The 112,700-nt window shown below is 41.5% G+C and overlaps 1 protein-coding gene across 8 annotated transcripts; it reads right to left on the bottom strand.

Moving 5' to 3' along the window:
• Positions 1–394: 394 nt before the first annotated feature.
• Positions 395–86,732, bottom strand: LOC105480104 (methylcrotonyl-CoA carboxylase subunit 1). Of its 8 annotated transcripts, XM_071091336.1 has the most exons (20): positions 86,496–86,686; positions 84,576–84,593; positions 81,336–81,382; positions 78,843–78,979; positions 73,495–73,590; positions 59,164–59,285; positions 58,015–58,162; positions 57,804–57,925; positions 44,192–44,303; positions 38,722–38,803; positions 31,645–31,772; positions 27,802–27,985; positions 25,271–25,380; positions 23,461–23,677; positions 20,353–20,439; positions 11,439–11,488; positions 7,775–7,912; positions 5,493–5,600; positions 3,323–3,394; positions 395–2,045 (listed from the first exon to the last, which is right to left on the bottom strand). In XM_071091336.1, the coding sequence occupies exons 1-20, from the start codon at positions 86,582–86,584 to the stop codon at positions 1,917–1,919; spliced, it is 2,196 nt and encodes a 731-aa protein (XP_070947437.1). In that variant the 5' UTR covers positions 86,585–86,686; the 3' UTR covers positions 395–1,916. The 8 variants fall into 8 exon arrangements, with proteins under 8 accessions (XP_070947437.1, XP_070947434.1, XP_070947433.1 ...); XM_071091333.1 differs by lacking the exon at positions 20,353–20,439 and having other exon boundaries at positions 86,496–86,685; XM_071091332.1 differs by lacking the exon at positions 84,576–84,593 and having other exon boundaries at positions 86,496–86,684.
• Positions 86,733–112,700: the final 25,968 nt, after the last annotated feature.

Below are 112,700 nucleotides of genomic sequence, written 5' to 3' on the forward strand. Positions count from 1 at the left end.
TCACTCTGTTACCAGGCTGGAGTGCAGTGGCACGATCTCAGCTCACTGCAACCTCCAACTCCCTGGTTCAAGCAATTCTCCTGCCTCAGCTTCCCGAGTAGCTGGGACTACAGGCGCGCACCATCATGCCCAGCTAATCTTTGTATTTTCAGTAGAGACGCGTTTCACCATGTTGGCCAGGATGGTCTCGATCTCTTGACCTCGTGATCTGCCCACCTCGGCCTCCCAAAGTGCTGGGATTACAAGCATGAGTCACTGTGCCCGGCCGCTTTTCTGTCTCTTAAACAGAGAAAATTTTGTTTGGCAAGGGGAAAAGGCTCCCTTGCTAAAACTGTAACTTCTGACATTGTCATGGTCTGTTTTGCATTGCTAAAACAGAGTATCACAGACTGGATAATTTATGAAGAAATTTATTTCTTACAGTTATGAAGTCTGGGAAGTTCAAGATCAAGGGACCAGTGTCTGCTGAGGGACTTTTTCCTGTGTCATAACATGGTATAGGGCATCACATGGCAAGAGGGCAAGAGCAAGCCAGCTCAGGTCTCTCTTTCTCTTTTAAAGCCACCAGTCCCATCATGGGGGCCCCACCCTGATGACCATATCCAATCCTAATTACTTCCCGAAGGTCCTACCTCTAATCAACACACGAACTTGGGGATTAAGTTTTTAACACGTGAAATATAGGGCACACATTCTCATCATAGCAGACATGATTATGTTTTACTTTCCCAATTATAGGCATCTTAAAGTACGGAGACCATCTTTTATATTTCTCTGTATTTTCCACAACATTTAGCATAGTCTTATGTATTCAACAAGAACTCAATTCAACAAATATTTAACACTTCAATGAATATATAAAAATGCAAAAGGCTGCACATCTGTTAGTAAAAGTAACACGGAATCTAGACAAAAGTAAACTGAATGGTTTTTCTTCATAATGAAAAAAGTATTTCTAAAAAAAAAGTATTCAGCAGGCTCAGGCTTTTAATTCTTATCTTTTTCTGTAAAATTATGCTTTTCAAATTTACCAAACATTTATATTAATATATTTTAGCATGTAATAGATATAAAATACATGTATTTTTATAAGCTTAGAAAGTACAATAAAGGCAGAGGCAACCTAGATAGAAACTTTCTAATCACAAACACTAGAAACAATATCCATGTCTTTCCTTATTTATATTTATATATTTGTTTTGAGATGGAGTCTCACTTTGTCACCCAGGTTGAAGTGCAGTGGTGCGGTCTTGACTTACCTCAACCTCTGCCTCCCAGGTTCAAGCGATTCTCCCGCCTCAGCCTCCCAAATAGCTGGGGCTACAGGTGTACACCACCACACCCGGCTTATTTTTTGTAGAGACGGGGTTTCACTATATTGGCCAGGCTGGTCTTGAACTCCTGAACTCAAGTGATCCGCCTGCCTCAGCCTCCCAAAGTGCTGGGATTACAGATGAAAGCCACTGTGCCCAGCTAATATCCATGTATTTTAAACTACCTAGTAAGTTACTTTTTGGCCAGACAAAACCTTAGTTGTTGAACTCCAGGGCATCTCTGAAACATGTTACTGCCCGTTTTCTTCATAACAGCAACTGGAAAGTAATTCATTTAATTAAATGTCCTTTTCTCTTCCTCCCTTCCTAAAAGAGACTACAGTGTATAAAATTTGAGGCAGAAATATACATTGGTTTCCAATAAAAAAGAATAATTCAACTTTATTAGTATGAAATATTTTGAGATAATTTATTATATTTGTGATCCAAATGCATGATTCTCAAATATGAAAGGCATTCAGCACAAGCATACAATCATTTAGTAAAACTGCTTTTTATGAGACCCCGAGAAAAGCAGGAGGCACTTTCTCTTTTTGGTGGAGAGAGAAGACACTACTTAATTGGCCATTTCCTTGCTGGAGTTTATTCTGATTCCCTTTTGTCTGACTCTTCCTCCTCAAACTCCACTAAAGGAGTGTGTCTGTTGGCCTGAGCACCTTCTCTGTAGAACACTTTCTTTATTGTGCCATCCTTTGGAGCCTTTATGGTATGCTGCAGAGACACAAGACAGGACAAAAGACAGCTGCAATACTAATGAGGACAGTATACACCAAGTCAAGAAAGGGAGACCAAAAATGAAAACTGTAGCCAACTTTGATGTTTTGTTGTCTCTCAGTGCTTTCCAACACTTTGTTGTTGTTGTTTTTATTTTTAACATCACAGCACACAGGGAGAACGGTAACAAGTTGAGAGGAATTAACACTAGGACACAGCAGTGACCATTCAACGATATGACTGGGAAGCTCTGGTGTAGCTCTCAGTTCTCAACTTGAGCTTCATGTTAGAATTGCACCTAGGAAGCTTTCAACAGTTGTTCTTGTTTTTTTTGTTGTTGTTGTTTGTTTTTTTAAATTGAGACAGAGTCTTGCTCTGTCACCCAGGCTGGAGTGCAGTGGCAAGATCTCAGCTCACTGCAACTTCTGCCTCCCAGGTTCAAGCAATTCTCCTGCCTCAGCCTCCCGAGTAGCTGGGATTACAGGCATGCACCACCATGCCCAGCTAATTTTTGTATTTTTAATAGAGATGGGGTCTCACCATGTTGGCCAAGCTGGTTGTGAACTCCTGACCTCAAATGATCCACCTGCCTCGGCCTCCCAAAGTGCTGGGATTACAGGCATGAGCCACTGTGCCCGGCCTTTCAAAAGTATTGATCCTTGGGCTTTATCCTGGAGATCGCAATTCAATGGGTCTGGGGAAGCAGTTTTTAAAATCTCCCCAGGTAACTGTACACATGCTCCTTGACTTACAATGGGGTCAGGTCCAGATAAATTCAATGTAAGTTGAGGAGTACATTCAACGTGTATGGTTTTACACTATTGTCAAGCTGAAAAATCCTTAATTGAACCACTCTAAGTTAAGGACTGCAACATTCAGCCTAAGAATCACTGACCTACCATTTGAACCGGCTAAAAACCTAAACAGCTAATTTAATTTGATTCAGGTTTTCACTTTGAAACTGATGCCTGGTATCCTTGATTCGGCCTTAGAAAACACCAACAGTTAACATTCAGTTGGGTTACTACCTGATTCCAAGCTATTGATAATTTCATTAATTTCAGAATCAGAAATGACAGGTACAATTTCACAAAATTAAAATAAAAATCTTTTTACAAGAAAGATAGTTTGGTTTTGTTTCCTACAATTAATGCTTTGTCAATTCATTGCTCTTCATATTTAAGGTGGTATTAAGTTACAAAATAAGCCAAAGGAACAATTAGGTCTGATTGCTCCCGAAGTCCTCTTAGCAACTGAACTCATAATTTCCTTACCTCCATCTTCATGGCGATCATAACCATGAGGGAATCTCCCGCTTTCACTTTGTCTCCAGCTTTGACAAACACCTTGAGATTCAGTGTGACAGGTTAATATTTGAAAACACAGAGGTCCTAGATATGTTAATCTGCTTCATTACAGTAACCATTTTACTGTCTATATGTACTCACAACATGTTGTAAACCACGAATATACACAATAATACATCAATTAAAAGAAAAAAAAAACAAAAACACAGAGGTCCTTTGTGGTCCATAGAGTTGTTATATAAACTTACAGGCAGAAGTAGTATGTGGTTGTGCTATCTGCCAAATGTACTGGTCGAATCAGAGGCCTATAGCCCAAATGTACTGGTCAAATCAAAGGCCTACAGCCCAAATGTACTGGTCAAATCAAAGGCCTGCAGCCCAAATGTACTAGTCAAATCAGAGGCCTGCAGATCAAATGTACTGGTCAAATCAGAGGCCTACAGCCCAAATGTGCTAGTCAAATCAGAGGCCTGCAGATCAAATGTACTGGTCAAATCAGAGGCCTGCAGGTCAAATGTACTGGTCAAATCAGAGGCCTACAGGTCAATGTGGCATTGCTGGCACTGTTGTTGATGGGTAGCACTGCTTAGTCCCCTGTCCCCACCCCCAAAACCACTTAGTTTTGCTTGAATCACATGAATATACTCCATATATTTTGATATCCTTTCATTTTTTTCAAGAATGTAGAAACAAGACACATTGCCTACTGTAGGGAAGGACTAATATACTTAAATGTCTTCACCAGACAGGGAAGAGGGATGAGGGTCTTGACTGGTTTTCTTGTTTTGGGGTTGTCTAGGGCCAAGTATAGTAAGTGTGTCTGAAGTCTTCAGAGCCCTGTGTAGTAAATGTGAAAACAACCTTCATGCAACAGAATTAAACTTATTAGCGACCCCAGAAAGCGATTTCTGTTTTCCTTTGTATACATATGAGTGGACTTATAGATCCTGTATGGTCTCACTTTCATTGTGGTTAACATGGCTACTAAGTGGGAGACTAACAGAGTTGTGCAGAGATGCCTACACTATGAGAGGCCATGGGAATGAAATCCAATGAGCTAACGGCAGATCCAGGTCTCCTAGCTCATACCCACTTGGGGTAAATATGTCCAAAGGAGAATGGTGGCTGAAATCACCCACGCTATTTAAATAGTTATTTTCTTCTTCTTCTTTTTTTTGTTTCAAGCATATACAGTTGAGTTTTTATGACTTAAATGGATTTGAGGAGACTCTACTGTATTCAAGTATATAAAAGGAGACAACGGATACTGATCTATCACCAGTTGATGTTATATCAATACGTGCTACGGTATAAATGTCTATATCCCCCCAGAATTCATTTGTTGAAATCCTGACCTCCAGGATGATGGTATTTGGAGGTGGGGCCTTTAGAAGGTGATTAGGTCATGAGGGATCTGACCTCAGGAATGACATTAGTGCCCTTATGAAAGAGGCCTGAAGAGAGGTCCCTTGTCCTTTCCACCACGTGAGGACACAGAGAAAAAATGGCTGTATATGAAATCGGTAAGTAGAATCTCACCAGACACCTAATCTGCTGGTGCTTTGATGGATTTCCCAGCCTCTAGCATCGTGAGAAATAAACTTCTATTGTTTAAAAGTCACCCAGTCTATGGTATTCTGTTCTAGCAGCCCGAACTGACTTAGACAGTATGGATTGCAACTGTGAATTATACACTGCATTCAACACAAAACCGTATCGTTCTTCACCGATACCAGCCTTTTACATTAACACAGATGCAACTATGTACACTAAAGAAAATGTCACTATTTCATGAAAAATTTGTTGCTATTAAATTTAACATTCAAAACCAGCTTTTTTGAATAATGCTTAATGAATGCTCAGTTTTAATCATAAAAAGACAATTTAGATTATTGGTACTTTGATGCAAATGCCTGCCTTCAAAAACAGCAGTCTTTTTCATAAATGAGGTAAATGGGTATTTTCAGAGAGGACTGTGATAAAACATTTGAATCTGTAATAGATCCTCTTGTTTTTGTGAAGTGGATGCTTGCCAGTGGGCAAGGTTTAGAAAGGGAAAAGGCCATAAATGACAAAGTTCAACAAAGCCACGTATTAAAACTTACTGAACATCACTCTACAGATGCTATGTCATTACCTTTTCAATGGTTCCAGTCATAGGAGCTAGGGGGCCTCCCTGAGTTCCTTCTGAGCTCACAGAAGATAAGTATTTGGGGACTGGAATGTCAATCTCAATACTTCCTTCCTAGAAACAGAAAACAAACTGAAAATGGAATCAAGATCCTATCACTATATTTTTACTAACATACCTGAGGTAATTGTTTCCCACTATTTGTTAAATATTAGTCATCATGGCTGGGCGCAGTGGCTCACGCTTGTAATCCCAGCACTTTGGGAGGCCAAGGCAGGCAGATGGCTTGAGTCCAGGAGTTTGAGACAAGCCTGGGCAACATAGCAAAACCTCATCTCTACAAAAAATACAAAAATCAGCCCAGTGTGGTGGTACGCGCCTATAGTCCCAGCTATTCGGGAGCTGAGGCAGGAGGATCACTTGAACCTGGGAGGTAGAGGCTGTAGTGAGCTGAGACTACGCCACTACACTCCAGCCTGGGTGACAGAGACTCTGACTCACACATACACACACAAAAATTAGTCACCATTAATACCAGGGTTCTAATCTAGCTTTATGACCTTGAGCAAATTATTAAACCCCTCTCAGCCTTGGTTTCCAACTGTAAAGAGGTAACGGTATACATGCCTCACAGTATATTAAAAGATTTAGGCCAGGTGCCGTGGCTCACGCCTGTAATCCCAGCACTTTAGGAGGCCGAGGCGGGTGGATCATGAGGTCAGGAGATCAAGACTATCCTGGCTAACACGGTGAAACCCCGTCTCTACTAAAAAATACAAACAATTAGCTGGGCGACGTGGCAGGCGCCCGCAGTCCCAACTACTCGGGAGGCCGAGGCAGGAGAATGCAGTGAACCCGGGAGGTGGAGCTTGCAGTGAGCCGAGATTGCGCCACTGCACTCCAGCCTGGGTGACAGAGCGAGACTCCATCTCAAAAAATAAAATAAAAATAAAGCATTAACTGTAGACAACAAGTAGCCACTGTCTGGTAGCCATTTTCAGTAGCACCCCCACTCTCAGATGCTCAGTATGCTAGAAATTGGTTTTAACACACATATATTATATCATTAATCATCACAACAACTCTATGAGGAAGGTACTATTATTAATATTTTTTAGAGGCAGGGTCTTGCTCTGCCACCCAGGCTGGAATACAGTGGCACAATCATAGCTCACTGCAACCTTGAACTCCTAAGCCTATTAATAATCCTGCATTAGCCTCCTGGGTAGCTAGGATTACAGGCACACACCACCACGCCTGGCTAATGTTTAAAATTTTTTGTAGAGATGGGGTCTCACTATGTTACCCAGACTGGTCTCAAACTCCTGGTCTCAAGCAATCTGCTTGCCGTGGCCTCCCAAAGTGTTGGGACTACAGGCACAAGCCACTGCAACTATTATTATTACTGTTATTGCTGTTATTATTACTGTTTATAGATAGGAGAACTAAAGCCCAGAGAGTTTAACAGCCAAGGTCACACGGCTGTTAAGTGGCAAGGCCAGGATTTGAACCAAAGCATCTTCACATTTTAGAACTTGTGCTCTTCACCATTCCATTATACTGCCTCTATCATCATATAACTATAGCACAATTGGCTATGGAAAGGAATGCCTGGCAAAGTGGGATCATCCTCAACTCCATATATAGTAGTTTACTTACTAGACTACCAAAGGAATCTCATCACAAAGCACTGTGAGGCCACAGCATATTTGATAATGCATTATCCTCCTCTGCCCAGGCAGAAGGTTACAGACTCACTGGCCAGCAGGCTCCTAACCAAAACCATACAAAGCCTGCCTTGGCTCTGACTGTCAAGAGACCACCACTAATGCCATCCACCTTCCTACTGTCCACCTTCCCCACAAGGAACATCTGGTCCACAGACTCCTCTCTCAGTGGTCACCTCCTCCAAAGTCACCAGGATTCCAGTTGTCAGGGTGATGGTGGGTGGGGAAAAGTGTTCAGACATCAAAGCCCTGAGACAATAACACCCACTGAGCAGGGAGATACTCTCTGACAAAGAAAATGTAAGGATTTGTTTCAGAATTCAGGAAGAAAATGGATATGTGTCTATCAATGAGCATCTGTGTGAATGAGAGAAGTGAATGGGAAACTAGAGAGGGCAGGAATTCGGCAAAGAAACACAGAATGGCGAGGGAAACTGAGGGAAAAGGGTCACAGCAATGGTCGAAGGAAGCTGGATCTTTCTAATCTCTTTCAGTGAAATGTCTCGGCCAAACAGTTTTTTCCCATGCCCCAGGAGTGATATTATAAAGAAGACACATTACCTTGGAAAATAGGTAAATAGTGTTTTCCAGGATAATCAACTTAGCTTTACTAGCAACTCCATTAACAGAACATTTCAGGTAAGTGCAGTCTTCCTCGCTGTAAAGATCGCCAAGGACCTGGAAAGTTTTATCTTCAATCTGAAAAAAATGAAAATAAGATCTTTAAAATAAATGAACAACCCTACAGAATTAATAAGATCAGAATCAATTCTTCACTATTGGTAGTTTTAAAACATAAAATACGTCTTAAACATATATATATATTTTAAAAAGTCATGGAACTTTTCCCCTATTCCTAACCAAGATACTTCATATAGAAATGACAGGAAGATAATTAAAAGGGGAAAAAAAGTTATATAACTTATCCATAATGCTATAGATTAAGGTTCATGTAAATATATAAAGATAGCACTAAAAATATGAAACAAAAATACAAATCAAGTTATGCAAAATTATTAAAATTCATTTGCATATATTACGTTTGTAATACAAAATTATTTCTGAGTATTTGAAGTCAAATTTAGTTTTCCTGTGCCAAAGTCAGTCACCAAAAAAAAGCCAGAACCACATAATTAGATGATATTCTTTTATCAACACGTAGGCCCAATTCATGGGTTTCAGTTATGATTTAAGAACATAAATTAGCTGGAGATTGGCCATAATTTTCTCACTTTAAGAGACCATACGCCAAAGAACAAAGTTCACAATGTTTCAAGGAAGCTGATAAAAGGACATGGAACCTTTCTGTTTTAAAATTTCCCTTAGGTAAAAACTCCATTTAAATCTTCTCTCTATAGTCTTCATTTCAATTCCCATAATGCTAGTGTAGAAGTTAAATGGCTATTCTTTTCAAATATATTACGTAGACTAAGGTGAAATAGGTCATACTGCAATATTTATACATTGGTTCTCATCTATCCTAAGTTAAATATGACATTTTACTATGCTTTGTAACCTACTAAAACAGCCATTTGAATGTTTGTGGAATTCTTAGGACAAAGGTTAGATTGGAAACTGTTTTGTTTAAAGATTCATGAAAACACATTTTAAAATTGTGAATGTAGTTCCATGAGCAGATAAGAACAAATTGGCAATCTACTTTACCAGCTACCATAGGACAAGAAATTATCTCAAACCAGAGGCATTAATATGAATTATAGCCCTTATACCCAAGTAGGCAGACTTTCCATGGTTTTTCTGAATCTCAGAGAAAGAAAATCAATGTGTCTCAAAGTGTTGGGAGGTCTAATACATATCACTGACAAATCTTTTTTTTTTTTTTTTTTTTTTTTGAGACAGAGTCTCGCTCTGTCACCCAGGCTGGAGTGCAGTGGCCGGATCTCAGCTCACTGCAAGCTCCGCCTCCCAGGTTTACGCCATTCTCCCGCCTCAGCCTCCCGAGTAGCTGGGACTGCAGGCGCCCGCCACCTCGCCCGGCTAGTTTTTTTGTATTTTTTAGTAGAGACGGGGTTTCACGGGGTTAGCCAGGATGGTCTCGATCTCCTGACCTTGTAATCCGCCCGTCTCGGCCTCCCAAAGTGCTGGGATTACAGGCTTGAGCCACCACACCCGGCCTCATATCACTGACAAATCTATTCTGCAGGATTTGACATCTCTTAGCTCATATTAAAAATGAGTTATTCTATTTCCTGAAGTGGTACCTTACTATAGGAATTTGATTGAATTCCCACTTTTTAAAAACCATTTAAGCATTCCATTTTGCCAATGTAATGGTCTTCTTCTAATTGAGGATTACCATGAACTTTACAGTAGAGGTTCTCAAAATATGACCTATGTGTTCCTTAGGGTCCCTAATACCCTTTTAGGGCATCCACAAATCATAACAAGACTAAGAAGGCCAGGCGTGATGGCTCATGCCCATAATCCCAGCACTTTGGGAGGCGGAGGTGGGCGGATCACCTGAGAGGTTGGGAGTTCGAGACCAGCCTGACCAATATGGTGAAACCCTGTCTCTACTGAAAACACAAAACTAGCCAGGCATGGTGGCGCATGCCTGTTATCCCAGTTACTTGGGAGGCTGAGGCAGGAGAATCACTTGAACCCGGGAGGCAGGGGTGGTGGTGAGCTGAGATCACGCCATTGCACTCCAGCCTGGGCAACAAGAGCATAACTCCATCTCCAAAAAAAAAAAAAAAAAAAGATTAAGGTATTGTTTTTTATAACCTCATTCTCTCATAAGTACACAACGGAATTTTCGAGAGGCTACTGAACGTGTGATAATGTTATCACTGTGATGGCTAACAGAATGTGTACTTGTGATTAGGTTTTAAATTTTTTTCGATTTATCCTACAACTCAACAACAATGATAAAACAACCAGATTAAGAAACTGGCAGAGGACTCGAATACAGATTTTTCTAACAAGATATACAAATGGCCAATAAGTACATGAAAAGATGCTCAACATCATTAGTCATTATGGAAATGCAAGTCAAAGTCACGGTGAGATACTACTACCTCACACTCATTAGTATTGCTATTATAAAACAAAAAAATAAAACCCCAGAAAATAATAAGTAGTGGCAAGGATGTGAAAAGACTGGAGCCACTGTGTACTGTTGATGGGACTGCAAACCGCTGCAGCTGCGATGGAAAACACTATGGTGGTTTCTCAAAGAATCAGAATCACCATATGATCTAGCAATTCCACTACTGGATATATACCCCAAAGGACAAAAAACAGAGTCTTAAAGAAGTATTTGTACACCCCTGTTCATAGCAGCATTATTCACAATAGCCAAAAGCTAGAAACAACCTGAATGTTCATTAATGGCTGAATGGATAATGAATATGTGGTATATACATACAACAGAGTATTTTTCAGCCTTAAAACAAAACAAAACAAAACAAAAAAACAGGAAATTCTCACATATGCTACACCATGGAAGAACCTTGAAGATACTGTACCAAGTGAAACAAGCCAGTTACAAAAGGACAAATACCACATTATTCCGCTTTTATCAGGTACCTAGAATAGTCAGATTCATAGAGACAGAGAGTAGAATCGTGGTTCTCAGGGGATGGGGGAAGAAGGAATGGAGTGTAACTGTTTAATCAGTGAGTACAGAATTCTAGTTTCACAAGAAGAAAGAAGTTCTGGAGATGGATGGTTGTGATGGTTACATAACAACTTGAATGCACTGAATGCAAATAGTTAAAATGGTAAATTCTATATTATGTGTATTTCACCACAATTAAAAAATAATAATAAATTAGTTCTTCTCAGTTAAATTGTCTAAATGGTAAATATCAAGAGGTATAATTAACACAAACAAAAGTGCTCTGGTGGGTATTTTAAAGAGTGTACAGGGTTCCTGAGACAAAAAATTTGAGAGAACTGCTGCTTTTGATGTAAATACATGCACATACTTTAGGGGCTTGTGAATGTCTGATTCAAGCTTTTACTTTTTACCAAGTTTTTATTCTTAAAGGAATAACAGCCCAACTGAGTAAACAATCAGTTAGAAACTGTATGGGGGTAATTTCCCCAAATTGGGTCTGAAATAAAAGCATAAGTTATTCTCGTAACTACAGTCATAATAGTCAAAGGCTTAAGAGAAACCAGAGAGTGAAAAAATACCCTATTCAGTATAAAAGAGGTCAGATTCAGCTCTGCACTGTAGAACAAAACCAATAAGGCTTACCTGCATGCTATAAGACCCATCATGGTTATACGTTACAGCTATGGCTACATCTTTACGGAAAAAGGGAAAAAAATGAAGAAAAATTAGAAAACATTCATTTATTTAATAACTGAGATATAACGAATCTTACGCTCAACCTGAAGACAACCAACTATTCAAAGGAAAGTCAACATCTTTGAACTTCTTGGAAATATTTTGTTAGAAAAGCATCTGTCAAATTAGTACCAATAAAGATGAATTTCAAACTTTTCTTTTTTAAAATGGAATTTCAGGGGTTTTATTTTCATTTTTATTTATTTTTTAAGACAGAGTCTCACTCTGGCTGGAGTGCAGTGGTGTAATCACGGCTCACTGCAGCCTTAATCTCCTGGGGTCAGGTGATCCCCTCACCTCAGCCTCCCAAGTAGCTGGGACTACAGGCGTGCCACTACGCCTGGCTAATTTTTTGATTTTTTTTTGAGATGAGGTTTCACCATGTTGCCCAGGCTGGTCTTGAACTCCTGGACTCAAGTGATCCATCTGCCTGGGCCTCCCAAAGTGCTGGAATTACAGGCATGAGTCACCACATCCAGCCTTGAGTTTTAGATATTTTAAGGCTGTCAAATATTTTACGTATTTTTCCCTCAACAAAAAGGCTGCAGTATTATAATTTTAAAAATGCAGGCCGGGTGCAGTGGCTCACGCCTGTAATCCCAGCACTTTGGGAGGCCGAGGCGGGGGCATCACGAGATCAGGTATTTAAGACCAGCCTGACCAACATGGTGAAACCCCGTCTCTACTAAAAATACAAAAATGAGCCAGGCATGGTGGCACGCGCCTGTAATCCCAGCTACTCAGGAGGCTGAGGCAGGAGAATAGCTTGAACCCGCAAGGCGGAGGTTGCAGTAATCCAAGATCGCACCACTGCACTCCAGCCTGGGTGACAGAGCGAGACTCCATCTCAAGAAAAAAAAAAAAAAAAAAAAGCAATGAATTGGTAAACAGAAGTTTTTGGTTGAGAATGGCATCTGCCACCTGATCACCTCTGTCATCTTGACTCACTAAATCTCTGAGCCTTGATTTTTCTGAGTCATTAAATGGGTATAAAATGTAATAATTATTAAATAAATGTGAAAATGCTTTATAAATGGTAAGACTATACACACCTAATAAATTATTCATGTTACAGGCCCATCTCACTTTATTGCACTCTGCAGACATTATGTTTTTTACATACTGAGTTTGTGGCAACACCATGTCAAGCATATTCTTCCATCAGCATGTGTTCACCTTGTGTCTCTAGGTCACATTCTTGTAATTCTTACAATATTTAAAACTTTTTTTTTTTTTTTTTTTTTTTTGAGACAGAGTCATGCTCTGTCACCCAGGCTGGAGTGCAGTGGCCGGATCTCAGCTCACTGCAAGCTCCGCCTCCCGGGTACACGCCATTCTCCTGCCTCAGCCTCCCAAGTAGCTGGGACTACAGGCGCCCGCCACTTCGCCCGGCTAGTTTTTTGTATTTTTTTTTTTTTTTAGTAGAGACAGGGTTTCACCGTGTTAGCCAGGATGGTCTCGATCTCCTGACCTCATGATCCGCCCGTCTCGGCCTCCCAAAGTGCTGGGATTACAGGCTTGAGCCACCGCGCCCGGCCAAAAACTTTTAAATTATTATATCTGTTATGGTGATCTGTGATCTCTGATATTACTACTATATAATAGTTTTACGGTGCCTCAATCTGTGCCCATGTAAGATAAAGAACTTCCTCAATCAACATTTTGTGTGTTCTTACTGCTCCATTGACCAGCCATTCCCCTGTCTCTCTCCCTCTCTATGGGTCTCCCTATTCCCCGAGACACTACAATATTGAAATTAGACTAATTAGTAACCCTACAATGGCCTATAAGTGGTCAAATAAAGAGTTACATGTCTCTCACTTTAAATCAAAAGCTAGAAGTGATTAAGCTTAGCAAGGAAAGAATGTCAAAAGCTGAGATAAGCCAAAAGTTAGGCTTCTGATGCCAAACCACCAAGTTGTGAATGCAAAGAAAAGTTCTTGAAGGAAGTTAAAGGTGCTACTCCAGTGAACACATGAATGATAAAAAGGTGAAATAGCTGGGCTGGGAGCAGTGACTCATGCCTGTAATCCCAGTGCTTTGGGAGGCCAAAGCAGGACTGCTTGAGCCTGGGAGTTTGAGACCACCCTAGGAAACATAGCAAGACCCCATCTCTAAAATAATAATAATGATAATAATAAATAGTGTGAAACAGCCTTGTTGCTGATATGGAGAAAGTTTTAGTGGTCTGGATAGAAGATCAAACCAGCCACAACATTCCCTTAAGCCAAAGTCAATCCAGAGCAAGGCCCTAACTCTCTTCAATTCAATTAAGGCCAAGAGAAGTGAGGAAGCTGCAGAAAAAATACTTGAAGCTAGCAGAGGCTGGTTCATGAGGTTCAAGATAAAGCAGAAAGTGCTGATGGAGGAGCTGCAGCAAGTTATCCAGGAGATCTAGCTAAGATAATTGATAAATGTGGCTACAAAAAACAATAGACTTTTAATGGAGACAAAACAGTCTTCTATTGGAAGAAGATGTCATCTAGGACTTTCATAGCTGGAGAGGAGAAGTCAATACCTGGTTTCAAAGCTTCAAAGGACAGGCTGACTCTCTTGCTAGGGGTTAATGCAGCCAGTGACTTTAAGTTGAATTAAATGCTCATTTACCATTCTGAAAATCGTAGGGCCTTTAAGAATGATGCTAAATCGGCCGGGCGCGGCGGCTCAAGCCTGTAATCCCAGCACTTTGGGAGGCCGAGACGGGCGGATCACGAGGTCAGGAGATCGAGACCATCCTGGCTAACACAATGAAACCCCGTCTCCACTAAAAATACAAAAAAAAAAAATTAGCCGGGCGTGGTGGCGGCGCCTGTAGTCCCAGCTACTCGGGAGGCTGAAGCAGGAGAATGGCGGGAACCCGGGAGGCGGAGCTTGCAGTGAGCCGAGATCGTGCCACTGCACTCCAGCCTGGGCGACAGAGCGAGACTCCGCCTCAAAAAAAAAAAAAAAAAAAAAAAGAATGATGCTAAATCAACCTATGCCCTATAAATGGAACAACAAAGCCTGGATGACAGCACTTCTGTTTACATCATGGTTTACTGAATATTTTAAGCCCACTGTTGAGACCTACTCAATAGTGCTCAGATAAAAAAGATTCCTTTCAAAATATTATCACTCAGTGACAATGCACATAGTCACCACCCAACAGCTCTGATGGAGATATACAAGGAGATTAATGCTTTCATGCCTGCTAACACAACATCCTTTTTGCAGCCCATGGATCAAGGAGTAATTTCAACTTTCAAGTCTTGTTAAGAAATATATTTTGTAAGGCAATAGCTGCCATAGATTGTGAGTCTTCTGACGGATCTGGTCAAAGTAAATTGAAAACCTTCTAGAGGCCATTAAGAACATTTGTGATTCATGGCAGGAGGTTGGATTATCAACATTAACAAGAGTTTGGAAGACGTTAATGACTCATGGATGACTTTCAGGGGTTTGAAACTTTAGCAGAGGAAGTAACTGCAGATGTGGTAGAAATAGCAAGGGACCTAGGATTAGAAGTGGAGCCTGAAGATGTGACCGAATTGCTACATCTCAACAGTACTGCATGCTGCAGAGAAATCTTCATGAAAGGAAGTCACCTGAAGCAGCAAACCTCCTTGGTGTCTTATTTTACAAAATCTACTACAGTCACCCCAAACTTCAGCAACCACCACCCTAAATCAATCACAGTAATCAACACTAAGGCAAGAGCCTTCGCCAGCAACAAGAGTACAACTCACTGGAGGCTTAGATAATCATTAGTATTTTTTTTAGCCATAAAGCATTTCTTAATTAAGGTATATACATTTTTTTTTAGACATAATGTTATTGGCACACAATAAACTAAAGTATAATATAAACATAACTTTTATATGCATGAGGAAACCAAAAACTTTGACTCACTTTATTGCAGTGGTCTGGAACCAAACCTGCAATAACTCCAGAGTATGCCTAGATTACATGAGTATGGAACTGGTTGACTATCCGAGGAGATGAAAATCTAAAGTTTTGTGGAGTAGAGTATATAGATCAAAATCAATTTGTCTGCTTCTGATACTTCAGTACTCATTTTGATGCTGCCAGCTCACATCTGTTTCCAGCCCCGACGTTTCTTCTCCAGGTGACCTCTGATCATTACCAGCTGGATGCTCCACTGACAACTTAAGATAAACACGGCGGGGCCAACCAATCTTCTCCCTCTACCTTCTTCTCCTCCAGACCTGTGAGCTCCCTGACTGGCACCCCGATGCTCCTTGTCATCCAGGCTTAAAACCTGTCATCCTTGCCTCCTCCTCCTTTGTTTTCCACATGCAACATCCTTGCCTCATCCTCTTTGCTTTCCACATGCAACAGTTTCCACTGCTGGGTTCTGTGAAACACGGCCTCTAGTAGCAAAGTAAGAATAGCTTGCAAGTCTTGAATACTTAAAATAGTTGGTCATTCTCACTGAGGTCACTGGAAGTTGCTTCTGCTTTAGACTCATAAATGCTTCTGGCATCTTATTTTTTTTCCTTTTTAAAAATTTTCATTTTATAAATAGGGACAGTTACTACAATGCTGCCAAATTCTTCCCTGTCCTATGCATCTCTTCCTTCCATTCCTACTGCTCTACCCTGCCTCGGGCCCCACTGCTTCAGGCCTGGCTGAATCTGAGGAGGTCCTCTGGGGTCTTCCTGCTTCTCATCTCAACACTCAGAGCTGATGTCCTGACCCCATTCCAAATACTTCGCCTGATATTGGAGGCCCCAACCTCTCAGTCTTATTTTCTACCATTCTCCTCCATGGACGGCCTGATGCTCCACCCAAATGGGAAAGTGGGACAATTAACATTCCCTAGGCCGTGCACGGTGGCTCACACCTGTAATCCCAGTACTTTGGGAGGCCGAGGTGGGAGGATCGCCTGAGGTCAGGAATTGGAGACCAGCCTGGCCAACATGGTGAAACCCCATCTCTACTAAAAACACAAATATTAGCTGGGCGTGGTGGCACTCACCTATAGTCCCAGCTACTTGGGAGACTAAGGCAGGAGAATCGCCTGAACGCGGGAGGCAGAGATTGCAGTAAGCTGAGATCACACCACTGCACTCCTGCCTGGGCGACAGAGCGGGCCTCTGTCTCAGAAAAAAAACCCCAAAAAACCACACACACACAAAAACATTCCCCATGTATGCCCCCAGCTTTCCCTGCACTGTGGCTCTATGCTCACACTTCTCTTTCACTACGCTGCTGGTGCCCTGCCACAGCACAGAAACCTCACTGCCCATTCACATCAGGCTCACTGTCCTTGGGAAGAGTCAGCCTGGGCAAAGTAAATTCTCCCTCCTCTGAACATTTAGCCTTCTGCATACAAAACACCCACTATGATTCTCCTCTCATCCTGGTTTATAAAGAGTGATTTTCCTCTCTATCAGTTGTTTCAGAAAAATTATCAAAATTAAAATGTTCACAAAAGTCAAATACTAAAGTACAAGAACTCCAGGGCCCACACTCTTGACCACTACGCTCTCCATCTTCTCAACATACACACTTCCAAATGGCAAATTCCTTAACAGAAAAAAAGCAGGGACAAAGACATTTCCTTCTCTTCTCCACATCACTTGGCATATCTATTTTATCAAAAACTTTGTACTGAATGTATGAATGAATAAAAGTTCTCCACCCTATATCATGTTGACAGGCTTTAACTCTTCTTATCACAAAGTGCCTCCAATTACACCACAGCCATTTTCTTTGAATTTATAAAATATGACATGTATTGAACTGGCACGAATGCCAACAGATCACAGTAAAGACACTACCAAAAAAAATCCTACCCTAGATATCTCTTGTCACCTACAAGAGAACCTTAAACATCCTCTTATACATTTAATAAGGTATGCAAGTGTGGCACTTGAGTATTCGGTCAGCACATGGATCCTGGAGTGTGGGTTCAAATCCCAACTCCACCAATTACTTTTGGTGTAACTTTTTGGAAAATTACTCATCTCTCTGAGCTTTGACGTTGGCTTAGAGAGATTAGTAATTTATAAAGTTCACACTAATAATAACACCAATCTCATTGGCCAGTTCTGAAAATGCAAATGAAATAATCTTTGGAAAGTGTTTAATACAGTAACTGACATATACCAAATACTCAATAAATTTTAGACATTATTATCATTGAGGTTGGGCAGGGTTCTGTGAAACATGGCCTCTAGCAGCAAAGTAAGAATAGCTTGCAAGCCTTGAATACTTAAAATAGTTGGTCATTCTCACTGAGTTCACTAGAAGGTGCTTCTGCTTTTGACTCATAAATGCTTCTGGTATCTTTTTGTTGTTGTTGTTGTTGTTTTTTGAGATGGAGTCCTGCTCTTCTGGTATCTTTTTTTTCCCCCCTTTTTAAAAATTTTTATTTTATAAATAGGGGCAGGATCTCACTATGTCACCTAGGCTGATCTCGAACTCCTGCCCTCAAGCAATCCTCCCACCTTGGCCTCCCAAAGTGCTGAGATTACAGGTGTGAGCCACTGTGGCCAGCCTGGTCTCTTAAGCTTCCTATTTCATGCATTCCATTTAATTGTGGTCATGGCTTATTAGCATTTTTTTTTGAGACTTAGCAATATAACATTTTCTGAAAGCTGTTACATATAGACTTGGATTATTTTCATAGAATATTGCCAAAAGGATATAGTGAACAGCAATCATGTTGGCTTTTCAATTATGTACTCATTTTTTAATGAAAACATTTTTTAATTCCAAAAAACACAGCATACTTCCAATCAGTGCTTGCTGCTTTAGTGAAGAGCCATGCCAAATAACACAGTTGGCTTATATGAATTACAATCACACATGCAATTCTTCTGTTTAATTCAGGTTCAAGAAGCCAGTGAAACTTTACCACTTTTGATACTTGTATTTAGCATATAGGAGTCTAGAGTAAGATACTTCCAGATTTGGGGGGCTGTATTTCTTAGGATGAAATGAGCATAAATGGATGGGTTAACCATTTGCAGAATGCTACTATATAAAGGATGTTTGCAAATTTTCATTATAAAGGCTTGACAATATGCCCAAGGCACTTAAGGTAATGACCATCTAGGCTCAGAATTGAAAAATAACTGAAGAGCTATAAACCAATAAACTTGTGTGAACAAAATATTTGTTACTGGCCGGGCACGGTGGCTCATGCCTGTAATGTCAGCACTTTGGGAGGCTGAGGTGGGCGGATCACGAGGTCAAGAGATAGAGACCATCCTGGCTAACACAGTGAAACCCCGTATCTACTAAAAATACAAAAAATTAGCCGGGCGTGGTGGTGGGCTCCTGTAGTCCCAGCTACTCTGGAGGCTGAGGCAGGAGAATGGTGTGAACCCGGGGGGCGGAGCTTGCAGTGAGCCGACATTGTGCCACTGCACTCCAGCCTGGGCAACAGAGACTCTGTGTCAAAAAACAAAACAAAAAAATTGTTACTGAGTTAGTGTCTTCATAGAGGTGAAGTGAAAAAGATTTTCCTCTGTCCAAGGAAGAGGGTTCTGTCATCAGCTGACAAAAGTATTCTGCCCTACCTGGGAGGCATATTTTTATAACAGAACTGTCACAGTTCAATGACATCTCACATTCAAGGTTAGCCAGGACTCTGAGCTCTGACTCCACCCACTGGGCTTCCCACACAAACTGTCTTACAGCAGAAGGGATACAGTGACCAGCTATAGAATTCTGGTCCTGCTGCTACACTGCTCCAGCCAGAAGTTTATAAACTTCCTTCTGGCTTAAGCATCAGCCTCTTTCGACTTCGGTTAAAGAAAGTCAGTCCCTAAGTTGAGTCAACTCAAATTAGTTGACAATCAAAAATCAATTTTCTATTGGAAAACTGGTGGAAATAGCCTAAGAGTCAATGTCACAAAGAGTGGGTGTGAATCCTAGCTCGGCCACTCACTAGCCTTGACTAAATTACTTCACTTCTGTGCCTTATCATCCATGCTTTCATCATCCATACGTGGGTATAACAGTGACTCCCCCTCATTTATGTTGTGAAGATAAAAACTTACATGAGATAAGGCACTTAATAAATTATAGCTCTGCAGTGACCCACTTCCACTTGAACCCCTGAAACACTGCCTGGGCAGTGGGTAATCATCCCTCTCTGACATAGTTTTGAAAACTGCTTTTTTTGTGTGTGATGGAGTCTCGCTCTGTCGCCCAGGCTGGAGTGCAGTGGTGTGATCTCAGCTCATTGCAAGCTCCGCCTCCCTGGTTCACGCCATTCTCCTGCCTCAGCCTCCTGAGTAGCTGGGACTACAGGCACCCGCCACTACGCCCCACTAATCTTTTGTATTTTTAGTAGAGACAGGGTTTCACCATGTTAGCCAGGATGGTCTCAATCTCCTGACCTCGTGATCTGCCTGCCTCAGCCTCCCAAAGTGCTGGGACCAGAGGCGTGAGCCACCGCGCCCAGCTGAAAACTGTTTTTCTTATTTAAAAGTAATACACTCTCGCTGCAGAAGAATTGCAAAGCAAGAAAAAAAGTACAAAGGATTAGGGAAAAAGAGGTGGGTTTTTTTTTGCATATTTCTAACATTCTGGCATATTTCATTTCAGCTGTTTTGCTACGTTTATTTTATGACATATTTTTAGAATATTTACAAAATATTTAAAAAGTGCAAAGAAGAAAAGCAAATACCATCAACTCTACTACCCAGAGCCAATCAATTCTATTATTTTGGCATATTTCCTTCCAATGTTTAGCCTAGGCATTTAAAAAATGTAACTGATCATGACCGGGCTGGAATCCTCTTTTTCAGACTAATGTGATACATTTGTATGACTCACATTTCTCTTTTAATGAAACATTACTTACTGTTTTTACCATCTTTAAGAGTCATGTTTCTGGTATAAGAGATATTCAGTCTTCTTCCACTGCTAGATGAAAATGGAGAGAATTGATCTAGAAAAAATTTAAAATTCAGTAACAAATTTATGAGCATCAAGCCTATGAAATTTACACCTTACAAAAGAAAACATAAAACGCAAGTCCTGGTCAGGCACGGTGGCTCACACCTGTAATTCCAGCACTTTGGGAGGCCAAGGCAGGGAGATCATGAGGTCAGGAGATCGAGACCATCCTGGTTAACACAGTGAAACCCTGTCTCTACTAAAAATACAAAAAAATTAGCCGGGCATGGTGGTGGGCGCCTATAGTCCCAGCTCCCTGGGAGGTTGAGGCAAGAGAATGGCGTGAACCTGGGAGGCGGAGCTTGCAGTGAGCCAAGATTGTGCCACCATACTGGGTGACAGGGCGAGACTCCATCTCAAAAAAAAAAAAAAAAAAGAAAAAAAAACATGCAAGTCCTAAACTGGCAGCTCAGATGTGCTGTTTTTGTTCTTCTTGTTGTTTTAAGTTTAAAGGGATACTTTTGTTTACATCTTATGAAATTTCATATGAAAAATTCTAGCTTCTACTGAAGAATCTGACTATTTGCAACCTAAACTCTAATCCTACAGTGGCATAAACGTACCATGGTCACCCCCTTTTGATGGGGCAAATTCATTCCAGGTCACTAAAGTCTCTACTGCTCACTATTTTTCTTTCACCTGGCCTCTTTTACTCTTTTATGTTGTTGGCTCAGCCCTTATAGCCTTTTTTTTTTTTCTTTTTGAGACGAGTCTCATTCTGTTGCCCAGGCTGGAGAGCAGTGGCATGATCTCAGCTCACTGCAACCTCCACCTCCTGGGTTCAAGTGATTCTCCTGCCTCAGCCTCCTGAGTAGCTGGGATTACAGGTGCATGCCACCATAGCCGGTTAATTTTGTATTTTTAGTGGAGACGGGGTTTCACCATGTTGGCCAGGCTGACTTAAGGTCAAACTCCTGACCTTGAGTGATCCACCTGCCCTGAGCCTCCCAAAGTGTTGGGATTACAGGCGTGAGCCACCGTGCCTGGCCCCTTATGGGCATTTGGGTGTATATCCTCTATTGGACAATATCCAGGTGCTTCAGCATAGCTAAGCTGATGCAATTTATTCTGAACCTCATATCTGTACCAATTATAAACTTTTAAAAGGAAGGTCACAGTAAGAGAACACTCCATTCTAAAAATGTTAAGTTCAGGCTCAGGAATACCACATGGGACATATTTAGATGCATTTTCATTCAATGTAAAAGGATAAAATGAGGATAGAGCACAAATCTTCTAAAGATGTAGTTTTCAGCACTGAAAACATGTTACATTTTAAGCTTTCAAAATAGCTATCTTGAATGAATCTAAATGATATAGAAATTAAAGATTCTAATGATAGGATCGTATAATAATATAGGTTCAGTATCACTTATCCAAAATGCTTGGGACCAGAAGTGTTTTGAATTTCAAATTTTTTTTTTTTGGATTATTTGCATTATATTTAACTGGCTTAGCATCCCTGATCCAAATATCTGGAATCTGAAATGTTCCAATGAGCATTTCCTTTGAGCATCATGTTAGCGCTGAAAAAGCTTCCGATTCTGGAGCATTTTGGATTTGGGGATTTGGGATGCTCAAACTGTATAGGGTAATACAGTAATTACCAATAAAAGAGAAAAATAGATGAGATTTTTAAAAATTCTGTTTGCTCTGAAGGTCAGAGCTAGCCTGAAATGCAAAAAGTATGTGAGAGCTGAGATTCTGTATCAATTTAAAGGGCAGAATTTTTTTTTTTAATACTTTAAGTTCTAGGGTACATGTGCACAACGTGCAGGTTTGTTACATATGTATACATGTGCCATGTTGGTGTGCTGCACCCATTAACTTGTCATTTACATTAGGCATTTCTCCTAATGCTATCTCTTCCCCTTCCCCTTCCCCCAACCCCACAACAGGCCCTGGTGTGTGATGTTCCCCACCCTGTGTCCAAGTGTTCTCATTGTTCAATTCCCACCTATGAGTGAGAACATGCGGTGTTTGGTTTAAGGGCAGAACTTTCTAATGGAGAACTGACTGAAAGTATCAACTACCCGATGAAGTAATGAACTTTCAGTTTCCCAAGGTGTTAGGAAGAAGCTGGGCAACAGCTTAGTGGGTGTGCTGGGGTAGGGATGCAATGCATGTGTGTGGTAGCCAGGATGAACCCCTGTTATGGCCCTTCCTACGCTTGGATACTATGACACTATGAAGTCTCTAGGTAGACATCCAATCACAGGATGGAAAAAGAGGAAGAAGTAATTTGACAATAAGTCATGGGTAACCCAAGGGAATCTAAGTCTCTGGTGTTCTGTCTTGAGACTCTGGGACAAAGGGAGTTCCTGCAGGTACAAAGGACATAACAAAGTAGGGCCATGAGGAGTGGTGAACAAAAGAAGTGGTAAGAAATTAGCATAGGATGTGGGGAAAACAAGTGCTTGACTGAAAAGAGATCCATTTCTTTCTTTTTTTTTTTTTTTTTGAGATGGAGTCTTGCCCTCTTGCCCAGGCTGGCGTGATCTCGGTTCACTGCAACCTCCGCCTCCTGGGTTCAAGCGATTCTCTTGCCTCAGTCTCCCAAGTAGCTGGGACTACAGGCGTGTGCCACCACGCCCGGCTTATTTTTTGTATTTTTAGTAGAGATGGGGTTTCACTGTGTTAGCCAGGATGGTCTTGATCTCCTGACATCATGATCCACCTGCCCTGGCCTCCCAAAGTGCTGGGATTACAGACGTAAGCCACCGTGCTCACGTCTGTAAAATAAGAGATCCATTTCTACAATGTTAGGTGATTAGTTACACTCCAGTTAACGGGTTAAATAGTGTTTATGGGTGCATCCATGGCAAGTGAAGAGCTTTCCTTCATACTAAAAAACATGTCTGCAAACTTCATACTACAAAAGAAAGAATGCAAAGAATGATGTCAGTCACTGAGAGGAGAAAAGAGAGGCAAGGGTGCCATACAGAAAGAAAAGCACGTTCAGTGATGATTTGCAAAACTTGACAAGCAGAGGAAAGAGAAAAGCCGTCCGTACCATGTGCCTGAAGAGTGAAAGCGTCGGTCATGGCTTTCTCCTTGAGGATGAGACCCAGGGCTGCCTGGCATAAAGACTCTTTGGCTGCAGCCTTCCGACTAAGCAACAATTCTTTGTGGTGTTGAGGGATGAAATCAGTGTGCACGTTCCCAGCTTCAAACTCTGGGTGGCCAGACAGATTGAGTAAGAAGTCAATGTTGGTGTGCAGTCCAATAATCTAGGAAGAGAATAAAGCCCCAGTTCCTCCTGAGTGGGAAAAACAGTATGTTCAGAAAACCATCTGCTCTTTTTATCTAAGCATTTTCTACTGTGAACAACTCTTACGAAAAATAAAAAACCTACTAAGGTACCATGTGGCAACAGGACAACTCTCAGGAAAAAAAACCACAAAAAACCATCTCACTATCACTATGTCCATCCACTATTACTATATCCATCTGGACTTGACACTCAAAATTACATTTTAATATGACAAAGAGGATACTGGAAATACCGAGGCACTTACTTGACTCAGGTTAGGAACATAATAAATGTTAAGAAACATAAATGAAATTCATTTGCAAGGTATTGAAGACTTGCTGCTCAGAACGCTTCCACAGAATAGGAAGACTGCAAACAGCAAGCTGGATTGCTATACTGAGGAGAGGATAGGATTAAATGACCTCAAAAGAGCTTCCTTCCAACAATAAAATCCAAATTTTATATACTGATACAAAAATTTTAAAAGGTATAAAATTAACCCAAATACACCAATAAATGGGATCAAAAGTAAAACCAGCTATCTGAGCTTTGGGTTCATTCATTCACTCATCCATTCCTTCATTCATTTAACAGCCATTTCCTGAGCATCTCTTAAGTGACAGGCTCTGATCCAGGCACTGGGGATAGAGTGAGGAACAAAAGGTATGAAGTCCCTGCCTTCACAGTCTCTGCTGACATTCTAGGGCAACAAGTAACAATATCTGTAAACAGGTATTGAATATAATGTCACATGCTATGAAGAAAATGAAGGCTGGCTACAAGGATAAAGAATAACAAAAGGTCATACTTTAAATGCGGCAGCCTGGGAAAGGGTTCAGAGCAGGAGAGCGGGGTAGTCAGGAGGGAGCCCTGCAATCATGTAGGGGAAGAACATTCTGGAAGATTGGACAGGAATGCATGGCTGCATGCTGAGTGAGTCTCAGAAGCGGCAAGGCAGCCAGTGTGGTTGAAGCCACAGAAACCAGAGCTTTGATCAATTATTAACACAAAACAAGTTGAATAACTGGGTGAATAAATCCTTCTATGGGCCAAATCAATGTGATATGGGACTTTCTGCACCAAGGAAATTAATGTTCTACAGAAAAATAACAAACTCTATTAAAGGGATGAAACTGAACATAATTATTTTACTTTAGAGAAAGTAAACCCAGACTGCAGGCATACTGGGTAGCGAAAACAACATTCAGGAAAACATCTGCTTTTATTTCCTAAGTATTTTCTACTGTGGACAGCTCTTAGGAAAAATAAAAAACCTACTAAGGTACCATGTATAGCTGGATTTATCTACAGAGTGAATAGGATTTCACCGAAACATAGCACTGACACTAACAATTTTACTTCTGCAATCTTTCTTTTGTAACTGAAATGAAGAAGTCCTCAAACCCTGCTCTGGCCCTTGCAAAATTCTCCCATATGAAACTATTTTGTTTGGGCAATTGATGGAAATAGAGAATACGCTGACAAGACCAAGGCCTTGCCAAAGACAAAGGCTGAACTCTGGTGCTGAGCAAACACATCAAGGTCACTGGCACGGTCTCAGATCACTCACATTGTACTGACGAAGGCTGTACCTCAGTTTTGTCAATGCTGCCTGGCGATCTGCAGCCCACACGACCAGCTTTGCAATCATGGGGTCGTAATGCACGGAAACTTCATCTCCTGAAATTGAAAACCACGATAACCTCTTCAAGTCAAAACATAAAGGAATAAAATACAACAAGCAAGACGTTTTGTTACGTACATTTCACGCTTAATCCTCAAAAACCCCTGCATGATAAATAACATCGACACAAATTTATTCATAAGGACCCTGAGGTTCAGAGGGCTTTGAAAACTTGCCAGGTGTAACAAGGGTGGGTCACCCAATAGCACCAGGCCCTAATGTGGTGATTCAATGGCACACAAGCTGGCTTTCCCTCTCCTATCTTCTTCTGAAGCTTCTTTTCCCTTTTCATTTTCAAAGTCAACACAATCTTCCTCCACCCTCTCACATTCCCCTTATTTCTGCCCTTAGCATTCCCCACCCTCCACTCCTTCAGTTTCCACACCAGTCAAGCAAGTTTAATAATTCCTCTGTCCTGCAGGGTTGCTGGGAGGAGTGATAATAAAGTGACAGGTGCCATACCTGGCAAAGCTGATAAACCAATGGCAGCTATCATCACTAGGATGGTTACAGTCCTAGAGAACAAGAATCTGAACCAGGGCGCATTCCACTAGTTAGAAATGGTTCAAGTAGAAAGGATGTAGCGTGTTGTAAAGAATGTTGTTGTAGGGTCTTTCCATGATTTTGGCAGGTCACTTGACCTCTTTGAACCCCAGAGTCCTCACTGGTAAGATTAGATGCCTACAGGTGGCTCACGCCAGTACTCCCAAGACACTGGGAGGCCAAGGTGGGCAGATCACAAGGTCAGGAGTTTGAGACCAGTCTGGCCAACATAGTGAAACCCCGTCTCTACTAAAAATACAAAAAATTAGCCGGGCATGGTGGTGGGTGCCTATAATTCCAGCTACTCAGGAGGCTGAGGAAGGAGAATAATTTGAACCTGGGAAGCAGAGGTTGCAGTGAGCCAAAATTGTGCCATTGCACTCCAGCCTGGTCGACAAGAGTGAAACTCTGTCTCAAAAAAAAAAAAAAAAAAAAAAAAAAAAGAAGGAACCAGTGGGGCAAGCAGAGTTAAGATGCTTTGCTAAGTTAAAGAGTCTACTAACTACCAAATCTTGCTGTGGCTTATCCAGAGCTCTCAAAATGCTACCAATTTATTTTTAAGAAGACCTAAATCCTCATTTTGGCTTTCAGGACACTAGGATTTGCCTTCAACCCATGTCTCCAGCCACATATTTTCTTACTATTCTTCGAACATACCTTTCTCTCTTTTCTTCACTCTTCATTATGTTGTTAAATCTACCTATCTAAATCTATTCCAGACATCCATTTAAAAACTTGTCCTGGCCAGGCACGGTGGTTCACCCCTGTAATCCCAGCACCTTGAGAGGCCGAGGCAGGCAGATCACTTGAGGCTAGGAGTTTGAGACCAGCCTAGCCAATATAGTGAAAATCTGTCTCTACTAAAAATATAAAAAACAAAAAAAAATTAGCCAGGCATGGTGGTATACACCTGTAATCCCAGCTACTCGGGAGGCTGAGGCCTGAGAATCACTTAACTCAGGGAGGTAAAGGTTGTAATGAGCCAAGATCACACCACTGTACTCCAGCCTGGGCACAGAGCGAGACCATCTCAAAAACAAAACAAAAACAAACAAAAAAACAAAAAAATCTGTCCTGATTATATTAGTCTAGCGTGACCTCTTACCCCTGAAAATTGCTATATCCCATCACTGTATAACTTATTCCAGCAACTGAAATTAAGATGACAGGAGAGGCTCAGAGCACTGACTCTGGAGCTAGACTGTCTGGGTCTGAATCTTGGCTCCAAGGATGACCTTGGACAAGTCACTTAACTCTTCTGTGTTCCAGTTTCCTCATCTAGAAAACAGGGATGATAATAATGCCTACTCACAGGGTAGTTCTCATGGTGAAAGGAACACATGTAGAAAAATCACCTAGAGCAGTGCCTGTAAGTAGGAAGTCCTAAATAATCACTAGTTATGACCACTCTTATTAATCATACGCTGAACTGTGATAACTCTTCCACTGTTTCTTTACTGTAATTTTTTTATTATTGTTTAGCTTACACTAAGTTTATGTATTAATTCTCCAACTTATACTTTATGTACCTTGAAGGCAGTCTGCCTTGTGCATAGCAGATATCAGTCATCTTAAATCAGTTTTGTAATGAGGCAAGGTCAAAAACAGTACGCACAAAAGATTTCCTGGTTAGGTTTGACCAAATACTGCTGAATTTCAAAGAAAAGGAGTTCACTGTTTAAAAATACTCGCTATTCTTTAAAAATAACAATTCCAGAGGGAAAAAGTAATGGTTACTGAGAAATCACTTAAATTCTTTATTTTAAAATATGCTAGACAGTTCCGTAAGACTCAGGGATCAGAATTTGTCCAAAAATAATAATGTACTAAAAACTTAAAAATTGAGTGAGACTTTTCATTTTCTTTGACTTTACCTTGCCGCACTCCAGTTTCAATCCTGGTGGAAGGATCTGCTCGAGGGGTAGAGAGGTGCACTAATGGGCCAGCCCCAGGCATGAAGTTATTGCTAGGATCTTCTGCATATATTCTAGCTTCGAAGGCATGGCCCTGCAGAGTTATTTCTTCCTGGCTCAAAGGAATCTTCTCTCCTGCTGCAATCTGGTAACAGAATAGCGTTTCTTATGAAATCTACCATATAGCGGCTCCCAGACTTAGTAGATCAATGGTCTTGCTTTTTTTCGAGGTAAAACATACATCTAGGTTTTGCAATGCAGCCAAATAAAAACTATTATTTTGTCTACTCATTTGAGTATTGGGCAAAACAAAAATAAATTAAAAAACAGATGCAGCTTGGCAACAGTCTATCATTTGGGCATCAGAGTTTTTAAATGGCAAAAGCAGGCAAAGTGATGGCTAACTTACAAATATAAAAATCAGTGTTTGTTCAATATAATCAAAACCAAAATTTCTTACTGGCAACATACTCTGTTTTCATTGAAAACATTAGCACTCAATTCCCAAATCAATTTTTTTAAAAAATAGTACATTATTAGTGTTTATGACTAGATTCACAGCCAAGCAAAAAGTGTGGCTGGCGTTGTCATCCTATGCTGTAATCTTCATCAGCAAGTGGGTGATAAAGCAAAACAGAAAGGGGAAAATTATGGTTTTTCAATTTTGTTATGTTGATGTGTACTGTATGATACCAGATTACAAACAGGGTGATCACCACAGTTTGTTGTTACTATAATTTTTACTATTTTGGCTATTATGTACCAATACAACAAATCACTCTCTTCAATTAACTAGTATAAACTGGAAATGGCTATTGGAGGACACACTGCACTTTTCTCTATTTACTCTCAAGTTTTTTTCCAAGATGAAAAAATGACAACCTAAAAAAGCAATCTAGATACAGGAAAAAAGACTCTAAGTAACTTAGCATGACATTGAACTACACCGGTTAAGTATAAAACAGAGGCAAAAGTTTCATTTTTCTGAATCTGTAAATATGAAAGATCAGGATGCACGGCAGTTAAGAATGAAAGGAAACGGAACTAAGTTAAATGCCTTTATGGCAGTATATTTTGAAAATACCTCAGGTTCTGCAGCCAGATTGCCTAGGTTCAAATTTTGTCTCTATACTTACTTTGTCATGTAGACAAGTTTCTTAAGCCTTCCATGCTTCAGAGAAAAGTGTCTGGCATACAGTAAGCATTATGTTACCTATTATCATTCCATCCTTAGGATCTAGAACCAAAAATTCCATTTGACCCAGCAATCACATTACTGGGTATACACCCAAAGGATTATAAATCATTCTACTAAAAAGATGCATGCACACGTATGTTTATTGCAGCACTGTTCACAATAGACTTGGAACAAATTCTTTAATATTTTAATAAAGAATTCTGGGCCAGGCGCAGTGGCTCATGCCTGTAATCCTAGCAATTTGGGAGGCCGAGGCAGGTGGATCACCTGAGGTCAGTAGTTCAAGACCAGCGGCCAACATGGTAAAATCCCGTCTCTACTAAAAACACAAAAATTAGCTGGGCATGGTGGTGCACGCCTGTAATCCCAGCTACACGGGAGGCTGAGGCAGGAGAATCGCTTGAACCTGGGAGGTGGAGGTTGAGGTGAGCTGAGATCACGCCATTGCACTCTAGCACACTCCAGCCTGGGCAAAAAGAGCAAAACTCCGTCTCTTATGTTCACCTTGACTTGTCTTTGCCTGTCCATTTTCCTCCAAGCTTGGCATCCACTTGAGTGTCGCTGGGTCTCTGGAGATAGTGCCATTTGAGTTCTCTCAGGCTGACATTGGCTCTCTGGAACCCCTAACCTTGACATTTTCACCAGCTTTCCCTGAACACTGTTAACTATCTGTATCTGTAGCCTGAACCCGGGACACTCACATCAGTCACTGTTCAACCCTTGTTCTAGGAAGGCTTGACTACACAGGCAGGTCCTCAAGCTTGGACTCTTGACTTGTGAGCCCCTTTGTTTTACCTCTGTTTAAATGCCAGATGCCAAATGCCTTGAACTGTATATAAACCAGGTCCAGCAGCTTCCCTGAGTTCTACTGTCCCTCCCCAGATGATAAAAGCTGGCTTCTCTTTCCGAAGAGCCTTGACAAGCTCTTACAAAAAATAAATGTCTGTTGGTTTCCCTAATGCCCAAAAGCTTTCTCCTTCCTTAATCCTTAGAAATCTTTTTTTCTCTTATGATTTCCAAAGTCTAAACTCTCTTGATTTACTGCTTCAGAAAAATTGTCCTCCTTTTCCTTGAATTCTGGAAATATAAACACTCTTTCCAGAAGTTTCCAAAGCCATTACAGTTTTTCTTGACACTCACTAAAACTTACTAGCTTGCTGTGCCTGGTTTTCATTAGCGCCCTAGGATATACGGCCCCAGAAGAACCTTTTGGCTCAATTAAAACCACCAATCACCCCCAAGGAACCAACAAAAGGAGTATTATATTATTATTTACAGAAGTTCTGAAAAGATAAAATTATCAAAATAATCAAGACTTTAGCATCACACCATAAAAAAACAATTTAGATTCAGGATATATAAGGAACCGAGAATCCTACAGATATCAGGAATGTCTATATTACTTAACAAATTTTTTTCATGTTAAGAAAAAGAAGGCTAAAGTAAAATCTGTTGTTCTTACGAGAACAAAAACAGACTAAGCTATTATTAATATTTGAGAAGTATGTTTTGTGGAATTCTGGTTTATACCAGTGCTTCTCAAACTATCCACAGTAAAAGAACAGTTATAACCTTACGTGTTTGAAAAATACAGTAGACATGTCATAGCAATGCCAAAATGCTTTATAAGTTTCCAAACAATTACTCTGAATGAACATTTACTCATGGGCCAGCAATAGCCATAAATCCGCACTTTACTTGGATCATTCTAGACCATCTCCTTGGCTCTTCATTCCCAACTCTGCCTTAGCTCATTTCATCTTGTCTAGCATCTGCCCTGCCTCTAAAATCGAATGATGGCCTGGCCCAGAATGCTGAGGCTTTAGGTAGACCATGAGGCTTTTCCCTTGAGGTGATGTGGTTGTGAGCAAGCCTCTGTGACAGAATCTCACCTGCTGGCTGCCCATGCCTAAGGGAAATGAATCTGAGTCCTTAATGTGCCAAAAAAAGCTACAGCATCAAATGTGGCTTCACTTTTTATGTCCCATCTTCCTGTCCTCATCACAACCACCAAGAACTGAATCCTGTCCAAAATGACACCTGCATTAGGAGGTCAGAAGGTAGTAACCTATTCTCAAGACTGTGTTGTTGCTGTTGTTGTTTTTGGATTTTGTAAATTATAGATTCAGGTGGAACACGTGAACGTTTGCTACACGGGTATTTTGCATAATGCTGGGGTTTGAGCTCCTGGTGCAGCCATCATTCAAACAGTGAACATGGAACCATTTAGGTAGTTTTTCAACCCTCGCCTCCCTCCCATCAAGACTGATTATTTTTTCTTTTCTTTTATTAAGATGGAGTCTCACTCTGTCACCCAGGCTGGAATGCAGCAGTGTGATCTCGGCTCACTGCAACCTCTGCCTCCCCAGCTCAAGCGATTCTCCTGCCTCAGCCTCCTGAGTACCAGCGACTACAGGCACCTGGCACCACGCCCAGCTAATTTTTGTATTTTTAGTAGAGACAGGGTTTCACCATGTTGGCCAGGCTGGTATTGAACTTCTGACCTCAGGTGATCCACCTGCCTTGGCCTGCCAAAGTGTTGGGACTATAGGCGTGAGCCACCACACCCAGCCAAGGCTGATCTTTAATAGAAAAAATATTCGCACTCTAAGCTGCCACTCCACCAAGTCAGTTCCTGTGATCATCTCAGTAACAGGATGTTCCACTTGCAGCCTTGTATTCATCTCCATGAAATAGAAATTATGTTTCGAGTCCATAATAAACTCCACAGTCCCTAAAAGATAAAAAACAATGGTCATATTCAATAGTGTATAATCAATCAGTAGCAAACCAAAATCTCCCATGATGCATCACATCAAGTTTTACTGCTGCCTTCATTCAATGGTAACACTTTGCATTTCATGAAGAAAACATCTCACATTTGCAGCAGCATGAGTCTGAGTCAAAAATAGAGAGCTGTATGAAATTTGGCAACGAAAAGGTATATTCGGGGTTGTGAGCAAATGGTAAGCCCAAATTATGAATCCGTTTCAGCTGCTGTAACAGTGAGAACAAGGGTGGACCACATGTTACTGCCTCAGAGCCCCAAGATCCTGGGAGCCTCATAGCATGACATCCCATCTCACCCTAACCCCATGGAGGAAAAAGAAAACTTTTTTTCCATGATTGTGGGCTCCGAGGAATTTCCTTTTAAAGTCCTTTGGCTGGTAACCCATTGAAAGATTGTGTGGCAACTAAACCTTATGTTAATATCTATTGGCATTCTATTAAGCTCTAAAAAATTTCCCCTAACTTTATTAAGGTTCAATTTTAGACAACAAACTGTAACTATTTTTTTTTTTTTTGAGACAGAGTCTCACTCTGTAGCCCAGGCTGGAGTGCAGTGGCCGGATCTCAGCTCACTGCAAGCTCCGCCTCCCGGGTTCACGCCATTCTCCTGCCTCAGCCTCCCAAGTAGCTGGGACTACAGGCGCCCGCCACCTCGCCCGGCTAGTTTTTTGTATTTTTTAGTAGAGACGGGGTTTCACCGTGTTAGCCAGGATGGTCTCGATCTCCTGACTTCGTGATCCACCCGTCTCGGCCTCCCAAAGTGCTGGGATTACAGGCTTGAGCCACCGTGCCCGGCCGACAAACTGTAACTATTTTAAGTGTAGGTGTGTGATTTAGCAATTGAATACAATCATAGAACCACAATGAAACTATAGAACATTTCCATCATAAAAAAAGTTCCCTTGTTCCCATTTGGAATCAGTCCCTTCACTAAACCCTGGGATCCAGGAAACCACCAATCTGCTTTCTGTCACTATAGTTTTCCTAGAATTTTATATAAATGAAATCATATAGTTTGTAGTCTTCTGTGTTTCTGTGTTTGTGTGTTTTTATCTTAGCTTAAAGTGAATACAATGTAAAATTGTTTTTAAAAGTGTGGTCACAACCTATTAGTGGATTTTAAAATCAATTCTTTTTTTTTTTTTTAAAGACGGAATCTCACTCTGTCACCCAGGCTGGGGTGCAATGGCGCGATCTCGGCTCACTGCAACCTCTGCCTCTTGGGTTCAAGCAATTCTTCTACCTCACCCTCCCTGTAGACGGGAACACAGGCGCACGCCACTATGTTCGGCTAATTTTTTGTATTTTTAGTAGAGATGGGGTTTCACCATGTTGACCAGGCTGGTCTCGAACTCCTGACCTCAAGTGATCTGCCTGCCTTGGCCTCCCAAAGTGCTGGGATTACAGGTGTGAGCCACTGTGCCCAGCTTAAAATCAATTTGAAGACTCTTGGCATCTGATCCGGCATCAAGGAGCTTAGAAGTTGCCACTCTGTCCTATCAAGTAAAAAGCTGAACAAGCTGAAAATCAACAATTTTTAAATTTGTCAGAGAAATCAGGTCACAGGGCAAGCTACTTGTCCACAGAACCAGAGAGACAGACAACTGACAGGCAGATACAGAGATGCCATGAGGATAAGCCTGAGCTGTAATTGACAAATTCCTGGCAGCTCAGTGTGGACAACTCTGAGAGTTAAAAACTCCAAGGCGACCCAGTTACAGGAGGACCCCACACTCCGTGAGTTTTACCTCTAGGAGCTCTGCCAGACCTTCACAGTGAATATCAGAGAAAAATCCTCCCATGCTTCCAGCATCAGAAGAAGGGAAATGCAACCAGTTTGAAATACACCAACACATTCAAGGTTTGCCCTTGAGAAAAACTATTTTATCAGAGCCTAAATGATTGGGATTTTATCAGAGCCTAACCTCACTGGGGGAGGAGAAATACTCAACCCCAGCCTTTGCCAGACATCCTGTCCAATCTAAGGGGTGGAGGAGAACAAAACAAAAACATACCGGGAAGCGCTGGTGAAGTTCACACACCAGGGGCACAGGCTCAGCAAGACTGACATCCAATCATGGGACAGTAGAACACGCCCCCGCCAGCCTTATCACATTACAAAAGTCCTGTTTAGCAAAATTCTCTTTACCCAGTACACCAGGTCCATCTTTCAACAAAAAATTACAAGGCATACTAAAAGGCAAAAAACACAGTTCGAAGAGACTGAAGAAGCATCAGGCATGGCAGGAATGTTAGAATTATCAGACACAGAAATTCTAAACTGTGATTAACAGGCTAAGGGCTTTAATGAAAAAAGTAGACAACATGCAAGAACAGATGGACAATGTAAGCAGAGAAGTGAAAATTCTAAGAAAGAATAAAAAGGAAATGCTAGAATTGAAAAAAAAAAAAACAAAACCATAACCCTAATAGAAACGAAGCATGCTTTGTGGGGGGCTCATTAGCACATTGGGTATGGCAGGGGAAAGAACCTCTGAACTTGAGGATATGACAACAGAAACTTCCAATTCTGAAAAACAATGAGAAAAAAACCTTAAACAGAACAATACCTAGCACTGTAAGCCAACTACAAAAGGTATAACTACACAGAATGAGAATACCAGAAGGAGAAGAAAGGAAGGAACGGAAGTAATATTTGAAACAATAATAACATGTTACTGCATACTGTAGGCAACTGTAACACAGTGGTAAGTATTTGTATATCTAAATATATCTAAACCTAAAAAAAGTAATGCATTGTACTATGATGTTGCAGTGGCCACAATGTCACTAGACAGGAATTTTTCAGCTGCATTTCAATCTTATGGAACCACTGTTATATTGAACAAAATGGTGTTATGCAGCATATGACCATACTTGATATGCTAAAACAGGAGAGGAAATTGGATCATACAAGATGCTCAATTAAAACCATGAAAGGCAGAAAAAGTCTGAAAGATAAAAATAGGAAAAAGGGGAATAAACAGAAAGCAATAATAAATATGGTAAATATTAATCAAAGTATATTAACAATCACTTTAAATGTTGAGGTCTGAATATACCAATGAAAGGACAGAGGTTGTTCGAGCAGATAAAAAAGCAACAGACAAATATATGTTATCTACAAGAAATCCACTTTAAATATAAAGACTTGTAGATTTAAAGTAAAAACAGAGAAAGATAGAATATGCTAACACCAAAGAGAGTGGGAGTAGCCATCTTAATTTTAGAGCAAATTTCAGAGCAGGAAAAGTTATCAGGGATGAGGGGCATTAAACAATGATAAAGGGGTAGACATAACAATTTTTAACATGCATGTACCTAACAACAGAGCATAAAATATATGTGGCAAAAAAGAATTGTAAGGAGAAATAGATTAATTCACTATTATAGTTAATTCACTATTATAGTTGGAGACTTTAACACCTATCTGTTATTAAATAAATATGGATGATCCAGCAGGCAGGAAATCAATAAGGACATAGTTGAACTCAACAGCACCATCAATCAACTGGATACAACTGTCATCTATAGACTATTTCATCCAACAACAGCAGAACACATTCTCAAACTAGAAAGGAATATTCACCAGGATAGACCACATTCTGTAACATAAACCACGTCTTAACAAATTTAAAAGAATAGAAATCATACAGTGTCTGCTCTCAGAACATAACAGAATTAAACTAGAAATCACTAACAGAAGGATATCCGGAAAATCCTAAGATATTTGGATATTAAACAACACACTTCTAAATGACACCTGAATCAATAAAGAAATCTCAAGAAAAAATTTAAAATATTTTGAATTAAATAAAAATACAACTTTCAAAATTTGAAGAATGTATCAAAAGCAGTGCATAGTGGGAAATTTATAGCATTGAATGTATATATTAGAAAAGAAGAAAATACCAAAATCGATAATCTAAGCTTATATTTTAATTAATGAGAACAGCAAATTAAATCCAAAGTAAGCAGAAGAAATAATAAAAGTTAAAGCAAAAATTAATGAAATTGAAAATGGAAAATCAATAGAAAAAAATCACCAAAACCCAAATTGGTTCCTTGAAAAGATCAATAAAATCAATAACCTTGGCTGCGGCGGGCAGATCACGAGGTCAAGAGATCAAGACCATCCTGGCCAAGATGGTGAAACCCCGTTTCTACTAAAAATACAAAAACTGAGCTGGGTGTGGTGGTGCGCGCCTGTAGTCCCAGCTACTCAGGAGGCTGAGGCAGGAGAATCACTTGAACCCAGTGGGTGGAGGTTGTAGTGAGCCAAGATCTCGCCACTGCACTCCAGCCTGGTGACAGAGTGAGACTCTGTTTCAAAAACAAAACAAAACAAAAACACAATAACCTTTAGCCAGGTTAACCAAAAAAAAAAAAAAGAAAAGAGAAAACACAAATTGCTAGTAATGGAACAAAAAGAGGGCTATCACTACAGATCCCATGGACATTAAAATGATAATAAAGAAATATGAATAATTCTATGCCCACAAATGTGATAACCTAGATGAAATGAACCGATTCCTTCAAAGACACAATCTGTCAAAACTCATACAAGAAAGAGAGATCCTAGGGCCAGGTGCAGCGGCTCATGTGTGTAATCCCAACACTTTGGGAGGCCAAGGTGGGAGGAATGCTTGAGCTCAGGGGTTTGAGACCAGCCTTGGCAATATGGGGGGACCCTGTCTCTACTAAAAGTTTAAAAATTAGCTGAGTGTTGTGGCACATGCCTGTAGTTCCAGCTACTTGGGAGGCTGAGGTGGGAAGACTGCTCGAGTTCAGGAAGTGGAGGTTGCAATGAGGATAGGCCAGGCATGGTGGCTCATGCCTGTAATCCCAGCACTTTGGGAGGCTAAGGCAGGAGGATCTCTTGAAGCCAAGAGTCTAAGACCAGCCTGGGCAATATAATGAGACCCTGTCTCTATAAAGAGAAATAATCTGAATAGCTATGTTTATTAAAGAGATTGAATCAATAATTAATAACCTTTCAAAAGAGCACAAGGCCAGCCAAGTATAATACAACCTAGACAAGCTTGAATATGATGATGACTTTTTATATACAACACCAAAGGCATGATTTACAAATAATTGATATGCTGGACTTCATTAAAACTTAAAACTTCTGCTCTGTGAAAAGGAAAGTCAGCCGGGTGTGGTGGCTCATGCCTGTAATCCCAGCACTTTGGGAGGCCAAGGTGGGCGAATCACCTGAGGTCAAGAGTTCAAGATCAGCCTGGCTAACGTGGTGAAACTCCGTCTCTACCTAAAATGCAAAAAAGTAGCTGGGTGTGTGATGGCGCATGCCCATAATCGCAGCTACTTGGGGGGCTGGGATAGGAGAATAGCTTGAACCTGGGAGATGGAGGTTGCAGTGAGCTGAGATCGCGCCACTACACTCCAGCCTGGGAGACAGAGTGAGACTCTCAAAAAAAAAAAAAGAAAAGAAAAAAAAGAAAGGTAAAGTCAAGAGAAGTGAAGACAAGCCTCAGACGGACAGGTTTGAAAAGGTACATCTGATAAATAACTGTTATTCAAAATATACAAAGAACTCTTAAAACTCAACAATAGGAAAACAAACTAAATGATTAAAAATGGGTGAAAGACCTGAACAGACACTTTATTAAAGAAGATATACAGATGGCAAGTATGCATATGAAAATATGTTCAATATTGTATGTCATTAGCGAAATGCAAATTAAAACAATGAGATACCAAATGACCTGAATCCAAAACACTGACATCACCAAAAGCTGTTGAGGATTTGGAGCAACAGGAAACCTCTTTTGTAGCTGGTAGGAATGCAAAATAGTACAGTCACTCTAGAAGAGAGTTTGTCAGTTTCTTCCAAAACTAAACATTCTCTCACCATATGACCCAGTAGCACGCTCCTTAGTATTCACCCAAATAAACTAAAAAATTATGTCCATACAAAAGCCTGTTTGTTTCCAGGGCGTTTATAGCAGCTTTATTCATAATTGCCAAAACTTGGAAGCAACCAACACGTTCTTCAGTAGCTGAATGGATAATAAACTCTGCGACATCGAGACAACAAAATATTATTCAGCATAAAAAAGAAATGAACTATCAAGCCGTGAAAAGACATGGAGGAAACTTAAATGCATATTATAAAGAAACCAATCTGAAAAGGCTAAATACTGTAGGATTCCAACTATATGACATTCTTGAAAAGGCAAAACTAGGGAGGCAGTAAAAACATGAATGGCTGCTGGGGTTCAGGGGGAATGGAGGGATGAATAGACAGAGCACAGAGGATATTTAGGGCACTGAAACTATTCTATACCATAGTACAATGGTGGATACATTTCATTACACATTTGTCAAAACTCACAGAATGTACACCACCAAGATTGAGCCCTAATGTCAACTACGGACTTGGGTGATAATGATGTGTCACTGTAGGGTCACTGACTTTAACAAACGTTACCACTCTGGTACAGGGTTGCTGATACTGTGGGAGCTTGTGTGTTGGGGAGTGTCGGCGGGGGACGGGGGTATATGGGAACTCTCTGTACTTTTTGCTCAATTTTGCTGTAGGCTTAAAACTGCTCTAAAAAATAAAGTTTATTAACTATAAAGAAGTAAAAAAAATCAATCTAGTGATTTTAAAATAGAATACAAAATATCAAAACTTATATAATTAAGACAGGTACTGTTTAATGAAACATTTGTTTCAAATATATATGTATGTAAAAATAAACATTTATGTGTACATACCAGGTCTCAATATCAAACGTATTTCTTACTGTGAATATGGTCAAAACAGCTTGAAAGCGACTGATTTAAAACTTGTGTTTCTCTTGCCTTCTAAAACATAAATTAATCACTGTTAACGTCTCTTCCATTAGAAGCAAATCTTAACATACCTGCTCCAACATAATTTACAGCTTTAGCAGCTCTGACTGCAGCTTCTCCCAGCTTTTTTCTTACTTCAGGTTTAATACCAGGCTATGAAAAAGATATTTAAATAAATCTCCATTAGTAGCTTGCCTTACTAGAAATTCCATTAAAATTCAATTCAGTCAGGTGTCACGTAATGATGTTTCTCAGTCAACGACAGATCACACATACAACAGTTGTCCCATAAGATTATAATGGAGCTGAAAAATCCCTATCACCTAGTGACACTGTAGCTGCCATAACATCACAGCACAGTCATTAGTCATGTGTTTTGTGGTGAGGCTGGTGTAAACAAAACGACTTCACTGCCAGTATACAAAAGTATAGCACAATTGGCCGGCCACAGTGGCTCATGCCTATAATCCCAGCACTTTGGGAGGTTGAGGCAGGCAGATCACGAGGTCAGGAGATCCAGACCATCCTGGCTAACACAGTGAAACCCTGTCTCTACTAAAAATACAAAGAAAATTAGCCGAGTGTGGTGGCCTGTTGTCCCAGCTACTCGGGAGGCTGAGGCAGGAAAATGATGTGAACCCAGGAGGTGGAGCTTGCAGTGAGCAGAGATCGCGCCACTGCATTCTAGCCTGGGTGACAGAGCGAGATTCTGTATCAAAAAAAAAAAAAAAAAGTATAGCACAATGATGCGCTGCATATAATACTTTATAATACAACTACTTTTTTTTTAAATTTACTATACTATACAATTCTAATAGTTACTTTAAAGTGTATCCCTTTTACTGAAAAAAAAAAAAGTCACCTGTAAAACAGCCTCAGGCAGGTCCTTCAGGAGGTATTTCAGAAGGCGGCATTGTTATCATAGAATATGACAGCTCCAAAGATGTTATTGACCCTGAAAACTTTTAGTGGGACAAGATGTGGAGAAAAGAAAGTGACATTGATGATCCTGACTCTGTTTAGGTCTAATGGGTATGATTTTGTCTTCATTTTTAATAGAAAAGTTTAAAAAGTTAAAACAGGCCAGGTGTGGTGGCTCACCCCTGTAATCCCAACATTTTGGGAGGCCGAGATGGGTGAAGCACTTGAGCCCAGGAGACTGATAACAGCCTGGCGAGAATCAAACCATAGAGCAACACGGTGAGCCCCCGTCTCTAAAAAATAAAAAAAATTGGCCAGGCATGATAGCACACCCCTATAGTTTCAGTCACTCAGGAGGCTGAGGTGGGAGGATCACTTGAGCCCAAGACGTCAGGGGTCTAGTGAGCCATGTTTGTGCCACTGCACTCCATCCAGCCTGGGTGACACAGCAAGACCATGTCTTGAAATAATTTAATTTAATTTAATTAAAAAATTTTAAAATAGGGGCCGGGTGCAGTGGCTTACGCCTGTAATCCCAGCACTTTGGGAGGCTGAGGTGGGCGGATCATGACGTCAAGAGTTCGAGACCAGCCTGGCCAACATAGTGAAACCCCCGTATCTACTAAAAATACAAAAATTAGCCAGGTGTGATGGCCAGTGCCAGTAGTCCCAGCTACTCTGGAGGCTGAGGCACGAGAATCACTTGAACTCAGGAGGCAGAGGCTGCACTGAGTCAAGACTGCAACACTGCACTCCAGCCTAGGCTACAGAGTGAGACTCTGTCTCAAAAAAAAAAAAAAAAAAAAAAAAAAAAAAAAAAAAAAAAAAAATTAAAAAACAGGAAACAGGTTATAGAGTAATGCTATAAATAATTTTTTTTTTTTTTTTTTTTTTTTGGAGATGGAGTCTCACTCTGTTGCCCAGGCTGGAGTGCAGTGGTGTGATCTTGGCTCATTGTAACCTCTGCCTCCTGAGTTTTTTAAAGCAATTCTGTCTCAGCCTCCTGAGTAGCTGGGATTACAGGTGCCTGCTACCACACCCAGATAATTCTTTTTTTTTTTTTTTTTTTTTTTGAGACGGAGTCTCGCTCTGTCACCCAGGCTGCAGTGCAGTGGCCGGATCTCAGCTCACTGCAAGCTCCGCCTCCCGGGTTCACGCCATTCTCCGGCCTCAGCCTCCCGAGTAGCTGGGACTACAGGCGCTGCCACCTCGCCTGGCTATTTTTTGTATTTCTTAGTAGAGACGGGGTTTCACCGTGTTAGCCAGGATGGTCTCGATCTCCTGACCTCGTGATCCGCCCATCTCGGCCTCCCAAAGTGCTGGGATTACAGGCTTGAGCCACCGCGCCCGGCCCCGATAATTCTTATATTTTTAGTAAAGACAGGGTTTCAGCATGTTGGCCAGGCTGGTCTCAAACTCCTGACCTCAAGTGACCCACCCGTCTCAGCCTCCTAGAGCCCTGGGATTACAGGTATGAGCCACCACACCTAGCCAAGAAAGAATATTTTTGTATGTCTGTATAATGTGTTTGTGTTTTAAGCTAAGTATTATGAAAAAAGAGTCAAAAAGTGAAAAAAAATTTGAAAGTTTATAAAGTAAAAAAGTTACAGTAAGTTAAGGCTAATTTATTAAATATTTTTTATAAATTTAATTGAGTGTAAGTGTACAGTGTTTACCAAGTGTACAGTGATGTACTAGGTCTTCACATTCACTCACTGTCCCACCCAGAGCAACTGAAAATCTTGCAGGCTCAATTCATGGTAAGTATTCCATACAGGTGTATCATTTTAATAATCTTTTATACTGTATTTTTACTGTACCTTTTCTATGTTTATATATGTTTAGATACACAAATACCACTGTGTTACAACTGCCTACAGTATTCAGTACAGTAACATGCTGTATAGGTTTGTAACCTAGGAGCAATGGGCTCTACTAGCAGCCTAGGTGTGTGGTAGGCTTTGCTATTTAGGTTTAAATACACTCTATGATGTTCACACAATTACAAAATAACCTAAGGACGCATTTCTCAGAATGTATTCCTATTGTTAAGCAATGCATGACTGTATTATATTTCTATGTATCAAATTCTGCATGAAAAAGGATAAAAAGTTGGCCGGGTGCGGTGGCTCACACCTGTAATCCCAGCACTTTGGGAGGTCAAGGTGGGTTGATCATGAGGTTAGGAGTTCAAGATCAGCCTGGCCAAGATGGTGAAACCCTGTCTCTATTAAAAAATACAAAACAAAAATTAGCCGAGTGTGGTGGTGGGTGCCTGTAATCCCAGCTACTTGGGAGGCTGAGGCAGAGAATTGCTTAAACCCACGAGGCGGAGGATGCACTGAGCCGAGGTAGCACCACTGCACTCCAGCCTGGGTGACAGAGCAAAACTCCGTCTCAAAAAAAAAAAAAAAAAAAGAAGGATAAAAAGCTAATATTATATACTTCATCAAGAACTGTCCTATGCTAGTTTAACTATCAATATACCAAAGATTCTGCTACTAATTTCTATGCATTGCAGATATTACTCAGCATAATTACATATCTTTGTCCATTGTATCTACATGACAGCTTTTATAACTATATGTCCACTTAAAATTATGTTTCAGGTTGAGCACAGTGGCTCGGGCCTGTAATCCAAGTGCTTGGGAGGCTTGAGGTTAAAGGATCACTTGAAGCCAGAAGTTTGAGACCAGCATGGTCAACACAGTAAGACCCCATCTCTACAATAAATTAAAAAAAAATTAGCCAGGCATGGTGGCATGCGCTTGTAGTCCCAAGTACTCTGGAGGCTGAGGGGAGGACAGCTTGAGCCCAGGAGTTGGAGACTGCAATAAGCTATGATCACGCCACTGCACTCCAGCCTGGATGACAAAGCCAGACCTTGTCTCAAAAAAACAAAACAAAACTATATGTATCAATATGGTAACTTTCAACAGTCCTTATTTTGTTTCAGGATGATAAGCAATCTGAGTGATGTGCCTAATGATTACCTTAAAATAATGGGAAACTTTGAGATTCCAAGTTAATAAGAAAGGTACATAAAAAGAAATATATGTCAAGAAGTAAACAAAGTTTTTAACTTTTTAAAAACAGTGCTATACAGATATAAATTTAAGTAATCACCACTTGAAAATAAGGCTTTACTGCAATTTCTATTGACATTTAATATGTCAATATTCATGGCATAACATATTCTGGTATAATATAGAATGGTATAATATATTCTACAACAGAAGTTAATATATTCTGCAACATAAATTAAAATTTGAATATGGTATAAGAATAATGTACTGATTAACCAGAAACCTCTGATCCCTGACTTTTTGGAAATAAATATATATTGAAAAAAACATCTATATAACAATGAACAAGAATCCATGGCAGTAGCAATCTCCACAGAAATGTAAGTCCAAAATTAGGTAGTCCTAGTTGCAGGCTTTGACCCAGGTAATCACCTCAACCAATCAGGGGTAAGGCTCAAAGAGATGTAAACAAATAATGTTAAGCGAGCAAGCGCTGCCAAATGAGAGACCCTCTCATCTCTATAATATAACCAATAAGGCAGGAAAATCTCTCACATATTTTGGGAACATATGAAATGGTAATTTAAAAAGCCTTCTCCGGCCGGGCGCAGTGGCTCACACTTGTAATCCCAGCACTTTGGGAGGCCGAGACGGGTGGATCACGAGGTCAGGAGATCGAGACCATCCTGGCGAACACCGTGAAACCCCGTCTCTACTAAAAAATACAAAAAACTAGCCGGGCAAGGTGGCGGGCGCCTGTAGTCCCAGCTACTCGGGAGGCTGAGGCAGGAGAATGGCGTAAACCTGGGAGGCGGAGCTTGCAGTGAGCTGAGATCCGGCCACTGCACTCCAGCCCGGGCTACAGAGCGAGACTCCGCCTCAAAAAAAAAAAAAAAAAAAAAAAAGCCTTCTCCACAAAAAATACATTCAATTAACCAGACCATTCCATTGCAGTAATTAATTCTAGTTCATTACGATTTTCTGTATTTTTTTTTTGAGACGGAGTTTTGCTCGTTGCCCAGGCTGGAGTGCAATGGCGTGATCTCGGCTCACCGCAACCTCCGCCTCCCAGGTTCAAGCAATTCTCCTGCCTCAGCCTTCACGAGTAGCTGGGATTATAGGCACGCGCCACCAAACCTGGCTAATTTTGTATTTTTAGTAGAGATGGGGGTTTCTCCATGTGGGTCTAGCTGGTCTTGAACTCCCGACCTCAGGTGATCCACGCACCTTGGCCTCCCAAAGTGCTGGGAATACAGGTGTGAGCCACCGCACCCAGCCATTCATTACAATTTAAAATGTGCACTGAAACCTCACTATATAGCTTTTCACTGTAAATCAGATAGGTGAATCAGAGTAGATTTTCCCATATTTTATCCAGAAGGAACACGGCCCTGTTGTGTCTACCCCCAGAACATCAGCCTCCTCCTCATCCTCAATACCGCAGGAGGTCTTTTCATTACACTGCTATTAGGAAACAGCTGTCCAGCAGGAGTTTGAGGGGTGAGAGACACCAGATTCACAGACTTCTGATGTGAAAATCAGAGTAAGATTCACATTATAGAGAAGCTTAGAAATTTCTTTCCAAGGTGCTTACCGCTGGGGCCTCCTCAATGATCTTCTGATGTCGTCTCTGCACACTACAGTCTCTTTCAAACAAGTACACAGCATTGCCATGGTGGTCACCAAACACCTGGACTTCTACATGCCTATATAAAAGCAAACACATGTTAATATATTTGTTAGGGGTGATAAATATCACATTCGTTAAGCTAAACTGTTAGGTACAATCACCAGGATTTCTCCACTTTTATTTTATTTAAGTAAGATCTGATATTTTGACCTCAAATTAGAGGTTATAGACTTAGAAAAAAACCACAGGTCAAATGAGATGGCTTACGCCTGTAATCCCAGCACTTCAGTGCCAAGGCAGGCAGAATGCTCGAGCCCAGGAGTTCAAGATGAGCCTGGGCAACATGGTGAAACCCCAATCTCTACAAAAAAAAACTAGCCAGGCATGGTAGCACATGCCTGCAGTCCCAGCTACCCAGGAGGCTGCGGTGGGAGGATCATCTGAGCCCAGAAGGTTGTGGCTGCAGTAAGCTGAGATTGTGCCACAGCACTCCAACGTAGGTGACAGAGTGAGAGACCCTGTCAAAACAAAGAAACTGTAATCTTGTAAAACTCAGTGAAAACATTACCATTTGCAGGATGAATATTAAAGAGAAAAAAATCTCACTACATAAAATGGCAAATAATAAAAGACATTTCTCCAACCTGAAGGAGAATGAATAAATGAATGAATATTTTTAAAGGACAGAAAATAGAGACTAAAGTAGGGATACGTAACAAAAAGAACAAACTGTCAAAGAAAAGACTGATAAGTTTGACTACATTAATATTACAAATTATAGTCACTTCATATATTGTCAAAAGACCAATGAAAAATTTTTGTGACCTTTTGTTTTTAAGCAACTCTTACAGTTAAATTTTATGAAAATAGAAGACTGAAATTAAAATGGCTCATCCAGAAAAGTTAAATATATTAAATTAATATGGACCATTAGTATCTTAGAAACATACTAATAAAAAATCATAATAAAACCCAAAAAAGGGCCGGGCACAGTGCCTCACACTTATAAATCCCAGCACTTTGGGAGGCCGAGGCAGGAGGACTGCTTGAACCCAGGAGTTCAAGACCAGCCTGGGCAACATAGTGAGACTGTTTCTTAAAAAAATTTTTTTTTAAATAAATTAGCCAGGCATGGTGGTACATGCTTGTAGTCCTAGCCACTCAGGAGGCTCAGGCGGGAGGATTCCTCAAGCCCAGGAATTCAAGGCGGCAGTGAGCTACGATTGTGCCACTGCATTCCAGCCTGGCTGATAAAGTCAGACCCCATCTCTAAGGAAAAAAAAACAACAACCAACAAAGGTACTTACATGTTGATTATAAAATAGTAAAATTATGATAAATCATATTAAGAGTGAATGTACATAACCTTTGTGGAAATAAGGCTAATACGGTCTATTTGGTGAACATGAAAGCATTCTTCTCGGTACATTTGTGATACGGTCACACTGTAGTTCACTTCACCTATTCACTATCATAATACAGGGGTGATCAGCAAATATGTTTTCCTGTTGATTTTTTAAAATAAAAACTGTCAAACATAGAAGAGGCAAAAAAAAAAAAAAAAAAAAGGCCAGAAAGTCGTATAAATGTATTGCTTCAGTACAATAGGTCATTTCTATTCTTGTTTACTTCATGAAGTATGTTATTTAACCACTTCAAAGAATTTCTCTTCTTGCTGGGCACGGTTGGTGCACACTTGTAATCCCAGCACTTTGGGAAGCCAAGGCGGGCAGATCACCTGAGGCCAGGAGTTCGAGACCAGCTGGACAACATGGTGAAATCCCGTCTCTACTAAAAATACAAAAATTAGCCAGGTGTGGTAGTGCACACCTGTAATCCCAGCTAATCAGGAGGCTGAGGCATGAGAATCACTTGAACCTGGGAGGTGGAGGCTGCAGAGGGCCGAAATCGTGCCATTGCACTCCAGTCTGGGTGACAGAGTAAAACTCTGTCTCAAAAATAAAAAAAAATTTATCTTCTTGATATATCAACTTTTCTGAAAGTTCCCGTTTTGAATTTTCTAACCTGTCCAATACATTCTCTTAATAAAATTCTTGGAGCTGATTTCTTCGTTTTGGATTTCTTGCCTTGTTGACTTTTCCTCTTTATCCATAAGCTATATAATCACCAAATACATTGTTGCCATTATTTTGAACAAACTGTTATCTGTTAAATCCATTCAGAATAGGAAAATATTCCTATGTTAGAACAGGAAAATATTTTACTTCCACCTATTCCTTCTCTAATTCTTTTCTATTCTTTATGTAGCTCCAAGTTTCTGACCAAAAACATTTTATTTCACTCTAAAGAACATCTACTAATATGTCCTGCAAGGCAGGTCTACTGGTGACAAATTCTCTTAATTTCTGTTTGTCTAAGAAAGTCTTTATTGCTCCTTCATACTTGAAGCATAATTTCATTGGATACAGAAGACTAGCTTAGTTGTTTTTCTCTGAACACTTTATATGTCACTCCACTCTGTTCTTGCATGGTTTCTGGTAAGATTTCTTATCTTTATTCCTCTAGTATTGTCCTTCCTTGTGGTTTCTTTCAGTATTTTCTATTTGTCTTTCTTTTCCTGCATTTGAAGATGATGTGCATAGGTGTACATATCTTGGTATTTATTCTTCTTGGTGTCCTCTAAGCTTCCTGGTTCTGTAGTTTTGCATCTGTCACTAATTTTGGAAAATTCTTGGCCATTACTACTTTAAATATCTCTCCTGCTGCTAATTCTTGTGGTATTCAAATAACGTGTTACATCCTTTTAAATTGTCCCAGAGTTCTTGGACATTCTGTCCTTTTTACTTTCATTTTCGTTTCTCCTTGCATGTCCGTTTGGGAAAGTTCTATTTATCTATGTTCAGGATCACTGATTCTTTTTGTAGCTGTGTCTAATCCACTGATGAGCCCAACAAAGGCATTCTTCATTTCTATTACAGTGTTTTTTATTTCTAGCATTTTCTTTTGTTTCATTTTCAGTGTTCCCATCTCTCTGCCTGCATTATGCATCTGTTCTTGCAGGTTGTCTATTTGTTCTATTACAGCTTTTAATATATTAATCAGTTACTTTAAATTCCTTAACTGATAATTCCTAAATTTGTATCATATCCATCTAGTACTGCTTACTTTGTTTTAGTCCGTTTTTTTCCCTTGCCTTTTAGCATGCTTTGTAATTGCTAAAAGTAGAACATGATGTATTAGGTAATAGGATCTGAGGTAAACAGTCTTTTAAAGTGAGGCCTTAGGGTAATCTGGCTAGAAAGGAGGCGGTGTTTAATGTCTGCAGTAGTTGTAGATGCCAGATGTTTCCGTTTCCTCTAGTGTCCTTGTTGTGTTTTGTTTTTAATACCAGTGCCTCTGGTTTCCCTAAGAACTCCTTATTACATAGTTACAGCTCCTCCATTTGTAATCCATTGTTACTATATGGGAGTGTTGAAGACATGTGTCTTAGTCTTTTTATGCTGCTATAACAGAATACCTTAAATTGTGTAACTTATAAACAACAGAAAATTATGTCTTACAGTTTTCAGGCTGAGAAATCCAAGATCAAGGTACTGGCAGATTCAGTGTCTGGTGAGGGTCCGTTCCTCACAGATGGCATCATGTTGCTGTGTCCTCACATGGAGGAAGAGGGAAGGGGCAAATAGGTTCCTCAAGCTCTTTTATTGGGGGAACTAATTCCATTCATCAGGGCAGAACACTCAGGACCTAACACCCACCAAAGGCCCCACCTCTTAATACATTAGGGATGGGGGTTAGGTTTCAACATGTAAATTTTGGAGGGATACAAACATTTAGACCATTGCAACCTGGTAGTGGGGTGTGGGGCAGGGAAAGCACTCTATAAACTTATGATTAAATCTCAAGTCTTTTAGTGGTTCTGTGTTTGTGCTGTGAAGTGTTTCTAAGTTGTTTTTTTTTTTTCCCTCCCCTTAGGTGAAATGGGAAGGCTAAATGTGGTTGGCTAACTACCTTCCCCCTGAACAAAAAAGGCTCTGGCAACATCTCCTTGGAGTTACGATTTCTTTTGTTATGGAGAATAGAATGCTCTAGATCTCTTTCAGATTGGTTACTTTTCCCTTCTCAATGCTGTAAAACACGAGGGATTTTTTTTCTTCTTGGATTTTTACTGTGGGAAGCTGATGAGGTTCTTGGAGGCAAACCCCATGAAAGTAAGAGGTTCCTCTAAGACTGGGTCCCAAGGAGTTTCTCCCTTCCACACTGGCCCACACTTAGCCTCAGCCATTTTTCAAAATTCCCACGTAAGTGTTAGGGCTCCAGCAGCTTCTGCTCCAGGTAAACTGATCTGGCTGTGACTCACTGTACTTGCATGCTTGTCCAGATTTTAGAGTGAAGGCTTGTCCCATGGCCTCGATTCTCTGATGGTTCTAAAGCCACAGACTTTCATTTTGGTTAGCCTTTTTCTTGCTTTTTGGATGTGACTGATGACTTTCAAGCTCTTTACATGTTAGAGCTGAAATGTCTGTTTTTCTAATTCCAATTGTAAAATTCTACCATGATATGGTTTGGCTGTGTCCCCACGCAAATCTCATCTTGAATTGTAGCTCCCCATAATCCCCATGTGTGGTGGGTGGGACCTGGTGGGAGGTAACCGAATCATGGGGGTAGGTTTTTCCCATGTTGTTCTCGTGATAGTCAGTCTCATGAGATCTGATGGTTTTATAAAGGGTAGTTTCCCTGCACAGGCTCTCTTGCTTGCTGTCATGTAAGACATGCCTTTGCTCCTCCTTTGCCTCCTGCCATGATTGTGAGGCCTCCCCAGCCATGTGGAACTGTGAGTCCATTAAACCTCTTTCCTTTAATAAATTACCCAGTCACAGGTATGTCTTTATTAACAGCATGAGAACAGACTAACACATACCACTTCTGACTCTCCCTCATCTTTTAGCTGTTCCAGGTAAGAGGAAACACTACAGTAGGGATTCCAGGTTATGAAGGGAATGTGTGGGGGCCACATCAAGAGCACAGAGCAATTCTTGCCTGAGTTTTGTTTTGTTTTGTTTTGAGATGGAGTCTCACTCTGCTACCCAGGCTGGAGTGTAATGGTGCGATCTCGGCTCGCTGCAACCTCCACCTTCCAGGTTCAAGCGATTCTCCTGCCTCAGCCTCCCGAGTAGCTGGGACTACAAGCGCATGCCGCCATGCCTGGCTAATTTTTTGTATTTCAGTAGAGACGGGGTTTCACCGTGTTGCCCAGGCTGGTCTCGAACTCCTGAGCTCAGGCAATCCACCCTCCTTGAACTCCCAAAGTGCTGGGATTACAGGCATAAGCCATCGTGGTCAGCCTTGTCTGAGGTCTTAGAAGTTGGAAACACTTTTCCTTTGGCTGCTTATAATGAAGTTCAATGAAGATCTGTGTTCTGTTAAGATTTCTGTAGTTATTAAATCAGTCTTATTTACCTTTTTCTGATTGACCCTTTTCTGTGCAGCTTTATCTAACTTAGAGTTTCTGGAGCACAGTGTCTAGAAGTGTCTGAGAACCAGGCGGTGCATCAAATCCCAGCTGCCCTAATTCAGCCACTGTCAGAGTATGGCCAAAGAGACAGACAGATGCAGCTGAGTCCTATCATGAGCGCCTTGATATTTTCTAAGAGTCTTAACATTTTCATTTTCATATTTATTTTATTTATTTATTTATTTTTAAGACGGAGTCTTGCTCTGTCGCCCAGGCTATAGTGCAATGGTGTGATCTTGGCTCACTGAAAGCTCCGCCTCCTGGGTTCATGCCATTCTCCTGCCTCAGCCTCCCGAGTATCTGGGACTACACGTGCCCAACACCACACCTCGCTAATTTTTTGTATTTTTAGTAGAGACGGGGTTTCACTGTGTTAGCCAAGATGGTCTTGATCTCCTGACCTCGTGATCCGCCCACCTCGGCCTCCTGAAGTGCTGTGATTACAGGCGTAAGCCACCGTGCCTGGCCCCTATTTACATTTTTAATCCATCTAGAATATGTATTATATATGAACTGAGGAAGAAATCTGATTTCTGTTTTTTCTTCCCAAATAGTATACTTTAAAGGTGGTTTCTTATCCCAGTCTTTAAGATGTATTAAACAGTTTTGATAAGATTTGTGAAATATCTTGATATCGACTCTTCTCCGTTATCAGCACCATTTTGACAATCTTCTGGCACTGCATTAGTTCAACAGGTAATTATTTAGCAGGACATAAAGGACACACGGTATGATTATCAGGATATTTAAATGTTATTACTAGAGGCTATTCTCTCTATGGAGTACCCATTCTTTATTCCTTTACTTTCTTAATAAACTTGTTTTCACTTTACCGTATGAACTCACCCTGAATTCCTTCTTGTGTGAGAGCCAAGAATCCTCTCTTGGGGTCTGGATCAGGACCCCTGTCTGGTAACATCTTTCTGGTGACCACAGAAGGAACAATACTAAGGAAATCCTGACCCAAAGGCTAACTTTGGGTAAGTACTGGGGTCTGGTAACGTCTTTCTGATGAACCACGGAAGGGATGATACTGAGGAGACCCTCCAACCCAAAGACTGCAGCACTGATTGGCCAACTGTGGGTAAGTGGGGTGCATATACCTGGCTAAAGAATGGGATTGGGTTACAGGCTCAACTTAGTGGAGTTAAAGTCTCTCCTAAGACAGAGTGGGTTAAAGGCCCCTCTCAATAAAAGGCAAGGATGCTTGACTGAATTTGGGTTTGAAGCCCAACTTAGGAAGGTTAGATTCCTTCCTAAGATTTAGGGGGTTAGAGTCCCAACTTAGGAAGGTTAGATTCCTTCCTAAGATTTAGAGGGTTAGAGGCTCCTCTCAGTAAAATTTCTCTTGGCTAAGAATGGGTTTGGCACTACGGATGTTAACTGCTATTCTGTTTGAATTAATCTGCCTTGCACTCTTTGCTGATGGTGGTAGGTGACAGGATTAGGCATGTACAGGATGGTGGGATATGGGGAGCTTTTACCTCCCCAAAAGGAGAAACTTGAGAACTGAAGGAACTGCTAGAAAAGATCCCTTCTTAACTGACAAATGGCCACCTGAACTTTTGATTTAGTGTCAGTTGCAATGGGTGGGTCTTTCTCTGGCCTCTCTGAGCACCTTGCCTTTCCCGTCCTGCCACAAAGCAATGCTTTTCTTCTTTCCCTTCCCTTTCTCTTTCTGTGCAAACTGATTGAATGAATGGCAAAAATCACTGTTTATCTCCTCTGTAAAGTTTTGATTAATAAAAAAAAGGATTTGTGAGGCTAGTCTTAAGCTGTAGTGAATCTGGTGTGCTTTGTGTGTCTTTCTGTATTGTTCTGTCATAGAGATGGGTACCTTAGGATAAAACACAGGCTTAGAACCCCATAAGCCCACTGTTTAAGATGGCCCAGCAAACTAGTCAGTTATAAACTTTGCTGCAGGTCCCTGGGAAAAAAACTGGATGAGGTTTCCCTCTTGTCTTCTATGTCCTTGGGACATGTAACCATGTAACCATGTGGCCTAGCTTTGTCTTTTCACAATGGTGGTCCGGGTTCAGGGTTCAATTCCTGGCTTAGGGAATGAGTCCTTTTTTTCTGTTTGTCTGTGTATTGATATGTGTTGTGTGTGTAATATGAAAGAGCTTTGATTAACTGGTTTAAAAATAAGTGCTTATATCAATTATTTTGTCAGAAAAGCAAAAAGTATAATGTCTTTTAGTTTACGTGATTTAAGTAATTTTTGAGAAATTGAAACAACTCTACACGTAAGGTGTGTATAGAAAGTGAAATGCGTTTTTGGTAAAAGATTATAAGAAGGCATAGGAATGTGGATTTTTTTTGTCTAGATTAAAAAGTTAAAGGATTGTTTTAAGTTAGATAAGATAAAGCTTAAGGTTTAAGCAAGTTGTGGAAGGTTTGTAAAAAATTAATCTTTGTAAAAGAAATTGTGTGTGTGAACATATTGTCTAAAGTTAAAGGGGTATTCAGGTATTCTGTAAATTGAACATTGGAATAAAAGCACAACAGGTTTTTCTTAGAGCACTAATCTGCTCTTTAACAAAAATTTGTAAAGGGTTATAAAAGGTTTATGAGAACCTCACTTTATGGTCAAACATTAAAATTGGGTAGATATGTCTATAAGGTTTTATTGAAAATTGGGTTTAACATTAACAGTACAGTTATGTAAAGGTGAAATATGGCATAAAAGTCATACAGGAAGCAGTGTCAAATGTGAAACAGTGTTTAGCTTTCCTCGGGCTATATTTGTATAAATATGTTATTAGTATGTGTTCCAAAATAATGGGAAACTCCTATAATTCTGATATGACTTAGTGCACCTTATCAGTATAATTATAATTGTTACACAAAACCATTGTATGCAACAGAGGTAACCAAATTTCTTTGTCAATTGTGTTTTTAACTGTGGCTGTCCTAAAACTTTTTGTCATCCATAGACAATTATTTTGTTTTGATCCTCTTCAAAAGGAGATTATTATTATTATTATTATTATTATTATTATTATTTTGAGACTGAGTCTCACTCTGTTGCCCAAGCTGGAATGCAGTGGTACAATCTCAGTTCACTGCAACCTCTGCCTCCCAGGTTCAAGCAATTCTCGTGCCTCAGCCTCCCAAGTAGCTGGGATTACAGGAGCGTGCCACCATGCCTGGCTAATTTTTGTGTTTTTATTAGAGACAGTGTTTCACCATGTTGGTCAGGCTCCTGACCTCAAGTGATCCACTTGCCTCAGTCTCCCAAAGTGCTGGGATTACAGGCATGAGCCACCAAGCCCCAAAAGGTGATTTATAATCAACTATACAACTCTAATAGGTGTTCTTGAATGCAGGTTTCATTTAACTTTGGAGATTGTGACATTAGAAAAGGGAAAGAGAAACTTTCAGGATTGTCATGGAAAGTTGAAATGTTCATGTATGTCAAGCAAAACAGAAGTTAACCATATGGACCAAACTAATAGAAGTCTGAAGTAACCTTTTTTGACTTGTTGCTTAAAACATTGCTGATCCTGTTTTGTTCTTCAGAGTCAAGGAAACTTTTAAGTTATTCACAGCTTTTTAAACAATTAAGTAATGTACATACTCATAAACAAAATTTGGAGCATATTTGTTCCTCTCTGATTTCTCCAGAATTTGGAAATTACTTATGAGTATCTTAACTTAGGGCAATATAGTTATTTGCATAAATGCAGTAAGAATCTGCTTTCCTTTGCAACGGGGCACAATTGGAGAAACTACTGGTTATTTTGCCAAGGCTTTGACTGGAATGGCATGCTTTCCTTTAAGGAATCAAACTTGACTTGTAAAGCTAATAAAAGCCCCTGGGGAAAACTGGCCTCGTACCTTGTCTACACAGTCTCTATACAGGGTTCCTAACCTGTAGTAAGTAAAGAATGTCACTTTCTGACAGACTCAGGAGCCCCAAGTTATCATGAGACCTCAAGAGGAGAGAAATTTACCCAACTCATAGGTATTTGAGGGTATAAATCCATGGCTGGGCTTGGCTTAAAAAAAAAAGGTCTTCTCTAAGGTTTCTTATGGAAGAGTTCTATCAAAACTAATTTTAAAAGCCTATATGGCAAACAATTATTCTTGCTGCACTTTGTACAAATAATCAGGCCATGTATAATAAAGCAAATCAGCCTTACCATGATTTGTCTTTAGTAAAAATGGGAAACTGGAGAGAGAAAAATTGTGTTTCAAGAACTATGGTACATTTGTTATTGAATTCTGGTTTCATCAGTTGTTTTTGAGATTTCCTGCAATTTAGACTAACCCTGCTTATTCCTGTGGACCAACCAGTGATCTCTGGATGCTACTGAGAAGAAACAGGAGGGATTGGTAAAGCAAAAATCTGGATCAATATTCTAATCCTGGGCGTGTATTGGAATCACCTAGCAACCCCATATCAGCTTGGTTCCAATAGTTGCCCAGTTCGTGGAAAGTCTTCTAATTTAGTTAACTTGGGATAATCTTGCTTATTTTGCTTTACTGTTGTGGAATATATTACTGTTGTACTCTTTGTGTAGAAATGCAGGATAAGCTTACCAAATGTTTTTTTAAAAAACATGCATTAATCTTCCAGACATCACCTTTTGTTGGAACTCAAGAGTTATGAGTGGCTCTCGACATACTGATGCTTTCTAACTAAGCTCCTCTCTATCCTGAACACAAGAGATCCTAATAGTTAGGCAGGAATATCATCGCCCCATTCAGCCTGAAGAAGTTACAGAAGATGGATCTTTGTCCCTCTGCAACCCTTAGGATTAAGCGTTCTCTTACAAAAGGGAATGGGGAAATGTCAGAGGCATTTGAACTGGAGCAACTCCCATCTTGAATAGGAGCTGGGTAAAATAAGGCTAAGACCTGCTGGGCTGCATTCCCAGTGGCAAGTTAAGGCATTTTTAATCACAGAAAGAGATAGAAGGTCAGCAAAAGATACAGGTCATATGGACCTTGCAGATAAAACAGGTTGTGGTAAAGAAGTTGGTTAAATCCCACTAAAACCAAGATGGTAACGACAGTGACCTCTGGTCGTCTTCACTGCTACACTCCCACCAGCGCCATGACAGTTTACAAATGCCATGGCAACGTCAGGAAGGTACCCTATACAGTCTAAAAAGGGGAGGCATGAATACTCCACCCCTTGTTTCGCATATCATCAAGAAATAACCATAAAAATGGGCAACCAGCAGCCCTTGGGGCTCCTCTGTCTATGGAGTAGCCATTCTTTATTCCTTTACTTTCTTAATAAACTTGCTTTTAATTAAAAAAAAATTATTAATAGAAATACAGAATAGAAATAGAGTCACACAATGTGCCACACAATGACATTCAGTCAATGCCAGACTGCATATATAATGGTGATTTCATAAGATTATGATGGAGCTGAAAAATTCCTATCATTTAGTGACATAATAGCACAATACATTACCTTTCCTATGTTTTGAGATGTTTAGATACATAAATACTTACCACTGTGTTACAAATGCCTACAGTATTCAATACAGAAACCTGTTGTACAGCTTTGTAGCTCAGGAGCAACAGGCTATACCACAGCTTAGGTGTGTAGTTGGCTATACTATCGCAGTTTGTGTAAGTACACTCTATGATGTATGCACAACAATGAAATTGCCTAACAATACATTTCTCAGAATGTATCTTGTCATTAAGCAACATGACTGTATATAGAAATATTAATAATTATTAGGAGAATACAATTATGGGCTATTTTCCATCTTCTGCCTTTTCCAAAAGTTTGTAATGTATTCATATTATTTCTACAGTTCAAAAAATATTACTGATGCCTGTTACAAGGAAAGTGGTATGCCAGGCAATACATACAAAAAAGTAAAAATGTATATACTACCAGGTCTTTGATTCCCAGGGGCTTTCCAGCTATTGGGGAAATAAATTACAATGTGAGGCAATGTATGGCTAACATTTCATAAGTAAAGAACTTACATATTCAAAAAATGTTGCAGGCATTGAGTTACATAGTTACTGAAATAAGCTATTGATATCTCCACAATTCTAACTTAAGAGCATACTAATTTGGATGGCTAGCCTATTCCTTCTTGAAAGGAAGCCTTCAATTTACCTCAGAAATGCCTTTTTTTTGTCTTACTTCCCAATAACAGATGGCATAGGCTGTGTTCTCCTCATCAATTTACCCATTTTAAGACTGACTTCTTTTTTTTTTTTTTTACTATCAAATTCTAATCGAATTTCATTTACTATGCCATGCTCAGGACAGTTCTCAGTTTTATAGGGCCTGAAACAAAAAACAATTTGGGGGTCTCCTTCAAGGAGAAGAATACAAAACTGCAAATACAAAATTAGGTCAGGGTCTTGGAAGAGGTTAATGCCAAAGAAGGGCCTGAAAGCTTCAAGTCTGTTACCTTTAAGGTAAATCTCTTTCCAGTCACGGTTCCCAAATGAATTATTCTTTTCATTTGACTTACAGGTCAAAAAAAAAAATATATATATATATATATATATGAAATTTTTTTAACAACTGTCATAAAAATCTATGAAATAAGAAACTTTATAATCAGCATCTTAAACAACAAACATGAAAATAAAATTCCTGAAAAAAAAATAGGGATTCACATTGCATTTGCTATAGTGGTACCCAGAGAAGTAGCTTAGTGCAGTGGCTTAGATATGAACTCTGGAGTCAAACTGCCTGGGTTCAAATCTCAGCTTTACTACTTAACAGCTGAATGACCTCAGACAAGTAACACAACACAACTACTCTGTAGCTTAGTGTCCTCACCTGTAAAATGAAAACAGTACTTACCTAATGAGATTGTTGTAAGAATTATATTAGAATTATAAGGACAGCAAGATTATTTAGCATGTGTAAAATACTTAAAATCTGGCACATGGTAAGTGCAATATAAGTGTTAGCTCCTATTATTATTAGTATATCACTTATAATTCAATTTAGAAAATTACTTCCATTTCCTGAGCATCTCAACTGACAGAGTTCTATAAATATAGCTGAATTTATTACAATAATTTGCTAATATTGAAAAAACTCTAAATTTCATCAACAAGAAACATACTGAATGAATTAATGGTATATTAAGATCATAGAACCACTAGGTCACCAACAAAAAGAATGAGGCTGATCTATAATTACTGACATGGAAAGATGTCTGTGATAATAGTATTAGTAAATAATATTAGTGTATAAGATTCTATTCACTGGCCGGGCATGGTGGCTCACGCCTGTAATCTCAGCATTTTGGGAGGCTAAGGCAGGCAAATCACAAGGTCAGGAGTTTGAGACCTGCCTGACCAACATGGTAAAATCCCATCTCTACTAAAAACACACAAATTAGCCAGGCATGGTGGTGTGTGCCTGTGATTCCAGCTACTTAGGAGGTTGAGGCAGGATGACCACTTGAACTTGGGAGGCAGAGGTTGCAATGAGTCGAGATCATGCTACTGCACTCCAGCCTGGGCAACAGAATGAGAGACTCCATCTCAAAAAAAAAAAAAAAAAAAAAAAGAAAGATTCTATTCACTGTTCTCAAGTATGTATTTTGTTTGCTGTATGTGTATATATATATATATATATAGGTTTCCTTTTTTTTTTTTTTTTTTTTTGAGATGGAGTCTCCCTCTGTCGCCCAGGCTGGAGTGCAGTGGCCGGATCTCAGCTCACTGCAAGCTCCGCCTCCCAGGTTTACGCCATTCTCCTGCCTCAGCCTCCCGAGTAGCTGGGACTACAGGCACCCACCACCGCGCCCGGCTAATTTTTTGTATTTTTTTTGATAGAGATGGGGTTTCACTGTGTTAGCCAGGATGGTCTCAATCTCCTGACCTCGTGATCCGCCCGTCTCGGCCTCCCAAAGTGCTGGGATTACAGGCTTGAGCCACCGTGCCCGGCCACTATAGGTTTCTATTCATATAGAAAATGCCTGGAAGAATGCATACCGTCCTACAATCAGTGGTTACATCACAGGACAGAACTGGGAAACTTATAATAATAATCTTATATACTATTATAGTTTTATATTTTATAGAATGTGCATGCATTGTTTTTATAATTTAATTTTTCAACTCTGAGTCAGAAAAATAAGGTCAGCCCACCTCGGTGTGTCTACAAACTTCTCGATCAGCACAGCATCATCACTGAAAGACTTCTTAGCTTCTCTCCGCGCTGATTCTAACTGTTCTTGAAATTCTTGCTCCGATCTAACGATCCTCATTCCCTAAGAGAGAAAAGATGATTATGACCACAACATAAATAAAACAAAGAAGAGGAGCCTGAATTGGCAAACACAAGCATGCACAGTCTTACTTTTCCTCCTCCACCCCGGACGGCTTTAATCATGACAGGATAGCCAATTCTCCCGGCGTGTTCCTTCAGGCACTGATCTGATTGGTCCTCACCATGATAACCCTCCACAACAGGTACTCCAGCAGCAGCCATTATAGATTTGGATGTGCTTTAGAGTGGGAAAGCAAACAACATGCCCCAAATTCTATAAACTGTTTCATTCAAGAGAAACACAAATATAGCCCAGTCTATAAATTACGATGGAACCCTTTAAAGAAAACATCAAGTCTGAGATGACAAAATAATACAAATTCAAGATGTCTATTAGTTAGTTTCCCCCAATTCATGTGGTAGCTCATCTCACCCTATTTTTAATCCCAAAATACTAATATATTGATTAGAAACATTAAGTATTTTCTGTAACTCAATGGAATTTCCCTGTCGCAGATAAATAACTTACGCCTATGACAACAGAAGGGTAGAATTAAAATATCTATTATGGGTAAAACAAGCTATTTTTTTTTTTAAGAGACAGGGTCTCACAATGTTGCCCATGCCAGAGTGCAGTGGTGCAATTACACCTCACTACAGCCTTAAACTCCTGAGCTCAAGTGATCCTTCTGCCTCAGCCTCCTAAGCAGCTGGGACTACAGGTGTGTGTCACCACACCCAGCTGAAATCTTTTTTTTTTTTGAGATGGGGTCTTACTCTGTCGCCCAGACTGAAGTATGATGGTGTGATCACAGCTCACCGCAGCCTTGATTTCCTGGGCTCAACCAATCCTCCTACCTTAGCATCCCAAGATGTTGGACCCACAGGCATGTGCCACCAAGCCTGGAATTTTTTAAAAATGTTGTAGAGACAAGGTCTCCCTATGTTGCCCAGGCTGGTCTTAAACTTTTGGGCTCAAGCGATCCTCCCACCTTTTCCTCCCAAAGTGCTAGATTACAGGTGTGAGCCACTGTGCCCAGGCCTGGCTGAATTAAAAAAAAAAATTTAGAGACAAGGTCTCAATATGTTGCCCAGGCTGGTCTTGAATTCCTGGCCTCAAGCTATCCTCCTGCCTCAGTCTCCCAAAACACTGATATTACAGGCATAGCCACCATGCCTGGCCCAAACTATTTCAACTGACCTTTACACAGTTATATTTTAAAAGATATAAACTCATACCTCTTTATACCCATGTCTCTAATTGCAGATGGAGGAGGGCCTATAAAAATAATTCCTTCTTGCTTACAAAGTTCAGCAAATTCCATGTTTTCTGAAAGAAAACCATATCCTGGATGGATAGCCTAGAAATGAGAAATAAAATAAAAAACTTACTCATTAGTGCTCAACTGGCAACACCTTAATGCAGGTGAAGCTGTCTTCCTCTGGGAGGCCTCTCCCTACACTGCTAATAGTATGATTTCTATTAAAATCTGTTTCCAAAGAAATATCTGAAATATTCATGTGAAAGCTCTGAAGCCTTACCTAAACCAGATGAATCTATATTTCTTTTTATTGTGATAATATATACATAGCAAAACATTGACCATTTTAGTTACTTTTAAGTATGTAATTCAGTGGCATTAAGTACGCTCACAATGTTGGGCAATTGTCATTACCATCCATCCTCAGGATGTTTTAATCTCCAAACATAATTCTCCGTTCCCTCCCTTTCCTTAGTGCCTGGTAACCAGCATTTTACTTTCTGTGTTTATGAATTTGTCTAGCCAAAGTACCTCATGTAAGTGGAAGTGTATAATAATTTGTCTGAGTTTGGCTTATTTCACCTGCATAATGTTTTCAAGGTTCATTCATGTAACATGTATCAGAATTCCATTTGTTTTTAAGGTCGAATAATATCCAGTTTGTATACATATTGTTTACCCATTCATCTCTTGATGGACATTGTTATTTCTACACATTGTGCATACTGCTGCTATGAAAAACAAGTATTGGTATACAAGTATCTGTTTGAGTCCCCGCTTTAAATTCTTCTAGTTGTATACCAAAAGTGGAATTGCTAGATCATATGGTACAGAAGTTTCTGTATACTTAAATTTAAAACAACACTGCAATTACGATAGAATGTCAAGGAGTAAACAGCTTCAGAGTGGTAAGGGAAATTTGTCTATTCTGTCTCTGTAAAACTGGCCTAGAATTAAAATCATGGCATCCAAAAATCCCAAAGAGAACACTAGCTCAATAAATACCTCACTTATCTTCAGGTCACTATCTATCAATGTCATCTTTCCAGAAAAAAGCTAAGAAGCAAATGAAAGTCATGTATTAAAGTCTATAGGAGTGCCCTTTATCCAGGGGGGATATATTCCAAGATCCCTAGTGGATGCCTGAAACTATGAATACTACAGAACTGGACTGATAACAATTGGACCATGATTCTGTTCATGTCTTCTAAACACAAATTTAATGCCTTTCCCATCTTAACTAAGCACTTGCCATGCACTGTGGCCGTAACTTTTGCAGTTTGAGGTGCAACAGGAAAATAACATGAATTTGTTTTTTCTTCTTCACAATTTCACAGATAGAAACTTGGTCCTTACCAAGAACCAAGAAATCTCAACATACATATATATATTTTTCTTTCCTTGAGAATGTTCACCTTTTCACTTAAAAGAAGCATTTTACGGCTTCTCTTTGGCATAAGTGAATTGCTACCATCATTACTCTTGCATTTTGAGGCCATGATTTAAATAAAATAAGGGTGGCTTGAACACAAGCATGGTGGTACCATGACAGTCGATTTGATAACCTAGATGGCTCCTGAGTGACTATGTTGGGGAGTGTAGACAGCGTGGAGACACCGGACAAAGGGACGATTCGCATCCTGGGAGGGACAAAGCAGACCGTGCAAGATCTCACTGTGCAATTCAGAATGGCGTGCAATTTAAAACTTATCAATTGTTGATTACTGGAATTTTCCATTTAATATTTTCAAACCATAGTAGACTGCAGGCAACTGAAACCACTCAAAGAGAAACCTTGGATAAAGGGGGACAACTGTATGTGTACTCTTAGTGAAAAGGGCATCCCTCAGACTTCAGCCTAGTTACTTCTAATGTACTCAGAATTTTAACGAACATACTTACTCGGTTGTTAGCCCACAGAACAGGAAATTCAGTAACTGAAGGACAGCAAGATTTCTAAGAGCAAACACACTGACAGCAAAAAGGGAAGAAACAGAAGAAGGCAAAAGGCAGAGTGGGCTTGGATGATTTCATGAGTGATGAAGTCACTCCCTCTCCAGTATCAGTAGCCCTGAGGGGATTTGTTCTTCTAACATGTATTATAATTATGACCAAAACAATATAAAAAGACAAACGCTTCACCAATACTATTTGAAAATAGTTACACTCAAAGAACATTTCAAAATTAAAGGGGCAAGCTTCAGATATCTGGGAAACTCATACGAATAGAAAAACCCACATCCTAGTGACAGGAAACAATAAAATGCCAGATACAGATAAAATGCTGGATAGTCACAAGTTGCAGCCAGTGTGGAGTTTTATTTCTTTTAAACCAAAGTTCAATTTTATTTTATTAACTTTTATTTTAGGTTTGGGGTGCATGTGAAGATTACACAGGTGAATACATGTCACAGAGGTTTGTTGTACAGATTATTTCATCATCCAGGTATTAAGCCTAGTACTCAATAGTTATCTTTTCAGCTCCTCTCCCTCCCACCTTCCCCACTCAAGTATACCCCAATGTCTTTTGTTTCCTTCTTTGTGTTCATAACTTCTTACTATTCAGCTCCCCCTTCTAAGTGAGAACATGCAGTATTTGATTTTCTGTTCCTGTGTGAGTTTGCTAAGGATAATAGCTTCCAGCTCCATCCATGTTCCTGCAAAAGATGTGATCTCATGCTTTATTATGGCTGCATAGTATTCCGTGGTGTTTATGTACCAACTTTTCTTTATCCAATCTGTCACTCATGGGCATTTAGGCTGATTCAATGACTTTGCTATTGTGAATGATGCAATGAACATACATGCACATGTGTCTTTATGGCAGAATGATTTACATTCCTCTGGGTAAACAACCAGTAATGGGATTGCTGCATTGAACGGCAGTTTTGCTTTTAGCTCTCTGAGGTATCACCCTGCTGCTTTCCACAATGGTTGAACTAATTTACATTCCCACCAACAGCATATAAATGTTACCTTTTCTCCACAACCTCCTGGCATCTATTATTTTTCTGACTTCTTAATAATAGCCATTCTGACTGGTGTGAGATGGTATCTCACTGTGGTTTTGATTTGCATTTCTTAATGATCAGTGATATTGAGCTTTTTTTCATATGTTTGTTGGTTGCATGTATGTCTTCTTTTGAGAAGTGCCTGTTCATGTTCTTTGCCCACTTTTTTTTTTTTTTTTTTAGACGGAGTCTTGCTCTGTTGCCCAGGCTGGAGTGCAGTGGCGTGATCTCAGCTCACTGCAACCTCCACCTCCCAGGTTCACGCCATTCTCCTACCTCAGCCTCCCAAGTAGCTGGGACTACAGGCGCCCGCCACCACGCCCTGCTAATTTTTTTGTGTTTTTAGTAGAGACAGGGTTTCACCATGTCAGCCAGGATGGTCTCGATCTCCTGACCTTGTGATCCCCCTGCCTCAGCCTCCCAAAGTTATGGGATTACAGGCATGAGCCATCGTGCCCACCTGTCCTTTGCCCACTTTTTAATGGGGTTGTTTTTCTCTTGTACATCTGTTTAAGTTCCTTATAGATACTAGATATTAGACTTTTGTCAGATGCAAAGTTTGCAAATATTTTCTCTCACAATTTGGGTATTTTGTATAAAACGGTCAAACATCTACACTATGAAAACGAACAGGTCTATGTCCTAGTCCTCCCTGGTTTGGGTTTTCTTTTGAGATATGATTTATAATACATAGCATTCATTCATTTATACTTTGGTGAATTTAGTAAATCTATACAATTGTGCAACTATCACTACAATCCAGTTTGAGAACACTTGCATCACTAGAAAAAGTTCCCATGTGCCCACCTGCAATCTGTTCCCACACCCAAGCAACAACTGAGTTGCTGTCTCTAAGGTTTTGCCTTTAAAAAAATTCATATAAACAGAATCATACAGTATTATGTGTCTGGCTTCTTCAACTGCACATAATTTTTCAAGGTTTATTCATGTTGTGGAGTGTGTCAGTAGATGATTTCTTTTTATAATATGGATTCTGTTATATGGATATACCACATTTTGTTTACCCATTCATTTGAATTGTTTTCCAGTTTGTGGTTATTATGAATAACGGTGTTATAAACATTCACAGACAAGTCTGTGTGAAAATATTTTTCATTTCTCTTGGGAAAATACCCAGGAGTGCAATTGTTTGTCATAATATGGTAAGAATACATTTAACTTTTCTAAAGGGATGATATTATTTTGCATTTCCACCAGCAATTTATGATGCTTTCAAGGGTATCCATATCCCTGCCCACATATTGTATTGTCAGTCTTTTTGATTTTGGCCAATCTAGTGGGTGCATAGTGTTACTGCACTTTTTAAACATAGTTGTTGAGATACAATTCATATACCATAAAACTCGGCCAACCCAATGATTTGTAGTATACTCATAGTTGCACAATTATCACTATAATCTAAAATACCAAGATCTAATAATGTAAGTTTTTAATACTGCAAAAAGAAATCCTGTGCCTATTAGCCATTTCTCATTCCCCATAAACCCCCAGCCCTAGGCAACTGTGAATCTACTTTCTGTCTCTATAGATTTACCTATATGAACATTTCGTATAAATGGAATCATATAATATATGCAGTCTTTTGTGACCAGCTCTGTCACTGAACATAAATGTTTTCAAGGTTCAGCCATTTTTTTTTTAACACAAATCAGTAATCCATTCCTTTTTGATGGCAAAATAATACTCCATTGTATGGCTATGCTGCATTTTATTTATGCATTCATCAGTTGATAGACATTTGCGTTGCTCCTCCTTTTTTGGCTACTATAAATAATGCTGCTATGAACGTTGAGGCATAAATTTCTGTGCGGATGTGTTTTCATTTCTTTTGGATACATACTGAAGAAGTAGAGTTACTAGTTCATAAAGTAACTCTACGTTTAACATTTTGAGAAACTGCAAAACTGTTTTCCAAAGTGGCTGCTCCAGGTTACATTCCCATCAATAACATAGAAGAGTTCCAATTTCTCTAAATCCTCACCAATACTTGTTATCATCTCTTTTTGATTATAGCATCCTAGTGAGTATGAAGTGGTATCTCATTGAGGTTTTGATTTGTATTTCCCTAACAGCTAATATGTTGAACATCTTTTAATGGGCTTTCTGGTAATTTGTGTACCTTCTTTGGTGCAGGATCTATTCAAATATTTTGTTCATTTTTTAAAAATTGGGTTTCTTAGCAACAGTTTCAAGCTTTGAAGTCAATTTACCATTTTTTTTATTTCATGAACCTTTCTTATAGTATTATGTCTAAGAAATCTTTGCCTAATCAAGGTCTCAAAGATTTTCTCCTATGTTTTCGTCTAGAAGTTTCAGTTTTAGTTCTCACATTTAGGTCTATGATATATTGTAAGTTAATTTTTTTGTTTAAGATGTAAGAGTCTAGGACTAGGCTTCAGGTTCATCTTTTTACAAAGAGATATCAAATTACTCCAGCAACATTTGTTTAAAAAACTCTCCTCTATTGAACTACTTTAGCATCTTTATTCAAAAATCAATTGACTACATATGTGTGAGTTTATTTTTGTTTTACCTATGTTTTTATCCTTATACAAATACCACACTGTTTTGGTTATTGTAGATACATTGATTGATTGATTGATTGATTGAGATACAGCCTTGTTCTGTCACCCAGGCTGGAGTACAATGTCACAATCTTGGCTCACTGCAACCTCCATCTCCTGGGTTCCAGCAATTCTCCTGCCTCAGCTTCCCAAGTAGCTGGGATTACAGGCACCTGCTGCCATGCCTGGCTAATTTTTGTATTTTTAGTAGAGACAAGGTTTCACCATGTTGGCCAGGCTGGTCTTGAACTCCTGACCTCAAGTGATCTGCCCACCTTGGCCTCCCAAAATGCTGGGATTACAGGCATGAGCCACTGCACCTGGCATAATGAGTTCTGAGACAGTCTAAACCCTACAAATTAGTTAAGCTTTTCAAAAATTGTTTTAGGTATATATTAGGCTCTTGAGCTATTTTAGGATTCGCTTGTCAATTTCTACTTTAAAAAAAAAAAAAGCCTTCTGGGATTTTTATAAAGATTGCATTAAATATATAATGCCACCTGAATAATATTGAGTGTTCTGATGAAATATCTGTTTCTTTAGAATTTCTTTAGTATCTCTCAGCAATGTTTTACAGTTTTCAGTAAATATGTCTTGAACTGCTTTTGCTAACTTTTTTCCTAAGTATTTGATTGCTATTGTGAATGTAACCGTTTCCTTAATTTCATTTCCAGAGTATGTGTTACTAGTCTCCTTTCTTTTTAACAGATACTGAATTCGATGGAATTTTTTGGTATACTAGATAAATGTTCTCCTTTCATAACTGTATTAGTCTGTTTTCACACTGCTGATAAAGACATATCCAAGACTGGGCAATTTATAAAAGAAAGAAGTTTATTGGACTCACAGTTCCACATGGCTGGGGAGGCCTCACAATCATGGCAGAAGGTAGGGAGGAGGAATTCATGTCTTACATGGATAGCGGCAGGCCAAGAGAGCTTGTGCAGGGAAACTCCCATTTTTAAAACCATCAGATCTCATGAGACTCATTCACTACTATGAGAACAGTGCAGGAAAGACCTGTCCCCATAATTCAATTACCTCCCACTGGGTTCCTCCCACGATACGTGGGAATTATAAGAGTTACAATTGAAGATGAGATGTGGGTGGGGACACAGAGCCAAACCATATCATTTTGCTCTGGGCCCCTCCCAAATCTCATGTCTTCACATTTCAAAACCAATCATGCCTTCCCACAGCCCCCCAAAGTCTTAACTCATTTTAGCATTAACTCAAAAGTCCACAGTCCAACGTCTCATCTGAGACAAGGCAAGTCCCCTCCACTTAAGAGCCTGTAAAATCAAAAGCAAGCTATTTACTTCCCAGATACAATGGGGGTATAGGCATTGGGTAAATACAGCCATTCTACATGTGAGAAACTGGCTAAAACATAAGGGCTACAGGCTCCATGCCAGTCTGAAATCCAGCAGGGCAGTCAAATCTTAAAGCTCCAAAATGATCTCCTTTGATCCCATGTCTTGCATCTGGATCACATGGATGCAAGAGGTAGGTTCCCATGGTCTTGGGCAGCTCCACCCTGTGGCTTTGCAGGGTAGAGCCCCTCTCCTGGCTACTTTCACAGGCTGGTGTTGAGTGTCTGTGGCTTTTCCAGGTACATGGCGCAAGCTGTCAGTGGACCTACCATTCTGGGGTCTGGAGGATGGTGGACCTCTTCTCACAGCTCCACTAGGCAGTGCCCCAAAAGGGACTGTGTGTGGGAGCTCTGACCCCACATTTCCCTTCTGCACTGCCCTAACAGAGGTTCTCCATGAGGGATCCACTCCTGCAGCAAACTTCTGCCTGGACATCCTCTGAAATCTAGGCGGAGGTTCTCAAACCTCAATTCTTGACTTTTGTGCACCCACAGGCTCCACAACACGTGGAAGCTGCCAAGGCTTGGGGCTTCCACCCTCTGAAGCAACATCCCAAGTAATACCTTGGCCCCTTTTAGTCACAGCTGGAGCAGCTGGGACTGAGGGTACCAAATTCCTAGACTGCACACAGCAGTCTGGCCTGGCCCAAGGAACCATTTTTTCCCTCCTGGGCCTCCGGGCCTGTGATGGGAGGGGCTGCCACGAAGACCTCTGACATGCCCTGGAGACATTTTCCCCATTGTCTTGGGGATTAACATTTGGCTTTTTGTTACTTACGCAAATTTCTGCAGCCAGCTTGAATTTCTCCTCAGAAAATGGGATTTTCTTTTCTATCACATTGTCAGGCTGCACATTTTCTGAACTTTTATGCTCTGCTTCCCTTATAAAACTGAATCCCTTTAATAGCATCCAATTGAATGCTTTGCTGCTTAGAAATTTCTTCTGCTAGATTCCCTAAATCATCTCTCTCAAGTTTGAAGGTCCACAAATCTCTAGGGCAGGAGCAAAATGCTGCCAGTCTCTTTGCTAAAACATAACAAGAGTCACCTTTGCTCCAGTTCCTAACAAGTTTCTCATCTCCGTCTGAGACCACCTCAGCCTGGACTTCACTGTCCACACTGCTATCAGCATTTTGGGCAAAGCCACTCAACAAGTCTCTAGGAAGTTCCAAACTTTACTACGTTTCCCTGTCTTCTTCTGAGCCCTCCAAACTGTTTCAATGTCTGCCTGTTACCCAGTTCCAAAGTCACTTGCACAGTTTTAAGTATCTTTTCAGCAGCACCCCACTCTACTAGAACCAATTTTCTGTATTAGTCTGTTTTCATGCTGCTGATAAAGATATACCTGACACTGGGCAATTTACAAAAGAAAGAGGTTTAGGCCTCACAACCATGGTGGAAAGGCAAGGAGGAGCAAGTCACAACTTACATGGATGGCGGCAGGCAAAGAGCTTGTGCAGGGAAACTCCTGTTTCTTAAAACCATCAGACCTCATGAGACTCATTCACTATCATGAGAACAGCACAGTAAAGATCCACCCCCATAATTTAATCACCTCCTACCGGGTTCCTCCCATGATATGTCAGAATAGTAGGAGTTGCAATTCAAGATGAGATTTGGGTGGGGACACAGCAAAACCACATCAATAACTAAAAACAAAAGGAGCTATCTCCTTGCGAAGATAAAATTCAGTCGTACACTCTGGGAACGGCCTTAAGAAGTTTAACTAATTTCTCTTAGGAAGAAAAATTTAATATACCCAAACCATGATGTTCTTGAGCATCTGAATGGATTAAAAGGGAAAACAACAGCACCACTATTATTACCAGTGGGCTAATTCCCTTGCTTCAGGCATGTATTGAGCTGCCACTTCACCCTGGTGGGTCACAGGATTGCAAACCTGTTGAGATTGTTCATTGCACAGTACTAACATGTCTTTATTAGTAAACACAGAAAACTATTATCTCTTGTCCTCCTTAAATCTCTGCCAAAATAATTTCTTCCAAACTTTTAGTTTGTATTTACTTTGCTCTGTAACTTGTTCAAGAAGACACATACAAGCAAAGTTGCTGGTTCTACCCTCAAGCAGAGTTTGCCAAAAACTTCAAGCAAAAATGAGAAGTGTCCTTTCCATGGTGAAGCGGACAAGTCATGGTCTTTAAATTCTTATTACCAAGTGTAAGGTACATGGATGTGCTCTGGTCAAGGAATAGGCTGAGGGGGATATCCAGGCCTGCATGACTCAGCAAATTTACAGCGCAGGCACATACTGCACTTGTTATATAACTGTTTGTGTAAGCTCATACTTGGCTTTATGCCACTATTGTCTGTAAAAGGTATAATTGCCTGGCTAACGCTGTTCAGGGGCTCTTGGGGCTCAGCTCGGCTCAACATGGCTTGACATGGTGGGAGTGTTGGCGCCCAGAGAGAGAGAAAGAGAGAGAGAGAGAGAGAGAGAGAGAGAGGGAGAGCCAAAGTTGTCCGTCTTGCAGCCGGACAGGTGGGAGCCAGGACACAGCTTGGCTTGCTCATGCCCAGAGAGAAAAAGAGTTAAGCTGCTGACCCTGAAGGCAAGGGAGAGCCAGCTATGCAGCAGCAAGCATGGGAGTGGCAGGAGCCACAGAGCCAGAGCAGACAGCTAAGATAAAGGTGAACAGTGTGAGAGAGCTGGTGTAACTAAGCTGCTAATAAGAGCCGCTGCTGAATAAAACCATGTTCACCTGCCTATGGCCCCCTAAGTCTTTTTTCTGCTCATCCACCCACTCTCCTCAGACTTCAGCATGGGTTGGACAGACCCTGAGACCTGACACCAAGAATTTCCTACCTTCATCTGTGATACTTAAAACATATGGGCTTCCTTTTGGTCAACCACAGAGTACCTGTATTTAGTAAATAACTTGCTATATGCATTTAAGTTACTTGTCACCGATTTTCTAGTACCTGTAATAAAGTTCCTAACTCTTGGTACAACAGAAAAAAAAAATGGAGCACTTTTATAAAACATTCATGCTCAGGAGCTACTTCAGATAACTGAGGGGACTAAAGTATAATATACATATAGAAAACTGCATTTGCCTTAAGTGTACAGCTCTTATGTCCACAGTTTACTTAAACTGAATACACCTGTGCAGCCAGTACTCAGCTCAAGAATCAGAACATCACAAGCATTCCAGAGACCGCTTTATGCTCCTTTGCAGTTACTACAGACCTCTTCTACAAGGCAGTACAACAGTCTCTTTAAAAGCTCAGGTGGTTCTAACCTGCAGACAGGGTTAACTACGGCCTCTTTCCCAACCAGAGAAGACTGAAGACAACCGGCAATCGAGAGAACTAGTGTGGCCAGAGTGGTGGCTCACGTCGGTAACCCCAACACGTTGGGAGGCCAAGAGGGAAGGATCACTTGAGCCCAGGAGTTTGAGACCAGCCTGGGAAACATAGTGAGACTTTGTTTCAAAAACAAACAAATAAACAAAAAATTAGCTGGGCATAGTGACGTGTGCCTACAGTCCCATCACAGCTACTTGGGAGGCTGAGGTGGCAGGATCACTTGAGTCTGTGAGTTCAAGGCTGCAGTGAGCCATGATCATAACACTGCACTCCAGCCTGGGAGACAGAGTGAGACATCATCTTAAAAAAAAAAAAAAAAAGCGCTAGCCTAAAACATATTTACATCTTCTTGAGTTTCTCATTATAGCTATATCACCAGGCATCACCAGAAATTTAGCTCACTTGTAAACTTTACTTTAATTTCTATAAAAGTGCTTATGTCAAAATGGCCACATTAAGAACAATTCTAGAGTTTTAGAAAACTTCTTTCAAATCACTGTACAAGTGTTATTCAATGTCCTTTACTAGATGGCCAATAAGTTTCTTCTTTAAAGTCGACATTAAAGGAAGGTTTGCTCTCCTAATTGGCAAGTATCTTTTTATTAGAGGAGAACTTTGTAAATTATAACCCATCAAATTTCCTTTCTGATCAGGTCTGTCCCAAAGAGCTAAATAGCTTTACTTAGGCTAAATTTTCTGATTTAATTCCAATGTTCACTCACTCATGTTACTTGGCTTCTGTTCTTTTATCCTTTGTTTTCACCACTAATTTTTGCAAGACACTCCAAATCTTCAATATTCAGGCAAAATGAATATTTTTTGAAAATATTTTATTCTTTTAAAAATACTGTCTAAAAATATTTTATTATTTTTAAATATTCTTTGGAACATACTTCAAAATAAGTATTATTCCTTTCTCATTGTTTGTGTTATAGCAACTAACATGATACTATTCTAAATAGGTACAAGCTTGATAAAGTCCCTGGAATTAGAATATCATATATTTGCTAGAGGGTTGTTATTTAAACTAAAAAAATGGTCTCAGAAAAATGGCCATTAAAAAGAAAGTGGATTTTCAACTCTTGAGGAGGCAGCTTAGAAGAGAAAGCAATAATAAAATAAAAAGGAAGCTCACTGACCTACAAGAAGTAATTTTTAATTAATAAAAATTTCTAATTAAACAACACCTTCCCTTTTTCCAAAATGCTGGGCAAGAAAGTTCTACTGCTCAGTCTGGTCCAATGAATAGGGAATAGGGCTGGGAGTCAGAATACTCTTGTTTAATCCTTTTCTCTTTCAGTGATTAGACACGTTTTGATATCAGATCACTGGGGTATCTTGATAAAAATGCAAATTTTGCATAAAATGCAAATTACAGTGGGTTTAGGGTAGGACTTAAAGGCTGTTATTGTTTTTTATTTAGAGATGGGGTCTTGCTATCTTCTACCGGCTGGCCTCAAACTCCTGGGTTCAAGCAATCCTCCTGCCTCAGCCTTCTGAGTAGCTGGGATTACAGATGTGAGCCACTGTGCCCAGTTTAAAAGTCTGAATTTCCGACAAGTTCACGAGTAATGTCAGACCTGCTGTCCATGGACCACACTTTGACGCAAGATTTAGATGATTTGGAATAACATCATGCAACCTTCTGTGCATTAGATGTTATGCCCATAAGATGAAGGTGATAATACCATGGCATTTATGCTTAAACACATGATAAATACATAAAGTGATGTTTATGTTAAAGGGCCTGAATGCCTAAGGACATGTGAGAGAGAGATATATATATATCTCCATGTATTATTATCATCTTCTTACCCTCCTAAGGACCTTTTACTTCAAGCTATAACCAAAAAAGCTTTATAAACAAGCATATTTTAAATATGCATTTGTATAAATTAATACCTATTCAGTTTAAGAACTCTATTTTAAAGAAGAGAACACTGATTTAGGGACACATCAATACAAAACAACTATACATATTCACTAATTTGAGTTAAGGACTTGGCTGGGTGCAGTAGATTACACTTGTAATCCCAACACTTTGGGAGGCTGAGGTGGGAGGATGACTTGAGGCCAGGAGTTTGAGACCAGTCTGGGCAACATAGGGAGGCTCCATCTCTACAAAAATTTAAAAAATCAGCTGGGCATGGTAATGCAAGCCTGTAGCTCTAGTTACTTGGGGGGCTGAGGTGGGGGGATCGCTTGAACCCTCACTGCTGCACTCCAACCTGGATAAGTGAACCCCTGTCTTAAAAAACAAAAATAAAAACAAATTGAGGACTGTGTACAAGCTCACTGGGTTGCTAGGAGGTATGCTAAAAAAAAACGGTGTAAGATATGAGTTCTTCCCTTAGGAGAGCACAAAGGAGTTATGGAGGAGCCAATATCTATATTAAACTTGTTAAACAAAGCACTAATTAAGTATAAATATGACTAGAACAGGAAATCAAATGCTGAATGATCAATGTGCTAGAGGAGACAACGAAGAATTTCTAAGGAGCAGGAATTCAGGTGAGGGTGATGGGCAACACTATAGCAATTTACTTTTAATTGTTTTGCCTTCTTTCAATGTTGCTGTCCCTACCTTTGCCCCCACTCCAATCATCCATTTCCCTGCCCAGAAGCCACAATGATTTTATTAAAAAGTAAAGCCGATGGCTTTACTCCTCAGCTTTAAAAAACCCCCCAATGGCTACTCAGAATGAAATACGAACTCCTTATCAAGACCTATAATGTTCTCACTTTGGGAGGCTGAGGCAGGCAGAACGCTTGAGCCCAGAAGTTCAAGACCAGCCTGGGCAACAGGCAGAAAGCCCATTCCCTATAAAAAATAAAAAATTAGCCAGGTGTGGTGGTGTGCACCTGTGGTCCCAGATACTTGGGAGGCTGAAGTGGGAGCCTGGGAGTTGGAAGCTGCAGTGAGCCATGATTGTGCCACTGCACTGCAGCCTGGGCAGCAGAGCAAAGACCCTGTCAAAAACAAACAAACAACACTTGTAATGCTCTAAATGATGCTGCATCATCTCCTACCACTTTCTTCCTGTAAGCTGGTTCTCCCAGCTGCAAACCCAACCTTCTACCTGGTGCCTTGTGAAGGAGCTCTGCCTGTTTGCCAGTGGGCTTCCTGTTAGGTTTCGCCAGTAGGGGTCACTGTAGGCAAACCTGAACAAGGAAGCTTTCCTACTCCTTGACGCCAGGAAGCGGCGATTGGTTCCAGTCTTCAGGTTCTTTTGGAACTCCAAGAACTAGCCTCATTAAGCCCCCTGCAGCCAGGTAGGGCCCCTCCACAGATCTCAGAACAGCTGCAGAAGGTCCCTCCACCAGTCTCTCCTACAGCCCAAAGGGTGGTTGTCAATTTCTGTTATTATTATGGGGCAATTTCAACATCCCCGGCCCGCCTTCAGCTCTCTAACACTGGTGGAACTAATTCCTCAACTAAGTTCCTTCTGCTGAAATGTCAAATGGAATTTTGGTTTTACTGACTATACCTGAATGACACAGCCCCTTACTGCCTTCACTCCAACCACACTGAACACTTTTCTCCCTTGAACGCCAGCTTGTTTTCATCTCAGAGTCTTGGCAATTCCATTTGTCTGAACCGTCTTCCTTAAGTTCCCTATGTGGCCCTAGAATGAGACTGGGAAGTTGGGGTGGAAAAATATTTCTTTCTTGCTTATATTTTACCTTGTAATTTAGAGCCCTACCTACCTATTTCTCCCAAAGGATTTGAGCATGTAGTTTTGAAGACAGAAGAGCTGAATTCTCTCCTAATTTTAACTTATAATTTAGACCCTCTTTCCACCTATTTCCCAAAGTATCTAAAGTACACAGGAGCCAGTAAAAAGGCAGACTGGCTGAGAAATGAGATGGGACATACCTAGTTTACAATGATAATCCAATAATCAAATGTAAAGATCTTGCGAAGGGCTAAAAATAGAAAATTTCTATAAGTAACTGCATCAGTTACACAAAACGTATTCCTTTTGCACTGCAAATCTCTTCACAACCCTCACCTGTGCAGCAGAGGTCTTGGCCACTTGAATGATTTTCTCCATAGATAGGTAGCTCTGCTGGGAGGGAGCAGGACCGATGGAATATGCTTCATCTGCCTGTTTAAGAAACATCACATGTTTAAAAGACTTTGTGGCTAGTACATACTCATACACTATACAGAACTGCTTTGGGGTCATTTTATTATTGTAAATAAAAATGCCACTCCCTCAAAAACAGTGCAAGAATTGAAAAACTAAAGTACCAGCATATGTCTATGCTATAAAAATAAGCCAGTCTTAGAATCTTTTGCATGAAGAGGGTAACAAAACTTTGTTTTCATGCACAAGCCACACACTGGTGTGAAACTAAAGTGTCTCAGGATAGAAAGCAACAGACATTAGTGATGATATTATTACAAAAACAATAATAACCTTAAATGTATTCAATGCCAAAAATTTATATTTGGTAATAGAAACAAAATACGTGACAGATGTACACAAAGAAACAAGCTTACAAAGTTGATTAAAGTTTATATAATTATCAGAGTATGATGATAATGCTCCTTTCATACATCTGTGAATTATTTTATATCATTCCTTAAAACTTTCACATAATCATAGCATCCCTTGAAGTAGACCACTTACAGCACATCATTCATTCATCCCAAGACTTACTGAAGGCCTACTATGTGCCACACTTTGAGGTGGGAGCTGCCTGTACCATAGTGAACAAATGTCCCTGTCTAGGGAGAGAGACAGACATTAAACATACACTCACACACTTAATGACAACTGTGATGAACGTCATGGAGGAAAAACCAAGGGCATAAAGGCTACAGGAGGAATGCCTGATCTGGTCTGAAGGTGGTCAGGAAATGCCTAGGAGGGAAGTCAGGGGAGGCTCCTCAAGGATGATCAAGATTTTGCCTGGCAAACAGATCAAGAATGTGGAGTTGGGAACAGGAATGGAGCTGAGGTTGAGGCTCTCAGGCAGAGAAAACAACCTACAAAAAGGTGGGAGGAAAACTGGTCCATTTGAGCGACCGAAGAAAGGTTTGTGTGGCTGGAACACAATGAGCAAGGGGTCCAGAGGCCAGAGAGGATGCTGGACAGAAAGCTGGGCACAGGTTTCAAAGGGCCTATAAGACGTTAAAAAGCTTTGGGCTTTCTCCTAAGTAAGCACACAAAGAGACCATTTTAAATGTTTTTTTTGTTGTTGTTGCTGTTTTGTGGTTTTTTTTTTTTTTTTTTTTTTTGAGGTAAGTCTTGCTCTGTCGCCCAGGCTGGAGTGTAGTGGTGCAATCTCGGCTAACTGCAACCTCTGCCTCCCGGGTTCAAGTGATTCTCTTGCCTCAGCCTCCCGAGTAGCTGGGATTACAGGTGCATGCCACCACACCCAGTTAATTTTTGTATTTGTAGTAGAGACAGAGCCTCACCATGTTAGCCACGACCTCAGGTGATCTGCCTGCCTGGGCCTCTCAAAGTGCTGGGATTACAGGCATGAGCCACGGCACCCAGCCTGTTTTTTACTTTTAACTCCACAAAACACAAATCTATTCTCATTCTAAAGAACGCGAATTATAATACAAATGCAAAGTAGCCCTTTGGTACTCCCCCCACTGCAGTCTCCTTCCAGATAGAACATCCACTATAATCAACTTGAGACATATTGTTCCATATCCATATTCCTAACTAGTCATATATGTTTATATAAACACATGCAGTTTTAGTTCTTGTTTTTACATAAATAGGATCATACTATATAATTATCTTCTGCAACTGCTTTTTCCATTAACAGTATGTCTTGGGAGCTCTTTTTCTTGCTAGTACACATGTCTATACCTTATTTTGTATAACATTTGCAAAATATTCCATAGTATGGCGGTATTACAGTTCATTTAATCATGTAGCTCTTAATGCGCACCTAGGTTATAACAGCAAAAAACTGGATGTGGGCAAGGCTAAAGCAGACATTCCCGTACACACTTCTCTTAGCACATATATGTGAGCATGCCTGAAGGACAGAAACCTACAAGAATGTTTGCAGGGTTGGGTTGAAGGATATGCATAGTTTAATAGCTTCTGGTTAATCAGCCTTGAAATGGTTTTATCAATATATATATTTCCATCAACATACCAGTTTCTAACCACCCTCATCAACAATGAATATTATCCACCTTTTAAATTACTGATAAGCTGGTGGACCATATAAAGGTTTAAAGCATTTAAGAAGAGGAGTAACTTAAGTACATTTTTATTTCATACTCTCAGTCTGACTGAAAAGCAGAAAACAGATTGTTGGCTGGGGATGGGGGACAGTTAAGAGTGGAGGTAGAGAGGCTACTTAGGAGGCTGCAGCATTTGGTCAAGCAAGGGGTGATAAGTGGGGCCGGGCATGGTGGCTTATGCCTATAATCCCTATAATCCCAGCACTTTGGGACAACATAGTGAGACATTATCTCTACAAAAAAATTTTAAAAATTAGCCGGCCATGGTAGCAAGTGCCTGTAGTTCAAGCTACTCAGGAGGCTGAGGTGGGAGGATTGCTTGAATCTGGGGGGTTGAGACTGCAGTGAGCTGTGATTGTGCCACTGCACTTCAGCCTAAGTGACAGAGTGAGACCCTGGCTCAAAAAAAAAGAAGGTGATTGTGGCTTTGAGTTAAGTTATAGGTGGGACGGGGTGGAAAGAAGTGGAAAGAAATGTTTGGGAAATACAATTAACAGTACTTGGTCATTTACTAGATGAGGGGGGAAGGATGTAGAGTGCAAAAGAAGACAGAAAAATGTTCAAAGACTTCTAGATCTTTGACATTATTGTTTTTATTAGCAATGGTGTTGTCCGCTACGGGGTTAGGGAATTCTGTAAGAAATGCAGGTTCAGTACAGGTGAAGGGTCATGAGTTCAATTTCAGTCACACTAGTTTGGTATCTGTGACAATAACAAAGTGGAGATGTTGAATGGGCAGTTGGATATACATGTATCATGCTCAAAAGAAAGTCTGGGCTACAAATAGAAATTTGTTTCTCAAAGCGACAGGAGTATTTAAAATGATCCAGAATGAGAGTATACACTGAGAAAAGAGGGCCAAGGACCAAGCCCCAAGAAACTTCAACATAAGGTTCTGGTAGATGGGTAGGGTCCAGAGAAAGGACACTGAGAGAACACAAGAAGGCAAGAAGCTGAGAAAGCCATGAGAACTTATTTCTAAAAGAAGGGAGCAGTGTACAAGTTGTTAAATGCTGCTGAGGGGTAGAGTCAGCTCAGTCCTGGAGACTCCACTGGATTTTGGGACACGGATATTATCAGTCTAGTAGAGAGTGGTTGAAGACCCATCATTGAAAAATGGAAGATCCTTTTCTTTTTGACATAGGAATGTCTCCTTTTGCTTTATGTTTTATCAATACTGTTAATTGATAAATCATAATTGTATGCATTTATGGGGTACAATGTGATGTTTTGCCACATGCAATGTGGAATGATTGAATCAAGCCAATTAACCTAGCCATCATCTCACTTACCTACTATTTTTCACGGTAATACACTTAAAATTTACTCTCTTATTTTGGGAAATTTTTTTTCTTTGACATGGAGTTTCACTCTTGTTGCCCAGGCTGGAGTGCAATGATACGATCTCAGTTCACTGCAACCTCTGCCTCCCGGGTTCAAGCGATTCTCCTGCCTCAGCCTCCCAAGTAGCTGGGATTACAGGCATGTGACACCACGCCCAGCTAATTTTGTATTTTTAGTAGAGACGGGATTTCTCCATGTTGGTCAGGCTGGTCTCGTACTCCTGACCTCAGGTGATTCACCTGCCTTGGCTTCCCAAAGTGCTGGGATTACAGGCATGAGCCACTGTGCCCAGCGGGGGAAATTCTTAAAAAGACAAGAGAAGGGATCCAGAGGGACTGACCTTCGATGGGAAAAGATGGATGCAGATGTAACTAAGTCAGCAGATTCTGTGTCAGGAAGCTCAATTTTATTTTCTCTGTGAAATCAAGATCATCTGCTGCAAGTAGGTGGGTGGAGGGAGAATTGGAGGTTGGAATGAAGAGAAACAGGTTTGAAATACTCATTGGACAGAATGAGAAAAAAAGTGGCTAGAGAGCCACAAGGGCCTGCTGTACAGTGATAAAAGCCCGGGTGAGGCTGCTCATCATGAATTGATGCTAGTGCTTGGAGTCTTGCTGCAGGCATAATGAAGGCCAACAGTTGAATTCACCCATACTTGGAGTTATTTCTGGTGGATAAAACCTAGTGATAGGCTGGGCGCAGCGGCTCACACCTGTAACTCAGCACTCTGGGAGGCCAAGGTGGGTGGATCATTTGAGGCCAGGAGTTCGAGACCATTTTGGCCAATGTGGCGAAATCCTGTCTCTACTAAAAATACAAAAAATTAGCCGGGCATGGTGGTGCATGTCTGTAATCCAGCTACTCAGGAGGCTGAGGCATGAGAATCACTTGAACCTGGGAGGTGGAGGTTGCAGTGAGCCAAGAACACCCCACTACACTCCAGCCTGGGCAATAGAGTGAGACTCTGTCAAAAACAAAAACAAAACGAAAAAAAACTAGTAATAACTCACTCATAACATTCACGAACTTCAGGGAGTTGGGTCTTTTTAGTTATAATTTTACAGATGAAGCAAGGCTGAGAAACATGAAGTGACTTGGCTAAGATCACTCAGCCAGTAAGTAGCAGTTGCTAAGAACAGAGCCTGGATTGGCCGGGTGTGGTGGCTCACGCCTGTAATCCCAGCACTTTGGGAGGCTGAGGCGGGCGGATCATGAGGTCAGCAGATCAAGACCATCCTGACTAACACGGTGAAATCCCGTCTCTACTAAAAATACAAAAAATTAGCTGGTCATGGTGGTGGGTGCCTATAGTCCCAGCTACTCGAGAGGTTGAGGCAGGAGAATGGAGGCAAGAGAATCGCTTGAACCTGAGAGGTGGAGCTTGCAGTGAGCTGAGATCAGGCCACTGCACTCCAGCCTGGGCAAAAGAGCAAGACTCAGTCACAAAAAAAAAAAAAAAAAGGAATAGAGCCTGGATCTTTCTCCTTGTATATAGGGAATGTGGACATGAGCTACTCAAAGTGTAATCAGTGGATCACCAACATTCTGTGAACTGTTTTAACTGATCCTCAAGGAGATAAAGACCTTCCCTGTAAATCAACTGTTCTACTAAGCACACCGCTTAGTTCAACTATGTTGTATCTGAAAAATGTTCCCAAGAATTATCAGTGAGAGTTTGAACTTACCTACTTCAACCCTGTTAACACTAGCAAATATCAACTGTCATCATAAAGAACTGAAATACTGACACAGTAAATGAATAAACGTAAGACGTGGCTTCCAATTTTTAACACATACCATATCTACATGCATGGAATTCCTGTCAGCCTCACTATAAACTGCCACAGACTGTACACCCAGTTTTCTGGCTGTGCGCATCACCCTGCAGGCAATTTCTCCTCTGTTTGCAATGAGGACCTTGGTAATGTTTCTTCCTGTTTAAAACACCATGAAAATCACACAGAAATGTTACTGGAGAGCAAAGAACGAGAATGAGAATACGATATTAACTGGCTAATAAGGACTCGAACTGGTAAGTTCAGACTTTTTGGTAAAACTAGCATAACTGAGCCCAAAATGACCATTTTAACTAATATTAAACAGTGCACTTCAACAGTACACTTCTTTTCACTGAAATTCAAGGTACTCATTAACATAAATTACTCAGCCTTTTTAACTTAAAATACAAAGCAACACAAAATAAAATTAAAAGATGCTTTGTTATGCCAAGGATCAAATTATAATAGTGCTAAAAAATATCATTAATAATAACGAATCTTTATTTTATTTATTTATTTATTTTATTTTATTTTTTTTTTAAATTTTTGAGACAGTGTTTTGCTCTTGTCCCCCAGGCTGGAGTGCAATGGTGCGATCTTAGCTCACTGCAACCCCCACCTCCCAGGGTCAAGCAATTCTCCTGCTTCAGCCTCCTGAGTAGCTGAAATTACAAGTGCCCACCACCACGCCCAGCTAATTTTTATATTTTTAGTAGAGATAGGGTTTCACCATATTGGCCAGGCTGGTCTTGAACTCCTGACCTCAGGTGATCCACCCGCCTTGGCCTCCCAAAGTGCTGGGATTACAGGTGTGAGCCACCACACCCGGCCAATAATAACTAATCTTTAATAAGCACTTTCTGTGCCTCAGGTCCTGTGCTAAAGACTCAACATTGACTTAAATTTTTACAATAATCCTAATGAAATAGATACTATCATTGTTATCTCAATTTTAAAGATGAAGAAACTAATGCTAAAAGAGTTATTATTTTCCCAAAATTACACAGCTAAAGGAAGAATTCAGGATTTCAACCTAGATCTGCGTCACTCCAGAATTTAAGGTCTCAGTTACTCTGCTTCTCTGCCTCTACCCCTGTGTACACAGGTGTGTGTGGTTCTCCTGCAACACAAGTGACTCTTGTACCAGTCTACTGGCATGGCACCATAATGACAAGCTACTGCATATATAAAATGTACTTCTAATATCAAACATGAAATAAATGTTCTTTGACAGTTCATAATAAAGTTATTTATTAAATAGAATCCATAGGCTCAACATAATAAAGTTATTTCTTCTTTAAAAAAAAAATAAGGTTGTGGCCGGGCGCGGTGGCTCAAGCCTGTAATCCCAGCACTCTGGGAGGCCGAGACGGGCGGATCACGAGGTCAGGAGATCGAGACCATCCTGGCTAACACGGTGAAACCCCGTCTCTACTAAAAAATACAAAAAACTAGCTGGGCGAGGTGGCGGGCGCCTGTAGTCCCAGCTACTCGGGAGGCTGAGGCAGGAGAATGGCGGGAACCCGGGAGGCGGAGCTTGCAGTGAGCTGAGATCCGGCCACTGCACTCCAGCCTGGTCGACAGAGTGAGACTCCGTCTCAAAAAAAAAAAAAAAAAAAAAAAAATAAGGTTGCACCTAATTCAAAAGTGTTTTTCCATGGGGCTCTATAGAGCCCAAGAGTTGTCACAGGGGCTGATAGATGACATATGTATGACTGTGGGCAGGGGAGGGAGAGCAGGGTAGGGAAAGGGTTATACCCAATCAGCTGGAAGTTATACTTTATTACACTTTTATATGTTTTATAGTTGAGAATTCCATGTTAAAGTTTATTTGGAAAAAAAGGTTTTGCTACTTAAAACAGCTTTTTCAAAGCACTGCTTTAGACCATCGTAGTTATGATTTTCCAATGCAATACACTAAGAGGGTCAAACAGACAGAAAGAACAACACGAATATAAAATGTTCTCCATTATTGCCCTCTGTATTTTATTTATTTATTTATTTTACTTTTTTTTTTTTTGAGACGGAGTCTTGCACTGTCACCCAGGCTGGAATGCAGTGGCATGATCTTGGCTCACTGCAACCGACGCCTCCCGGGTTCAAGTGATTCTCCTGCCTCAGCCTCCCAAGTAGCTGGGATTACAGGCACCCCCCACCACACCTGGCTAATTTTTGTATTTTGTAGTAGACACAGGGTTTCGCCATGTTGTCCAGGCTGGTCTCGAACTCCTGACCTCAGGTGATCCACCCACCTCAGCCTCCCAAAGTGCTGGGATACAGGCATGAGCCACTGCACCCGGCTGCCCTCTGTATTTTAGACTTAACAGCAAGAGAGATTTGATATAAAAGAGGTGAAAACCATGACTTAACACTTCCTAGAAAATTATCATGAAAATCCAAATTTTATGATAACTAATTCTACTATGCACATATTAAGGGATTAAACAGTTCCCTTTCTTAAACACTTCCAATCTGAAGCAAAATCAAATAGAACAACAAAGTCTGTCAGTACCTGTGGTTGTTGTGTACTTCATGGTTCTTTGCCTCCACACCCATGTCCTATAACATAAATCCACAAGGAATTATAATTAAACAGAATAGGCAACGCAATTGTTCTTTCAAAAGAATTTCAGTTTCTTAAAACACGAAACCTTAAGTCAACTAACAGTGCTTTAGTAAGGCTTTCTTAGTGGGTAGAAAACTAATCTAGAACTCAAGAGTTAGAGATCTGGCTGTTTTCCCTCGTACTACCTGTCCTTGAATGAGTCACCTAGCTGCTTGTTCCTGAGGCTGGCATAAGACCACAGAGTCAGAGATGATTAAACAACCAAGGTATACTAACATCATCTAGTTTAGTTTTTTTGAAACCTTTTTGGCTACTACTCACAATACAAACCACCAAGGACACACACTTAATGAAAACAGATGTTTTGTTAAAAATGACTTATTCTGCCTTTTGGCACTTTTAGTTGTATCCTATTTTATTAAAATACGTTGGTCAATCTACAGTTGGAAAAATACCAATCAAGTTGAAACATGAGACATGTTTAAAAAGTAAGACCAGAGAAATAAACGGAAGTTAAACAGGGGCAGCAGAAAGAATGTTGGCTGTGGGACCAGAAGAGCTGCGTTCTCATCCGAGTCCCTCCAATGACCAGCTTGCCCAGAGTCGAGTCACTTTACATCAGTGTTTCTCAAACTTTTTTTCATTATTACTCTCCTAATGAGAAAACTTGTAAAAGATTTTATTCCTTGCAGGAAGGGTGGGGTAAGGTTGAGCTTAGGTAAGCCGTAAACCATGAAAAAAATGTAAGATTTTCTGGCTCTCCCAAGAATCAATTTCTACCCTTCAGCAGTGATATCATCCCAGTTGAGGATGCAAGATTTAATATCTTAGGCTTCAGTGTTCTCACACACGAGATGAGACTGTAAGAGGTGATCTTGAAGGTACCTCTCAGTTCTACAAGGATTATATAATGCTATTCCAAGTCCTTGTACTAAAATGAAATGAAGAAATGGGGAGACAAGATGACTTGAGGTGTCTTAACGAGGTAGAAATCTCAACAATTTTTAAGTTTCATGATACCTGTTTATAAAATAAGGTAACAATGAACCATTAACCAAGAGCTGACAGAAAACAGGCCAGATTCACTTTAGGAACAAAAAAGTATAACGTCTATTAAGTTTCAGCTAAAGAGGATAAGCGGGCTGGGCGCGGTGGCTCACGCCTGTAATCTCACCACTTTGGGAGGCTGAGGCTGGGGGGATCACCTGAGGTCAGGAGTTCGAGACCAGCCTAGTCAATATGGTGAAACCCCATCTCTACTAACAACACAAAAATTAGCCAGGTGTGGTGGTGTGTGCCTGTAATCCCAGCTACTTGGGAGGCTGAGGTAGGAGAATCACTTGAACTTGGGAGGCAGGGGTTGCAGTGAGTGAAGATCACACCACTACACTCTAGCCTGGGCGACAGAGTTAGACTCTGTTTCAAAAATAAATAAATAAATAAAAATTTAAAAAATGTTAAAAAGCATGGGCAGGGAAACCAACAAATTACAGACGCAATTCCACCTATCTTTTTGTCTATACCTGGAAGATGTGGTTTAAAGGACTAACTAACCATTTTAGATTATTCACAAAGCACAAGATAAAAGCACAGCATGTGCATTAGAAACTATGTAACTAGGCAGTAGTATATACATACTATGTATATGACTATGTAGTTGAGCAGGACTAGTATTTCACTGGAGCCAAGATGTGGGAGACACCTACACATCTATATGCATCTATACACTCACTGCCCTACAATGCACACTTAGATGCTGCCATCCATGAGGAGCTGCTGGGAAGACCCACAGCTTTGGCAGGAGAGTTCCGTGAGCTGGCTTCCTCAGGAGGCTGCTGCTTTCCCATAGCTTTCCATTTGAGCTGACCTTACTTTCTTGATCATGAAGGAGGGGGATCATCTTTTCTGATCTTTATGAGGTATTTTCTAGCTCATAGCATCATCTTCCCTTCACATTCTTTAGATAGGCTTCTGATACGTTTCAAGGCCTATTCTGGGCAGATTTATCTATTAAATCGTTGTTGGTTGGTAAAGGTAGCTTAAGACTGATTAAGTTTCAAGGCTACTGTTGACCTAAAGCTTTCTTTTGCAATCTTCTGGTGAAGACAGAAGAAGGGAGGCAGTGAGAAAGAGGGGGAGGGAGGGAGGAGGAGGGGGGTGGGGGGGAGAGAAAGAGAGAGAGAGAGAGAGAGAAAGAGAGAGAGAGAGAGAGAGAGAGAGCCCACTTAACTATTATCCTCTATCCCAACAATGTTCTGATCATCTATTCCATTTTTCACAATTATCTAAGTTGCAACTTAAAAACAATGGCTTAGGCCGGGCGCGGTGGCTCACGCCTGTAATCCCAGCACTTTGGGAGGCCGAGGCGGGCGGATCACAAGGTCAGGAGATCGAGACCACGGTGAAACCCCGTCTCTACTAAAAATACAAAAAATTAGCCGGGCGCGGTTGTGGGCGCCTGTAGTCCCAGCTACTCGGGAGGCTGAGGCAGGAGAATGGCGTGAACCCGGGAGGCGGAGCTTGCAGTGAGCCGAGATCGCGCCACTGCACTCCAGCCTGGGCGACAGAGCGAGACTCCATCTCAAAAAAAAAAAAAAAAAAAAAAAAAAAATGGCTTAAACAAGATTAAGAAGCTGCTTCCCTGATTCAAGGTGGCTCTATACCAGCTTATTGTCATGTAATTCTGCCACTAGAAATTATTTTCTCTGAGCTACTAGAGATTCATAACATAAAAATAGTGTAAACTATCTGCACTATTAAGATTTTTTTTTTTTGAGATGGGATGTTACCCAGGATGGAGTACAGTGGTGTGATCATGGCTCGCTATGGCCTGGAACCCCTGGGCTCAAGCCATCCTTGCCCTCCTCATCCTCCCAAGTAGCTGTGGCTACAAGTGTGTGCCACTACGCCTGACTAATTTTTTAACGTTTTGTAGAGATGAAGCCTCACTATGTTGCCCAGGCTCGTCTTGAACTCTTGAGCTCAAGCAATCCTCCCACCTTGGATCTCACAGTGCTGAGAAAGTGCTAAGAATACAGGCATGAACCAACTCTCCTGGTGAAGAGTTTTACTTCTATAAGCCATTAACAACTCTAACACTCTCCACAGTGACATACTTGAGGACAGTTCTATAGACAATAGCTAAGCTTTGAAAGGGAAGAGAGAAAATGGGTCTATGGTACTAACCTGAAGAGCCCTGGAAACCTAAGAAAAGAAAAACCAGAAGAACAAGAACATTAACATTACTTTCACCAACTTTTTTGTTTGTTTGTTTGTTTTAGATGGAGTCTCACTCTGTCGCCCAGGCTGGAGTACAGAGGCGCGATCTCAGCTCACTGCAAGCTCTGCCTCCTGGGTTCACGCCATTCCCCTGCCTCAGCCTCCTGAGTAGCTGAGACTACAGGCGGGGCTACAGGACTACAGGCGCGCACCACCACGTCCGGCTAATTTTTTTTTTTTTTTTTTTTTTTTTTTTAGTAGAGACGGGGTTTCACCGTGTTAGCCAGGATGGTCTTGATCTCCTGACCTTGTGATCTGCCCGTCTCGGCCTCCCAAAGTGCTGGGATTACAGGCGTGAGCCACTGCGCCCAGCCAACTTGCCACAACTTTCTTATGTTTCTCCTGAGCACTCCTAAAATTAAGTAACTAAAAAGGGTATCTACCACCATGGAATACTATGCAGCCATCAAAAAGGATGAGTTTGCGTCCTTTGTAGGGACATGGATGCAGCTGGAAACCATCATTCTTAGCAAACTATCACAAGAACAGAAAACCAAACACCGCATGTTCTCACTCATAGGTGGGAACTGAACAATGAGATCACTTGGACTCAGGAAGGGGAACATAACACACAGGGGCCTATCATGGGGAGGGCGGAGGGGGGAGGGATTGCATTGGGAGTTATACCTGATGTAAATGATGAGTTGATGGGTGCAGCACACCAACATGGCACAAGTATACATATGTAACAAACCTGCACGTTATGCACATGTACCCTACAACTTAAAGTACAATAATAATAAATAAATTTAAAAAAAAAAAAGGGTATCTACAATATTTCTGGAAAAAGCAAGCAAACGTTCATTTAAATGGTTGAGTTTGCGTTTATAGACTGATTTTATGTACGAGATTGTGCTTAAATCTCATTCCATGAGTTAATTCATTTAATTTTCACAACCCAAGGTACTAGTATCATCTCCAAGGTGAGAAAACTAAAGAAGAAATATTGAGTAACTTACCCAAAGTCACACACCTACTGAGTAGCTAACTAAGCTAAGACCCCAGCCTTGACTGCAGAGTCTGTGCCGTTGAACACTAAACTGTCAATCTTTCCAGAATGATGGAGGATGATAACCATGAAGCAAAAGAAGACAAAGAAGCAAGCTATCTACAAGCCTGAGGGTGTTTCCACTGCCAGAGTTATTGCCACCAAAGCTTAGAGCTCAAAATTTGAAACAGAGCTGGAGTCAGGTGAGCTAGACTGTGTCATCTGATAGTGTTGTTCAAACTTGGGTACAAGAGTTTTTGACAAAATAATTTCCCAGCTCTGTGGAAGGTACATTTGCTCTTCTTGACAACTTCATTCCTTCTAACAATGAGAATGAACTCCAAGAGTCTTTCTCTGAACTGGACACCTGATGGGGCACAACTGAACTGAAAAACGCTTTGAGGGCATCCTGGCCCCATTTCTTAATAGCTGTGTTCCACTGAGCAAGTCGTTGAGCCCTTCGGGCTTCCCCGGAACCGGATTATAACAACACTCCCACCTAAGAGGTGCTGCGAAAGCCCGATGCAAACGGCTACGAGCTGCAGCGACGGCGAGGTGAGCCTGGAGGATGGTGGGCCCAGTCCTCAGAAATGGAAAACCGAAGCCAACGGCGCGCTGAAGCGTGGATGTGCGGAAGCGGGGAGAAAGGGAAGGACTGGTGGGGATGTCTTCCTCCCGACGCCGTGACTGCCAGCAGACCCGCCCCCCGAAAGTGGCTGGGGTTTTTCTACCGTCCTCCCCACCCCGACCCTGGGTCCTGCCGCACCTCCCACCGCTCACTCGGGTCAGTGCACCCTCGCTCCCGCTTCTGCCCACTGCGCCACGGCCCCTCCACCCACCTCGGCGGCAGGAGCAGGCTCGGGAGACGATGCCACCGGTTCCTCTCCGCCGCCACCAGCAGCACCGACACCGCAGAGGCTGCCGCCATGTCCCTGGAGCCCGGCCGCGCAGCGACTCCCCAGCACAGAGGCGGCTGCGTCCCACAAGCCAAACCCTCCTCTTCACTCCGAAGCCTCGTGACCCCCACCGGCCACCGTCGGAGTCTGAGCCTAGCTTTGGGCTGATCCAAGAATGTGAGGGAGTCTCCAGGAACACCAATCAAAGACCAGAGCCCAGCTTCAGTAGCGACGATTGGACAGTCTGGCCACGTGCTCGTGGGGGTGTGGCCTTTATTTCTGCGCCCCGTGGGGCCTGGGCCGACTTAGGCAAGGGTGTTCACCGTCCTCCGCCTCCTGGTGCCCTGTCACTGTTTCTTACTGCAGCCCGTGTAGTTCTTTTCTCTCGTCAGCTTCTGGAAGAAGAACCCTGGGGAAGAAGCCAAATGCGGATGGAGAGCAGGATACACAATTCTCTAGTGCTCTCGGGGATGAAAAAATAAATAAATAAGCTAAAGTGAAAATCTTTAAACCACCTGAGCTTAAAACAGGTGTTCTAACGGACTATTGGGGAAAAAAGGACGTCAAAGAGCAAACTGAGGAATATCGAGAGAATAAAGAAACTGTAAACACTACATGCAGATGCTTCATGAGGAAAGCAGGAGGGAGAAATTAGGGAAGATAAATGAAGAAATAAATGAATTCAGGAAACCAATTTCAAAGGACTAGTAAACCCACAGGTTCACAAAAAATAAAATAGTTATCTAATCAGAAATAGAGAAAAATGTACATTTGACATGATTTAAAAAACATAAGCGGGGTAAAATCACAGACATAGAAAACAAATTATAGACTTGTAAGATGCTAATTTTGCTTAACTTCAAGTGAACTTAAAACTCTGGATGACCGAGGCAGGCGGATCACGAGATCAGGAGATCGAGACCATCCTGGCTAACATGGTGAAACCCCGTCTCTATTAAAAATACAAAAAATTAGCCGGGCTTGGTGGCAGGCACCTGTAGTCCCAGCTACTCAGGAGGCTGAGGCGAGAGAATGGCGGGAACCCGGGAGGCGGAGCTTGCAGTGAGTCGAGATCGCGCCACTGCACTCCAGCCTGGGCGACAGAGCCAGACTCCGTCTCAAAAAAAAAAAAAACAAGAGAAAAAGAAAAATAGAAAAAAAAAAAACTCTGGATGAAATGGATGATGTTACAAGAAAATACAATTTATCGACCGGGAGCGGTGGTTCACGCCTGTAATCCCAGCACTTTGGGAGGCCAAGGTGGGTGGATCACGAGGTCAGGAGATCGAGACCATCCTGGTGAACACAGTGAAACCCCGTCTCTACTAAAAATACAAAAAATTAGCCGGGCGTGGTGACGGGCGCCTATAGTCCCAGCTACTCGGGAGGCTGAGGCAGGAGAATGACCTGAACCCGGGAGGCAGAGGTTGCAGTGAGCCAAGATCGCGTCACTGCGCTCCAGCCTGGGCGACAGAGCCAGACTCCGTCTCAAAAAAATAAATAAATAAATAAATAAATAAAATAAAAATACAATTTATCAAAATAGATCCTGGAAGAGACAAAATTTAAGCAAACCATTACCATAGAAAAAATAGAGAAGTTTATCAAAGAACTATCCTTGCTACCACCACGACCCACTTTCACTTTCACCTTCACCCCCTAAAAGTTACAAAAGCCCTCCATGTCTTGCAAGAAAATTCCACACAAATGAGTAGTTGACTAAAATGCTATTAATTCTGTCAGAGCACAAAAAAGATGGAAGTCTTCCAAATTCTTTTAAAAAAGTAAACGTAACTTTGATACCAAAATCAACAAAGATACCATGCACACACACACGACAGACCAGTTTCACTTATAAGTATCAGTGGAAAAATTCTAAATAAAATATTAACTGCTCTGGGTGCTGTGGCTTATGTCTTGTAACCCCATCACTTTGGGAAGCCAAGGTGGGAGGACTGCTTAAGCCTAAGAGTTTGAGACCAGCCTGGGCAACATAGTGAGACCCCCATCTGTACAAGAAATTTTTTAAAAAACTGGGCGTGATGAGGCACACCTGTAGTCCCAGCTACTCGGGAGACTGAGGCAGGATCAATTGAGCCCAGGAGTTTGAAGCTGCAATGAGCTCTTATCATGCCACTATACTCCAGCCTGGGTAACAGAGTGAGAGAACATCTCTAAAAAAAAAGCAAAAAAATTAACTGAAGTATCCTGTAGCATATGAAAAGAATAACACACTGTAAATAGGCAAGGTTTATTCCAGAAGTGTAAGGATGATTCACTGTTAAGAAATCAATTAATAAAATGAATCATATTAATAGTTTAAAAGAGAAAAAAATCTTATTATATTCACAGATGCTTAACAGATCATTGACAAAATCCGACATTCATTCTAGATTTTAAAACTCAGTAACTCAAAAAGTGATTGGGACCAGTGATTAGCCCTTTGGGAAAAAAAGTTGGATCCCTACTCACTTCTTACGCCTAACACCAAAATACTCCAAGTGGATAAAAGATTAAATATAAAAGGTGAAAGCATAAAAGTGCTAGAAGACATTATGGGAGGTCTTAGAGCAGAGAAAGTTTTTCCTCTTCTTCTTCTTCTTTTTTTTTTTTTTTTTTTTTTGAGAGTGTCGCCCAGGTTGGAGTGCAATGGCATGATCTCGGCTCTCTGCAACCTCCACCTCCCAAGTTCAAATCATTCTCCTGTCTCAGCCTCCCAAATAACTAGGATTACAGGCATCCGCCACCATGCCTAGCTAATTTTTTGTATTTTTAGTAGAGACGGGGTTTCACCATGTTGGCCAGGCTGGTCTCGAACTCCTGACTTCAAGTGATCCACCTGCCTTGGCCTCCCAAAGTGCTGGGATTACAGGCATGAGCCACTATGCCCAGCCAGAGAAAGCTTCTCTAAATATAACACAATACTCGGAGGCTATAATGGAAAAAAAAGGAAGGATAACTTCAACTACATGAAAAAGTTTTAAAATCTGCACAGCAAAACATACACATAAAGTCAAACAGCAAACAGAATAATTCTGCAACTCTTATCACAGATGAAAGGCTACTTTCCTTAATATATAAAGAACTATAAATCAATAAGAAAAAATCTATAATGAAAGAGAAAATGGTCAAAGAATATGAGGAATTCACAGAATAGAAAAAGTAAGTAAATATAAAACCCACTTAATCTCATACCATAAAAGAGAAATACAAAATAAAACTATAATGATACACCACACTTCACCTATCATATTAGCAGATAACATAAAGTTAAGCACACTGTAATTAGTGAGGGGTGTGGGAATATTATTACACTTTACTGTTGCAAGTAAAATTTGGCACAACCATTCTGCATAGCACTTTTACAATATTTATCAAAAATGCAAATTCACAAACTCTTTGATCTAGCAAAAGTATTTCTTGGAATTCACCTACAGTTATACCCATAGATGTTTGAAATGATATATGATTAAGGAAATTTTTTATAGCGTTGTTGGAAATAGCAAACTAATTAAAGAAACTAGTTACATAATGTATATGCAGGCCAGGCATAGTGGCTCATGCCTGTAATCCCAGCACTTTGGGAGGCTAAGGTAGGCGAATCACCTGAGGTCGGGAGTTCGAGACCATCCTGACCAACATGGAGAAACCCCATCTCTAGTAAAAATACAAAATTAGCAGGGCGTGGTGGCGCATGCCTGTAATCCCAGCTACTCGGGAGGCTGAGGCAGGAGAATTGCTTGAACTCGGGAGGCGAAAGTTGTGGTGAGCTGAGATCATGCCATTGCCCTCCAGCCTGGGCAACAAGAGCAAAATTCCATTTCAAAAAAAAAAAAGTACATGCAGAAAAACAATGAATTACTATGCAGTAATTGAAAAAGAATGAGAGAGCAATATGTACTCATAAAACACTGATGAGTGAAAAAAGCAAAATAAAAAACTGTGATTATTATTTCATCGTTTATGTAAAAGTAGGAGAAAGAAAATTCCCATATGCTTATACATGTGGAAATATCCTCTAGGCAAGAAAAGTTGTTGTCTTGAGGACAGAAATGATGGAGGTGAACATTTACTGTACACATTTTTGCATCTTTTGCATTTCGTACCTTAGGCCTGTATTAGCTATTGTGAAAGTTGTCATAATCAAAATGGAGTCACTAATGGTAAAAAGAAAAAAGAAAAAAAAAAACAACTCTTACAAATAGAGCTGGGGAAGGCTACGAAGAGAGTGTTTTCATGCTTGTATTCCTGATAACAAAAAGTGTCACAAAAGACCGCCAAAACTGGCCTGGCGTGGTGGCTAACGCCTGTAATCCAAGCACTTTGGGAGTCTCAGGTAGGTGGATCACCTGAGGTCCGGAGTTCAAGACCAGCCTGACCAATATGGTGAAACCCTGTCTCTACTAAATACAAAAATTAGCCGGGTATGGTGACGGGTGCTCATAATCCCAGCTACTTGGGAGGTTGAGGCAGGAGAATAACTTGAACCTGGGAGGTGGAGGTTGCAGTGAGCTGAGATCGCGCCATTGCACTCCAGTCTGAGCAACAGAGTGAGACTCTGTCTCATTAAAAAAAAAAAAAAAAAAAAGACTGCCAAAAACCACAACCTTGCACAAAGGCCATCACAACCTTACACAAAAATTACTTCTGCAAGAACATGTGTCCAGCAACTGCCTATGAAACCCTGGACTGGCATTACCCATGTTATTCATCTTTGTAGCCGAGGATAATTATTTCAAAACAATTACATAATACTCTTCATGTTTTCCTTTAAAACGCTTACTCCCATTGCAATGGCTTATTCCAAAATAAATCTTTTTCTTTTATAAAACCTCTCTCTGTTCCTTATTTAGGCTGATACTATAGAAAAATACATAATTTTAAAATGTTTTGTTTTGCTATAACTTCAAACTTACAGAAAAGCTGCAAGAATAGTACCCTTCACCTAGATTTCCCAAATGTTTCTTTTTTCTTTTCTTTCTTTTTTTTTTCGTTCGAAACAGAGTCTTGCTCTGTCGCCCAGGCTGGAGTGCAGTGGTGCAATCTCGGCTCACTGCAACCTCAGCCTCCCAAGTTCAAGCAATTCTCCTGCCTCAGCCTCCTGAGTAGCTGGGATTGCAGGCGAGTGCCACCATGCCAGGCTAAATTTTGTATTTTTAGTAGAGGTGGAGTTTCACCATGTTGGCCAGGCTGGTCTCGAACTCCTGACCTCAGGTGATCCACCCGCTGTAGCCTCCCAAAGTGCTGGGATTACAGGCGTGAGCCACCACGCCCAACCCAAATGTTTCTATTTTATCGCATTTGCTTTATCTTTCTCTCTCTCTCCCTCTCCTCATACAGATATAGATATATATGTGTACATATACACACTCACACATGCATATACTCACATTTTCTTTTGGAACCATTTGAAAGCAAGCTGCAGACATGATGCCTTTTTTTTTTTTTTTTTACCTCTAACTATGTCTCTGCATATTTCCTAAAACAAGGAAATTTTATCATTTGCCTGCAGAATATTTTTGAAGATTGTGAAGTTAACACTGATACATACTATTATTTATTCTACAGACCTACTTCGACTTTCAACAATTGTTCCAAAAGAAAACATTGTAGTGGCTGGGTGCGGTGGCTCATGCCTGTAATCCCAGCACTTTGGGAGGCTGAGGCGGATGGATCATTTGAGGTCAGGAGTTTGAGACCAGCCTGGCCAACATGGTAAAATCCCATCTCTACTAAAAATACAAAAAAATAAAAAAGTAGCCTGGCATGGTGGCACTCACCTGTAGTCCCAGCCACTGGGGAGGCTGGGGCAGGAGAATCGCTTGAACCCAGGAGATGGAGGTTGCAGTGAGCTGAGATGGTGCCGTTGCACTCCAGCCTAGGCAACAAGAGCGAAACTCCATCTCAAAAAAAAAAAAAAAGAAAGAAAAAGAAAACACTGTAGTACATATTGCATTGACTCTTAGGTCGCTTAATTTGGAATGATTCCTCTGTTTTGATTTTATTATTATTATTATTATTTGTTGTTGTTGTTGTTGTTGTTGAAATGAAGTCTCACTGTGTCTCCCAGGCTGGAGTTCAGTGGCGTAATCTCGGCTTACTGCAACCTCTGCCTCCTGTATTCAAGTGATTCTCGTGCCTCAGCCTCTCGAGTAGCTGGGATTGCAGGCACACACCACCAAGCCTAGCTAATTTTTTTTTCTTTCTTTTTTTTTTTTTTGTAGAAACGGGGGTTTCACCATGTTGGCCAGGCTGGTCTCAAACTCCTGACCTCAAGTGATCTACCCGCCTCAGCCTCCCAAAGTGCTGGGATTACAGATGTGAGTCACTGCACCCAGTCTGATTCCTTCGTTTTTAAAAAGATGCTCATGATGCTGACATTTTTTATGAGCACAGGCCAGTTGTTTTGTACAATATCCTTGAATTTGGGTTTGTCTAAAATAAAATCAGATCAAATTTAAATTTTTAAAAAGATTATTGAGCATACAAAACAACAGTTCCCCAACTAGAGAGCTCTGTGCAGCTTCCTAAATGAGGAAGTACATTGATCTCTGTTGTGCAAATAAAGCTGCATAAACTTGTTTGTATTGGCTTAATGTTATTATACTGACAAGGAGGAAAAAGTGTGTTATGGTTAGAGCTAGCATTTTCAGGGAAATTAGGATAGTTTAATTTTTGACTATACATGGCCGTGGGTTGTTGGCCTAGGGAAATATCCAAACTGTGGCCTCTAATTTTATTTTTCTTTAACAGGTTCATCTGGTATTTCTTCATGATTCGATTAGGTAATTAGATTCCTCCCTTTGGGCAGGAACACCACAGAAGTGACATCATACCCATTTCAGTGCATCGTATCTGGAGGTACATAATGTGAGTTTGTTCCATCACTGCTGATGTTCACTTTATCACTTGATTAAATTGGTGTCTGCCAAGTTTCCTCACTGTAAATATATATATATTTTTTACATTCCATATGGTTTTGTCTCTGAGAGGTAGAATTGTGTTTCATTCTCTACCACTCCTTCTCAACATTACTTCTTAATAATTTTCTGCACTTTGCAAAGTTCCACAAGAAACAGACATGACTTTAACAACAAGTAATGTTTAAATCTGATTGAAGAAAATATTGGTGGGAAGGAAGCAGAAGTGGAGGTACAGAGTTAGAAGCTGGTGTGCTGTTCTCTCTATAACTCCACCCACTGGTCCTGTTTTAGAGCAAGTATGATTATTTCCAATTTCTGGGGCAAGGGCAGTGATATTAATCCGTCATCCTCACAATTGCTCCAACAGAAGTGTAGAACAGCCCGAGTAGCCTCTTGGGTGTTCAATAGGTGTATCTGGGATAAAACTAAAGCCCAAAGGAATAACCCATTATACCATCAGATGTATTGAAGGACTTTGCATGCTGTTTTTTTTTTTTTTAATTTTTATTTTAGGTTCGGGGGTACACGTGCAAGTTTGCGGTTTTCTGTTTTGTTTTGCTTTGTTTTGTTTTGTTTTTTGAGACGAAGCTTCTCTCTTTGTTGCCCAGGCTGGAGTGCAGTGGTGCGATCTCTGCTCACTACAACCTCCGCCTCCTGGGTCCAAATGATTCTTCTGTCTCAGCCTCCCAAGTAGCTGGGATTACAGGCACTGGCCACCGTGCCCAGCTAATTTTTGTATTTTTAGTAGAGGCTGGGTTTCACCATTTTGTCCAGGCTGGTCTCGAACTCTTGACCTCAGGTGACCTGCCCGCCTCAGCCTCCCAAAGTGCTAGGATTACAGGCGTGAGCCACCGTGCTTGGCCACGTGTAGGTTTTTTATATGGGTATATTGCATGTTGCTGAGGTTTAGTGTACAAATGATCCCGTCACCCAGGTGAGCATAGTACCTGATAGTTCTTCAACTATTGCCTCCCTCCCACCATCTCTCCTCTAGTGGTACCCAGTGTCTATTGTTCTAATGTCTGTATAGATGTGTACTCAACGTTTACCTCCCACTTGTACATGAGAACATGTGGTATTTGGTTTTCTGTTCCTGTGTTAATTCGCTTAGGATAATGGCCTCTAGCTGCATCCATGTTGCTGCAAAGGACATGATTTCTTTCTTTTTTGATGGTTGTGTAGTATTCCATAGTATATGTGTATCACATTTTCTCTTCCAGTCCACTGTTGATGGGCATCTAGGTTGACTCCATGTCTTTGCTATTGTGAATAGTGCTATGATGAACATACTAGTGTGTGTGTCTCTTTGGTAGAATGATTTATATTCCTTTGGGTATATGCCCAGTAATGGGATTGGTGGGTCATATGGTAATTCTGTTTTAAGTTCTTTGAGAAATCTCCAAACTGCTTTCCACAGTGGCTGAACTAATTTACATTTCCACCAGCAGTGTATAAACATTCTCTTTTCTCTACAACCTCACTGTCTGTTATGTTTTTGACTTTTTAATAATAGCCATTCTGATTGGTACAAGATGGATCTCATTGTGATTTTGATTTGTATTTCTCTAATGATTAGTGACATTGAGAATTTTTTTCATATGTTTGTTGGCTGCATGTATGTCCTCTTTTGAGAAGTGTCTGTTCATGTCCTTTGCCCATTTTTAATAGGATTATTTGTCTTTTGCTTGTTGAATTAAGTTCCCTATAGATTCTGGGTACTAGACCTTTGTCAGATGCATAATTTGCAAATATTTTCTCCCATTCTGTAGGTTATTTGTGCATTCTGTTGATGGTTTATTTTGCTGTGTGGAAGCTCTGTAGCTTAATTAGGTCCCAACTGTTGATTTTTGGTTTTGTTGCCATTGCTTTTGGAGACCTAGTCACAAATTTTTTACCAAGGCTGATGTTCAGAATGGTATTTTCTAGGTATTTTTCTAGGACTTTTAGGACTTTTATAGTTTTAGATCCCTTTAGTCACAATTTTTTTTTTTTTTTCTTTTTGAGACAGAGTCTCACTCTGTTGCCCAGGCTGGAGTGTAGTGCCACGATCTCGGCTCACTGCAAGCTCCTCCTACCAGGTTCACGCCATTCTCCTGCCTCAGCCTCCCGAGTAGCTGGGACAACAGGCTCCCGCCACCATGCCCGGCTAATTTTTTTGTATTTTTTAGTGTAGATGGGGTTTCACCGTGTTAACCAGGATGGTCTCGATCTCCTGACCTCGTGATGTACCTGCCTCAGCCTCCCAAAGTGTTGGGATTACAGGCGTGAGCCACAACACCTGGCATAGTCACAAATTTTTTGGCAAGGCTGATGTTCAGAATGGTATTTTCTAGGTAGTCTTCTAGGACTTTTATAGTTATAGATCTTATATTTAAGTTTTTAATCCATCTTGGGTTAATTTTTGTATATGGAGAAAGGTAGGGATCTAGTTTCAATCTTCTGCATCTGGCTAGCCGGTTATCAGCACCATTTATTGAATAGGGAGTTCTTTCCCCAATGCTTATTATTATCAACTCTGTTGAAGATCAGATGATTGTAGGTGTGTAGCTTTATTTCCAGATTCTCTATTCTGCTCCATTGGTCTATGCGTCTTGTTTTTGTACCAGTACCATTTGACATGCTTTTTAATGGTGATAAAGATGTTTACATATGTATTATATCACAGGACTGCTCTTTGCTTGTGTCTCTTTGGGAAAATTCCATAAAAGTTCCTTATTCTCCTGAAACAGGCAAACTCAGGACAGGATACACAGCATGGTAAGTCGAGTACAAGTCTGGATTTTGGCTTCCATCAACCCCCTCGGCTGGGAACCCCAGTGCAATAAGCAGCACCCTGTATTTCTGTTACCTCAAAGGGTCATTGTGAAGATTAAATAAGTTATTTCAAATGACCTTTTTTTTTCTTTTGAGATGGAGTCTCGCTCTGTCGCTCAGGCTGGAGTGCAGTGGCGTGATCTCGGTTCACTGCAAACTTTGCCTCCCAGGCTCAAGTGATTCTCCTGCCTCAGTCTCCCGAGTAGCTGGGATTATAGGTGCCTACCACCACGCCTGGCTAATTTTGGTATTTTTAGTAGAGACGGAGTTTTGCCATGTTGGCCAGGCTGGTTTTGAACTCCTGACCTCAGGTGATCTGCCCACCTTGGCATCTCAAAGTGCTAGGATTACAGGCGTGAGCCACCACGCCCGGCCTTCAAATGACCTTTGAAGACTGTAAAGTGATACATACATGTGAGTTATTCTTAGGCCTATTGCAGGAAAGACCAGGAGGTCCAGGAGGGCTGTCAACCCAGACTTTGCACTTAAAAAGGGTTTTAAATTTAAACCTTCTCCGAATGAAGTCATTCATGTAGTCCCAGCAACACAGTGATCAGACGGACAGAAATTTGAACCTGTGCCTCAGTGCGGGACCACACTCCCTACACTGTGCCATGAATTGATATTTTATTTTTGTCTTATAATTATCCTATGAATAGCCACAACTTTGCGTTGTAATTTTTGTGTTAAAATGTTATTTTGTTATATGTCAACATGTAAAATATACCATCATTTTTGAAACATTGTTTTGGCTTTCCTAAATTAAAAAAAATACATTGCTCAATAAATGGAAGTGCTCCGAGTCTCTCCGGTCTTCTGAAAATCCATTTTGTAAAACAGAGCAAGGCTCAGTGGTTCTGAAAACAAATGTATGCCAGCTCAGCTTTCTAATACCTAAAAAGGGCCCAGGCGTTTTCCTTATCATCAATCTCATTATTTTAAATGAAACTCTATGACTCTGTTAGTCCTACAAATTTCTCGTTGTTCCCCATGTCAGTTAAGATGTTTTTGCCTGTAACTCACAGAACATCCAACTGAAAATGAGGGAAACTTATTTCACACAACAAGGATAGAAGGTAGGGTGTTTCCAGGACTGGTTAACTCAATAGCTCAATGTTATCACCAAGGATGTGGCCATGTGCTTTCTATCCTGCTCTGCCATTTTCAGCAAGTGTCAAAAGAAGGCTGCAGTGGCTCCTGCCATCACAGCAGACACAACATCAAGCAAAGAAAAGACATTTTCTCTCATGCATATGAGTTTTTCTCCCCCGGTTTAAAAAACCTTTTATTATGGAAAAGCTTTACTATTACAAGAGTGGGTAGAATTATAGAATTATATAATAAATCCCTGTACCCATTACACAATTTTAAAAATTATCAACTCACGATTAACCTTTTTCATCTATATCCCACCTATCACCACTTCCTATAGATCTTTCTGAGGCAAATTTCAACCATCATTTAATTTCATCCATAAATATTTCAGCATATATATATTCAAAAGTAATAACTCTTTAAAAAATAATCAAGGCTAGATATGGCTCACATCTGTAATCCTAGCACTTTGGGAAGCCAAGACAGGAGGATCACTTGAGGCTAGGAGTTCAAACCAGCCTGGACAACATAGTGAGACCCTGTCTCTACAAAAAATTTTTAAAGATTAGCCAGGTATGGTGTTCACCTGTAATCCCAGTTACTAGGGAGGCTGAGGTGAGAGGATCACTTGAGCTCAAGAGGTCAAGGCTGCAGTGAACCATGATCACACAACTGCACTCCAGCCTGGGTGACAGAGTGAGACCCTGTCTCTAAAAAAAAAAAAAAAAAAAAATCATAATCACACCTAAAAGTATTAACAATAATTGCTTAATATTATAAAATATACTTAGTTTTTGCATTTCCCTAATTGCCTTATGAATACTCTTTTTTAATTTATATATATATATATTTTTTGAGACAGAGTCTCACTCTATAGCCCAGGCTGGAAGGCAGTGGCATGATCATGGTACACTATAACCTGATGGTACACTTGATCCTGGGCTCAAGTGATCCTCCCCCATCAACCTCCCAAAGTATTGGAATTATCAGCATGAGCCACCCCAACTGGACTATTTTTTTCTTTCTTTTTAACTGTATAAAATGTATTATTTGCAGTTTCTTTGAACCGCCTTCCAAAAAAGTTTCAACCTTTACAGTCGGTGGGTGAATTTCTTGTGATTCTCCCAATCTATAGGTTCTTCTGTCTCTTTTTCTTTTTTGAGACAGAGTCTTGCTCTGTTGCCCAAGCTGGAGTGCAGTGGCACGACCTTTGCTCACTGCAACCTCCATCTCCCAGGTTCAGGCGATTCTCCTGCCATAGCCTCCTGAGTAGCTGGGATTACAGGTGTGTGCCACCACACCCGGCTAATCTTTGTATTTTTAGTAGAGATAGGATTTCACCATGTTGACCAGGCTGGTCTCAAACTCCTGACCTCATGATCCCCCTGCCTCGGCCTCCCAAAGTGCTGGGATTACAGGTGTGAGCCACTGCACCCAGCTCTTCTATCTCTCTTTTAATTCCCTTGACTACTTTTTCTAAAGAATTTAAATTGTTCTCTAGTTCCCTAAAGTTCAGATTTTGCTACTGTCTCCTCTTGGTCTCTTTGAATATGATCGTCTGTTCTTTGCATTTCCCATAAATTGGTGGTTGTACCAGCCAGCGCCTGCTGGGTCAGACTGCAGACGCATGAGTGCACCTGGCCAAGATCAGAAATACAGCCTTTGCTGGTTAACATTAGGTGTCAGCCTGACTAGATTAAAGAACACCTAGATAACTGGTAAAGCATTATGCATTAGTCAGGGTTCTCTAGAGGGACAGAACTAGTGGAATATACATATATTATAAATATGTATTTATATATATATAAAGGAAATTTTATTAAGTATTCACTCACATGGTCACAAGGTCCCACAAAAGTCTGTCTGTCTGTAGGCTGAGGAGCAACGAGAGCCAGTCCGAGTTCCAAAACTGAAGAACTTGGAGTCTGATGTGCAAGGGCAGAAGCATCCAGCATGGGAGAAAGATGTAGGCTGGGAGGCTAAGCCAGTCTCTCTTTCCACATTTTTCTGCCTGCTTATATTCTAGCTGTGCTGGCAGCTGATTAGATGGTGCCCACCCATATTAAGGGTGGGTCTGCCTTTCCCAGCCCACAGACTCAAATGTTAATCTCCTTTGGCAACACCCTCACAGACACGCCCAGGATCAATATTTTGTACCCTTCAATCCAGTCAAGTTGACACTCAGTATTAGCCGTCACACATTATTTTGGGGTGTGTCTATGAGGGTGTTTCCAGAGGAGATTGACATGTGGGTCTCAGTGGACTAAGTGAGGAAGATCCACCTCAACTATCCAATCCACCGGGAACCCAGAGAGAACAAAAACAGAGGAAAAGCTAGTTGGTCTCTCTTTCTCCTGGAGCTGGTATACACACTTCTCCTGCCCTGGGACATGAGAACTCCAGGCTCTCCTGTCTTTGGACTCGAGGACTTACATCAGTCTCCTCTCATCCCCTGCACTCTCGCCCTGGGCTCTTAGGCCTTTGGACTTGGACTGACCCATGCCATGAAGCATCCTGGGGTCCTCTCCAGCTTGCAGACAGACTGCCATGGGACTTGTCAGTCTCTATAATCACATGAGCCAATTTTAATAAATCCCTTCTCATATATCTATATATATCCTATTGGTTTTGTCTCTGGAGAACGCTGACTAATACATAACCTAGCAAACCCAGACCATATTGCTGACCGACAGAATCATGAACTGAATAAATAGCTGTTATTTTAAGCCACTAAGTTTTGGGGTGATTTGCTATACAGCAAAAGATAACTGATACACAGAATGAACTCTTTTGTGGTGGACTTGTTTAACTTAACATAACGTCTGAATTTTATTCATGTTTTTGTATTTGTTACATGAAAATACCACAATTGACCTGGCATGGTGACTCACGCCTGTAATCCCAGCACTTCGGGAGGCAAGGTGGGTGGATCACTTGAGGTTAGGAGTTTGAGATCGACCTGGCCAACATGGTGAACCCTAGTCTCGACTAAAAAAAAACTTAGCCAGCCATGGTGGTGGGCACCCATAATCCCAGCTACTTGGGAGGTTGAGGCAGGAGACTCATTTGAACCTGGGAGGCAGAGGTTGCAGTGAGCCAGATCACAGCACTTCACTCCACTCCAGCTTGGGTGACAGAACGAGACTTCGTCTAAAAAAAAAAAAGAAAAGAAAAAGAAAAGAAGAGAAAATACCATAATTTGTTCTCCTGATGATACACCTTTGGATTGCTTCCAGGTTTGGATGATTTTGAATAAAGCTACTATGAGTATTTTTTGCCTCCTTCTGTGGACATACGTACCCATTTATTGTGCATGTATACCTAGCTGTTGAATTTCTAGGTAAGAGAACAGCAAACTAGAGCTCATAGCCCAGCTACCTTCTTTTTTTTTTTTTGAGATGGAGTCTCACTCTGTCACCCAGGCTGGAGTGCAGTGGCATGATCTCGGCTCACTGCAACCTCCGCCTCCCAGGTTCAAGCGATTCTCCTGCCTCAGCCTCCTGAGTAGCTGGGATTACAGGTGCGTGCCACCACGCCTGGGTAATTTTCGTATTTTTAGTAGAGATGGGGTTTCACCATGTTGGTCAGGCTGGTCTCGAACTCCTGACCTTGTGATCTGCCCGCCTCAGTCTCCCAAAGTGTTGGGATTACAGGCATGAGCCACTGCGCCCAGCCCACCTACCTATTTTTATAAATTAAGTTTTCTGAATATGGAATATAGACAAGCCTATATTTTTACTTGTTGTCTGTAGTTGCTTTTCATGCTACAACAGCTGAGTAGAATAGTTGCCATAGAAACCATCTGGACCACAAAACCTAAAATGTTTACTATCTTTCCCTTTACAGGAAAGTGTTGGGACAGTTATATGTTTAAGTTTACAAGAAACTGCCAAAAACTTTTTCTATAATGATTGTATCTCTTTTCTACCAGCAATAAATAGCATTTCCTCATCAATACTTGGTATTGCCCGTCTTTTAAATTGTATCAATTTTGGAGGTTGTGGAATGATGTCTCACTGTGGTTTTAATTTGCAATAGCTAGACTGGCCTTGGCAAGTGGGAAGTCATGCCACCATGTTCACCTATTCACACGCGCATTGTGCAAACACTGTTGTCATTTATGACAAAGCCTAGCTAACTCACTGGCTGAGTTAATTTGTTGACTTGTTTAGGCCAAGTGTGGTGGCTCACACCTGTAATCTTGCACTTTGTCAGGCCAAGATGGGAGGATTACTCGAGTCCAGGATTTTGAGACCAGCCTGGGCAACACGGTAAGACCCCATCTCTACAAAATTAAAAAAATTAGATGGGGGCGGGCACAGTGGCTTATGCCTGTAATCCCAGCACTTTGGGAGGCAGAGATGGGCCAATCACCTGAGGTCAAGAGCTCAAGACCAGCCTGACCAACATGGTGAAACCCCATCTCTACTAAAAATACAAAAATTAGCCGGCATGGTGGTGGGTGCCTGTAATCCCAGCCACTTGGGAGGCTGAGGCAGAAGAATGGCTTGAACCTGGGAGGCAGAAGTTGCGGTGAGCTGAGATCACGCCACTGCACTCCAGCCTGAGCAACAGAGTGAGACTCCATCTCAAAAAAAAAAAAAAACAAAAAAACAAATTAGCCAGGTGTGGTGGTGCATGCCTGTGTGTGGTCACAGCTACTCAGGAGGCTGAGGCAGGAGGATCACTTCCATCCAGGAGTTTGAGGCTGCAGTAAGCTATATTCATACCATTGCACTCCAGCCTGGGTGACACAGTGAGAACTTGTCTCAAAAAAAAAAAAAAATTGCTGACTTGTTTGTTCAGTGACTCTTTTATGGTGGATACTTTCTCGTGGACATTAACATGTGATGCAAAAATATTTACACTTTATAGCTACCCTAATAAGTCCATCCACATACCTCTACCCCAGACCTCCTTGTCTCTGATGCTCCAGTCTCTTTCTCCAGACCCTTGGCCAGATGACCAGGCCACAGCATTGTCCAAGAATTTGTGTCTTTTCTCATCCCGCGCCACTTTTCCTGCAGTGTCCTGCTTGCTACTCTGCCCATTGGGAAGATTTTCTTTCCCCACTGTGTTTCCGGGGCATCTCTGAATGTGACTGTAATACAGCTGCTGCCCACTTTTGGCTTATACCCACAAACCAAGCCAACTTGTGTGTAAACCAATGTGTGCTTTTCCTCCGTTTTCAACTTCTTACCTGTTCCCTCCTGCTGGCCCCTAATAAAATTGATGCAAGCTAGGGGAGGGGCACTGCTGGGTGACATGGGGGCTGGACTGCCTTCTCAAGAAACCTATTCATGCCCTCTGGTCCTGCATGTACTTGACACTGGATGTACCATTTCCTTCTCACAGTTGACTACTGCTGAACCCACCTGACTTTATTACTCAGTGGGTTTGACAGAATCTACCTCAAAACGGGCAGTGCTCCAGGACCCAGTCACATGTCAAGAGCAATTTCTCAAAAGTATATATCTCTGTCTGCTACAAATGGCAGCATGGCCTCGACCTTGCTCAAAACATCTGGGGTCTGTGTTATGATTCTTCCGCTGGAGTTTGCCAAATATTCCATACTGCACCTTTTCTCACCACTGACACCTTCAACACCGTAAGGTCTGCCTACCTGGCTCAGGCAGCAGGGCTGACTGCACCGTGGCCTGGACCTGCTGTACTGCTCTTTCCTAACTCTGGCCACATCGAAAGTGGTAACTTTCTATGTCACCTGGTAAATGAACCAGAGGAATTTTCCCAGGTATGAAACGTAGCCTCCAGAGCCTAAAGAGGCCTACCATCCTCTGGTGCTTCCTTCCTTGTGGAAGGGATGCAAGATGCAAAAAATATGTACTTTAATTTTGGGGGGGATATTCTGGAAAGCCTCTGACCTCCTGGGCCCCTAAAAACATCACAGAAACAGTCAATCCCTGAATCTTCTACCTCCTGGAACATATGTATCTCACCAAGGCCTCTGGCATACTAACCACTTCTTCCTTATCTGTCCATTTAGCATAATGTCAATGTCATGGATCAGAGTACTGTCCCTATGGGATGCCTGTGTGGTGCCAATCTCTTTGGACTATATGATAGAGGGCAGGAGAGTTAACAAAGCTCTGAGGCAAAACTGCAGATGAATACTGCTGTCCATTCCATGTGAATGAGAACTTGTTTTGATGCTTTTTTTAGCTGGAATGGAAAAGAGCATATTTTCCAAATCAATGGCTGCATACCATGTACCAGAGGCCTTCATAATCTGCTCCAGCAATGATACCACATCAGACACAGCAGCTGCAATCAGCCTGCTATTTAAGTTTGTAGGAATCTACAAACTGAGATTCATCCTGTTTCCACAGGGCCTAGACTAATGAATATGGAGAGATGACTGGGAATTCTCTAGGTCTTTAATGGTGATACCAACCATCGTGTTCCAGAATATGATATTATTTTTTCATTTACTGTCTTGGTGGAGACAAGGAAGAAGGCATTTCAGTGATTCCCACTTGGCCTTTCCTACAATAGTAGCTCTTACTCTACAGACTGGGCACCCAATATGAAGGTTACTCCAACTGCCAAATGTATTAATCCTTGTTGCTCATTGATACTGTGGAAATGACCACTGAATAGGTCCACGGAACCCATGGACCTATTCTTGGGGTCCAAGGAGCCCACTACGAGCCAGACTTTAGCCAGGACTCCGTTTTTTTCTTTTTCTTTCTTTTTTTTTTTTGAGATGGAGTCTTGCTCTGGTGGCCAGGCTGGAGTGCAGTGGTGTGATCTCGGCTCACTGTAACCTCTGCCTCCCAGGTTCAAGCGATTCTCCTGCCTCAGCCTCCCGAGTAGCTGGGATTACAGGCACGCACCACTATGCCTGGTTAACTTTTGTATTTTTAGTAGAGATGGGGTTTCGCCATGTTGGCAGTCTGGTCTGGAACTCCTGAACTCATGATCTACCCACCTCAGCCTCCCAAAGTACTGGGATTACAGGCGTGAGCCTCTGTGCCTGGTCTGAGGACTCCATTTTCTACTTGGTTCCTATAAGCCCGGAATTTATCAGGAGTGTCATGATGACAGTTTGGGTCTCTGGGAATCAATGTCAGCTCAGACCCTGTATCCAATAGTGCCTGAAACACGTGGTTCTTTCCTTCTCCTGGTGTACCGTCAGTCAATAAATGGCCATAGGTCATGCAATACTGTGAAATATATATCACCCTTTGTCCCTGTTTCCTGGCATACAACTCCTGAAATCCTTAGGATCTCCACAGTGACACTTTATTGTATGCTAATGAGCTGACTGATGGCTGGCCCCCGCTAGGTAGCTCCAGGATGGGGGCTGGTCACTGGAAGAACCGAGGCAGGATTAGAAGAAGGTCAGGACTTTGGATCTCTCTTGCTTAGAGTTTCGATTAGCCTAATCGTGCCAACTCCCACAGGGGTACCCAAGAGGTTTCACAGTGACTCAATGGCCACTTAAGTGATTACGAATTCACAGTTTATTGCAAGTTTCACACACCAACAGTCATGCAAATATACTTGGCACACACACATGCAGTAATAACAGAGAGTGGGAGGAACCACAGCAAGTAGCTCAGGAGACCAGCAGGCTGACTTACAACCCTTGGGGCTGGTTTTTCTCAGAATGTCGCCAGGGGGGGTCCATTGCCTCATGGAAAAGAGGCCTCAGAGTTCTCATCGGCAGAGCTTCTGCAGGCATCTTAGCCATGGTCAGTTTCTTTGCAGTTTTTATGGTCCTCCACAGGAGTGTCCTTAACTGTTAACTCAGTGGTCTTTTAGCTCCGCTTTCTTGTCAGGTCTCAGGGGTGCCTGGCCACACAGGCATCTTCACCTCAGAACACCATACATATGCTTAGGGGTCAGCAGTTTCACGGTAGGCTGAGTAACCTGTCACAAGTGATTCCATTTTGAGACATTTAGAGTCACAAAACTTTATTATAAATCACAGTCCCACCCGGCAACCCCCAGGGAGGGAGGGGGCTGAAGGTTAAGCTGATCATCAATGGCTAATGTTAACTAATCATGTCTACACAAGAAAGTTTTTGTAAAAATACAACAGGGACAAGGTTTGGGAGCTTGCAGATAGCCAAACATATACGGGCTTACGCATCTGTGTGCCCAGAGGGTGGTGCGCCCCAACTCCATGGAGACAAAAGCTCCTGCATTCTGGACCCTTCCGACTTTGCCCTATGTATCTCTTCATCTGTCTGTGTATTTGTATCCTTTAAAACATCCTTTGAAGGCTAGGCGCATTGGCTCACACCTGTAATCTCAGCACTTTGGGAGCTGAGGCAGGAGGATTGCTTGAGACCAGAAGTTGGAGACCAGCCTGGCAATGTAGTGAGACCCCATCTTAAAAAAAAAAAAAAAATTGGCCTGGCACGGTGGCTCACACCTGTAATCCCACCCCTTTGGGAGGCCAAGGGGGGCGAATCACGAGGTCCAGAGATAGAGACCATCCTGACTAAGATGGTGAAACTCCGTCTCTACTAAAAATACAAAAATTAGCCGGGCATGGTGGCAGGTGCCTGTAATCCCAGCTACTCAGGAGGCTGAGGCAGGAGAATCGCTTGAACCCAGAAGGGGAGGTTGCAGTGAGCCAAGATGGCGCCACTGCACTCCAACCTGGTGACAGAGTGAGACTCCGTCTAAAAAAATAAAAGAAAGAAAAAAATTAGCTGGGCTTAGTGGTGCGAGCCTATGGTTCCAGCTACTTAGAAAGCTGAGGTGGGGGAAAAAAAAAAAAGAATGAAAGCAAGCTGAGGTGGGAGGTTCCCTCGAGTCCAGGAGGTCAAGGCTGCAAGGAGCTGTGGTCACACCACTGTGGTCCAACCTGGATGACAGAAGAAGACTCTGTCTTTAAAAAAAAATGTCCTTTATAATAAACTGGTAAAAGTGTTTCCCTGAGTTCTGGAAGCCACTCTAGCAAATTAATAGAACCCGAGGAGGGAGGGAGTTGTGGAAACCCTGGTTTTTAGCCGGTGGGTCAAAAGCACAGGCAAAATAGCCCAGGGCTTACAATTGGCATTGGAAGTGCAGAGAGGGTGGGGAGCAGTCTTGGGGAGTGAGTCCTCAACCCGTGGGATCTGATGCTGCCTCCAGGTAGTGTCAGAATTGAACTGAAGGAACCCATGTGGTGTCCACTGCAGAACAGATGGCTTGCTTGGTATTTGGGGGTGGGGAGAAACATACACATTTGGTCACAGCAGTTTTCCATGTTGATTGTTGTGGTGTAAAAGAAGACGTAAAACAGTTTTTTCCTCTCAAGTCCCTTTGGGGGAAGAAGGAGAAGAATCTTCATAGGCTCTTCCTCTTAGAGCCAAGCCACTTCTTCAGGCAGTGGGCTCCAGATCTAAAAATTGCCTCGGTTCTGGAAACCGAGCAAGGATTCGTGGTATTTTATTGGAGTGACCACCCTTAGCCTCCTGCCTCTCCACTGTCTGTTGTCATTGCTGTTGCTTTAGATGTTAAGCAGGACCCGTGCTGGCTGGCCCTCTATTTTGCTCCTTGGGATTCCCTACTCCATTAACCACATCCACGAACGCTGCAAACCGTGCTCCTTTGGATGTCCCTCTACCTTGCCAGTTGTTATGGTAATGACAGTCTCCCATCTTGTGGTGGCTAAATCTGCCACCTGGCTTTGTTTCAGGGGACCCATAGTCCCAGCTTTGGGACCTCTCTCCTACCATCTGTGTTACAAAAGAGCCACACCAATGTGCTCAGGAATGCTGGCACCCCTCTGACGGCCTTAGTAAAAGATGTATCCTGAGCCCTCTCATGGAAAACAATCCTCTAGCGTGTCTTCTGACCTTATTAAAATACATCTACTCAACACTCTCCTCAACCTCCTTATTCCTTCCTCTGCTGTCTGCCAGGGCCACTCAGGCATCTCCGCTTTGCTTAGAATTGGATATCATTTCTTCCAGGCTTCTCAGAGCCATCTCATAGCAAGTGTCCATTCCCTGGAATACTTGCTGGGTGTTAAATACCATGTTCAAGAATCTACCCTCAGGTCAGTGAATTCTTGCTTACCCAGATTTACCTTCTGGCTCTATTGATCAAGCACCTTCAAAATCCAGCCCCAGGAGTATTCACCTGGGTCCAGCCTGTCCGTGCCAGCGGATTCTTGCCGTTTTGTGTGTGTGTAGTCTCTTTCCCCACTTATCATGTTACCAGATAGAAGGTCCTAAATGTGGCCAGGCAAAGTGGCCCATGCCCATAATACCAGCACTTTGGGAGGTCGAGGTGGGTGGATCACCTGAGGTCAGGAGTTCGAGACAAGCCTGGCCAACACGGTGAAACCCCGTCTCTACTAAAATTACAAAAATTAGCTGGACGTGGTGTGGGACACCTGTAATCCCAGCTACTCGAGAGGCTGAGGAAGAAGAATCGCTTGAACCCTGGAGGCGAAGGTTGCAGTGAGCTAAGATTGTGCCATTGCACTCCAGCCTAAGCGACAAGGATAAGACTCTATCTCAAAAAAAAAAAAAAAAAAAAAAAGTCCTAATTGTGATGTCCAGGTTCTTGGCATATTGGACAAAGAATTGAACACAACGCCACGGAGTGGGGACAGATTTATCGAAGACAATTCACAGAGTGGGAGCAGGCTTAAGCAAGCAGCTGCTGAAGAGCCCCCTCAGTTAGGGTTTTTATTCAGCTAGAAAGAACCCAGCAAAACCCCTAGGAAACCCTTAGAGGCCTCCAATTGGCCACATCCCATGAAGGACTGGCCGGTGGCCAATCGGGGGCTGAAGTGGCTTGTCACAGAGACAAGGATGTGACCTATATGCTGCACCTGCAGCTCTCCTGCTCATGCGCACTGGCTGCACCTGCTGCTCCCCTGCCCGTGCGCACTGGCTGCACCTGCTGCTCCCCTGCCCATGCTGACTGGCTGCACTTGCTGAAACCCTGCTAACCCCAGCTTCCCTATTCTCCTGCCTCAATCAGGCCAAGCATGAGTTCAGTTGCATTTTAATCCTAGTTCTCAGCCTGGCAAGGAGGAGAGGAGGGGGGTCACCTCTTGCCTTGTGAGAGAGGCTTCAGTAGCATCTTCCAGAAAACTGACTTGCTAGCACCAAGTAGGGAAGGCTGGGCTACATCTGAAATCCCAGATGTTCTCGGCTTTTGCAGAGTCAAATATCACTGGTGGAATCCATCTCAGTGCCCCTGCGCTGTGGTTCAGGATCCCAGATTTCCCCACCAGGGCCCTGCGCTTTCTATACCGGACCTGCGTGCACTGGACACTCAAATCTCTTTGAAGCTCTGTAGACTTGCAATCTTTTTTTTTTTTTTTTGAGACAAGGTCTTGCTCTGTCAGCCAGGCTAGAGTGCAGTGGTGAGATCACTGCTCACTGCAGCCTTGACCTCCTGGGCTCAAGCTATCCTCCCATCCCAGCCTCCAGAATAGCTGGGACCATAGGTGAGCACGAGCATGCCCAGCTAATTTTTTAACTTTTTGTAGAGACAGGAGTCTCTCTATGTTGCCACACTGGTCTCAAACTCCTGGGCTCAAGTAGTCCTCCCACCTCGGCCACCCAAGGTGCTGGTATTACAGGCATGAGCCATCAAGCCCAGCTTGCAATTAGATTTTTGACCGGCTGTTAAAAACTGAGTCTATCTTGCCACTACAGAAGATAATGCCTGTTATGTAAGCTACCTCTATGCTCTCCTACTCTCATACTTGGTGATTCACTGCTTGTTAACAGCCCTCAGTCTCTGTTATTCCCCTGAAGGGCTATCAACACAATTTAGTAGGACAGCCCATTTTGCTATGGTAGGCATTGTTCTCCCATATTGTTAAATGCTTGTGAAATCACACCTGCCACAACATTCCCCTCCAACAGCATCTTTTCTCAGGTCACCACCAATGAAATCTTTAGCAACTGAGCTGCCACCCAGGGCCAGGGACTATCTGTGCCTACCTATCAACCAGGACAACATCCCCTCTGTCCGCTGGGTGATGGGTGAGCCAGTTCCAAATCCCCTTCTTACTGCCTCTTTTCTTGGGCCACTTTCAGCACCACTTACGTTAGTCCGGGACTTTTAAGAAAAAGATGCCAAGATGGGATTAACCATACCAGATTTTATCAGGGGAAAAGTCTGTGGGAGAAAATGGCGAGGGAGCCAAGGGCTGGAGAGTTTTTAGACCATGATGCCAGCTTGAATCTGCATGAAGGGGAAAGTGAAGGAGCACTGGGCAGAAGCATTTCTGTCGTGCAGTCTAAGGAAGGTCTGGCAGTTGAGAAGTCCTCAAGCCAAAGTCAGCTATCAGATCAGCTCTGTGTGTCCTGGGAATGGTTTCACCTTAGTATCCCTGCACGCTCAGTCCTTGTCTGGGAACTGCCTGTGGAAGATGCTTGTGGCTTTGGGGCAAACGTGGCAATAGCTCTGTCTCTTTTTTTGAGATGGAGTCTTGCTCTGTCACCAAGGCTGGAGTGCAGTGGCACTATCTTGACTCACTGCAACCTCCGCCTCCCAGGTTCAAGCAATTCTCCTGCCTCAGCCTCCTGAGTAGCTAGGATTACAGGTGTGCACCACCATGCCTGGCTAATTTTATTTTATTTTATTATTATTTTTTTTTGAGATGGAGTCTCGCTCTGTCATCAGGCTGGAGTGCAGTGGTGCGATCTCAGCTCACTGCAACCTCTGCCTCCCGGGTTCAAGAGATTCTCCTGCCTCAGCCTCCCAAGTAGCTGGGACTACAGGCACACACCACCACACTTGGATAATTTTTGTATTTTTAGTAGTGATGGGGTTTCACCATGTTGGCCAGGCTGGTCTTGAACTCCTGACCTGGTGATCTGCCCACCTCGGCCTCCCAAAGTGCTGGGATTATAGGTGTGAGCCACTGTGGCTGGCCAGCAATAGCTTTCAAAGCACAGCAGCTGGGGCCTTTGGCCAATGACACGTCCTGTAGTTGGAGGTCTGTATGGCACATTCTCACAGCCACCACAGGCTGAAACATGCCACTCCCCTGTGCTGCCTCCATCTGCCCGTCATGAAACGTACAGGACAGTTGGGCGGCAGAAAAGAGACAAGATCCTTTCCATTAGGGATTGAGTGTATGATGAAAATGAGCAGGGTAGTAAGACAAGAGTGACCAGGCACACGGGGTGGGTCTACTTTAGGTAGGGAAACCCCAGAAAGCCTCTCTGTGTTGTCCCCTGAATGAAAAGGAGTGAGACGTAATATCTGGAGAAGTTAACGTCGAGGACCAGAAGCAAGTTGGCGTGGCTTGCCTGTGGTGAGTCAAGGGGAGGGAAGCAGGACCCACGAGGAGGGAGGAATATGGGGACCAGACAGGCGGGTCTCTGAAGGCCAAAGTAGGAGGCCATCAAAAGGGGTTTTACCAGAAGGGCAATGTGATCTGACCTATGTTTCAATGAATGGACTCAGTGAGCCAGAAGAGAGGACTGCTAGCCTCCTGTAGCCTGAGAGAGAGGCTTTGACTGCAGCAGTAGTGGTAGAGATAGTAAGAAGTGATTGGTACGGCTGGGCATGGTGGCTCACGCCTGTAATCCCAGCACTTTGGGAGGCCGAGGCGGGTGGATCACGAGGTCAGGAGATCAAGACAATCCTGGCTAACATGACGAAACCCCGTCTCTACTAAAAATACAAAAAATTAGCTGGGCGTGATGGCGCATGCCTGTAATCCCAGCTACTCGGGAGGCTGAGGCAGGAGAATTGCTTGAACCAGGGAGGTGGAGGTTGCAGTGAGCCGAGATCATGCCACTGCACTCCAGCCTTCGTGACAGAGTAAGACTCCATTTCAAAAAAAAAAAAAAAAAAAAAAAAAAGAAGTGATTGGATTCTAGTCTGGATATATTTTAAAGGCAACACTGACAAGACTTGCTGATGGACTGTGTACAGAAGGTGAGGGAAAGAGAAGGATCAAGGATACCTGCAAAGTTTTTGAAATCAAAACTAGAGGCTTGCCTAGCACAGTGGCTCACACCTTTAATCCCAGCTACTTGGGGAATCAGGAAGATCTCTGGAGACCAGCAGCTGGAGACCAACCTGGGCAATATAGCAAGACCTCATCTCTAATAAAATGAGGGGAAAAGTAGCCAGGCATGGTGGCAAGTGCATGTAATCCCCGCTACTCGGGAAGGCTGAGGCAGGAGGATCACTTGAGCCCAGAAATTCCAGGCTTCAATGAACTATGATGGCACCACTGCATACCACTCCAGCCTGGGTGACAGAGGGAGGACTATCTCTAAAAAACAAAGCAATAGATTAGGCGTGGGGACTCATGACTGTAATCCCAGCACTTTGGGAGGTCGAGGTGGGCAGCCTGTTTGAGACCAGCCTGGCCAACATAGTGAAACCCCATCTCTACTAAAAATACAAAAAATTAGCCAGGCATTGTGGCACATGCCTGTAGTCCTAGCTACTCAGGAGGCTGAGGCAGGAGAATTGTTTGAACCCAGGAGACAGAGGTTGCAGCAAGCCAAGATAGTGCCTGGATGACAGAGCAAGACTCCATCTCAAAAAAAAAAAAAAAAAAAAATATATATATATATATATAAAACAAAGAAACAAAAAATCACAAGAGGCTTTGATATGGGAAGAAGGAGCTGATTTGAGGGTCTGGTGGGTGAAAGGTGGGGATTCATACTTTGTTTTCAGTTGGTTAGGTTTGAGATCTGTCTGCTCCACTTCCATGTGGGTCACGGAGGGAGAAGATTTTGAGAAAAAGTGGCTAAGGAGAGAATTAGGGGGAAAATCTATGTTTTGTTTCCCCCAAAGCATGTGTAGTTTTATGTGTCAACTTGACTAGGCTATCGCATGCAGTTATTTAATCAAACACTATTTGAGGTGTTACTATGAAAATATTTTGTAGAAGCTGGGCGTGGTGGCTCACGCCTGAAATCCCAGCACTTTGGGAGGCCGGGGTGTGCAGATCACCTGAGGTCAGGAGTTCAACACCACCCTGGCCAACAGGGCGAAACCCCGTCTCTACTAAAAAACACAAAAATTAGCCGAGCGTGGTGGCATGCACCTGTAATCCCAGCTACTGAGGAGGCCCAAGCAGGAGAATTGCTTGAACTTGTGAGGCGGAGGTTGCAGTGAGCTGAGATTGTGCCACTGGACTCCAGCCTGGACAACAGAGCGAGACTCCATCTCAAATTATATATATATATGTTTTGTAGATGTGGTTAATATCTACAGTCGGTTGGCTTTAAGTAAAGGAGACTCTCCTTGATAAGGTGAATGGGCCTTGTCAAAATAAGTGAAGGCCTTAGAGCAAAACCGGAGGGTTTACAGAGAAAAGGTGATTCTACCTCAAGACTGCAATATTAATTCCTGC

This window comes from Macaca nemestrina, chromosome 2 (assembly GCF_043159975.1).
Source record: "Macaca nemestrina isolate mMacNem1 chromosome 2, mMacNem.hap1, whole genome shotgun sequence".
In the NCBI taxonomy this organism is placed as follows: domain Eukaryota; kingdom Metazoa; phylum Chordata; class Mammalia; order Primates; family Cercopithecidae; genus Macaca; species Macaca nemestrina.

What these genes read in the sequence shown, in the direction of transcription:
- LOC105480104 (XM_071091336.1), bottom strand. Translation starts at nt 86,584, where the DNA reads ATGGCGGCAGCCTCTGCGGTGTCGGTGCTGCTGGTGGCGGCGGAGAGG. An exon ending in TCCGGGGTGGAGGAGGAAAA is followed by an intron (nt 57,926 to 58,014) that starts GTAAGACTGTGC and finishes TTTCTCTCTTAG; the next exon opens with GGAATGAGGATCGTTAGATC. An exon ending in ATGGGTCTTATAGCATGCAG is followed by an intron (nt 7,913 to 11,438) that starts GTAAGCCTTATT and finishes CATTTTTTTCAG; the next exon opens with ATTGAAGATAAAACTTTCCA.